This window comes from Schistocerca serialis, chromosome 5 (genome assembly GCF_023864345.2).
Source record: "Schistocerca serialis cubense isolate TAMUIC-IGC-003099 chromosome 5, iqSchSeri2.2, whole genome shotgun sequence".
Lineage (NCBI taxonomy): Eukaryota > Metazoa > Arthropoda > Insecta > Orthoptera > Acrididae > Schistocerca > Schistocerca serialis.
The window spans coordinates 563,718,186-563,862,364 of record NC_064642.1 but is presented as its reverse complement, the minus strand read 5'-3'; the positions used below and the strand labels follow the sequence as shown (position 1 = coordinate 563,862,364).

The following is a 144,179-nucleotide window of genomic DNA, read 5'->3' as shown; positions in this document are numbered from 1 at the left end:
TTATCGTCGAGTGTGAACGGCTCCGTGTTTGTCTTTATGTGTCTACTGTTTTATTACCCACCGTTATGTCACATTTGTGTATTCTTTCTGTTCTTTCTTTATCTCCTCTACGGCTGAAGAGCGGCGTACCATGCTGCTGACAGCATGCCTGTTTGTACGGGTTTGAAAATAACAATAAAGAAAAAAAAAAAAAACCACTTTCGTTGATATGGCTGTTCTAATGAATGTGTCTTTCTATTCAGGAAATGTACTTCTGATGAAGGTATATTTATACGTACCGAAACCTTGGTCAAGAATTTTAATAAAAAAATTCTATCCTGCAACTGTTTTTGGCTGCCATCCTTTATTGTGAAGAATTTTAACAGTTGCTGCTGCAGCCATGTTTAAAATCTTGATTCATACTCATAGCAGTGGATGCTCAAAAACGTAACAAAACACATTTTTTTTACATGTGAAATTTTTCATCATTTTTTCACTTACTACTGGTTGCATTTGTTGCTATAGGTACACTTTTCTTCCTAAGTAAGAGAGATTCTTCGATGACTTTTACACAGCATACAAACCATAGTTACAGGTGTATGAAACTCTAGAAGTTATTTAATTTATGAAAAAATGAATAAACTGTTACATTTTAAATTTCATATTTAGAAAAAATTCAAGTTTTATAGTTAATTATCTCAATTTTTTCCACAGTTTTTTAATAGATTTGGAAAATTCTAGAGTTTCATACACATGTAACTACTGTTTGTATGCTATGAAAAATTCATCGAAGAATCTCTCTTACTTAGGAAGAAAAGTGTACCTATAGCAACAAATGCAGGCAGTAATAAGTGAAAAAATGATGAAATTTCACATGTAAAAAAAAGGTATTTTGCTACGTTTTGGAACTTCCAATGCGATGAGTGTGAGTCCTCAATCCTTCCTGGTCATAGTGACAAAGTTTTATGAATTTATTTGTAAAAGTATAGACAGTAGAAATTAAAATGCCCTGTGGTGACTCTCCTGCTCCAAGTCGGCCCGTTTGACGTCCTACCCCCCCCCCCCCCCCCAACAGGGTTCTTTATTTACATAAACTGGAAGCTACGTATCGTAAGGGAGTCCCTGTGTTGTGGTACAAGCTCTTCCGTAACAGTCCACGTTAGACTCACTGCTGGTGAAGTACAAGTTCTTCTATAAACACTATTCCGGTCGCTATACACTCTCGTAGCCGGTGATGTGAACTGACGGATGCCAACTAGGATAGTGATTGAGCTAGTGACTGTGCGGCTGCGCTAGTGACTGAGAGTGACAGTATGTTAGAAATCGCTGCGCAGCACTAGGACGAGAAAGAGCACTCCGTCTTCAGGCCACAAGTGGCCCATCGGAACCATCCGACCGCCGTATCATCCTCAGCTGAGGATGCGGATAGGAGGGGCGTGTGGTCAGCACACTGCTCTCCCGGTCGTTACGATGGTTTTCTTTGACCGGAGCCGCTACTATTCGGTCGAGTAGCTCCTCAGTTGGTATCACGAGGCTGAGTGCACCCCGAAAAATGGCAACAGCGCATGGCGGCCCGGATGGTCACCCATCCAAGTACCGGCCACGCCCGACTGCGCATAACGTCGGTGATTTGACGGGAACCGGTGTATCCACTGAGAGGGTGAGAAACAGGCACAACCTTAATCTTATTTTTGTCAGAACCTGTTGTAGGTTTTGGAAACATAGCGTTAACTGCCGTGTGCACAAGCCTGTTTTTCCTGGGAGCGGGCAAAATTGATGTTTTTGTGCCGTTGCAAACAAACTGGTTGGACTTGGCCTTTTTTCCCACACGTGTAACACATTGCGTTACATGATGGGCATTCCTGTCTTTTGTGGCGAGCAAAACATCCAGGACAAGACTTCACTAAGTTCACAGGTCTGTTTACCTGTCTACAAGGCTGTCCGCGCGGCTGTGTACGCGCTCGTTGTTGTGACTGCTCGGGCCGGTCGCTAGCAAGGGGCGACTCGACTCGACAAATCCGGGCCTGGTCATACTTTCCGGCAGCTGTGGCACCCGAATCATATTGCTCTAAGACTTGAAATACTAGGGGAAGTGATGAATCAGATTACTTTAACATCTGTTCCCGTATTCTGCTATCTGGGACACTGATTGTTATTGCGAACCTAATCATTAAATTACTGTGAAAATTGTCACAACTACACTGAAATATACCCTTCCTAGTCATGCCCTTTAATTCTGTGTACCACTGACGGTATGTCCGTTCGGGATTTTTCTGCAAGCGAAAAAATTGATATCTGGCTGCAGCTACTTGAACTTTCTGGTCGTAATATTGAGTTAATGCAGCCATTACTTGTTGATAGATGAGTTCGTAGGGAGACGACGTTGGGAACATTTTTTGTATTAACCCGACAATGGGGACTCCGCAATAGAAAGAAAGTATTGTAGTTTTACAGTGCCTTGAACACGTTGAACTTGTCGATGTGCTTGGAACTGAATCAGGTATTCGAGCCACTCCTCTTCCGTGTCTTTAAACTGCCGGAACGGTCGTATGGTGGTCGCCGGCACATGCTGGGCTGATAGGTTGGTCTGTTGTGCGCCAAACGCAGCTTGTGCAGCCAGGAGTTGTTGTACCGTCGTCAGCAAGGTAGCAATTTGTTGGAAATTTGAAAGTTTGTGGTAAGTTCCTACGAGACGAAACTGCTGAGGTCCAATCTAACTTAAACTATCTTATGCTAAGGACAACACACACACCTATGCCCGAAGGAGGACTCGAACCTCCGACGGGGGAAGCCGCGCGAACCGTAGCAAGGCGCCTCAGACCACGCGGCTAGCAATTTGTTGGTTCTGAAACTGAAAAACTTGCGTTAGATCGTTCATATTGGCCGTCTGCGGCTGTGGCGCGAGTGCAGGGGGTGGAACGGGTGGGGTAGCCATGGTTTACACAAATACATTATAGCAAAAAAGCAACGCGCCGCGAATACCCTCTCAACCGCAAGTATTTACATCACCGCCGTTGACCGGAGGGTTGTCTCAGACAGTCTCTCAGTCACTAGCGTACTCGCTCAGTCACTAGCTGAGTCACTGACGCACCAACTCGGACTCCAGCTTGGCGTATGTCATTCATCGTATAACGACACTTGTACTTCAGAAGCAGTGAGGCTAAGGTGGACTATTAAGGAAGAGCTTGTACCACAACACATGAACTGCCTTAAAGATAAGTAGCATCCTGTTCATGTAAATAAAGAACCGTGTTAATACACGTGTGCAGTTGTCTTGTAGAAAGAAGATACTGACCACCAAACAACCTCCTCTCCCTTGATCCTTACGGTACAAGACTCTACAGTGGCGATAAGGACACTACACACCCCATATCCTAAGGGCTCCAAAATGATTTAGTCGGGTAGTAATTCAGCACTGTATGTGGTAAACGGTATAAGTGGCAGGATAGCTCATATTCACGTTTTGCTTTCAAACCGTTCTGTATACTAGTGCTAATGCTGGAGGAAAAAATACAAGTGTTTGGTCATTATTACACTACTGGCCATTAAAATTGCTACACCAAGAAGAAATTCAGATTCATTGGACATTTTCACGCAATTTGGGTCCATAGAACCTTAGAAATCAGTACCCAGAACAACCACCTCTGGCCGTAATAATGGCCTTGATACGCCTGGGCATTGAGTCAAACAGAGCTTGGATGGCGTGTACAGGTTCAGCTGTCCATGCAGCTTCAACCCGATACCACAGTTCATCAAGAGTAGTGACTGGCGCACTGTGGCGAGCCAGTTGCTCGGCCACCGTTGGCCAGACGTTTTCAATTGGTGAGAGATCTGGAGAATGTGCTGACCAGGGCAGCAGTCGAACATTTTCTGTATCCAGAAAGGCCCGTACAGGACCTGCAACATGCGGTCGTGCGTCATCCTGCTGAAATGTAGGGTTTCGCAGGGAGCGAATAAAGGGTAGAGCCACGGGTCGTAACACATCTGAAATGTAACGTCCACTGTTCAAAGTGCCGTCAGTGCGAACAAGGGTGACCGGGACGTGTAACCAGTGGCACCCCATACCATCACGCCTGGTGATACGCCAGTATGGCGATGACGAATACACGCTTCCAATGTGCATTCACCACGATGTCGCCAAGCACGGATGCGACCATCATGATGCTGTAAACAGAACCTGGATTCATCCGATAAAATGACGTTTTGCCATTCTTGCACCCAGGTTCGTCGTTGAGTACACCATCGCAGGCGCTCCTGTCTGTGATGCAGCGTCAGGGGTAACCTCAGCCATGGTCTCCGAGCTGATAGTCCATGCTGTTGCAGACGCCGCCGAACTGTTCGTGCAGATGATTTTTGTCTTGGAAACGACCCCATCTGCTGACTCAGGGATCGAGACGTGGTTGCACGATCCGTTACAGCCATGCGGATAAGATGCCTGTCATCTCGACTGCTATTGATACGAGGCCGTTGGGATCCAGCACGGCGTTCCGTATTACCCCCCTGAACCCACCGATTCCATATTCTGCTAACAGTCATTAGATCTCGACCAACGCGAGCAGCAATTTTGCGATTCGATAAACCGCAATCGCGATAGGCTACAACCCGACCTTTATGAAAGTCGGAAACGTGATGGTACGCATTTCTCCTCCTTACACGAGGCATCACAACAACGTTTCACCAGGCAACGCCGGTCAACTGCAGTTTGTGTATGAGAAATCGGTTGGAAACTTTCCTCATGTGAGCACTTTGTAGGTGTCGCCAACGGCGCCAATCTTGTGTGAATGGTCTTCTTCCTGTGGGTTAAATTTCGCTTCTGTGGAACGTCATATTCGTGGTGTAGCAATGTTAATGGCCAGTAGTGTATTTAGTTCTCTGGCTTGTCCAAAGACGGCACCCGAAATATTTCCGTGATACTTTCCATGGAGACTGACATAAGGGCCATCTGCAGGGACTGTTATTGTAGTGGCCTTAATACATTGTGTTCTCTGTGCTTTACACATGAACATATACAGTCATGTGCTTCAGTTCGTTAGTTTATTACATTATCATATTAACATGGAGCTAAATACAAAATATAATATTGTTAGGAAGACAGTGGCTACTAGAAAAGTTTTGAGAGGTCATTTGAACGGCTTACATTACATCAACAGGGAAAATAAACCAGCAAAAATTGCAGTACGACAGATATCCATAGTCTTTATAACCTCAAAATATGTTTTGTGAACCATATTTCTTCATGTAATTATTGCAAATTAGACTTGAAAATCTTGTAATATTGAAAAATGCATAAGAATATTTTATTTTATATAAGACAGGTGATATTTCTAGACCTTTTGTTATGAGTGCACTAGCAGATCTGTACATCAGTACATCGAAATTCAAGCTGACCCAACTCTCTTCAATTAAAGTGAGGAATTCCAACAAAATTCTACTCTAGAATACCTTCAGTGGCATTAAGGAATGGAATGCTTATTCAGTCTTCAAGAAAGGTTATACAGTGCAAGATGTGACGCATCTAGAGAATCTTTCTCAGTGAAATCCGTCACCTCAGACGAGTGCCGGAAAAAGAAAAATCTTCTGTCTATGCTACCTTACATGGATGACAAATACTACATGTTTTGCAGAAACATTTGTCAGCGAGGCAATCGAATTAAACAGAGTAAGGGAGTTAAATTTCGAAAGAATTAACTTTTCCTTTTTCCACATCTGTTATTTTAAAAGTTTTCGCCGGCCGCTGTGGTCGAGCGGTTCTGGACGCTTCAGTCCGGAACCGCGCTGCTGCTACGGTAGAATCCTACCTCGGGCATGGATGTGTGTATGTCCTTTGATTAGTTAAATTTAAGTAGTTCTAAGTCCAGTGGACTGATGCCTCAGATGTTAAGTCCCATAGTGCTTAGAGCCATTTGAACTATTTAAAAGTTTTCCTTTTCAGTACTACACAGAACAATTATTAATGGCAAACAATGGCTACAAAACATTTGAGGTTTCTTTTCATTTGCTGAAAAAATAGCAGTTAGAACTTGTACCATTTCCCACAAACACTCCTCAGTCATGTCTAACATTAAGAAGCCGGCCAAATGCGTGTAGGACCCGCACTCTGAGGGTGCCTTACAAACTCAGTTATGTACTCAGGTTTTCACGAGCGAGTTTACGAGTATAAAAATAAGTAACGTAACTGGCCGGATCTTTGACTGCACTGACTTAGAAGCTATAAAATAAATAAAATAAAATAAAATAAAATATAATAAAATATTAATTATTTTTATCTGTATGTTTGTCTCTCCTATGAGTCGTCAGGTTTTGATTATTCGGTATCAGACGCTTGACAATGGCTTTTTCGTAAATGTAATGTTATTCGTAGTTGACCGTGAAATAAAACTGAAATAATCGGACTTCGTAATTAAATCGTTACCAAAGACTGCTGCGGTAGGTGCGGACTCATAATCTAAATCTCAATATTTCAATAATTTGCCAGCCATGCCAAAACGTCGTACAGAGGTGATTGTCTACTAAACAAAAAAATTACACAGTTAGTTAAATCAGATATATTCAATGAATAAGCCTACAGTTCATAATCCTACTTACTTTTATAAATATAAATTCTTTACAGAATCGAGTGCCTAGTATGGTTGCAACTCGCAGTAATTTTCTATATCATGAAATATGGCGGTGTGCCAGACAATAAACTAAAATACGTGCTTCTCGCACCACTTCAACCAGAGCTCTTCCTTTTTTTTAATCAAACATACGAGTAACGTAAATGTACTTTTGTTTTATCAGCGACACAGCGCTGCAGTTGTGTGCCATAGGCTTTATTTATTTGTCACTGATTATTTATTTAATTAATATCTCGCGTTTCCGAGGAAACTCACGCTCGGCATGCAAATGTGCCTTTATATTGCCCCCTGAATTGCGAGGCGAAAGGACACACCTGCAGGCGAGCAATTCACCTAAAGGCACAAGAAAATCTAAGTTATCTACAACTATTTACTTGACTTACATTATACTGTATATTATATACAAAATTTGAATGACGCGCGTGCGCCGAAAAAGTTCTTATGTTGGCAAAACAGAGTGCGCGCATGCGCAGAAGCGTCTGTGTAACTACGGCACTGCCGTTATTTCGTAAATTTAGATCACGCGGCACAGTATTGCAGTTCATATTGTTCGTGTGCGCGCGCATTTCTTAGTCGTTGCACAAAGAAAATATTCCACCAAGATTACATATGAAGACTACATTCTATGACAGGTAACTTAGTTTTAAAATTACAATATTTGTTATAATACAATACAACTTTAGATTGTTGAATGTTCTTAGTTACATAGCATTGCAATGAAATGCTTCAACGAAAAATGTTCTGTTGTTTCAGGTGCGTTGACCTATACACATCGTGTCGTTATCACAGTTCATATTCATCTGCTGCACAGTACTGTTTCACAGGTTAGTGTCGTCGTGGTAAAGTTTTTTGATCACAGTAACATCGCTGTATAACAACGTGATTGATACATAAGCATGTCCATTTCCTATTTCCATTATAGTCGTTGTGATGCAGTTCGTTGTGACAAAAAGCATTGTTTATTACAGATCAGACGTGACCCGTCGAGTAATTAGTCCATATGCAGTTCGTTTTCGATATTCCGTGGAAGCTTGGTTGCAGAACCTCGGACGGCACATAGCTGGCGTCGATCCTTGGACAGTCCAGGTAAGAGTGTCCGTCACATTTCGAGAACATTTCATTCCCTGAAGTTCCAACCAAAATTCTTCCACCCGTCGTGTTGTTTTCTGGACAGGCACTTTGTGTCCATTTAATCCAGTTAACATCTTGAAGTTGGGTACTGTAGTAATGTCACTAGACGATGCACGAATTATTCACTTCACATTTTCAGTTTTTTGCTGAATATAGCTCACCTAAATGTTCGTTAATGTCCGTGAACAGAGGTTCACTATGCAATGTCTTTTTGGCACTCGTTTTGTTCAAATTTTTACATGATACATCAGTTAAAAAAAAAAAGTAATAATACATACACACGTCACATATTTTCTTAGCATAAACATAATACAGTTGCACATAAACATGTTTACATCATCATTACATAGCTATAGGTTATTACATTGTGTCACATTTGATTACATGAATTGCAGATATTTACGTCCTCTTTAACGGTTTTGCTGGGATTTTATCGATGTTTTTTGTGATTTCATCTGGAATTAAGATAGGTTAGACACAACATTCATTACATCAGTAGGCAAGACCAGGCGTTTTCACTACTCAATAAATATTCAAAATAGTTAGAGAGAGAAAATGTTGGATTCCTCGCGTTTTGTGCGTGTGTGTAGAGTGTCTGTGTGGCCTTGACTACTGATAGATGCTTTTCGTGTTGAGAGATGTGCGTCTAATCTATTTCTCAAAGTAAAAGATCGCTTCACAGATGACGTCTGTCAGTTCGTCAGGTGTCATACCAAGTCAGTGGTACCTACAGTCACAAATGTTCCGTGAAAAATTTATATATCATTCACTGCTACGTAATCATAAATTTTACTTTAATATTCAGTCTTCTCGGTGGTGCCGCGGCGTTGAAAGAAAAGTTCTTCTGTCTTCAACTGCGTCACTGGAACCGCTGAAATGAAAATTTCTATACTACTTATAATCTATGTTGTAATTTGTTTTAGTTCTTGCCACACAGCAGGTCGTTGAGATAACGGTACGTTATATGTCTTATGGTAGAAGATCTTGTGAGGCTTAACTTCAATCTTGTACACATACGTGTTGATAACACCTAATCGTTTGGTAAAAACTTGTAAATATTTGGATAACACTTCCTGTAGTTTTATACGTTCATGTACACTGAGAGCTGTAGCTTCACTTATCTTATGATCAAGCAATGTTTTCAAGTCCATTAGCTCTGTGTCAGATGAGTGTGTTTGCATGTCTTGAATGTCTTTGTCAAGTACTAACTGAACCTTGTACCCTGCACAGTGTTTGTCATGCTTTAGAGTTCTCCTGTCCAAATCAATAATAATTACACTGCCTTTATCATTTAAAATACATTTACCTTTGGAGAAGTCTATAATGCAGTCCTTCTCGCTCATAATATCTATTCCTAATATGCAATTTGTCACAAGGTTTTGTACAACCAGGAATGGCCATTGTACGGTTCCATTACCTATTTTAACGTTTACAAAAACTTGCTTTGTAACCCTACATGACTTATTACCTAGAGCGGTAGTTATTTTACAGTTTTGGGCAGGAAACTCAGGCACAGGCTCCAATTCACACATCTTTTTATAGAAATTAAAAGACAAAACGCTCACAGCTGCACCTGTATCTAGGATAATAGTAGTTGGAATCCCACCTACTACACCAGTAGTAGATGCTAAAACAATTTCATTTGTGTTTAAACGACATTGTGTACTGTCTTGTAAAAGTTCATCTGATATATTGTCATTGTGGTTGTATCTTATAAATAAAACAGGTAGCTTTTGTTTAGAATTATTAGGCACATCAATATTTTGTTGTTCAATTGTGGTGTCAAATAACTGATTAACATTGAAGTCGCCCCCCAAGAATTCTTCAGCCACGACCTGGGGCAAAGTAGTGACTGTTTCTAGTTTGTTGGATTATCATTTGTACTAGGTACTGACACAGATTGGGGTTGTGCATCAGGTGTCATTTCTATTATATTCACATTCGGATATTGCCTATTATGATCTCCTAACTTTTGCGGTTGTTGTTGCTGTTGCGCATTATAACTTACCTGTCGGTCGTAAGGTATGCTCCAATTTTGTCCTGGTGGCTGCTGTGGTAAAGCAGTATTTGAATGATAGTATTGATCGCTACGAGTCCAGCCTTGATGCTGTCTTGGCTCGTAGTTATTATTATTTCTATTTCTGTTTGTGTTTTTGTTGTTACATTTGTATCCGTTGTTACCGTTGTTGTTATTACCGCGGTGCCTTTTGTATGGATTGCCGCCTGAAGTGTTATTACTGTTGTAATTGTTGTTTGTATTGGAATACGCGTGTTGATTTTGATTTCCGTATTGAGACGGCATGTGAGTTTGCTGTTTTTGCTGTACCGCGTATCCAACTGTGGGCGCGCCAGAATTGTGTTGGCAAGCCTGCATGTTTTGCATACCACTAGTGTAAACATTGTGGCTGCTGTTTTGCCGCGCGAAGCGCTGATCTTCAAGTAACATGTCAACCGAATCTAAAGCTGTTAAAAAATAATCTGAATCGTCATCCGGGATATGTAGAAGTTTTTCCTTAATGTTGAAAGGCAATTTGGCCTTCAACGCTCGGAGTATATCACGCGTTGCGACTGGTTCGTCTAAAAAATGTCCCATGTTCAAGTATTTTTCAAAATATCTGCGTAAGTTACCATTTTTACTGTTAAAAGTTTCAGGTTCTAAAATTTGTCTTCTGAGTCGCTCCTGGACGGATTGCGACCAGAATTTGTTCAGAAAAGCACGCTCAAACTCACTGTACGTGGTACATACGTCAGCTTGACTGTATGCCCAGACAGCTGCATCGCCTTGGATGTAACCGACAATATATGAAATCTTTTTCCGGTCACTCCAAGTGCGTGGAAATGCATTACTAAAAGATTTGAGAAAAATCACCGGATGAATGGTTCGTTTTTCTGGGATAAAAATCTGAAATTGCCTGTGTTTCATTAAGCTTTCTTCTTCCTTTGCATTATGATATGGATTTGTACCACTGTAATTACTGCAATGCTCAGCTGGCGAGTAATTACGATAATGTTGCTGTGGTTTACCATGATAATAGCTTGTGTTTGTGTTTGCACGTTGTAGTATGTGTTGTTGTCGTGGTGTGTTTTGTTCTTGTGTGTATGTTGTGTGCGGTATGTGTGCGTCATACTCGAATGTATATTGATTTCTGAACTGTACATTTTGACTGATATTTTCGTTACATTCAGACTGTGGTTGATCGGTGAATTGTCTCATGGGTGCAGTGACGGATTGTACTGCGTCACTAATCAGCTGTTTGTTATTAGTGATGTATTCCGCTACGGAGTCGTGCACAATTGTTGGTAAATTTTCACGTATGCATCTATCAAAATGTTTGTCTTTGTTCTCTACCCAATCATGAAATTCTTTATTAATATTTTGAAAATGAGCTGTGGCATCAGATTGTAAGATGTCAGTCAGGTGTTGTTCAACATCGTCAAATTTATTCTGCACGTCAGTAATTCGTTTTTCAAGGTTGTCGTGTACTGAAGGATATGTTTGAATTTGTTCAGTAAGAGCTTCACACGTGACATTAAGGTTTTTTAATTGTGTTTGTAAAAGTGCTACGTCATTTGTAGTCTTTTCTTGTCTCGTATTAAGCTTGGAAAATTTCGTACTGAGTTCAGTCATCTGTTTGGTCAGTGTGGCGTCTATAAGTTCCACACGTTTACACAAAGTGTCATTACATGCCTTGATTGCTATGAGGTCAGATTTAATTTCGTCATTTTGTGTCTTTAAGGTTGCCATGTTTTCCGCGTTCTGTTTCATTAGCACTTGTAACATGTTGGCAATGTTTACTGTTTGCAAGGTCTCTGCCCCCGCCGCGTCATTAGACGTGACGTCATGTATTAATATGGGCTCTGACTGAGACTTTGAAATTTTTGTGGTGGACGGCCTATTGTCAAAACTTCCGTTAACACTTGCGTCAATATTTGATGAATCGTCACTACCGGTTGCTGTCGTAAAGTCATTTTCTAACACTTGTCTCTCGTCCGAGTCGGATTGCGTCTGAATAGTATGTCTTTGCTGTTCCATCTTTGCGTATTGTTTTCTAGTTATGACCATGCCACACGTGATATATATATTTCAAGAAATTAATGTTTGACACTGGTTTTAAAATAAAATGCAGTTGAGCATGAATCGCTCGTAGCAACAATGGCTGTTTGTTAATTTAAAAATGTAAACTGAATATGGGATTATTGTTAATGGCTGCTGTCCATGTTACAACGTATCGTACAGAAGTCGGCCATATTGTACACTCGTGTATTGGTATTGTTGCAGAAGTTATTGTTTAAGGAAAAGTACTGAGAATGAAATTTATCACTGAAAACTGCTACGCGCGAAAGAAATACTACAGAATCTACTGAAGAGCTAATACACTGAATTATGCGTCTGGTCAAGCCTGCCAATGCAAAGGTGCTGCGTCTTACCTTATTTTGCTGGAAGCTTCATTGGGTCTTCCCGCAAAATTTTAGAATTGGAAAATATCTTCAGATCTTTGTTATTTCTCATACATTCACGTCCAGGTCCAGATAGTTAATTTTTCACATGAAACAAAGAGAACAGTGTAACAAATGACAAAATAACAAGTCCGACACGCAGTCGCCAATATAAAATAAATAAAATAAAATAAAATATAATATAATAAAATATTAATTATTTTTATCTGTATGTTTGTCTCTCCTATGAGTCGTCAGGTTTTGATTATTCGGTATCAGACGCTTGACAATGGCTTTTTCGTAAATGTAATGTTATTCGTAGTTGACCGTGAAATAAAACTGAAATAATCGGACTTCGTAATTAAATCGTTACCAAAGACTGCTGCGGTAGGTGCGGACTCATAATCTAAATCTCAATATTTCAATAATTTGCCAGCCATGCCAAAACGTCGTACAGAGGTGATTGTCTACTAAACAAAAAAATTACACAGTTAGTTAAATCAGATATATTCAATGAATAAGCCTACAGTTCATAATCCTACTTACTTTTATAAATATAAATTCTTTACAGAATCGAGTGCCTAGTATGGTTGCAACTCGCAGTAATTTTCTATATCATGAAATATGGCGGTGTGCCAGACAATAAACTAAAATACGTGCTTCTCGCACCACTTCAACCAGAGCTCTTCCTTTTTTTTTAATCAAACATACGAGTAACGTATATGTACTTTTGTTTTATCAGCGACACAGCGCTGCAGTTGTGTGCCATAGGCTTTATTTATTTGTCACTGATTATTTATTTAATTAATATCTCGCGTTTCCGAGGAAACTCACGCTCGGCATGCAAATGTGCCTTTATAAAGCTTAGATTTCTTACACCACCAAGTAACTGTGGACTACAGTATTTGACATAAATTTCAACTTCATATCTCTACTGGTTCCTGAAAAGGGGGTGTTAACAGTCGGACCGATATACAGACGGACAAGAAATGTGATATAATTACAAATTCACAGTTTTCGGATGTTATTTTTCCTTTGCTTATAATATGAAACTTTGCTTCTTGCCAAATTTCATGATACTAGGTCAACAGAAGGCAACGGCCTTGCCGCAGTGGTTAAAGCGGTTCCCGTGAGATTACCGAAGTTAAGCGCTGTCGGGCGTGGTCGGCACTTCAATGGGTGACCATCCAGGCTGCCATGCGCTGTTGCCATTTTTCGGGGTGCACTCAGTCTCGTGATGCCAATTGAGGAGCTACTCACCGATTATTAGCGGCTTCGGTCAAGATTACCACCATAACGGCCGGGAGAGCGGTGTGCTGACCCCACGCCCCTCCTAGCCGCATCCTCCACGGAGGATGACGCGGCGGTCGGATGGTCCCAGTAGGCCACTCGTGGCCTGACGACGGAGGGCTTTAGGTCAACAGAAAGTGCCCGACATATATCTGAGGAGTGAATTTGAAAATATCAAAACATCTAAGATAAGTTGCGGTATCTTTTGATTGCACTGACTGAGAAGCTCAAACGTTTTACACCGCCAAGGGACCGTAGGCCTTAATAATTCACATTAATTTCAAGTTCGTACCTCTACCCGTTCCTGAGAAAAAGGGGTCTTAACGGATGGATACTAAACTGATCGTTTAAGGGTTCCGTTTTTACCGACTCTGGTACGGAACTCTAGAACGAATATTTGTTTGTGTTTCTTCCATCCATCCCTATATCATTCATCCGAGTATGCTGAAATTTTGGTGATTTGTTGTATGCGTTCGTATGAAGGTTTCTGTTGAGGTATGAACCACCTACTCCCCATAGGGGTAAAGGTGAAATGGGCGCGACTTGAAAGCCTAGCTGCGAAGCAGTTTCAATCAAATTTTATGTGTACATTAGTTGTGTAATTATTTGTATAAAAATATTGTGTGGGTAATATATTCAGTCACCCGTAGAGACGGAGGTGGGGGTAAGAAGAACTGACATGGAAAAAAATTCGATAACGGCCGATATCAGTAGCAGATCGATAGTTTTGGGGTCTAGACATTGGTTATACTCATGATGACGTTTCACTCCTAGAACTACGAAGACAGTGACGTGTCAGCATATCTCTGTAACGCCTGAAGAAATTTCTACCAAAACTGGCAAACGTATCATTTGCTCTCTGGAAAAATTTACTGTGGCAGTAGGATACCGCTAGGACCCATACAGGTGAAGGTGGGAGTGAAAAGACGTGACATAGAACCATAACACCTGCAGAAATTTTATACCAAATATGTTATATGCCAGACTCATTATATGCATAAAAATACTGAAGGAGAAAGAAGTCCCTGCTGCCGCTAGGAGTGGAGTTGACTCGGAATACTTTAAATGCATGAAGCGCAATGTATTCCTTATTTGCGTTGTTCAGTCCATCAACCACTTGGTGAGGATGGGCAGTGCAGCGAGCCAATAATTTTGCAGCGTCTTTCAGAGCCAAAACATCATTCCACGCGGTTCAGTACCACAGATTCATTTAATGATTTCTGTAGAGAACCGTGGTGAAAAACAGCGGAGAATCAGTTGCCAAGGACAGTCCTTTTTCTCCAAACTGGCAGAAGTACAAGTTTACATAGAATTCAAGTGAAACTGCAGGTCAAAATTTGCTGGATATACGGATGATATGTGTGCACGAATGTGTATGAAATTTGTCACATGTGTTGTGTCGGCTGTTGTGGAAGTCAGCACCGACACAAACAAGGAAGGAGAGAAGTTGCGAGGGCCGGTGGCAGGGATCCAAAATGATCTGTATGTTAGACTTTCAAATTAATAGAACTATTTCTAAAGAAGAAAGAAATATAAGTTCTCCTTATGAATGCCTTGCCGTCCTTCCTGTGCCTCCCACATGCAATTACTTTTCTCTACTACTACTACTACTACTAATCGCAGAAGGCAGACTTAGTATCGTCTTCCTATTACTCAGTACTGATGTTCTCGAAGTCTGCGACCGATATGGACCCGACCAGCGATGGCCGGCTCTTTACGTCAGCGTTGACAGAGATCACTGATCTCTATCTTCTTGGAGGTGTGGCGCCGCCTGCTCTTTCCATTGGCGCGCGGGTCTGCGCATTCTCGATGCCGTTTCGCGGAGCTGCGCTGGTCGCTGTGCAGTCGATGGTTTAGGACTGCACAACATGTATGTGAAATAAATGGGGATATGTGTGAAACATATGTGACAAAATTTTACCGGGCAAAGCCCCAACAAAAAAACTAGTTGTTCATACGAGGGTAAGTCAATTATTATCCGTAATATAATTATAATTTTGTTTATTTTGGTAGTACTGTAGTTTTACGTTGATGACGCATGCTTTGTGTATTTGTTGTTATATCTTTGCAATTTGCAAGCAGCTACGTTAGTTTCGTTATTTCTGCCGTGCTGTTAATCAAAGCTCCGCTGTCTATTTGCACCAAAGAAGAGCAACGTTCAGTGATCCGCTTTTTGTGGTCGGAAGGCGTATGAGGGGCTGAAATTCATCGGAGACTTTCGGTACAGTACGAGAACAGTGTTTTCCACAACGGAGTGTCTACGAATGGATTGAAAACTTCCGAAATGGTCGTACAAGTGTTACGCACGATGAAGGAGCCGGACGACCGTTTACCGCCACAAATGAAGAAACCATTGAGCGTTCACGTGAAATGATTCTCAGACGAAGTGGCACACCGTCTGCAAATTAGTCACGGTTCTGCCTACGAAATCATCCACAACAGACTTGGATTTCATAAAGTTTGTGCAAGATGGGTCCCAAAACAACTCTCACGGTGTATGTAGGCTGTTTAGGTTTTTATGTTGGTAACGCCACGTAGCACTCTGTATGAAAATCTCTGACTGTGCTGTGTGCAATCTGTGGCTGGTTGGCATTGTTGGAATATTCGCCATTGTAGTGTTGGGCAGTTGCATGTGAACAGCGCGTAGAGTTGCGCAGTTGGAGGTGAGCCGCCAGCAGTGATGGATGTGGAGAGAGAGAAGCCAGAGTTTTGAGATGTTATTACGAGCGGACGAGCTGGACGTGTGTCCGTCAGAAAAAGGAAATTTGCCAAACTGGATGTCACAAATTATACATATATATGATGACTTTTGAACATTATTAAGGTAAATACATTGTTTGTTCTCCATCAAAATCTTTCGCTTGCTAACTATGCCTATCAGTAGTTAGTGCCTTCAGTAGTTAGAATCTTTCATTTAGCTGGCAGTATTGGCGCTCGCTGTATTGCAGTAGTTCGAGTAACGAAGATTTTTATGAGGTAAGTGATTCATGACAGGCATAGGTTATTGTTAGTCAGGGCCATTCTTTTGTAGGGATTATTGAAAAATATTGTGTGTCAGTTTACTGTTGATCAGAATAAGTAAAGAGAGAAATGTCTGAGTATGTTCAATTGTTTGAACATCAAAGAACATAAGAGGTTTACCAGCATTGTCATTCTTAATTTTTCAAAGGGAACGTTTCAACAGTAGCATAAACAAATGCGCTTGGATATCTGCAAAAAAACATTTGGAGCGCTATGGTAACGAAGGGAACAACTTCTTAGACAGGATCATTGCTGGTAACGAAACGTGGATCCATCATTACGAGCCGGAGAGGAAACGGCAGGGTGTGGAATGGAAACATCCAAATTCGCCGTGCAAGAAAAAGTTCAAGACCCAACCGCCCGCAGGAAAACTGATGCTTACGTTTTTTTGGGACGCACAAGGTCCAGAACTGGAACATTATGTGGAGAGGGGCACAAAAATAAACAATGTACTTTATAGTGAGATGCTTACTGCCAGGCTAACGCCTGCAATTCGAAGCAAACGCCGAGGACTGCTGTCAAAAAGGTGTTGTGTTGCTGCACGACAATGCCCGTCCGCATACTGCTGCCCACACTGCTGAAACGCTCCAGAAACTGAAATTTGAAGTACTGGATTATTCTCCATATAGTCCCGATCTTGCCTCTTCTGACTATCACTTGTTTGGTCCACTCAAACAGGCATTAAGGGGCCATCGATTTGCCTCGGACGAAACAGTGAAAGAAGCCGTGCATTTCTGGCTCGCAGTTCAACCGAGAAACTTCTTTTATGAGGGAATCAGGAAGCTTATACAACGATGGACCAAGTGCGTTGAAACGCAAGGAGACTACCCCGGAAAATGATGTTCTTGTAAGTTTCCTATCTGATTACAATAAAATTGTATAATTACTTTGCAGATAATAATTGACTTACCCTCGTATTTACAGACATTTTTTTCTCAGTTTCTACTTCAGTCATGTTTATCAACACGACAAGAATAAATGTTAACTGACTTTTGCAACTGATGTTTCTTTCGTTTTCAATTATACATGTTTAACCTCCTTTTATTAGGAATAAAATTAAAGAAAAATGTTAAACAATACATGTTTACATATTTCATTATGAGACACGTAGTGTTTCCTGGCAGCACGTTGTTGTTATCTTACTATTCATAACTACAGGACTGTGATTACACTTTAAGTTTCCTGTGTTTTAGTCTACCTACTGACTGTTTCGCACTTCGCAGCCACCAAAACAAAAAAATTAAAAAACACATACACACACACAGAGGGAGAGGGAGAGAAAGAGTGAGGGAATGCCGTCACTATCACATTACCCATCGACCCAACCTTTCTCCCCACCCGAACAATCCGCTCCTCTGCTAACCTCCTTTGATAATGCTGCAGCAAGGTCAAGTTTACTCCGTAGCAAGCAAGATTATGTCTAGTAATATTCCTAATTGTGACGTACAGTCAGATGGAAACTTATATTGTGTTCATCTGGTCGCTACACAAGAGGCAAGGGGTACACGAAAAGAACTGCAAACATAAAACTAAATGGTAGATCACAGTCCTACAACTTTATATAGTAAGATAACTTCCGTGTGCTACCAAGGAGTTCGACGTGTGTCATAACAAAATATGTATAGTTAAGCAGTTATCGTTTATTTAATAGATCATTGACGACGAATAGATAAAACATGTTTGGTAGAAATAACAAACATTCAGTTCCAAAATACGGCTAATATTTTTTGTTATCCACTCGATAAAAGTAAATCTAGTAATAATTATATAATACTCCACAGAAGTAAAGTGGAAATGGATGGTCTAGTAGTATCCCCCACCCTAACTCACTGGCACGCCAATGCCCATGGGTAAACCCCCTATGTTAAGTGACTCCGGTCTCTCTTACCACTTCCTGGCTCTATAACCGAGGTCAGTATCCGACGCCTCTGCTGTGGCGTTCGACTCGGAAGTAGGCTGTTCGAGTCCTGGTGGCAGAAGAAATTTTCACCGAGTGTTTTTGAGCTGTAAGCAGACGAGAGGTGGTGGTCTAAAGGACCTTACATCTGGTAAGTGCCCTGTTCGCACTTGTCCCACATAGTGAGTGTATGTGATACTGCGGTTGGGGGGGGGGGGGTACACGTTAAGCTCGACGGCCCGTTCCCGTTGGTGCTACTTGTGCGGAGTAGGCTAAGTACTGGGACTGTGTACATCCCTCCATTACAGGCACCTGCACTTAACAGATACACTAATGGTACATCTCACACACGCTGCAAGGAAAGATGCCATTGCATTGTGCCTTGAGGAAGAAACCCATTTCGACTAAGCGAATGAACGTACTCCTAAGGGTCTCCCAGCGAGCCATATCACACGACTCCTTTCTCTTACCACTCACTCTTATCTTCTGATATGTCTATAGATCTTCCTAAAAGAAAGACGGATGTTATGTTCGTTAAAGTGTATGCAGTAGGAAGAAACTGTAACACTACCTCCAGTTTTGGAGTTTTGGTTTTGCGCTAGCAATCTCAGACAAAAAGATACTTCATACTCATTGCTCTGTTACGTAATTTCGTTTACGAATTGCAAATTGTCCGTTGTGCTACATTTACTTTTAAAGCCAGCTTGTTTCTTTGTATCTAACAGTTTGTGTCTGTACTTGGTTATAATTTTAGAACTATCTTGTATAACACGGAGAGGAAGATGATAGGTCTGAAGCCTTTTCATGTCTCATTATCTCCTTTATTGTGAAGTTGACTCATTGTACCTCCATTCCAATTTTTCAAATGTTTTTCCCTCACAAACATTTTGTAAATAAGTTTTCAGGTTACCTTTGTGTTATAATGCCTCCAGCTTTTACCATTCCTACTTAAATACCACCATCATGGCACCTATCAGATGTTCTTACCACGAATGGCACTACGTCTCGGATAATTTCATTATTTACTATTCTCGCTCATCTCTTCAACTATATGAACAGTTTAAGAAGTCTTGGAGTCTTTACACTATTTCTCTTGCTGTTAGTTTGGTACCATCTGCCATCCTGAATGATAAAATGTGATGTCTACCCAACAGAAGTTCTTGTTTCTCCTTCCTCATATTCTTATTCTTTTCAGTAGTTTCTCTGTTTCCGGTACATATTCTGACATCCTCTCGAGGACATTTACTAATAGATTTTCTTTTTTTAAGATTCAGTGTACCCTTTCTTGTTCCTAATATTGTCTGCTTGAAACTCTCGCCTTCTCATTCTCGTTGCGAGTTTCTTTTCTTACTTTTCTTTGTACTTACAGAATGTTTTGATATTTCCGGACTTCAGAAGAAGGTGGCATTTTCCACTTTTGCTGGAAATAATGTATTAGTTCACAACCAGTTTGAGCCTTGCAGTCCATTCTTAAGTGCTTCTGCAATATCAGACTATTCCATATGTACTAAAATGGCATTGTCTTTAGATTTATGTCTCCTGTTTGTGTTGGTGAAGCTGCCATTTCAACTCATAAGGCATAGTTTTCTATTGCAGAATCAAAGAATCACTGTAGAATGGCCTAGAAGGCTGAAACTAATTTTGAACAAATAAGAATAGGGAATGCCATCTTATTTTAATAAATTCATTGCTTTGGTACCCGCTATGAAGAAATTTAAGGAAATAGCTTTCGTCAGTAATTGCCTCTTTACCTACGTCTGCAATCCCTTCACGAACTGGTTGCTTAATTTAATCTTGTCTGCCTCCCCAATCCTGACTATATTCTCATAATTCTCATTAAAATCTAATATTTTCTTTCTGCGTCTAACTATAGTTGTAATTCTCTACAACAGCAGGGAGAGAAGGCCGATAGGCATGTAGTCTTTTATATATTTTCTGTCTCCTTTCTTGTGAAGTAGACTGACTTCCTGAGTGATGAGTCAATTTCTTTGTAGCTTTATATCTATTTTCGCCCTTGCCTTCCGCATCATGTATCCATACAGAACTGACGATACCATACTGTCATCCTTAACTGTTGCAACTAAAATTCCCCTTTTGATGTCATATTATGTCAATACGTACCGCACTAAATTACTAGCGTGGTGTTTACCAACTTTGAATGCAATATGTAGAATCAACGGGATGCATTTCATGTTTCCAGACTTTCGAGAATCTTTTTGTCTTTATGTCACCGACATCTTTTAAAGAATTACTTTCGAATGAGATCGTTAATTATGGGTCCAATTTAACTGATAATTTCCTTACACCGAGAGCAAGCACGTCATCCTGAATTCATCTACAGACACAGAGGTAATGTATGAAGAGTACCTCAGGGATGTGAAATATGACCTTTAACATTCACGCTACACGGAATGATCTAGTGTTACTTGCAGCCACAGATTATTGGCAGAAATAGGCTTCATCTGATAAAAACTGAAGCAACGTCCTTGAGACAGAAAAGCTTCTGTTCACAGATCATGTCGGTTTTAGAAAGCATAGTTCGTGAGAAACTCGCCTTGCCTTTTCCTCACACTACATCCTACGACCCGTGGATGAAGGGCAACAGGGAAATTCCATATTCCTAGATTGCCGGGATGCGATGGCACGGTGCCCCACTGCAGACTGTTATGGAAGATATGAGCATATAGTATACATTCCCAGATGTGTGAGTGGCTCCGAGACTTGTTAAGTGATAGAAGCCAGTACGATGTCCTCGAGTGCGAGTGTTCATTAAAGACAAGGGTATCGTCAGGAGTGCCCCAAGAAGATTGTGATGGGACTGCTATTATGCTCTGTGTACGTAAACGATCTGACGACAGGATGGGAAGCAATGTGCAGGTGTCTGCTGATGATGGTAAGGTATAGGCGAAGCACACAAATTGCGTCGCGATTCAATACTTCGGTCTCAAGTCGACTTCTCTCCAAGAGACTAACGCGGCTACGGTCACCGGATGGACGTTCTCCTAGGAGTCAAATTGCTTGTAGGCTGTAGTGACTGTAGAAGCATACAAGATGACTCAGACAAAATTCCTAGTTGATGTGATGAATGGAAGCTTGCTGCAAATGAGAAAAAATATAAATTAATGCCGATGAGTAGGAAAAACAATCCCATAGTGTTCAAACACAGCATTAGTAGTGGCATGCTTGACACACTCCGATTAAATACCTAGGCGCAATGTTCCAATGCGATTTGAAATGGAACGAGCTCGTGAGAAGTATGTTAGGGAAGACGGATGGTCGACTTCGGCTTACTGGAAAAATTTTGGAAAAGTGTGGTTCGTCTGTAAAAAAGACCGCATACTGAATAGTAGAACGACCCATTATTGAGTACTGCTCGAGTGTTTGGGATCTGCACCAGGTCGTTTGAAAGGAAGACATTGAACCAATTCAGATTTGCTACCTGTATGTTCGATCAACGCGTGAATACTACGGAGACGCTTCGTTAACTCAAGTGGGAATGCCTGGAGGAAGGCGACGTTCTTTCCGCGGAGCACTAGTGAGAAAACTGAGAAAACTGGCATCTGAAGTTGGCTGAACGACGATTCTACTGCCGTCAACGTACGTTCCTCGCAAGGTAAAAGAAGAGAAACTAGGGCGCATACAGAGGCATACAGACAGTCGTTTCCCCTCGTTCCATTTGCGAGTGAATGACTGATTGCGGTGTAAGGTACCCTCCGCCACGCACCATACGCTCGCTTGCTCTGAGTGTATATGGATGTAGGTGTAGAACGATCACATAGACTCCGTTACAAGTAAACGGTGTGCTACGGCGCTTTGAAAGTGGCAGGACGTTCACTTTCCAAATATCGGAGGTTGTCTGTGACGTTACCCGGCTGCCTTCCCGTAAATTGTTTGAGCTACATGTATATTGCTTCTGACGTACTGCTTCCTGACTGCTCTCAGATTCTTTTTGGATTTGAAATTGTCACCAACACACGTTGCTAGTGTTAACGCAAGAAGGACTTGATACTAACTTTCGTTTCCTTCGTGATGTTTTACCAGTGGAGAGATGATTTTGTTTTAAATATAACTTCCTAACAGGAAGGTGCCTAAGAATCTGTCTATGACTTACTTCCTCTAGATACCGTTACAGGCCGCAGCTCGTGGTCGTGTGGTAGCGTTCTCGATTCCCGGCGGGGTCAGGGATTTTCTCTGCCTCGTGATGACTGGGTGTTGTGTGATGTCCTTAGGTTAGTTAGGTTTAAGTAGTTCTAAGTTCTAGGGGACTGATGACCATAGTTGTTAAGTCCCATAGAGCTCAGAGCCATTTTTTTACCGTTACAGATCCGGAACGCAAGTCGATGGTGTCGTCTAGAAGTTAGTATCCAAGGAACCGTTGTTTCCTCAGAATGATGAAGTGGTACTCACGGTGTCATCCTACTTTTATACTTGACATCCGATTCCCAGTCCGCCTCGATAGCTGAGTGGCAGCCGGCACGGTAGCTCAGCGTGTTCGGTCAGACGGCTGCTCTCCCTCTGTAATAAAAAAACTGAGTAAAGGAATCAACGATCAACTTGAACGGATGCCTTGTGACGTCCGCCCAGCCCAAACGCAACGAACAATACCGGTGGTCAGCGTGACGGATTGCCGTCCTACGGGCCCGGGCGCGATTCCCGGCTGGGTCGGGGATTTTTTTCCGCTCAGGGACTGGGTGTTGTGATGTCTTCATCATCATTTCATCCCCATCCGGCGCGCAGGTCGCCCGATGTGGCGTCGAATGTAATGAGACCTGCACCAAGGCGGCCGGACCTGCCCCGCCAAACGCTCATTTCCATTTTTCCATCGGATTCCCAGACGAGCAGACGATTTACCGGCGGCGCCCTGTGGAGCTTGCAGGGGGCGGCCTTGAGACTAGTCTACTGCTGGTGCAGAGGCGGCGGGTTGCCGTCTGCAGACGCCGGGAGGTCGCGCGGAGGAGGACAAACACTCGCCTGCACGGGTGCACGCGAGCCCACACAGAGGCCGTTTACTTTAAGCCAGCTCTCTTCAACGTCGCGCCGACCCTCACAGCCAGACATACTTAGTAGCAGCTAGCTAAAACAACCCAGGGCAGCTGCGCGATGACTGTGCAGCTTAGCGCCATCGGTCGGTGCACTGTTCTTTTTTCTATTTTTAGAAGACAGAATTTCTGAAAATAAAAAATCCATGTCTACTATCTTAAGGCTCACTGAAATAGACTGTAAGTAGGTTGTTTAGGTTTTTATGTTGGTAACGCCATGTAGCGCTCTGTATGAAAATCAATGACTGTGCTGTGTGCAGTCTGTGGCTGGTTGGACTCATATTCGATTGTGTAGTGTTGGGCAGTTGGATTTGAACAGCGCGTAGCGTTCGGCAGTTGTAGGTGAGCCGCCAGCAGTGGTGGATGTGGGGAGAGAGATGCCAGAGCTTTGAGCGGACGATCTGGACGTGTGTCCGTCAGAAAAAGGAAATTTGTTTAATTGGATGTCACAAAATGACTTATGAACATTATTAAGGTAAATACGTTGTTTGTTCTCTATCAAAATCTTTCATTTGCCAACTATGCCTATCAGTAGTTAGTGCCTTCAGTAGTTAGAATATTTCTTTTAGCTGGCACTATTGGCGCTCGCTATATTGCAGTAGTTCGAGTTTCGAACATTTTTGTGAGGTAAGTCATTTATGAAAGGTATAGGTTATTGACAGTCAGGGCCATTCCTTTGTAGGGATTATTGAAAGTCAGATTGCGTTGCGCTAAAAATATTGTGTGACAGTTTAGTGATGATCAGAATAAATAAAGAGAATACTGTTTGAGTACGTTGAGTTTTGCTCAGCTGTTTGCAAATCAAATAACGTAGAAGTTTACTAACACAGTCGTTCATAATTTTTCAAAGGGGACATTTCAACGCAATTCCGTAACTACAGATGATAACGATGTTGATTTTAGGGGGTTGAGCGGCATGTTTTCTATCCGTAGATAAAAAAAACTATGACACACTACCATAGGTCCTTTTGAGTCTATCCAGTCTGTGGAAGGTTTCAAAATCAGCTGGAATAAATGCAAAATAATAAAAGAAATTCAAACATTACACGCTCGACAGGTACCAGTAGGAGTCGCTCACTAAGGATTACTTACAAACTAAATTCTGTCAACGTAGACATTTCATTTATTTCGGGAATCAAGGATCTCGACGATTTTTGCCTGTTATTGACATTGCTACTGGCAAGACATCGGTCCCGAGATTGTTTTAATTTTAAGTTTGAAGTTAGATAACAAATGATAAAAAAAAAAACATTTTTTTCTGTGATATAATTAAAAATTAACAATTTTTTTGATATTTTTCCTTTCCTTGTGCCATGAAATCTTGTCTCTTGACAAATTTCAAGGTTCTAGGCTACGGGATGTACCCTAAAAGTTTTACTGAGTGATATGGCAAGTATCAAAATATGTGACACGCACTGAAGCACCAAAGAAACTGGTATACGCATGCATATTGAAATGCAGAGATACGTAAACACTCAGAATAGGGCGCCGCGGTCGGCAACGCCTATATAAGACAACAAGTGTCTGGCGCACTTGTTAGATCGGTAACTGCTGCTGCAATGCCAGGTTATACAGATTTAAGTGAGTTTGAACATGGTGTTATAGTCGGCGCACGAGCGATGGAACACGGCATCTCCGAGGTAGCAATGAAGAGGGGATTTTCCCGTACAGTATCACGAGTGTACTGTGAATATCAGTAATCTGGTAAAACATCAAATCTTCGACATCACTGCAGCCGGAAAAAGATCCTGCAGGAACGGGACCAACGATGACTGAAGAGAATCGTTCAGCGTGACAGAAGTGCAACCGTTCCGCAAATCCGGAAGATGCAAAAAGAGGCGATCGCCCAGTACTTGGATTCAGAGGATTGCATCATTAATGACTGAGAAAGAATTAGAGACACTCTGAAATCATAGGTGCTGGTATAATGTGTAAACATTTTAAACCAGAGATATATTCACGATGATACCGTGATTATACTACAAACTTTCAGGTATGATGAAGAAGGTTAAATCCTGGTCCAGAAACAAAACAATGTTCAAATGTGTGTGAAATATTACGGGACTTAACTGCCAAGGTCATCAGTCCCTAAGCTTACACGCTACTGAAGCTAAATTATCCTAAGGACAAACACACACACCCATGCCCGAGGGAGGACTCGAACCTCCGCCGAGTCCAGAAATGACCGAGTCGAAAGTTATATGAGAAAATCGTTCGTGTAACTCTTCCACTGCATGCTGCTTTCTTTCAATATTTTGCGAGGATGTAATAAGGTACAAAACAAGTAAAAATTGTCTAACAAAGAAGGGCTTTACAATACATACATCAAGAGCGATGAGCACTTGTTCAGTAGTGGAGAGTGTTTCACAGTAGCAAACATGAACAAGTGCTTATAGCTCTTAAAGTATGCACTTTAGAGCCCATGTCTACTGGACATTCGTTTTGTGATTTTGTCCACACTACCTTCTCTCAAAATATGGAAAGCAAAGAGCTTGCAGCAGTAGTAGTCCACTGTCAGAGGTATCAGAATGATTTTCGTTTGTAACTTTCGGCCCTTTCGGTTCCGGACCCTGGTCTCTTGCCTCAGACTGATATACTTACTCCTCCCCATCATCCATAAAAGTCTGTAACATCATCACAGCCGGCCGGAGTGGCCGAGCGGTTCTAGGCGCTTCAGTCTGGAACCGCGCGACCGCTACGGTCGCAGGTTCGAATCCTGCCTCGGGCATGGATGTGTGTGATGTTCTTAGCTTAGTTGCGTTTAAGTAGTTCTAAGTTCTAGGGGACTGATGACCTCAGATGTTAAGTCCCATAGTGCTCAGAGTCATTTTTGAACATCATCACAGAAGCACGCTGCACAACGGCATGTTCACCAGCGCTCTTGCTGACTAAGAATTTATACATTAAATGAAACACACAATGTCGTTCTCCTCAAGCAATCTTACAGTGACTGTGTCCCATGAACAAATTCACAGACTGCCAGAAAACGTCTGCCAGTACAATGTTTCGGAGAATAAGGAAGACCAGTCGTGCTGGGAGAGACGATCTTCCCAGTTCTACAGTTCGCGAAAACAAGGTGTTCTAGTGACGTCAGACATTAGGTTCGCTCCACGGCATTCCCGTTTATTGATTGGAAACTAATGTTGAAGGAAGCATGGTGTTATGAACGACGAAGAGCAGTTAGCGTATGATACAGCTTGAAGGGAAAAATAAAAGAGCAAGTCTACCATGAATATAATTCTACAATACGTGGGGGAAAAAGACTACAGCGTGCATCAATTAGGACGTAAATAGATGAATGATTTTTTGATGGAAATTGTTTCGACTGCGGAGATTCAATTTACTGAACGTGAAAAATAACTTTCGATGTCATTTGGGGCTTACAAAGAAAACAAGATACGAAGGGTGAAGTAAAAAGGCGTCATTTAGTGTTTCCTGAATATTGTTTTATGTGTTAGCATGTGTATATTTTGTCGAGCAAATATATGTTGATATACTGATATGTTTGTATGACATTTTTCCTATTCTTTCAGATCTTAACAGTGTAAAAATATACCATACAATCTTTGTCAAGAACATTCAGTATGAATTTTACTTTGCTCATTAATAAACTTCTCTTTTCTAGTTGCTTAATTCTGTCAATATAGTTCTTTAAACATTTTTTTAACTTGATTGTGCCTCGTGTAACTTCACTTTTACCATTCGGGTGAGAAACTGCACTACAGACAGCTGTCACAAAATATTCAATTTTAGTCCCGACGTGAAAATTACCGAACTATCAGTTTAATAAGTCACGGCTGCAAAATACTAACGCGAATTCTTCATAGACGAATGGAAAAACTAGTAGAAACCGACCTAGGGGAAGATCGGTTTGGATTCCGTAGAAATATTGGAACACGTGAGGCAATACTGACCCTACGACTTATCTTAGAAGCTAGATTAAGGAAAGGCAAACCTACGTTTCTAGCATTCGTAGACTTAGAGAGAGCTTTTGACAATGTTGATTGGAATACTCTCTTTCAAATTCTGAAGGTGGCAGGGCTAAAATATAGGGAGCGAAAGGCTATTTACAATTTGTATAGCAACCAAATGGCAGTTATAACAGTTGAGGGGCATGAAAGGGAAGGGGTGGTTGGGAAGGGAGTGAGACAGGGTTGTAGCCTCTCCCCAATGTTATTCAATTTGTATATTGAGCAAGCAGTAAAGGAAACAAAAGAAAAATTCGGAGTAGGTATTAAAATCCATGGAGAAGAAATAAAAACTTTGAGGTTCGGCGATGACATTGTAATTCTGTCAGAGACAGCAAAGGACTTGGAAGAGCAGTTGAACGGAATGGATAGTGTCTTGAAAGGAGGGTATAAGATGAACATCAACAAAAGCAAAACGAGGATAATGGAATGTAGTCGAGTTAAGTCGGGTGATGCTGGGGGTATTAGATTAGGAAATGAGACACTTAAAGTAGTAAAGGAGTTTTGCTATTTGGGGAGCAAAATAACTGATGATGGTCGAAGTAGAGAGGATATAAAATGTAGGCTGGCAATGGGAAGGAACGCGTTTCTGAAGAAGGGAAATTTGTTAACATCGAGTGTAGATTTAAGTGTTAGGAAGTCGTTTCTGAAAGTATTTGTATGGAGTGTAGCCATGTATGGAAGTGAAACATGGACGATAAATAGTTTAGACAAGAAGAGAATAGAAGCTTTCGAAATGTGGTGCTACAGAAGAATGCTGAAGATTAGATGGGTAGATCACGTAACTAATGAGGAGGTGTTGAATGGGATTGGGGAGAAGAGAAGTTTGAGGCACAACTTGACTAGAAGAAGGGATCGGTTGGTAGGACATGTTCTGAGGCATCGAGGGATCACCAATTTAGTATTGGAGGGCAGCGTGGAGGGTAAAAATTGTAGGGGGAGACTAAGAGATGAATACACCAAGCAGATTGAGAAGGATGTAGGTTGCAGTAGGTACTGGGAGATGAAGAAGCTTGCACAGGATAGAGTAGCATGGAGAGCTGCATCAAACCAATCTCAGGACTGAAGACCACAACAACAACAACAACAACCATTCTTGACAGACGACACTCAGTCCAGGAATAAAAAGCCAAGGGCACTGCAGAAGACTCACTTGCCACGAGCAGTCGACTGAGACAAGGAAGTCGCTCGTGTAAACTGCAGGTCGGATACGTCCAGCATCTTTCCCCACGTTCTTCTCCATTTTAGCCACATTACTGTGCAACGAATTATCCTGTAACATGCAACACAATCAAAAACCACTCTGCATTCAAGAAGAGATTAAAGCTTTATCAGTTATTAGCGGCGTATCTTTCCTCTCGGCATATCACAGCTGGTTTCTTTCTGACCAACAGGGAACCAGTGCCTCTGTCACGTTATAAACTGTCTGCGGTTTTTTCATACCTTTCTATTTTTGTTTCATTCCTTACAGTTCATCTGCTTCTCCTACCCTGCTATTCGTCGCTCCTTCTCTGCCCTGACAATTCTTTTTCCACTTAGACGCCTACTAAAATGTTCAAATGGTTCAGATGGCTCTAAGCACTATGTGAATTAACATCTGAGGTCATCAGTCCCCTAGACTTAGAACTACTTAAACATAACTATCCTAATGACAGCACACACATCCATGCCCGAGGCGGATTCGAATCTGCGACCGTAGCAGCGCGGTTCCGGACGGAAGCGCCTGGAACCTCTCGGCTACAGCGGCCGGCTACTACAATGTTACCAAACGTTTCTGTTATATGCCATTACTCTCGGTCGACAAGAACAAAGACGGAAGTTTCTTAAATCCTGTATATTCACTACCGTAAGTATTTTCAAATTATTATTATTATTATGTTGTTATTATTACGATTCTTATACACTCTCTGACAAAGAAAGTGGAGCACTCGGAAGACTTGGTCGGAGTAGCATTTCTCTGTGACAGGTGGAACGGCCACCAGTGTATACTAATGTTGTTACCAAATCTGGTAGGGTGTGTACAGATGTTTATCAATTACTGTGAAGGACAAGGAAATGCTGCGTTCTCGTTTGATACAGCGCTATCATCATCTGACAGACATACTCGTATCTGCCGTCAAGATTCCGGGCCGGCCGGTGTGGCCGTGCGGTTAAAGGCGCTTCAGTCTGGAATCGCGTGACCGCTACGGTCCAGGTTCGAATTCTGCCACGGGCATGGATGTGTGTGATGCCCTTAGGTTAGTTAGGTTTAATTAGTTCTAAGTTCTAGGCGACTGATGACCTCAGAAGTTAAGTCGCATAGTGCTCGAGTCAAGATTCCGGTCGACAACGTCTGACCACCACAAGGTAGTATTGTGCACCAAAGCACATCGTAGCTCCTTCGCCAGTCCGCATGCCATCCGAAAACAAGTAATGGACTCACTTCGCTCTATCGGACAGAGAGTGTAGCAGCCGGATTAGGAAATTGCAGCGCAGGCATACACTGCCATTAAAATCACAACACAAACAAACTGCGTTTGGACTCGTGCCGTGACTGGAAAGCATGGCTGCTGATGAATTGCGTCGCATTGTCTTCAGTGGTAAATCACAGTTATGGACTACCATTGTTGGCCATCATCGGCGAGTACGCGGCGACTTGGGCTCAAATGGCTCTAAGCGCTATGGGACTTAACATCTGAGCCCATCAGTCCCCTAGACTTAGAACTAAGTAAACCTAACTAACCTAAGGACATCAAGCACATCCATGCCAGAGGCAGGATTCGAACCTGCGACCGTATCAGCCCCGTGGTTCCGGACTGATGCGCCTAGAACCGCTCGGCCACAGCGGCCGGCGAGCGATTTGGGGAGAGGTCCTGTTCTTCCAATGGTCTGCAGAGGCACTAGTGTTATCCTGGCGTTAAAATGCAGGGAGGCATCGGGTATGACTTCGGATTACGTCTGTCGTTGAGCGAGGGAATTCTGACCGTACAACAGTACATCACGGACACCCTGAATCCTTATGTCTAAGGCTACCTCTCATGCGATTGTGTTATGATGTCATCTTTCAACAGGACAATCTTCAGCACACATGGCACGTGTCACTATAAACTATCTCTGTGATGTTGAAGTTCTCCTGTGGCCAGCAAGCTTCCATAATCCATCCCAGACGAACGTTTCTGAGAGCAGCTCGTACATCAACTCCGTCGCACTAACTCTACCCAGGGTAGGAAGGACCAGTTACAACTGTTGTGGGCTGCCTTGCAACAGGAGAATGCATAACGGCCTTTCACTCTCGTCCCAACAAATCGGGCCGGCCGCGGTGGTCTCGCGGTTAAGGCGCTCAGTCCGGAACCGCGCGACTGCTACGGTCGCAGGTTCGAATCCTGCCTCGGGCATGGATGTGTGTGATGTCCTTAGGTTAGTTAGGTTTAAGTAGTTCTAAGTTCTAGGGGACTGATGACCACAGATGTTAAGTCCCATAGTGCTCAGCCATTTGAACCAGCCAACAAATCGGGTGCAACGTCATACTGAGAATAGGAGTCATCCTGCAAAATTCTTTGTAATTTCCTCTTCCAGTAATAGCTGCTTTAATTTTCTTGTCAGATATTGTATACTGCTCCTGTGGGGGAGAATTGGGTAATATCTGGTACGAAGGTCAAACCGGGTAGTTCCAGATCTCTGTGACTAATGCTGATACTGATCTGAAAGCTCGCAACTAGTAGCAGCCGCCATTTTGGGGAGTTGCAGATATTCATCATTATTGGATGCCTGCTGCACTGAAGTGCCGCAGAAACTGGTATAGGCATGCGTATTCAAATACAAAGATATGTAAACATTCAGAATACGGAGCTGCGGGCGGCAACGCCTATACAAGACAAAAAGTGTCTGGCACAACTGTTAGGTCGGTTACTGCTGCTACAATGGCAGGTTATCAAGATGTAACCAAGTTTGAACGTGATGCTATAGTCGGCGGACGAGCGATGGGAGACACCATCTATGAGGTAGCGATAACGAGGGGATTTTCCCGTAGGACCATTTCAGGAGTCTACCGTGATATCATGAATCCGGCAAAACGTGAAACCTCCGGCACTGCTGCGGCCGGAAAAAGATCCTGCCAGAACGGGACCAACGACGACTGGAGAGAATCATTCAACGTGGCCGAAGTGCAACCCTTCCGCAAATTGCTGCAGATTCCAATGGTGGGCTATCAACAAGTGTCAGCGTACCAACCATTCAACGAAACATCATCGATATGGGCTTCCGGAGCCGAAAGCCCACTCATGTAACCTTGATGACTCGTTGCCTGGTCGGACGAGTCTCGTCTCACATTGTATCGAGCGGATGGATGTCTATGGGTATGGAGGCAACCTCACGAATCCATCAACCCTGCATGTGAGGAGGGAACTGTTCATGTTGGTGGAGGCTCTTTAATGGTGTGAGGCGTGTGCAGTTGGGGTGATATGGAACCCCTCATACGTGTAGATATGACTCTGACAGGTGATACGTACGTAAGCATCCTGTCTGATCTGATACATCCATTCATGTCCATTGTGCATTCTGACGGACCTGGGCAATTCCAGCAGGACAATGCGACGCCTCACCAGAATTGCTACAGAGTAGCTCCAGGAACGCTCTTCTGAATTTAATCACTTCCGCTGGTCACCAAATTCCCCAGACATGAACAGTATTGAGCACATCTGGGATCCCTTGCAACGTGCTGTTCAGAAGAGATCTCCACCCCCTCGTACTCTTACTGATTTATGCACAGCCCTGCAGGATTCATGGTGTCAGTTCCCTCCATCACTACTTCAGACATTAGTCGAGTCCATGCCACTTCGTGTTGCGGCACTTCTGCGCGCCCGCGGTGGCCCTACACGATATTAGGCAGGTGTACCAGTTTCTTCGACTCTTCACTGTATCAATCTTCTATAGCTGAAAACTTTCCAGAACCACAAGATGAATTAGTAGGTGCTCCTGGGACTTTAGAAATGATATGGGACACATTGATCTCTGTTCCTGAAACTTCTGGTACGCCATCGTCATTCTCTGTGTCACCAAAGCTTGTGATGCGTACTGCGAAGGTTGATTTGGTAGGAAGTGCAAAGAAAATCACCAATAAGAGAAAGGTCAAGGAATAAAACCTCTCCACACTAAAACTATTTTGAAGCTGAGGAAAAAGCAGGAAATACAAAGAAGAAAAGAAAAACTCAAAATGAAAGCTTTTATGAGGAAGAACCAAAAGGGCCAAGACGCAAAGAAGGCGATGAAGGAGTAAATAACAGACGTAAAACACTAGAAAGATAAAAAAAAACTAAAAAAAACAAGATTCTTCGATTCATCAGGCGAAGGAGGACCAGACGAAGCATGCGTATTTTGTACTATTGTATATTCATAGTCGTGGTTGCTCTTATGAACAATATTTCGGCCGGCCCGTGTGGCCGAGCGGTTCTGGGCGCTTCAGTCTGGAATCGAGCGACCGCTACGGTCGCAGGTTCGAATCCTGCCTCAGGCATGGACGTGTGTGATGTCCCTAGGTTATTTAGGTTTAAGTAGTTCAAAGTTCTAGGTGACTGATGACCTCAGATGTCAAGTCCCATAGTGCTCAGAGCCATTTGAACCATTTTTGACAACTTTCCTTTATTGATGTAATATTTTGAAAACTTTTAAATTCTTTGTCAAAAACCAGTTTTGGTATTTAAAACAGATGTATGATCTCCCTGAATAGTATCTTTAAGGATTTTTGTATGTTTTCGTGTATATTTTGCAGTAGAATAAAACTTTTTTCCTTGTCTTAAAGTTTTTTTTCCATTTATTGAAATAGGTATTTCATTTTACCCCAGGGGAGGGGTAAAACGGTTATTTTGTACCTAACGAGGTTATTGTTTATGCCGCGACATTTATTTTAATCTCAAACCACGCTAGTATCGTGCTTTTGAATATCGACCTGCAAAAGTAATTTATATGCTTTAAATTTAAGGTACACGATTTTGCATTACTTTGCCCTACTATAAAAACTGTAATGTTGATTCACTAAGGATGTCAAGTTAGATCACGGCCCTGATCATGTCGAGCGTTATAAATGCACTAATAAATAAATGGAAGGTGCTTAAAGTTGACAGGTCTGTTGCGCAAGAACCCTTCCCCAAACCATTCACTGCCACAACAAGTTATCGGTAACAACAAGCGAGACGCCGGCAGCACCTCCAGCCGGGCCACCAGCGCCCTGGCGCCCTTGTCCTTCCTGACGCTCCAGCGCTCCTACAGATCTCCAGCCTGGAGCCCCGAGCCCAGCGGAGCGCGGAGCAGCCGGTAAACACCGGTCGCGCCGCCCTCCCACGCGCCCGAGCGTGTCCAGCAGAAGGGGAGGCGACAGAAGAAATACTGGCTGTGGCAGCGGCAGCGGCAGCGGCAGCGGCGGCCTACGTTATGCAACGGCACGCCTTCCGCCCGCATAACAATCCTGCGTCCCAAGGCCCGCCACAGTCAAGTTCACGCCGAGTTCCCAGCTGTTGCCGGCGTGGCTCTCTCGAGCCTACGACACTGTTTGTGCCGTACTCTCAAGGACGTTTGCACAGAAATTGCAGACGGAAAGAGATATATTCGATAAACTGAGTCGAAGTACGTCCCCGATGCATCTGTTTAAGAGAAAATGCAGTACCTGCTGGTTCCTCAGCTGTGGGGAGAAGTAAAACAAGTATACACACATGTGAACTGGACCGATGACCTTACAGTTTGGTCTCCTCCCCCAGACCAACCAACCACGTGAGCTGTTACTTCGAGCTGTTGTGCGGTCCAGATCAGCTGACTGTCGCTCTTTTTCAGCCTCCTGTTACACTGTCAAAACAGTAATGATGTTTCTGCATAACACACGGCTTCTGTTGCGTAAATTCGCAGCTTTTTTTTCGTAACTTCAATAAACACAACATTTCCCAGTAACAGAGACTTTAGTCTTCAATAATATGTTCTCCTTCCTATTGGCAACAGTCTGCCAACAATGGGGAAACTTCTAGATTCCGCGTCTGTAGTAAAAAATGGGGAAACTTTTAGATTCCGCGACTGTAGTAACCAATGCTTTTAAGGCGAAGAATTCGTCGAGCCACATTCGGAGCGCGGAAAGGAAAGGAAGTTCCTTGAAGGTAATTCGATAGAGAGCGCAAAAGATGAAAATCTGAAGGCGCAAGGTTAGGTGAATAACATGGGTGCTGAATGACTTTCCAAACTAACTTCTGCACAGTGTCTTCTATCAGTCTAGCAGATGGCGGGCGGGTGTTGTTGTGGAGTAGTATCGCTCCATGCTGTCTTTTGGTCGCTGTTCTTGGACTGCGTCTCCAAAATCTCTCACTTGTCGACAATAAATGTCAGCAGTTATGGTTACGCCTCGTGGAAGCAATTTGTAGTACACCACACCGTCGCTGTTCCACTAGATGTAGGTCGTCTTGCGGGGAGTTGCTACTTTGTTTGGGATCAGACATTCCTTTCGTTAACATAAACACACCATTTCTCGTCACCAGGAACGGTACAGGATACGAATGGTTGGTGTTGTTCACGAGCCAATTGATAACAAGCAAGCGGAGATGCACAAATGGCCACCAATGGTCGGTGTTGTTCACAAACCAATTGGTAACGAACAAACAGAGATGTACAAATGACCATCTGCTGATTTTTGTGATTTTACTTAAAGCGTACCGTAGCCATACACCTGAATTTTGAACCTTCCCCACTGCATGCAAATGTTGCCCGATGTTGGAATGATCACAGTTCATCAGATTTGCCAATTCTCGAGTACACCGACGTGGATCATTGTGGACTTATGCATTTAAAAAATCTTCATCAAATCTCGAAGGTATTCCTGAACGTGGAGAGTCATTAATGTCAAACGATCCTCCTTACAACGAGAAAACCATTTTCTTGCCGTGCTCTGTCCAATGGCATTACCCCATTCACCTGAAGGTAGGCCAGCTGCACTAGAGAGGTGTCGAAGGGGTTGCGTAGCTCTTAGGCGCTGGAACATCAGTTAGCTACTTGAAGCGTCGCCGAGACCGAGGATGAGGTCTCGGAGCGCCAAGCTTTTCACCATTACAGAGGAAGGTTGTAGGTACCTTTGAGGCAAATTTTCAACTTACGTGTTGCAATAGGGTAACATTTCTAACGTGATCAAGAAAGTTGCGCGGGTGGCACCGAGTGCGTTGCCAAACTCGAGGATCTTAGAGGAGCCCTTTGCTGATTTATTCCCGAAAAAGCTAATGTTGCATCGTCGCGTTATCACACCGCAGGGGGGGGGGGGGGGGGGGGGGGCGCAAAATAGGAGGATTGAAAAAGTATGAGTACCCTTTTATGTTCCGTATCACGTTCAAAGTTCGTCGAATGGTTTTGAAAGGACCCCTAGAGGTTTCAGTCTCTACACGAGAGCAAAAACTGCTGTCGCGCTGCGCTTCAAAGGGGTACGATAGCGTTCAATGTGGATGCAGTTCACCAATATCCATAGAGCACGGTTTGCCAAACTGTTTTCTGCATAACAGTGGTTTTCCGAGGGAAGTAAATAAGTGCTCCACGAAAAACGGTTAATAACATGGCGGTTTCTTGTTCGACATTTTGATGACACTATTTTTCAAAATTTTATTGTGCTTTCTGTCTTATAAGTTATATTTTAAAATTGGTGAAATTACCGAATGAAACAAGTTTTTTTTTCATTTTTAAAATTTTATTGACTTCCAAACTAGACAAGGTGTACCATCAAAGTACAGGGATTCTCAAAGTGCTCCTTCGGAGTAAAAGTTCGGGACCAATGAATTAGATAAGGGTTGAAACGTCCGAGTGTGTCAGGGTGTCAAAGATTGTCAAGAACTTCTCATCGCACTACGAAATGTCGTTTTCAACCACGAAATGTGTGGGATTCAACGCCCCAAGGGAACGGGCGGTTTCATTGACGGCCTTTATGCCACCCCTGAGGTCTTCTCTTGTCGACTCTGAGTGGTGCTCTGCCTGAAATGTTTTCCTCCCCCTCCCACAAGAGAACCGTGTGATTTCAACGCTGCGTGTCGCAGTTCTGACCTCCATCGCACAGACGTCAATAGAAGGGCTGAAGTGTGGGTAAGAGGGGCTGTTACGACCTTCTCATAGAATGACAAGTCGAAAGTGATGTTGGAAAGAATTTTGGTGAAATTTTGTGCCAATGAGACATCATTAATCCATCTTACATCTCGCATGAACTTTTCACTAATGAAATATTAAATGGTCTGAGTAACCGGAAGTCACCCGTTGGGATTTTTTGTGATCTCTTAAAGGCTTTTGATTGTGTAAATCATGGAATACTTCTAGATAAGCTCAAGTACTGTGGTATGAATGGGACAGCGCACAAATGGTTTAAATCATACCTAACTGGAAGAGTGCAGAAAGTTGAAATAAGCAGTTCACATAGTATGCAAAAAACTGGTGATTTCTCAAACTGGGGAACAATCAAGAATGGGATGCCGCAATGTTCGGTCTTGGGTCCTCTACTGTTCTTAATATATATCAATGACTTGCCATTCTATATCCACGAAGATGCAAAGCTGGTACTTTTTGCCAATGATACAAGTATAGTTATCACACCCGACAGACAAGAATTAACTCGTGAAATTGTAAACGATGTTTTTCAGAAAATCATTAAGTGGTTCTCTGCAAATGGGCTCCCATTAAACTTCGACAAAACACAGTATATACAGGCCCACACAGTAAATGGAATGACACCATTGATAAATATAGACTTCGATCAGAAATCGGTAGCTAAGGTAGAATGTTCAAAATTTCTAGGTGTATGCATTGATAAGCAGTTGAATTGGAAAAAACACAAGGAAGATTTGCTGAAACGTTTGAGTTCAGTTACTTATGCTATTAGGGTCATTGCAAATTTTGGCGATATTCATCTTAGTAAATTAGCTTACCACGTCTATTTTCATTCTCTGCTTTCGTATGGCATTATATTCTGGGGTAACTCATCATTGAGTAAAAGAGTGTTCATTGCACAAAAGCGTGTAATCAGAATAATTGCTGGAGCTCAACCTGCAGACACTTATTTAAATATATATATTCACTCATGAAATTTGTTATTAACAATCCGAACGAATTCAGAAGTAATAGCAGTGTACGTGGATACAATACTAGGAGAAAGGATGATCTTCACTACTCAAGGTTAAATCTAACTTTGGCTCAGAAGGGGGTACATTATGCTGCCACAAAAGTCTTTGGTCACTTACCTATAGCATCAAAAGTCTGACAGATATCCATATAGCATTTAAAAGAAAATTAAAAGAATTTCTTAATGGCAACTCCTTCTACTCACTAGATGAATTTTTGGATATAGTAAGTGAGTAATTTGCCCCCCCCCTCCCCCCCCCCCAAAAAATATTAAGTGTCATGTAATATTTTGTGTAATGTAATATCTTGTACAGACACCTTTCATTAACCTGACACGTTCCACATCATTATGAAGTGTCGTATTCATGATCTATGGAACAAGTACTAATCTAATCTAATCAGCCGTGGCCTTTTTCTCGCATCTGTCGACACCTTTCTGTTTGAAGCGTCGCCTGCGCCCGAGGGTGCCGTCGCAGGACGCCATGTTTTTCCACCATTACACAGGAAGGTTTTAGGCACATTTGAGGCAAATTTCAGACTTATACGTTGCCATTGGAGGCAATTACGGGGTATCAATAAGCTGATCCTTTAGGTTTGTTGCGCGGTGTATATTTGCCGGACAGGTCTCGTCGCTAAACATGTCCAACGCTGACTCTGTCGATACCTTCGAAAGCTCGACATTAGACGACACAGGAACGGCATTCGTTACTATGATAGCAGACCGGATGGCCGAGGGCGACAACGAGGAAAATGCCGCTCGCCTCTACACGGACAACTGTGACGCACATTCTTGTTTGCTGGAGCTACGAATCCAATAATACACTGTTTGAGCCTCTCAGCTTAGGGTGGCTTCAGCTGAAACGAGTCCCTTTCGAAAACACTTCTTATTGAGCTGACAAGGCTACTGATAAAGACGTTGTGACCCTAGACTCACAATCCTCTCTTTCTGACATTGTTTTTTCCGTGCTATCTTAATTGGGAAGCAGAGCGAGGTTACACGATAATTAAGCAAGGTCATCTTGTCACCAGTTCCGGTCATCCTGTTCTTGCCGGGTGTATAATACCTTTTATCTGAGAGGTTTTCAAAATAGCCAGCATCGGAAACGTTAGTGTAATTTTCCTCAATGTGGCAACAAGCGCGTATGCCGATGGTTGTAACTTCGTCACAGACTGTAGCTGTACCGACGTATCCATTCCAGTCTATTATTCGATCCGTATTTATTGCGCAGTTGTGGGTGTTTTTTAATAATATATTATTATTTTATTTCAATGCTTTTTAAATGCTTCCTTGACCTGCATGCAACATGTCAGGAATCCCTGTCTGATCTTCCGTGAGGCTCCTTTGGGTTCGTAAATCATCGTGTAGCTTCATCACATGTTTCTTCTCGTCTTCCACTTCGTTGTCTTCCAGAGAGCACTGTTCCACATGACCGCTTACCACCTCCAGTCCTCCCCTTTCCCCAGATTTCCACGTGAATCAGTTCTTTTCTTTCCCGTTCTTTCCTCTTTAAACATTCGTTTCTGACTACGTTGGATATATTTCCTAAGCTTTCAGCTTCCAAACTGTGAAGATATTCCCAGTCGAAAACTCCAGTGTGAAGTCTGTAGCCAGGTTCTTCAAGAACTGTAACAGAACCGATTCCTCCATAGAGTATTTATTTCAGTGGTACATAAACTAAAATTGTACTTTTAAAGATTACCGTTTTCCCTAACACTTCCCTTGTTCAGGAAGATTTTACCTTTATACAGAAACTCGTTACGTTTCGTATAAGATCAAGAGTGAAGAACCTTAGATTCCAAGAGAATTTTAATTTTAATATTCGTCCTGATCATCATCATCATAATCATTATCATCGTCAACAATAACAAGAATAGGGATTAGCCTTGTGATGACAATCTGTCTTCAAAGATTTCAGAACTGGAATTTAAATCTTTTTTGTAGTCTTTATTACGCTTCCAATTGGATTTGTATTTATACGTTATCTTTGGACATCTATTACTCACCAATCTTCAGCACGATTTATGCGTATTGTCAGACGTGTTTCGATTTCTTCCAGTAAACAATTTACAGCTAATCTGAGACTTATGTCTAGTTTTGCAAACGATCACTTGTTGTGTATCTTAACATCGAGTGCAGAATCGTTCTTTCTGCTGTCTAGATGGTTGCTTTTTGTTTTTCTGCCACGGTCCAGCACTCTGTTCCATAAACGATTGTAGGGACCGCCGTGGTTCTACAGAATTTTGTCAGAGATTCAACACCGGCATTACCATCTACGGTAGTTTTACTTGTGCTGTATAAACTATAGAACGATTTAATTTAATTCTTAATCTGTGTGGCCTTATTGCCTGTAGTTGCTTTACAGTTGTTGAGGGTATTTTCGCCCCAATCCATACAACTACAAAAATGCGTGTTTTTCACCAGAAGCGTTTCGTTTTATTGAGGTAAAACATCATCAGTGGTCTGTAATTAAGTTATCTACGTTTTGATTTGCTTTAAGATCGAAAAACAAATCGTTAACAATATGTGGGTTTTTACTTACGGCGATTTCCGCTTGACTTCTCGCCTACATCAGGAAATGCCGTCTGCTAGTACATCGTTGACGTTTTTCTTCTTTAGACATTGATAGTTGTGGTCTATTTTTTAGTTTCTCTGCAGCACCATGCATTTATTTACGTTTTTCGAAGCACTCTTTTTCGCACACCACTGTTTTCTGTTTGTTTTGATAGTTCTAAGCATGTATTATAGTTTGTCTTTGACTTATATCCTTTTTTGCGTTTTTCTATGTGAGTAATTCTATTTCATTATGTTGCCGTGTATTTGTATACTGTGTAATAGTAGGAATAGTGATGGAGTTTTTTATATGTACATAACACTAGATGAAAACATAAACAGCTCTTAAAAATTGGTCTAAGACACTTAGCTGGCATTCATCGCAGATCTCTTGCCCAACGTAAAGTCCCGAGCGACTGGAAAAAAGCGCAGGTGACGCCTGTATATATGAAGGGTAGAAGGACGGATCCTCAAAATTACAGACCAATATCCTTAACATCGGTTTGTTGCAGGATTCTCGAACATATTCTCAGTTCGAATATAATGAATTTCCTTGAGACAGAGAAGTTGCTGTCTGTCCATGCATCAGCACGGCTTTAGAAAGCATCGCTCCTGCGAAAAGCAACTCGCCCTTTTTTCACATGATATCTTGCGAACCATGGATGAAGGGTATCAGACGGATGCAATATTCCTTGACTTCCGGATAGCGTTTGACTCGGTGCCCCACTGCAGACTCCTAACTGAGGTACGAGCATATGGGATTGGTTCCAAAATATGTGAATGGCTCAAAGACTTCTTAAGTAATAGAACCCAGTACGTTGTCCTCGATGGTAAGTGTTAATCGGAGGTGAGGGTATCATCTGGAGTGCCCCAGGGAAATGTGGTAGGTCCGCTGTTGTTTTCTATCTACATAAATGATCTTTTGGATAGGGTGGATAGGAATGTGCGGTTGTTTGCTGATGATGCTGTGGTGTACGGGAAGGTGTCGTCGTTGAGTGACTGTAGGAGGATAGAAGATGACTTGGACAGGATTTGTGATTGGTGTAAAGAATGGCAGCTAACTCTAAATATAGATAAATGTAAATTAATGCAGATGAATAGGAAAAAGAATCCCGTAATGTTTGAATACTCCATTAGTAGTGTAGCGCTTGACACAGTCACGTCGATTAAATATTCGGGCGTAACATTGCAGAGCGATATGAAGTGGGACAAGCATGTATGGCAGTTGTGGGAAAGGCGGATAGTCGTCTTCGGTTCATTGGTAGAATTTTGGGAAAATGTGGTTCATCTGTAAAGGAGACCGTTTATAAAACACTAATACGACCTATTCTTGAGTACTGCTCGAGTGTTTGGGATCCCTATCAGGTCGGATTGAGGGAGGACATAGAAGCAACTCAAGAGGCGGGCTGCTAGATTTGTTACTGGTAGGTTTGGTCATCACGCGAGTGTTACGGAAATGCTTCAGGAACTCGGGTGGCAGCCTCTAGAGGAAAGGAGGCGTTCTTTTCGTGAATCGCTACTGAGGAAATTTAGAGAACCAGCGTTTGAGACTGACTGCAGCACAATTTTACTGCCGTCAACTTATATTTCGCGGAAAGACCATAAAGATAAGATAAGTGAGATTAGGGCTCGTACAGAGGCATATATGCAGTCATTTTTCCCTCGTTCTGTTTGGGAGTGGAATAGGGAGAGAAGATGCTAGTTGTGGTACGAGGCACCCTTCGCCAAGCACCGTATGGTGGATTGCGGAGTATGTATCTAGATGTAGATGTAGTGTGGACTCACCAGGAAATGAACAACAGATAGAAAATCTCATTATAGATTCTGACTATATTCTCACTATAGAAGAAAAAAATGACAACAGTCATGTAAACACAGGCCTACCTAGTGAGTTAATAAAAGTAGAAATTAAACCATAGCTACACAGATGAAAAAAGAAAACAATAAATTAAAAAATATTTGTGATTAAACAAAACTTACAAAATTAAAGAAAAACTGCAAGCGGAATACATCATTATAACAAAATCCGACAAAGAGCAAGAGTGTAATCCTCATCAAAACAATAGAATACACAGAAGAAGAGAAGAATTTATCAGAAAAAACAACATAAAAGATTTAAAATCAGTCCCAGCTAACAGATTTCAAATACATGTTAAAAACACTCAAAAACATAGAGCATAAATTTACAGACAGAGAGAAACAGAGGCTTGTACAAGAAAGTCCTCTAGCCCCCAACTTGTGCCAAAATAGCTCCATCGCTATTGTTTCCCTACTATTACACATTATGTAAATAAACAGCAACACAATTAAAATAGAATTACACACATACAAAAAAGAAAGAAAAAGAATATTGGTCAAAGACAAACTAGTGGTAATTTTATGTTGGCAAAACTACAAAATACAAATCACAATACTCACTCAGAAGTACAAAAACAAACAGAAAACAGTGATGTGCGAAAAAATGTGCTGTGCAAAATATAAAAAACGCATAGTGCTGCAGAGAAACCAAAAATTACACCACAAATGTTAGTTCTAAAGAAGAAGGACATCAACGATGTGTTAACAAACGACATTTCACGATGTAGGCGAGAAATCAAGCGGAAATCATCGTAAGTAAAAATCAACATATTGTTGTTGTTGCTGTTGTTGTGGTCTTCAGTCCTGAGACTGGTTTGATGCAGCTCTCCATGCTACTCTATCCTGTGCAAACTTCTTCATCTCCCAGTACCTACTGCAACCTACATCCTTCTGAATCTGCTTAGCGTATTCATCTCTTGGTCTCCCTCAACGATTTTTACCCTCCACGCTGCCCTCCAATATTAAATTGGTGATCCCCCGATGCCTCAGAACATATCCTACCAACCGATCTCTTCTGGTCAAGTTGTGCCACAAACTTCTCTTCTCCCCAATCCTATTCAATACTTCCTCATTAGTTATGTGATCTACCCATCTAATTTTCAGCATTCTTCTGCAGCACCACATTTCGAAAGCTTCTATTCTCGTCTTGTCCAAACTATTTATCGTCCATGTTTCACTTCCCTACATGGGTACACTCCATACAAATACTTTCAGAAATGACTTCCTGACACTTAAATCTATACTCGATGTTAACAAATTTCTCTTCTTCAGAAACGCTTTCCTTCCCATTGCCAGTCTACATTATATATCCTCTCTACTTGGACCATCGTCAGTTATTTTGCTCCCCAAATAGCAAAACTCCTTTACTACTTTAAGTGTCTCATTTCCTAATCTAATTCCCTCAGCATCACCCGACTTAATTCGACTACATTCCATTATCCTCGTTTTGCTTTTGTTGATGTTCATCTTATATCCTCCTTTCAAGACACTGTCCATTCCATTCAACTGCTCTTCCAAGTCCTTTGCTGTCTCTGACAGAATTACAATGTCATCGGCAAACCTCAAAGTTTTTATATCTTCTCCATGGATTTTAATACCTACTCCGAATTTTTCTTTTGTTTCCTTTACTGCTTGCTCAATATACAGATTGAACAACATCGGGGAGAGGCTACAACCCTGTCTCACTCCCTTCCCAACCACTGCTTCCCTTTCATGTCCCTCGACTCTTATAACTGCCATCTGGTTTCTGTACAAATTGTAAATAGCCTTTCGCTCCGTGTATTTTACCCCTGCCACCTTTAGAATTTGAAAGAGAGTGTTCCAGTCAACATTGTCAAAAGCTTTCTCTAAGTCTACAAATGCTAGAAACGTAGGTTTGCCTTTCCTTAATCTTTCTTCTAAGATAAGTCGTAAGGTCAGTATTGCCTCACATGTTCCAGTGTTTCTACGGAATCCAAACTGATCTTCCCCGAGGTTGGCTTCTACCAATTTTTCCATTCGTCTGTAAAGAATTCGTGTTTTTATTTTGCAGCTGTGACTTATTTAACTGATAGTTCGGTAATTTTCACATGTGTCAACACCTGCTTTCTTTGGGATTGGAATTATTATATTCTTCTTGAAGTCTGAGGGTATTTCGCCTGTTTCATACATCTTGCTAACCAGATGGTAGAGTTTTGTCAGGACTGGCTCTCCCAGGGCTGTCAGTAGTTCCAATGGAATGTTGTCTACTCCGGGGGCCTTGTTTCGGCTCAGGTCTTTCAGTGCTCTGTCAAACTCTTCACGCAGTATCGTATCTCCCATTTCATCTTCATCTACATCCTCTTCCATTTCCATAATAGTGTCCTCAAGTACATCGCCCTTGTATAGACCCTCTATATACTCCTTCCACCTTTCTGCTTTCCCTTCCTAGCTTAGAACTGGGTTTCCATCAGAGCTCTTGATATTCATACAAGTAGTTCTCTTATCTCCAAAGGTCTCTTTAATTTTCCTGTAGGCAATATCTATCTTACCCCAAGCGAGATAAGCCTCTACATCCTTACATTTGTCCTCTAGCCATCCCTGCTTAGTCATTTTGCATTTCCTGTCAATCTCATTTTTGCGACGTTTGTAATCCTTTTTGCCTGCTTCATTTACTGCATTTTTATATTTTCTCCTTTCATCCATTAAATTCAATATTTCTTCTGTTACCCAAGGATTTCTACTAGCCCTCGTCTTTTTACCTACTTGATCCTCTGCTGCCCTCACTACTTCATCCCTCAAAGCTACCCATTCTTCTTCTACTGTATTTCTTTCCCCCATTCCTGTCAACTGTTCCCTTATGCTCTCCCTGAAACTCTGTACAACCTGTGGTTTAGTCAGTTTACCCAGGTCCCATCTCCTTAAATTCCCACCTTTTTGCAGTTTCTTCAGTTTTAATCTACAGGTCATAACCAATAGATTGTGGTCAGAGTCCACATCTGCCCCTGGAAATGTCTTACAATTTAAAACTTGGTTCCTAAATCTCTGTCTTACCATTATATAATCTATCTGATACCTTTTAGTATCTCCAGGGTTCTTCCATGTATACAACCTTCTTTCATAATTCTTAAACCAAGTGTTAGCTATGATTATGATGTGCTCTGTGCAAAATTCTACCAGGCGGCTTCCTCTTTCATTTCTTAGCCCCAATCCATATTCACCTACTACGTTTCCTTCTCTCCCTTTTCCTACACTCGAATTCCAGTCACCCATGACTATTAAATTTTCCTCTCCCTTCACTATTTGAATAATTTCTTTTATTTCATCATACATTTCTACAATTTCTTCGTCATCTGCAGAGCTAGTTGGCATATAAACTTGTACTAATGTAGTAGGTGTGGGCTTCGTATCTATCTTGGCCACAATAATGCGTTCACTATGCTGTTTGTAGTAGCTTACCCGCATTCCTATTTTCCTATTCATTATTAAACCTACTCCTGCATTACCCCTATTTGATTTTGTGTTTATAACCCTGTAATCACCTGACCAGAAGTCTTGTTCCTCCTGCCACCGAACTTCACTAATTCCCACTATATCTAACTTTAACCTATCCATTTCCCTTTTTAAATTTTCTAACCTACCTGCCCGATTAAGGGATCTGACATTCCACGCTCCGATCCGTAGAACGCCAGTTTTCTTTCTCCTTATAACGACATCCTCTTGAGTAGTCCCCGCCCGGAGATCCGAATGGGGGACTATTTTACCTCCGGAATATTTTACCCAAGAGGACGCCATCATCATTTAATCATACAGTAAAGCTGCATGCCCTCGGGAAGAATTACGGCTGTAGTTTCCCCTTGCTTTCAGCCGTTCGCAGTACCAGCACAGCAAGGCTGTTTTGGTTATTGTTACAAGGCCAGGTCAGTCAATCATCCAGGCTGTTGCCCTTGCAACTACTGAAAAGGCTGCTGCCCCTCTTCAGGAACCACACGTTTGTCTGGCCTCTCAACAGATACCCCTCCGTTGTGGTTGCACCTACGGTACGGCTATGTGTATCGCTGAGGCACGCAAGCCTCCCCACCAACGGCAAGGTCCATGGTTCATGGGGGGGAACATATTGTTATCGAACTGTTTTACGATCTTAAAGCAAACCAAAATGTAAATATCTTAATTACAGTCCACTGATGATGCTTTACCTCAATAAAACGAAACACGCCTGGCGAAAAAAAGACGCATTTTTGTAGTTTGCAACGACAGAACGAAAATACCCTCAAGATTCTATTTGGGAGTTGATATCACTGAAATTAAGTAAGCTAAAACTATAACCTAGATTCTAATAAACATTCTTTGGAAAACGTCTGTCTCCAGTTAAGATTTTTGTTCTTTTTTGCTCTCACTTTGTGAATTATTGTATCTAAAACTTATGTGCAGGTATTTCAAAATGACGTTGAAGTACCTTCTTGGGGTAACTTTTACAAATCATCTTCTGATTTTGATATAGTTACTTGGAAATCTACAGAGTAACTTCATATTCGGTAACGCTTTATTATATTTTAGAGTTAAGTACTCTCTTCAGTTGTGAATACTCAAGACAAAAATTTTTATTTTGAAGAGCATTTTAAATTTAAAGACAAAAGATTTTAACTTGCCAAAATAAGGAACATCAAGATTTTAACTTACCAAAATAAGGAAAATCAGTTCTCGGGAATACAAATTTCATAGTTACAACGGGAATGTATTTTTCGTTTCAAGAGTATCGGATTTTGATATAGAACGCAGTGTATCGAGTGTATGTAATTCCTTTCTTCAAGAGAGAACAACTTTCTGTCTCAAGGTCACTAGTGTGTTAGTGAAAAACTGTAGCTCCAATAATGGCAGAAAGTGTAGGACGAGGAACATAAACAGGTAAAGTAGATACTGGCGAACGAAAGGTCTGGCTGTAAGAGTGGCAGGGATGGGTGATGGGGAAAAAAGTTAGTTGTGTGGTCAGTGTATGTGGCTGCCCTGTGCAGGATACAGGTTGAATTCCAGGTACCGCTAGGGGTGCTACCTTGGTTGCAAGATCGAACAGGTTCTATGCAGTCTCGTGATGCCAGTTGAGGAGCCCTGGAATGAGAAACAGCGGTTCCAAAGTTGGAAGCGTGGTAACAGCCATGAAAGCACACCCGTGGTAAGACACAATCAGACGTTCACTGCGCGATAACAGAGATGATTACTTTGATGACAGCGCCATTAAAGCACATTTACTATACACTGTTTTTCGAAATTCCTTCACAAAAGAAGACGAAGTAAATACCCCAGAATTCGAATCAAGAACAACTGCTAACATGAGTAACTTAAAACTGGATATCCTTGGTGCACCGAAGCAGCTTAAAACATTTAAGAAAGGCGAGGCTTCCGGTCCAGATCGTATACCAGTCAGGTTCCTTTCAGAGCATGCTAATACACCTGCTCCTTACTTAGCAATCACACACAACCGCTCGCTTGTAGAAAGATCAGTACGCAGAGACTGGAAAGTTGCTCGAGTGACACCAATACCCAAGAAAGGAAATAGAAGTAATCCACTAAATTGTAGGCCCATATCATTAACGTCGATATGCAGTAGGATTTTGGAACATATACCGTGCTCCAATATTGTTAATCACCTCGAACAAAACGATTTATTGACAAATAGCCAACACGGACTCAGAAAACATCGTTCTTGTGAAACACAACTAGCTCTTTATTCACAAGGAGCAATGAGTGCTATAAAAGGGGAGACATCACACGTATTTCATATTTTTAGATTTCAGAAGACTTTTCACACTGTTCCTCACAAGGAACTTTTCATTAAATTGTCTGCCTATGGAGTATTGTCTCAGCTTCGTGATCGGATTCGTGATTTCCTGGCAGAAAGGTCACAGTTCTTAGCTACTGACGGAAAATCATCGAGTAAAACAGAAGTAATATCTGGCTTTCCCCAATCGAGTGTTATAGGCCCTCAGTTTTTCCTAATCCACATAAACGATTTAGGAAATAATCTGAGCAGTCCTCTTAGACAGTTTACCGATCATACTGCCATTGCCATTTACCTTCATTAAACAAGATATTTGGACGGTACGACAGTGAATATTGACTCTAACTCATGAAAAGTGTGAAGTCATCCTCGATGAGCAGTAAAAAGCTTAATTTTAGTTACACGACAATTCACATAAATCTCAAGTTTATAAACTCAACTAGATACTTAGGGATTACGGTGCATTTACGAATAACTTAAAATGTAGCGATCACATAGATAATGTTGCGTGGGAGGCAAACCAAAGACTGTGATTTATGGTAGAACAGTTATAAAACGTAACAGGTTTACTGAAGAGACTGCTCACACTAAGCTTGTCCGTCCCTTTCTGGAGTATTGCTGTGCGGTGTGGGATCCGCATCAGATAGGTTTGACGAAGGACATCGAAAAAGTTCAAAGAAGGGAAGCCAGTTTTGTACTGTCCTGAAATAGGAGAGAGAGTGCCACAGACATGAAACGTGAATTGGAGGTGGATTTTTCTTTTTTTTTGTGCGGCAGGATCTTCTCTCGAAATTTCAATCACCAACTTTCTCTTTTCGGAGTGAGAAAATATTTTGTTGGCACCCACCTACATATGACACCGGCTCAGTTTTTTCAATTTCGCAAAAGTCAACGGAAGCCGTTATCGCGTACGCGAATAGAGTATTAAGAGATGTCCAGGATAACGATATTGTGAAACTGAAAAACTGACCCAGCGTCCAAAAACAGTTTTTAATCCAGTTCACAATGATACCAAATACATATATATAACTTCATTTACTGTGAAATTATAGGGTTTGAAAAATGTTAACATCAGAAAATTTTGAAGTCCCATCATTAGCCTTATGGTGGAAAACTTTAACTTTACTGACATGATCTCCGATAGCTCTCCCGTCCGGCATAAAAATAAGTCTGACAAAAATTTTGGAAATCAAGAAAACTGAACACGTTGTCTTGTAGAGCTTTTGATGCTGATTCCAGTGATATACATGGTGTATCAAAATAAATCATCCGATTAAAAAAAATATAACTATTATGGTATTTGAGATATGTGCGTTAACAACGTACTCTTGGAAAGACCAAACTCTCGAGTTTTACATGGTTCCCGCTAGGTAGCAGCAGTGTGCGCCCACTTCAGTTCTAGTAAAAATGGTGTCGGGACAACAGAAAGCGTTTTGTCTTCTACTTTTTGCGCAGTGCGGGTCAGTAAGAACTGTTCAATGTGACTTTCGTACTAGGTATTAGACGATGGCATGAACAGTTCCGAGAGAAAGCAAAGCGCCGGGCCGTCCCCGACTGTCTGACACAGACAACTCTTCGTGAAGGCGAGAAACAACAATGTATGGGGTTATGTAATTCCGTTCTTGGCAAGATGTAGGTGACAGTTTTCTTCCACGCTTAGTGTGTAGTGACGAAGTAACATTCCATTTACATGGAAACGTGAACCGTCATAATGAGAGAATATGGCGTACGGAACAACCACATGAAGTTGTACAACATGAGAGGGACTCCTCAAAATTTAATGTGTTTTGTACAGTTTCACAGGAAAAGCTGTATGGTCCATTTTTCTTTGCCGAGAACACTGTTACAGGAAGCACATATCTCGATCTGCTTGAGAACTTTCTTTTCCCGCAGCTGGAGACTAATTCGAACGACTTTATTTACTAACAAGATGAGTGATAGCCGCACTGGCATCAGGAAGTGCGGGAATTTTTAAATCAAAGGATTACTGAACGATGGATCGGTCGCACTGTACAAAATCATTCAGCCATACATTACTGGCCTCCAAGATCACCGGACCTGACTGTATGCGATTATTTCTTGTGGGGGTTTATAAAAGACTGTTTATGTGCCTCCGCTACCAACAACAATGAATAAACTGAGACATCGCTAAAAGAGCAGCTGTGGAAGCTGTAACTTAAAACATGCTTGGCGCAGTGTGGGAACAATTTGAATACCGGTACCGCATTGCCGGCCGCTGTGGCCGAGCGGTTCTAGGCCCTTCAGTCTGGAACCGCGCGACTGCTACGGTCGCAGGTTCGAATCCTGCCTCGGGCATAGATGTGTGTGATGTCCTTTGGTTAGTAAGGTTTAAGTAGTTCTAAGTTCTAGGGGACTGATGACCTCAGATGTTAATTAAGTCCCATAATGCTCAGAGCCATTTGAACCATTTGAATACCACATTGACATATGCCGTGCTTCTCAAAGGGGGATACTGAACACCTATGAAAAGGTATGAAAAAAACTTTGAGTTTTCTCGTTCATCAAAAAACAAAATTCATTCTATATGTTTATTAGTTTCAGAAATATAGACGTGCCAAATCGGATGATTCTTTTTGATACACCGTGAGTATATCGCCGAGCGCGCATCGAGAACAGGGCGCTCAAGGAGACAACACAATAAAATAAGAGAAATCAGAGTTCGCACAGAAAAATTTAAGTGTTCGTTTCTCCCGCTCTCTGTTCGAGAGTGGAACCATTGAGAAGTAGCTTATAGGTGGTTCCATGAACCATCTGTCACGCAGTTAATTGTGGAAATCAGGGTAATCATGCAGATGTAGGTGTAGTGGTAGATGTAGATAGCGATGTGCTGACGTCATGCCGCTCCAAACCGCATCTACATCTACATGACTACTCTGCAATTCACATTTAAGTGCTTGGCAGAGGGTTCATCGAACCACAATCATACTATCTCTCTACCATTCCACTCCCGAACAGCGCGCGGGAAAAACGAACAGCTAAACCTTTCTGTTCGAGCTCTGATTTCTCTTATTTTATTTTGATGATCATTTCTACCTATGTAGGTTGGGCTCAAAAAAATATTTTCGCATTCGGAAGAGAAAGTTGGTGACTGAAATTTCGTAAATAGATCTCGCCGCGACGAAAAACGTCTTTGCTTTAATGACTCCCATCCCAACTCGCGTATCATATCTGACACACTCTCTCCCCCTACTACGTGATAATACAAAACGAGCTGCCCTTTTTTGCACCCTTTCCATGTCCTCCGTCAGTCCCACCTGGTAAGGATCCCACACCGCGCAGCAATATTCTAACAGAGGACGAACGAGTGTAGTGTAAGCTGTCTCTTTAGTGGACTTGTTGCACTTTCTAAGTGTCCTGCCAATGAAACGCGACCTTTGGCTCGCCTTCCCCACAATATTATCATGTGGTCTTTCCAACTGAAGTTGTTCGTAATTTTAACACCCAGGTACTTAGTTGAATTGACAGCCTTGAGAATTGTACTATTTATCGAGTAATCAAATTCCAACGGATTTCTTTTGGAACTCATGTGGATCACCTCACACTTTTCGTTATTTAGCGTCAACTACCACCTGCCACACCATACAGCAATCTTTTCTAAAGGCTCTGAGCACTATGGGACTTAAAATCTGAGGTCATCAGTCCCCTAGAACTTAGAACTACTTAAACCTAACTAAGATAAGGACATCACACACATCCATGCCCGAGGCAGGATTCGAACCTGCGACCGTATCGGTCATGCAGTTCCAGACTGAAGCGCCTAGAACCGCACGGCCACACCGGCCGGCTTGAAAGTAACAACACTCCATTCGGCGCGAGACGGATCCCTGGTAACTGGCAGTACTATTGTCAGCTTTCGACCATGAAGTGCAGAAGGCTGCGCGGTCAGTGCTGACTGAAAACTGTAGCAAAGCTAAATCGTTTCTGTAGTAACGTAGATGCGCGAAGCAGTCCCGCGAAGCCCGTTTTAACTGTCATGCGTATTGTCTGATCCCATAGCAAGCTCAGGTAAACTTTAGTTCATTGCTTGCAAGTATTGTAGGCGGACCTGTAGTAATATACTAACCCAAAATTTACGTTGGTGCTGAAACACCACAGAATGAAATAAAAAGACCGAATGTTGACACAGTATGACCTCAGGGCACTTAACCAGAGAAAGTACTCTTAACTAACATAACTGACATTTCAGGCGTATATTTTGGGATTTGCTTATGTTACAGGCACGTTAATAAGTCACAGCTGCAAAGTACTAACGCGAATTCTTTACAGACGAATGGAAAAACTGGTAGAAGCGGACCTCGGGGAAGATCAGTTTGGATTCCGTAGAAATGTTGGAACACGTGAGGCAATACTAACCTTACGACATATCTTAGAAGAAAGATTAAGAAAAGGCAAACCTACGTTTCTAGCATTTGTAGACTCAGAGAAAGCTTTTGACAACGTTAACTGGAATACTCTCTTTCAAATTCTGAAGGTGGCAGGGGTAAAATACACGGAGCGAAAGGCTATTTACAATTTGTACAGAAACCAGATGGCAGTTATAAGAGTCGAGGGGCACGAATGGGAAGCAGTGGTTGGGAAAGGAGTGAGACAGGGTTGTAGCCTCTCCCCGATGTTATTCAATCTGTATATTGAACAAGCAGTAAAGGAAACAAAAGAAAAATTCGGAGTAGGTATTAAAATTCATGGAGAAGAAGTAAAAACTTTGAGGTTCGCCGATGACATTGTAATTCTGTCAGAGATAGCAAAGGACTTGGAAGAGCAGTTGAACGGAATGGACAGTGTCTTGAAAGGAGGATATAAGATGAACATCAACAAAAGCAAAACGAGGATAATGGAATGTAGTCAAATTAAATCGGGTGATGCTGAGGGAATTAGATTAGGAAATGAGACACTTAAAGTAGTAAAGGAGTTTTGCTATTTAGGGAGTAAAATAACTGATGATGGTCGAAGTAGAGAGGATATAAAATGTAGACTGGCAATGGCAAGGAAAGCGTTTCTGAAGAAGAGAAATTTGTTAACATCGAGTGTAGATTTAAGTGTCAGGAAGTCGTTTCTGAAAGTATTTGTATGGAGTGTAGCCATGTATGGAAGTGAAACATGGACGATAACCAGTTTGGACAAGAAGAGAATAGAAGCTTTCGAAATGTGGTGCTACAGAAGAATGCTGAAGATAAGGTGGGTAGATCACGTAACTAATGAGGAGGTATTGAATAGGATTGGGGAGAAGAGAAGTTTGTGGCACAACTTGACTAGAAGAAGGGATCGGTTGGTAGGACATGTTTTGAGGCATCAAGGGATCACAAATTCAGCATTGGAGGGCAGCGTGGAGGGTAAAAATCGTAGAGGGAGACCAAGAGATCAATACACTAAGCAGATTCAGAAGGATGTAGGTTGCAGTAGGTACTGGGAGATGAAGAAGCTTGCACAGGATAGAGCAGCATGGAGAGCTGCATCAAACCAGTCTCAGGACTGAAGACCACAACAACAACAACAACAACAACAACAGGCACGTTCGTCTCTCGATTACGAGAAGTGATGTTGAGGCTGCATTTCGACGCGGCCACGAGTAAAGTCTCCCTCTGGGAGGAACAGAACACGCTGTTAGATTCTTAATTGTCTGAAAGATGGAACCTTTTCAAGCATAAACTGGAGATTACTCTAGACTGGTGCTGTCTCTGGATCAGCGAATTGAGCCGAATATCCAGTATGGCTAGAAAAAATATGTCCGGAATGGCCGGAACAGCGGTTGGGGATGCTTCTTGTGTTCTGACCCTTGAAGCCTTCTTTGCATTTCTCCAAGTTGCAGCTGCAGTGCTGATGCCTCGTTTCTTTGCGATTACCAGACTGCTAATCTTGACTTGCCAATCGTGGAAGCTCTTAAACGCACTTTCCTTGCCTTTTTTCTTCTAGTTTCACTCTTTTCACCTCTTTCTGACCTCCGTCTTTCCACGGACATTAGCTGCTGCCAATGTTAAGTCTCTGTTGAATGTGTAACTTGACCCACAGTAAAGTTCCAGCTGCATGTTCTTGTCGTCGCTCATCCAGTAGCTAGCAGTTATGATCTACGAACCCTCACTGGTTTCTCCCTTGGCGTAACTGAGTTCTGAGTCTAGCATTGTGGACGTGGCCTGTGTGTTCGCGGCTGGCCTCCTGATAGCCGAGCTTAACTGGTACCTCGCACTAGAATGTCAGTCTGTATGGTCAACTATGCAGAATTACGTCCACTTTCTGATTTCGATGGGCACCTGCGTTGTAATTGCTGCAAGCTTTCGCGATGCCTTCAGTACGCAGACAGGGGTTTAGCAGACAAAAGATGGTTCAAGTGGCTCTGAGCACTATGGGACTTAACTTCTGAGGTCATCAGTCCCCTAGAACTTAGAACCAGTTAAACCTAACTAACCTAAGGACATCACACACATCCATGCCCGAGGCAGGATTCGAACCTGCGACCGTAGGGCTCGCAAGGTTCCAGACTGAAGCGCCTAGAACCGCTCGGCCACTGAGGCCAGCGTTTAGTAGACACTAATCTGGCGTTGCGTCTACGTCGGTTGTCACAGCGAATTCACTACATCAGATTATCAACCTTTTCTTTCAAGTCTTTCTTACGGCTGATTTAATGCAGCTGCTCATCTTGTCCTGTCTTCTGCTAACTGCTTTAACAAATAACCTTCATAATCTGTTTTGTGATTTTGTTTACACGTTTCACACAATTTATTTTTACACGCAGAACATTTATGTATCATAATAAACTGTCTGAAGAGAGTAAATAATGCCAGTCAACTACTGCTTAGACCAACGGGAGAAAGCTCTCCGTAAATATGGATAAATTCAGTACAATAAGGGTAAATAGGAGCGAATACTCGTCTGTATTCTACCACAGTGTAACTCATGTCAGTTACGCAGTATTACTTTATCAATAACGTACTTTCGAAGTATTCAGCTATATGTGAACTAAATCAAAAATTTAGTCGGATAGAAATAAGGGACTCATTTCGTTGTCTGTGTGACAATGCAGCAATGGCAACAAACTTAACATGTGGAATGCTCCAGTGAACTGTGACAAGAGCGTAGATATTCGCGATACATATAAATGACGTAGTTAGATGCCAGGAGACCTATGGAATGTTTAACTGATATGGCTGTCGTCTGTAAAGGACCGGATATTTCCTTGCAACTAACTGCAGTTCAGAGGATTTACGACAATCACCACCTTGTGCGCCGTTTGTCTTTTCGCCTTTAATATCGTCTGGCCATTACATACCGTAGGAGTATTAGAAGAATATCATCCACGCAATACCGAAGATAGCATGAGCTGATAAATACGAGAATTATTAGAAAAACAGGTTAACATTTCATGCATACACAAAAGAATAGGAAAAGAGAGCTAACGATTTGTGATATGACGAAAACTTTGGTTTTAGAACAGATAAAGGCATCAGAGAAATAGTACCGCTTGATAATGAAATCAAAACTTACAAAACATCAAGACATTTTTTTAGGATACTATAAAAAAGAGTTCGACGATGTAAAGTGGTGAAAGATGTTTGCTGAGGACTTTGATATCCCTCTGCGAAACTGAGGAAGACTTACAGGACCACGTAAATGGATTGAACAGCGAACTAATCACGCACTATGGATTGAGAGCAAGTCAACGAAGACGAAAGTATTTACGAACACCCAAAATGAGATTGGAAACCATCTTCCAATTAACATAGAGGAACACGTGGTAGACCAAGTGAAATAATTCTGCTTGTTTCTAGGAGATGTGGAAGAAGAGATAGGATGATGGGACACGCGTTGGATAAAAGTTGTGAGGGAACACTATGATAAGAATGTGCGACCAAATAATTGAGGACACTGAGTGTAGGTGCTGTTCTGAGATGAAGAGATTTGCTGTTATTGGTTCACTTTTCGAGTGAGGACGCACTAGGCTCCCATTCGGAAGGAGCAGACTTCAAATTCAAGTGCAGCCAGCAATATTTGGATTCTTTCAGATTTCCGCAAATCGGTGAAGGCTGATGCCAGGACGGTTCTGTTGAAAAGGGCACTATCGATTTCCTTTGCTAAGCGCTTGTGTCAATGACGGGGCCTTAAACAGTAATCTTCCTTCTTCTTTCGATTCACTGAGAGTGTTCCGTCGATGTTAAATTGTCTACGATAGAGACAGATTGAGAGGACTGTTGTCTAGGATCTACAGTCGGTGTGTTTGTCTGGAGAATTTAATAATATGAAAAGATGATAACCGTAATTTTGGAAGTGTTTGAAATTTTCAGTTAATTCCATTGGTATTGCATCCTAGGAGTGTATCTCGAAGTATAAGGGCTACTGATAAAATTTAGAGAATTTGATTTCGCACGTAGAACGCCAACCTCCACCTCCGCATCTCTTTAGGTGTGTTTCAGATCGGTTGTAAGAAAAGAAAGACATTAAGAATGTATTTAGACCTACAACAAATTCTTCCTCATATACAATTATATACGAGGTAATGTGTAAGCAGCACAATGTGTCTATTACGATACGAGTAAGATACACTGAGTCAACAAAAGTCGTGAGATACTCCCTAATATGGCGTCGGACTTCAGTTTTGCCCGGCATAGTGCAGCAACTCGGCGTCGCACGGACTCAACAAGTCGCTGAAAGTCGCCGGCAGAGATAATGAGCCATGCTGCCTCTATAGGCGTCCATAGTTGCGAAAGTGTTTCCAGTGCAAAATTTTGTGCACTAACTGACCTCTCTATTATGTCTCATAAATGTTCTACGGGAATAATGTCAAATGATTTGGGTGGTCAAATTACGCGCTCGAATTGTCGGAATGTTCTTCAAACTGTTGTTGTGCTCTTCAGTCCTGAGACTGGTTTGATGCAGCTCTTCATGCTACTCTATCCTGTGCAAGCTCCTTCATCTCCCAGTACCTACTACAACCTACATCATTCTGAATCTGCTTAGTGTATTCATCTCTTGGTCTCCCTCTACGATTTTTACCCTCCACGCTGCCCTCCAATACTAAATTGGTTATCTCTTGATGCCTCAGAACATGTCCTACCAACCGGTCCCTTCTTCTTGTCAAGTTGTGCCACAAACTCCTCTTCTCCCCAATTCTATTCAATAACTCCTCATTAGTTATGTGATCTACCCGTCTAATCTTCAGTATTGTTCTGTAGCACCACATTTCGAAAGCTCCTATTCTCTTCTTGTCCAAACTGTTTATCATCCAGGTTTCACTTCCATACATGGCTACACTCCACACAAATACTTTCAGAAACGACTTCCTGACACTTAAATCTATAATCGATGTTAACAAATTTCTCTTCTTCAGAAACGTTTTCCTTGCCATTGCCAGTCTACATTTTATATCCTCTCTACTTCGACCATCATCAGTTATTTTGCTCTCCAAATAGCAAAACTCATTTACTACTTTAAGTGTCTCGTTTCCTAATCTAATTCCCTCAGCGTCACCTGACTTAGCCGGACGTGTGGCCGTGCGGTTCTAGGCGCTACAGTCTGGAACCGCGCGACCGCTACGGTCGCAGGTTCAAATCCTGCCTCCGGCATGGATGTGTGTGATGTCCTTAGGTTAGTTAGGTTTAAGTAGTTCTAAGTTCTAGGGGACTGATGACCTTAGCAGTTAAGTCCCATAGTGTTCAGAGCCATTTGAACCATCACCCGACTTAATTCGACTACATTCCATTATCCTTGTTTTGCTTTTGTTGATGTTCATCTTATATCCTCCTTTCAAGACACTGCCCATTCCGTTCAACTGCTCTTCCAAGTCCTTTACAGTCTCTGACAGAATTACAATGTCATCGGCGAACCTCAAAGTTCAAAAATGGTTCAAATGGCTCTAAGCACTATGGGACTTAACATCTGAGGTCATCAGTCCCCTAGAACTTAGAACTACTTAAACCTAACTAACCTAAGGACATCACACACATCCATGCCCGAAGCAGGATTCGAACCTGCGACCGTAGCAACAGCGCAGTTCCGGACAAAATCGCCTAGAACCGCTCGGCCACCGCGGTCGGCGAACCTCAAAGTTTTTATTTCTTCTCTTCTTCAAACTAATCGCGAACAATTGTGGTTCGATGACAAGGCGCATTGTCATCCATAAAAATTCCGTCGTTGCTTGGTAACATAAAGTCCATGGATGGGTGTAAATGAAGTAGCCGAACATAACAGTTTCCTATCGATAATCGGTTCAGATGAGCCAGACGATCCAGTCCAGTCTATGTAAACACAGCCCACAACATTATGAAGCCACCACTAGCTCGCACAGTGCCTTGCTGACAACTTGGGTCTGCGATACACATTAACCCTACCACTCCTAACAACTGATATCGGGACTCATCTGACGAGGCCACGGTTTATCAGTCGTCTCGGTCCAACCGTTGTAGTCACGAGCCCAGAAGTCCTAACGGGTACTTTCGTGGTACATCCCACATTGACTTCTGTGGCTATTTCACACAGTGTTACTTGTCTGTTAGCAATGGCAACTCTATGGAAACGCTGCTCTCGGTCTTAAGTGAAGGCCGTCGGCCACCGCCTTGTCCTTGTTGAGAGGTAATGCCAGAAGTTTGCTATTCTCGGCACAATCTTGATACTGTGGATCTCTGAATATTGAGTTCCCCAACGATTTTCAAAATGGAATGTCCCATGTGTCTACCTCCAACTATTATTCCGTGTTCAAAGTCTGTTGATTCCCGTAGTTGCGGCCATAGTCACGTCGTAAACCTTTCCACACAAATTAACTGAGTACAAATGACAGCTTCGCCAATGTACTGCCCTTTTATACCTAGTGTAAGCATTACTACCGTCATCTGTATATGTGCATATCACTGTCCCGTGAGTCTTGTCATCTCAGTGTTGAATAATGTATCATTTTTAAGGATGTTAGAAGAAACCCTGAAGATAATTCAAATATCTGTTGGTTAATACTAATGAAAAGTGTATGAATTTGTGTCAAACATCAAAGCACCTGCAGCTAAAGTTTGGAAGCACGGAGAGAACCTACAGTTTTAGTTTATTAGCAAGGAAAGTAAATTCGCGAGAGGGGTAACTAATTATTATAGTTTATGTAGAGTAAAAACGTCTGGATAATTTAACAAATTATGATTTACTAAGACGTTTCGGCTACAGTCATAATCACGTCAAAAATTAGAATTCGTAAAAGAAAGTTCTGTGAAAGTTGCAAAAAATGTTACGTCTAAGAAAAGTTGACGTCCCGCATAGGCACGGGTTTTACTGAAGCTGTTAATTAACTATACGTTATGAGCTCGTAGTTTTGATCTGATGATGACAGCAGGCGAAACATAGTAATAAACTGCAGTGTGTTAACTGCTGCAGACGGCTTTATTTTCAAAAGTTACTTGAGGGGATTGTTCAAATGCGAACTTGTGACATAGAGATCAACAAAAGGAGAATATTTTCTGTAAACATACAACGATTCCGGGAAGGCGACCATCTCAAGATGAACTAGACTCGGACACTACGATACAGTTTGGTGAAACTGTGTCTTCATGCCAGGGAAATACTCCGAAAGTGAGGAATGACTAGACAAGAGAAGTGAATAACACTGAGAGAAAAGTCCTGAGCAAACTAATGAGCCCAATATTGCCAACATACACTGCAAGGAAAAAAAGATAGAGAGAGACAGAGGCTCCACGAAGGAATTATCCGAATGGGGCGAAAATCGATAGGTTTGATGCATATGTACACACAAACAATGATTACAATTTCAGAAAAATTGGGTAACTTATTTTAGAGAGTGAGCTTCACAAAACGGGCATTTCTGACCCTTACACAAGCAGTTATTTGGCTTGGCAATTATTGAGACAGTTGTTGGATGTCCCCCTGAGGGGTACCGTGCCAGGTTCTGTCCAATTGGCGCGTTACATTGTAAAACAGCGCGGCTATTCACATCTCTACAATAGTTCATAGACATGTTTTATAAATTACAGTGTCATTAAATTGGTATAAATGCCGCTAGTTAAAATTCTTTCACGAAACGTACTTGTGACCTCCATATATACCATTATTAGTTATTTCACTGTATTACAACTGTGCCCATGTTTGTTTTCCTCTATAGTCACTTTCCAACACTTAATATTAGCAAACGATTGAGAATTATCTCTCCACTTACGGATTCTAGCCCCATGATGCGACTGGCACTTTGTTTTTGCTAACAGGTTCTAGGCTAGCATGCTACTGACCTCAGTACAACTGTTTGGAGATTAGTTCTCAAATTTCCCATCCATAGCGCCACTTGTCTTTGGTATTAACTTATTTTATTTATTATTAGCATTTTTATATATTACCTAGTACGCTGCTTATGTGCACTTACATTTTTGTTGTTGCCTTATAGCAACTACAGTTTTTAAGATATTGTTTTATTATTTTATCGTACATTGACCCCCAACCTGAGACAGACCCCAAGATACGAATGTCATTAGCTCCAGTCCTAGCTTGATATCTACACTTGTTGTTTCGCTTCTTTATATCATTTTTGTACAGGCACCGAGCGGTTCTAGGCGCTTCAGTCCGGAACCGGGCTGCTGCTACAGTCGCAGGTTCGAATCCTGCCTCGAGCATGGATGTGTGTGATGTCCTCAGGTTAGTTAGGTTTAAGTAGTTCTAAGTTCTAGGGGACTGATGACCTCAGATGTTAAGTCCCATAGTGCTTAGAGCCATTTGAACCATTTTTTTTTGTACAGGCACTAGGAACCACATGTAAGCGTTTGCGAGCTCTTATTGTGTTAATGGATGCATTATTGTTTTTATTGTATTATTTAGAACCATTACAACATGATTCATGCATCTTGTTGGTGACACTCGCAGATAATGCAATAAGTAAATAAATGTCGTGTGACTAGGGCCTCTCGTGGGGTAGACCGTTCGCCGGGTGCAAGTCCTTCGATTTGACACCACTTCGGGAACTTGCGCGTCCATGGGGCTGAAATGATGATTAGGACAACACAACTCCCAGTCCCTGAGCGGAGAAAATCTACGACCCAGCCGGGAATCGAAACCGAGCTCTTAGTATTGACATTCAGTCGCGCTGACCACTCAGCTACAGGGGGCGGACAGATAATGCGATGGTTGTAAGTATGTATCATTTTTCATCTTTACATTTAAAAATTGTTTTAAACGTTTCGTCCTTAATTTTAATATTCTTGTTTAACTTTTATTTGGTTCATCATAGTCAATGTTTTTGGAAAGCCTGCAACTCTGTCATTCATAAAAAAGTGTTGCCCAAAATTACTGAGTAATTCAGATGATACTTCCACTTGGCATACTGAATTCCAGTTATTCCTGTAAAATTACGCAGTTACATATAAAAATGAATTAGGGTTAAAACAACATTCCAGGGACTATTCTACGTCTGCTATAATGTCGTTCGAAGATGCAGGCGATAATCACGCTGAGGAGTGCGAAAGATGGTCAATAGATTAAATAAAATACAGTACCAGTTGCGAACGACTAACCACTGCCTATGAAGTAACGTCTTCGGAAGATAAAGCTTCTTGAATCTTATGGCCTCTAAAATGCTTTCGCGTGATGATGGCATGAAAAAGATAAATCAGACTATGCCTCTTTGCTGCATCTGAAATGCTTTTGCGTGAAGACTGCGTGGCCAAGATAAAGAAGATTAGGGGACATATGGACGATTATGTTCGCCTTTACTCCAAGAGAGGTAATAAGTGGTGCAGTGACCCGTTGCTTGCAGAGATAAAGCGTAGACGCAAAAGCATTTGCTGAACGAGTATGTACTTAACAGAACATGAGACCCTATTACTAATGAGGCCAGGTTTCATTTTGTCTGCTTAGGATGTATATATACGAAACACGATGGTCTTAGACCGCATGTATCTCCTAATACTCTCTGCATGTATAATACATTCTGAATGTGAACTCTTCAGGTTGTTTTTCTTTTTCCCCTAAACTCTTACTTTGTTTATATGGAATGAGTTAGAGACTGAGAACACTATTGTGTTGCACTGTGCTAGGTACAACGATATTTGATTGTTCTACATTTATTCAAGGTTCAATTAAAGGAAAAAGATTTTCATACATAATACGTCTGCAATCTTAGTAACTTAACTTGGGCCACCGTTTCGTGGTGTTGTTTCTACAAACATATTCATGAGCAATCTAATTAGACACTGGTAGAGCGTAGCAATCCGCTTTCATCCTGATATATGTGACATCTTGGCAAGAACTCTGAAGACACTGGAAGTCTCGTGAGGACCTCGACCGCCGCCCTCTGTTTACAGAAAACGACTGGAGCTTGTTCCAATACGAGAACATTTTCTTTTTGAAGGTACAGGTCGCCTTCGGGTTGCTGTAAAAGAACAAACGTATGCTCATGACTGGGCGGTAGGTTGTAGTATCACCAGCCGCTGAGAGAGGATGGCAAAAGTATTAGCGGTCACAACTCATCAAATGTGAACATCGTCAGCATAATAATGACCCCCAAGTGTTAGCGGATTTCGTGACTGTTTTTGCGCAGTAGCGCTGACATGATTTTATGGCTGAAAAAGAAAGACACTTTGATTATAATGAAATTAATATTTCTGTAATTATGTTATATAAGTAATTTAAGCGAACACCGACTCGCAATCTTTTGTTCTCTCCCTTCCTGGTCAGCCATTGTCTGGTATGGTCATAAAATATATTGCTTGGTTTATGTTATGTAGATATTTTGTTATTTGTGCCCATTTTGCATAACAATGACTATTTAATTTCATTGTGTTTGTTATTACGACTAATCATACCTTTTTTCCTCAGCTTCTTTTCATGAATTTGATATTTAATATGGCTTTCTTTGTATGGGGAAGTCTGTTAGTGAATGATCGCGTATTAATGGCACCAATCAGTGTAATACATTTGGTTTGCTTTCAGAATAGAACCTGCATCTCAAATTTCACTTTTCACAAAACGAAGGCCGATTGCTTTTAGGCATAAATCACGTCCCAAAATTATATTCGCCAACAGACAATCCCGGCAGAGGAGCATAGCTAAAAAAATATGAACCATGATGGTGGTACTTAAATCCCAATGTCAATATTTAAAAAATATTTTTACGTGATTTTTCAAGTACGTAATTTTTACTGATTTAATTGGACATTCAATTAGCCAAAGATAATTTTAATCTGATTCAGACTGTAATTTGAGTTCAAACAGACTGGGGCACGTCTTACTGTTTCAGACGAACTCGAGCCCTGCCGCCGACATCCACAAACGAGTACCGCAGGTCATCAGTTCAGCCGACTTTTGTGCGTACTTCGAGCGTCCGAGAAATGCAGGAAGGAATATTTGGATTTAACGTTCCGCCAACGTTGTTACTGGCGAAACAAAAGTTCAGACTGGGAAGAGTGGGAAAGGACCGGAAAGACAACAGTCGGTCTCTTGCAAAGGATTCACTGTGGCATTCGTAGGTTCTAGGGTTGTACGCATATGACAGAAAACCAAAATCTGGATGACTGGACAAGGGTTTGAACTGTCATCTTCTCGAATACGAGTGCAGTATCTCACCACCGCGGCACCTCACACAGTGAGCGTCCAGTGATACTGTTCTTACGCCCATGCTAATTTCTTTGTCTGGAACGTGCGCCGAGATAAAATACACAATGCAGATGATGATTCTGTGCTATTTACAGTGGAGGTAGTCCTGGATTCTTAGACTGCTTATCGGCCAGCCGCTGTTGTTCACCGTAGAATTGACGTGTGATTTGCTTCAATCAATCCCGTTTGTACGTTGTGACTTTCAACCTACATGTAGCCTACAGTCCGTCTCATCAGCATGTTGTTACCCACGAAAGTTGACTCTCGCAATGGCAGTTTTCCTTCAGTCGATGTATTTCCCATATACAATGAGGTGACAAAAGATAGCGGTATGCACATATACAGATGATAGTAGTGTCACGTACACAAGGCATTACCGGAGAAGTTAATTTGTGGAATCGAGAGTTACGATGCCACGACGTAGGTGCAAGTTCGTAGGTTGGCACTACGACACCGACGCCGACGACAGCGCCCTCTAGCAGGCGCTGTTCAGGTCTACGAGCTCTGCTTCAGATTCAGCCCATTTCATCAAGAGCAGACAGCCTGGAAACATCGCTTCGACTTCAGAGGGTGTTGACTTCCTATAGAAACCTTGCTTTATCTACGACGGGACTAAGGATTCGCACCTACGTACAGAGTTATGTATGCCTCTGTATATATTCACGTTATTATGTATTCAGCTACTATTGTGATATAGTAAAATTATTTCTAAGATGAGTACCGAGAGATTTTCACCTTTTCCTGCTCCTACTCACTTCCTACATTCGGCCTACCCATTCAGTTTACAGGAGCAGACCCACGCGCCGCCTTCCAGGTGGGATACAAAATTATTTGTACACAGTTTATTCATGTGAAATGGTTTCCAAAGTGATTATGGCCGCTCGACAGGAATCAACAGACTTTGGACGCGGAATGGTAGTTGGAGCTAGACCCATGGAACATTGCATTTTGGAAATCGTTAGCGAACTCAATATTCCGAGATGTAAAGTATCAAGAACGTGCCGAGAGTAGTAAAATGTCAGACATTACTTCTCACCACGGAGAACACAGTGGCTGACGGCCTTCACTTAACGACCGAGAGCAGCGGCGTTTCCATAGAGTTATCATGGCTGGCAGACAAGTAACACTGCGTGAAATAACCGCAGAAATCGATTTTTGGCGTACGACGAACGTAGCTCTTAGGACTGTGCGGCGAAATTTGGGGTTAATGGGCTATGGCAGCAGACGATATGGCAGCAGACGACGACGCGAGTACCTTAGGTTACAGCACGACATCGCCTGGGCTCGTGACCATAGCGGCTGGACCCCAGACGACTGGAAAACCGTGGTCTGGTCAGTTGTTAAGAGCTGAAGCCACGCACCCAAGCTGGCAACATCGCACAGTGCAAGCTTGTGATGGCTCCATAATGTTGTTGGCTGTTTTTACATGGAACGGACTGGGTGCTCTGGTCCAAATGAACCGATTATTAACTGGAAATGGTCATTCATGGACGTCATGTTCTACATTAATAGGACATAATCGAGAAGTCAGTTCGTGCACAAAATCCTGCACCGGCTACACTTTTGCAATTACGGGCGGCTATAGAGATAGCGTGGTTCTGTATTCCTACAGAAGACATTCAACAACTTGTTGAGTCCATCGCCACGTCGAGTTACTGCACTAGGCCGGGCAAAAGGAGGTCCGACACGCTATTAGGAGGTATCCCATGGCTTTTGTTGCCTCAGTGTCCACTTGATACGGTAGCGTGCGCGACCGAGAAGTTGGAGTGTCCCATGGATCAGGGACTCGCCACCTCGCCACTATCGGATACGCTACAATCGCGCGTCTTTCCCACGCTGTACTTGACTGTCGCGACGACGACCAGCATGAGGTGTGATCGTAACCCAGTGTGTGTGTGGTACGCCGAACTTGATAATATCCCAGTCGCGAGGTACGTCGAACTATTAATTTCTCCGCGATGTGAGAAGCACTGTCTTTCCAACAAGATAGCAACTATACCTAACTGAAATAGTCGAGAGCGTACAGAGAACTCATCATATAATACTAGCTTACTTCTGAGTTTGTTTTGATCCTATCTTCAATCCGGAGTTTGATTTTATTTAACTCTTACAAGGTTGTCTGTCCTATGTAAATCTTTTCACGTCTGCATAAATATTGCAACCTGCCTCGATTTTTAACCTGCATACTGTAGACAAGCCTTGTTCTACCTGCAATGTTTACCCCGTCTCTCCCCTCCCCCCCCCCCCCCCCCCCCGCCCACACACACACTCATTCCCGGTTCCCCAGTGCCCTCGAAAACCAAACCGACAATTTCTTCATTAATCCATGAGTGAGGATGTCCCCTATCAACCATTCCGTTCTCTTAGCCACGTTACCCCATAATTTTCTTTACTCCTCAGTACCGTTCAATAGCACCTAGTTAGTTATCCGATGCCTACGTATCGAATTTTCAGAAACTTTCTGTAGTACCACATTGCAAACGATCCTATTCTTTTCTGAACTGTTTATAGCCCACGTGTCACTTTCGTAACAAACCTACAATTTAGATAAATGCCTTCTGAAAAAGTTCCTAACATTTAAATTCAGCCGCACGGAATGGCCGCGCTGTTTGAGGCGTCATGTCACGGACTGCGCGGGCCCCTCCCGCCGGAGGTTCGAGTCCTCCCTCAGTCATGAGTGTGTGTGTTGTTCTTAGCGTAAGTTAGTTTAAGTAGTGTGTAAGTCTACGGACCGATGACCTCAGCAGTTTGGTCCCTTAGGTATTCACACACATTTGAACACATTTAAATTGATATTGGATGTTAAGAAATTCTCTTTTTATCAGAAACGCTTTCCTCTGTATTGCCAGTCTGTATTTTAGGACGAGAGTTTGAAAAGTAAGTTACATATGTCGTCCATTCCACGTTCAGTGTCTTGCGAAGTGTTGAAAACAGATCCGTAACTGATTTTCAGCTTTTTGCCGATCGCCTCGTTAGTGATACAACTGTCTCCAAATAGCAGGGCCTCCAACTCTCTTACAACTCCTACTTCTTCACCGAGAGACGACCTGGTATTTTGTTGTTCATCTTTCAGACATTTCTGACCACACTGTAATCATGTGCGCAACATAGCCACTTTGCCATACGATGTCATATGCTTGCCATACGGTTCCACCAACTTAGCAGGATTACTGCAACGTTGCTCCAATTCAAGGGCAGAAATCGTTTTACCGTACTATATCAATGGGCTGCGGCATTTTGCTTATCTCCTCTAGCTGTGTTCAAACGAGTGTGAATTTCAAAGGGACCAAACTTCCAAGGTCATCGGTTCCTAGACTTACACACTACTGAACCTAACTTACGCTATGAACAACTCGCACACACATGCCCAAGGGAGGACTCGAACCTCCGGCGGGAGGGGCCTCGCAATCCGTGACACGGCGTCTCAAACCGCGTGGCTATTATGCGCGGCTACAGCTATGTGCTACAGCAACGTTGCGTCATTGTTTCAGTATATACCAGAACTGTAGACAGGCTCCTGCAAGCCAACAAGAAATCATCTACACTATTGGCCATTAAAATTGCTACACCACGAAGATGACATGCTACAGAGGGGAAATTTACCGACAGGAAGAAGATGCTGTGATATGTAAATGATTAGCTTCTCAGAGCATTCACGCAAGGTTGGTGCCGGTGGCGACACCTACAACGTGCTGACATGAGGAAAGTTTCCAACCGATTTGTCATACGCAAACAGCAGTTGACCGGCGTTGCCTGGTGAAACGTTGTTGTGATGCCTCGTGTAAGGAGGAGAAATGCGTACCATCATGTTTCCGACTTTGATAAAGGTTGGATTGTAGCCTATCGCGATTGCGGTTTATCGAATCGCGACATTGCTGCTCGCGTTGGTCGAGATCCAGTGACTGTTAGCAGAATATGGAATCGATGGGTTCAGGAGGGTAATACGGAACGCCGTGCTGGATCCCAACGGCCTCGTATCACTAGCAGTCGAGATGACAGGCATCTTATCCACATGGCTGTAACGGATCGTGCAGCCACGTCTCGATCCCTGAGTCAACAGATGGGGACGTTTCCAAGACAACAACCATCTGCACGAACAGTTCGAAGATGTTTGCAGCAGCATGGACTATCATCTCGGAGACCATGGCTGCGGTTACCCTTGAGGCTGCACCACAGACAGGAGCGCCTGCGATGATGTAATCAACGACGAACGTGGGTGCACGAATGGCAAAACGTCATTTTTTCGGATGAATCTAGGTTCTGTTTATAGCATCATGATGGTTGCATCCGTGTTTGGCGACTTCGCGGTGAACGCACATTGGAAGCGTGTATTCGTCATCGCCATACTGGCGTATCACCTGGCGTGATGGTATGGGGTGCCATTGGTTACACATCTCGGTCACCTCTTGTTCGCATTGACGGCACTTTGAACAGTGGACGTTACATTTGAGATGTGTTACGACCCATGGCTCTACCCTTCATTCGATCCCTGCGAAACCCTACATTTCAGCAGGGTAATGCACGACCGCATGTTGCAGGTCCTGTACGGGCCTTTTGGATACAGAAAATGTTCGACTGCTGCCCTGGGCAGATCATTCTCCCGATATCTCACCAATTGAAAACGTCTGGTAAATGGGAGCCGAGCAACTAGCTCGTCGCAATACGCCAGTCACTACTCTTGATGAACTGTGGTATCGTGTTGAAGCTGCGTGGGCAGCTGTACCTGTACGCGCCATCCAAGCTCTGTTTGACTCAATGCCCAGGCGTATCATGGCCGTTATTAAGGCCAGAGGTGGTTGTTCATGGTACTGATTTCTCAGGATCTATGCACATAAATTGGGTGAAAATGTAATCACATGTCAGTTCTAGTATAATATATTTGTCCAACGAATACCCGTTTATCATCTGCATTTATTCTTGGTGTAGCAATTTTAATGGCCAGTAGTGTATATAGCTATTTTCGGGGCTACAATTAAAACTTGATAATTACCACTTGTACACCAATCAGCAAGCGCTCTTGTTCCTAATCCAGAGGCAGTGGATGGTTCTCACTGAGACCGCTCTTTTGAATGGGAGCTGCAAGGACTTCTCAAGGTTCTCGTAGCTGCCTACACGTGGTTAATAGCGAAATCCGGGACGGGCAGTCCAGCTGGGGGCAGAGCCACGTCGGCTCTTCATTAGACACGGTTGGCAGCTGGCGTGGCACCTCTAGCAGCTGCAGGTACTTATCATAGCTTCAGCGTGGTCCGGAGCACGCGAGCTCGAAGAACCCGTCTGCAGCAGCATTACGTTCTTCCTGCGGTATACCCCACCTGACTCGTTATCCTTCAATTACGTTATAAAACACCCTAATCACTATATTCTCCTCGTGATCCAAGAGCTCTCTGATGTAGCCGCACCTTTCCTCGTCTTTCTGATATTAACTATTTGCTGTGACGCACTAGCGACCTGCGCTGCCTTCGAACATATGCAGTATCTACAGCTGGACGTGTGGCGTAGCTGCAATAAATTATACGCACAAACTTCCTTCGTGAATCAGTCTGTCTATTAGTGAATACTTGTAATACTTCTGGCTTAGTCAGCCATCATATTAGGCTCCAATAAGCTGTTCCCAGAGCAGTGGAGATGCAAGAAGTATATAGATGACGAAATGTGGTGTGAAGTACCTGTGACAGATGCTAGATTCGGTACCATTCCCGTGAGAAAGACCGCCTGTATAATGCTACTGCTCTGTGACTGGCTACTGTGTTCATAGCAAGGGCGCCAAAACTTTAAGTATGGTTATTATTATTAGTTAAACTACTCACTGGAATGGCTTCACTTTTTAATATAAATATCTCTCAACAGCTGACTATCAGTCAGTCATTTTAGAATTATTAAAAGCAATTTAAATCAAAAACAAAAGACTGACGAAATTTCATACGAAGCACTTCGTAAGAGTTCGGGTCACGCCTTTTCTGGTGTGGAGCGCGAAGTGTTTCGGGCTGTTCGTCACTCTGGATTAGAGATGGGCAAACTGAAACAGGTAACTGTTTCGAAACAAATGAAACAGTACAATGTAATGTTTCGATACGCTGTTTCGAAACAGTGAAACAGTTTGTGTTTCGTAATCTAATAAACCTACACATTTTATCATTTTTAATGTCTACTGTATAAGTATGTCCATATAAAGACAAATAAGATGCGAGAGCGCTAATCATATTGCAGAAGGTAAGAAACTATCACTTAGGTGTCTTGGCGGTTTCGTATTTCCTGCAGCAAATGCGCTGCTTTCGTGTCGTGTGACTTTCGTACTTTTCAATTGGCTGAGGACAGCCATAGCTGAAGACAGAAGAACCACCACGAACGGAACTGGAGGTGAGAGCAAACTGCAGAAACAACGGATATGCTACTGGGATTCCCACATTCCGTTAGTATGGGTAATATACCCATCGTGCTAATTTCCATGCACACAAAGGGAATCATTGTGGAAAATAGGCAGAGTGACTATAGACTCACAAATAACGCCAAATAATTCGAATAAATAACAAAACATAACAAAAAAAATTTTGTCTTTCAAGGTGTTTCGAACCGTTACTATAAATTCACCATGCTTCCAAGCCCTTCCCGTTCACCATTACACTATCAGTGATATGCCAAGCAGATTGCTTGCAATTATACTTACATCAAATTTATGTAGATGTCTAATAACTGTCACTCTACGCCTTTTTTTATTCAACATGTTGTAGGCTTACTTGCGTTTCTTAATATGATTACTGTACATGAACAGAGAAGCGTATGTTATAAAAAAGTGTAATTTAACTGAATGATTTTCACATATTCATTACTTTGAATGTGAATAGTATGCGTTGTTTTATTGTTTGGTTAGTGTTTATAAAGCAGATGTTACGACATTTCAGAATAGGACAGTCAGCTAGAAACGAAGCTTTATTTTCGGATATCTTAAGCTTCATGCTATTGCTTGTCAAAAAGATTTCGACACTCTTGAAAGTGTCATGAAGTGGTATGTTGTGTTTCAGTACCTGTGCGGAGCCCGAATCTCGTCCGACACAGAGCGGAATGAAACATCAGTGTTTCGATACAATTAGTCCGTTCCAAGCATAGGTGGACTGAAACAGCCTTATTTTGAAACAAGGATACAGTTTCTGTGTCTGCCTCGAGATCTGGTCCGGTTATCCGAGACAGGGGCGGAATGAAACACCACCGTTTCGAAACAGTGAACCACAGCCGTTCCGAAACACTGAAACAGTTCCACGTATCGATACACTGTATCGAAACATAGAAACAGTGGCCAAGTCTACTCTGGATTAGGCAGTCGAGAAGAACAGATATGCTGTCTGTTGTAGGATGTGTTTCCAATTTTTATTTAAGTTCCTGTTCGTCACTCTGGATTAGGCAGTCGAGATGTACAGTCATGTTGTCTGTGGCAGGATGTGCTTGCCAGTATTCAGTAGTATTCCTGTAGTCATGAGGCACAGACACGAGCCACAAATAGTGTAAATATACATTTTCGTAAACATTGTGTTTGATCATGTACTTTGCTGTATCAGAAGGTGTTCTATTAAGATCATGTAGTCTTCTCGTGTGGCTATATTAAAATACGCGAGTGGCATCCCAAAGAAGTGATACATTATTCAGAACAGAACCTCGCTAAAAGTCAGTTTCAGTCTCAAGATACAGAACCTGCGTGCTGTTTTCTGCGCTGGGGGCATCAACTTGGAGACAGCAGGTTAGTAAACTATAACAGAACCTTCGTATTCCACACAATGCAGTGAAACAACTAGGCGCCTCACGTGTACTGCATGCACAGAACAAATGTGCTCAGTGACACGTCATCCGCAGTAATGCAGAGGAGGTAAAGGAGGATGATCGTTATTAACACCAACAATCAATACATTCTTCCTTTCTTGCCGTATACTGTGTCACAATCCTTACAGTACTTCCTTAAATTTGCCTCCACAAAAATGGTTCATATGGCTCTGAGCACTATGGGACTTAACATCTGTGGTCATCAGTCCCCTAGAACTTAGAACTACTTAAACCTAACTAAACTAAGGACATCACACACATCCATGCCCGAGGCAGGATTCGAACCTGCGACCGTAGCAGTCGCGCGGTTCCGGACTGCGCGCCTAGAACCGCTAGACCACCGCGGCCGGCTTGCCTCCACACGTCGGCTGAAAAACGCGATGGGGGACTTTAACTTACAAAATGTATGGATATACATTGAAGTGACTAAAGCCATGATACGCACATATCAAGAAGGCGGTAGTATCGCGTACACAAGGTGTGAAAGGGCAGTGCGTTGGCAGAGCAGTTATGAGTAGTCAGGTGATGCATGCGGAAAAGGCTTCCGCCATGATTATGGCCACACGACGGAAATTAACGGACTTTGAAGACGGACTGGTAGTTAAGGCTACACGCATGCGGCATTCCATTTGGGAAATCGTTAGGGAATTCAATATTCCGACACCCACAGCGTCAAAATTGTGCCGAGAATATTAAATTTCAGGCATTACCTCTCACCACGGAGAACGCAGTGGCCGACGACCTGCGCTTAACAAATGAAAGCAGCGGCGTTTGCGTAGAATTGTCAGTGCTGACAGACAAGCAACACTGCGTGAAATAAGTGCCGACGTCAATGTGAGACGTACGACAACGTATCCGTTAGGCAGTGGCGTCAATGGGCTATGGCGGCAAACGACTGACCAGAGTGCATTTGCTAACATCACATCGCCTGCAAAGCCTTTCCTTCGCTCGCGACCATTTCGTTTGGACCCTAGACGACTGATAAACCGAGGGCTGGTCAGATGAGTCCCGATTTCAGTTGGTAAGAGCTCATGGTAAGGTTCAAGTGTGGCGCACACCCCACGAAGCCTTGCACCCAAGTTGTCAACAAGGCAATATGTAAACTTGTGGTCGTATCACAATGGTGTGGGCTGCGTTTGGATTGAATGGACTGGGTCATCTGGTCCAACTAAAATGGTTACGTTCAGCTATTTGGAGACCATTTTCAGCCATTCATAGATTCATGTTCTCAAACAGCGATGGAATTTTTGTGGATGGCAATGCGCCATGTCACCAGACCACAATTTTTGGCAATTGGATTGAAGAACATTCTGGACAATTCGAGCGAATGATTTGGCTACACAGATCGCCCGACATGAATCCCGTCGAACATTTACGGGACTTAATCGAGAGGTCAGTTCGTGCATAAAATCCTGCGCTGGCAACGCTTTCGTAATTATGGGCGGCTATAGAGGCAGCATGGCTCCGTATTTCTGCAGGAGACTTGCAACGAGTTGTTGGGTCCACGCCACGTCGAGCTGCTTCACTATGCCCGGCAAAAGGAGGTCCGACCCATATTAGGAGGTTTCCCACGACTTTTGTCATTTCAGCGTACACGGTGATCCAGCTCCCTCTACCAGTGTTCTTTTTATGCAACCTTGCAATGTTATACCCTGACCTTTATAAAACACGCGCGAGATTTTCATACTTTCTCGCCTGCTACGCGCAAACTGTTAGTCCTACAGAAGAAATGAGCAGAACGTTTTTGTAGGAAATTCAATGTAGTTAAAATTTTGTACCGGGAAACGTTTACGCTGGAGGCCACGTTTTTCGAGTTATTGAAGAAAAACGTACAAAGTGACCTCCAAACGCACCTCTACCCTACGCTCATACCTCACCAGTATGTTCTTGACACTCCCTCCTACAACCGTAGTACAAGAATTTCCAACAACAGGTACTATTACCGACATTCGCACGGTTTTGATCCCTATTGACTTGACTATTGCGCCATCAGCATAGTCTGCTACTTCGTTAACATCATTAATTTAAATGCGCCCATGAGGGTAACGAACGAATTTTTTAAGCGTTTCGCTAACACTAATTACGATGACAATTCTGTCTAAACTTATTCATGACAAGAACATTAGTTTCGTAGTCAGAATGATTGGACATAGAGCATAAAAGAAGTCTTGACACCAATAAGAGTACAAGGAGAAGAAGTGCAATGTAGGCAACACCGCTGTTACATGCGGCGAACTGACTAGACAGATGAAAATAATGATCAGATTAAGATTTTAGTTCTACTTTAAATTTTACGAGTGAGGACAGATATTTAGCAATAACGTGGAAAATAGCTTTTTTTCTAAAACAAAAGTTCATGTCTCAACATAACGTCCATTTAGCTCAAAGTATTTAGTGTAGTGAAATTCTGTTTCTTAAAGTCTCTGAGAAAATAAATTAATATCCTACTCTGCAGATTACTCTTTTACGACGCAGTAACCTGTTCAGTCGACAACAGTTTCTTCCTTCCAACCAATCTTGTACCTCAGGCAACAGAAAAGCGTCACATGCGCCCAAATACGCAGTGTGGAAATAACTACATTCAGTACCGTAAAACCAAATGGTAACCAGCAGCGATTAGAGAGAACTGAGGAAACTGAAGTTGCAATTAGAAGCGGTTTTGTCTAACACCAGTCTGACGTAGAAATAACTTTACACATATACAGGGTGAAACAGCTAACAAATGTCACCCCAGCTATATCCACAAAAGGAAAGAACATCGACATGTGGTTTTAACTAAGATGTAGCCGTCAACGTGGGGAATCTTGTGACGTAAGAAAGTAATTCTTAACGTGTGTAGCTGCTGAATTATTACAGTAATTTTCCTCAGTGAGGTTATATGGATTTTCTAAGACATTGGAAACAGTCTTCTAAGGGGACTTCAACGACATAACTTATCTGGAACTTGATGAAACAGTCTCGACAAACGCTTGCCCTACTGTACCAAATGTAAGGAAACAGATAGTCCTAACTCCCTTACGGTTCACGTGTCTATTATTGTGACTGTCACATAAAGTGCTCAAAATATTTATTTTGAGCACTGATATATCATATAAATCGTTTCAAGACTGACAATATTGCACTTTGAATTTCATATTGACCTGTCGCACCACAGGATCTTGCTACATTGCACATCATGCCTTCGGGAGCCGGTGGTTTTTCCTTGTAGACCTCTTGTTTTAATTTTCCCGACAGATAAAAGTCAGAAGGTGTTAAGTATAGTGATAGTGGATGCCATTTTGTTTTTCCCGAATGAGAAATTGTAGTACATAACACATAATGTACAGTGTTATAAATTAATGTACCTGAGGTACATGAATGATTTGAGAGAAATCAGGCAACCAGTTGCACGTATAAAGGTTACTTAACAACCCTTGACAATGGTTTTGACAGCTGTAAAATTACCATGTCACCGCATGGCCACGTCGCCCCATGGCACCAGGAGCCTCATACGGGCCGTTTCACTCCCTTCTAGTTCCATGTACATTTTAATGTGAAGTCTTTTACCCTTAGTCCAGCTCCAATGGGAAGGTATTTTGATGGGTTTTATTTAGTTTTACTAATTGTTACAAGTACAATGTTGTGTATTGTGTATTAAACCGGGGACCTAGAAACGACGGATATTCTTCGTCCCCGCCGTAGCTCTCAGGGTTCACACCCCCACAACAGGCTACGGAAGTCCACTCACCCCACCGCCGCCCCACACGGAACCCAGGGTTATTGTGCGGTTCGGCCCCCAGTGGGCCCCTCCTGGGAATGTCTCATTCCACACGAGTGTAACCCCAAATGTTTGCATGGTAGAGTAATCATGACGTACGCGAACATGGAAACAGTGTTTGCACAGCAATCGCCGACATAGTGTAACTGAGGCGGAAGAAGGGGAACCAGCACGCATTCTCCGAGGCAGATGGAAAACCGTCTTAAAACCCATCCACAGGCTGGCCGGCACACCGGACCTCGACACTAATCCGCCGGACGGATTCGTGCCGGGGACCGGCACGCCTTCCCGCTCGGGTAGCAGCGCGTTAGACCGTGTGGGTAGCCGGGCGGCAAGTATCATGCAACTTGACATGAGCTTCTTCGTTCTGAAATTTGTTGTCGCCAATATATGGCTTTACGTGTCCATGTACTTCCGAAAAGGACAATTTTACAATTGTTGGAACATGGTTAAGGGTTGTTAATAAACCTTTATACCTGTAATTGGTTAGCTGATTTTCTCAAATCATTCATTTACATTCACCGTTTCTGAACAGCAGACATGTTCAAAATTTAAAAAAAAAATTTTTTTGATGGACGCATATAGATCGTTAAGGTCATAAAACAGTTTTCCTTCTTTTTCTGTTGGCAAATTTGTCAGTTATGTCGTTAAAATTTGATTGATGAACTAAAGATGATACCATAACAAGTAGTCCCAAATGTAATGGTGGGTACTTTATCGAGTAACTGTTTTCATGTTATCCAGCGAGTACGCATAACAGCAAAACTCGCGGCGGTTGAAGAAGACGTCTGGGTCGGTCGTCGAAATATTACGTGGACAATAACTCGAAAGAGCACCCAGAAGTACACCGTTAATCATGCCGAGAAAACCTGAGATATCACTCCCAAATCTGATAATCTATTTCTCGTCATTGTAGATTGTAGAACAATCTTTCCGCCTCCCACTGTGCTAAACGATCCTTCAGCCAGAACCATAGATACTAAACAGGGTACCAAATATTATTAGAAGGACGCAGATGATCCGAAAAATTCTGCCCAGTTTTTGCTCAAGAATCTTGTGTTCATTCTTCTTAAAAACTGGCTAACAAATGTGTCAGATGGTCCGCTTGTGATGTCCGTGCCGTGCCCCTTGCAGCAAACCGGGCTCACAGAGAAGAACCACTGCTACTTCCTCCCCTTCCCCTCCCTCTCGTCGGATCTGTGTGTAATAGGTCACCCCTCGACGTTGGAAGTGGGGCGAGTTGAAATACCCGTCCGGCCAATCTGATTTATGTTTCCCGCGGCACCCCTAAATCACTTCAGTCAGATGCTGGTACTCTTCCTTTAATAATATCAAGGCCAATTTCCTCCCGTGTTGTTCCCCAATTGAGTTAATTCTCCGTCTCCAGTGGACTCGAAGCCCTCGAAAGACGATCTCTAACCTTCGTTCCTCAAATGTACGGCTTAATTGCGACTACTGCAGCTGTTCGAAAAATTTCCATGATTACTTGCTGTCTCGGTTTCATCATAATGCGGTATATATGCACCATAGAGAAATATACTGGGTGATCAAAAAGTCAGTATAAGTTTGAAAACTGAATAAATCACGGAATAATGTAGATAGAGAGGTACAAATTGACACACATGCTTGGAATGACATGGGGTTTTATTAGAACAAAAAAAACAAACAAACAAACAAACAAAGTTCACAAAATGTCCGACACATGGCGCTAGACAGCAAAACGTCAGTGACTGCGCATGACAATCGTCATGCTTGGCCTCCCAGGTCCCCAGACCTCAGTCCGTGAGATTATTGGCTTTGGGGTTACCTGAAGTGGCAAGTGCATCGTGATGGACCGACATCTCTAGAGATACTGAAAGACAACATCCGATGCCAATGCCTCACCATAAGTCTGGACATGTTAGTGCTGTTCACAACATTATTCCTCGACTACAGCTTTTGTTGAGGAATGATGGTGGACATCATCTTTGCTTTGTCTTACTTTGTTATGCTAATTATTGCTATTCTGATCAGATGAAGCGCCATCTGTCGGACATTTTTTGAACTTTTGTATTTTTTTGGTTCTAATAAAACCCCATGTCATACCAAGCATGTGTGTCAATTTGTACCTTTCTATCTACATTATTCCGTAATTTTTTCAGTTTTCAAATTTATACTGACTTTTTGATCACCCGGTATATAATCAGCTATCAAGTCGAAGTTCGTAGTAAGTCATAATTTTCTTATCGTCTTGTAAGAGGATCTAACATACACGGTAATGAAACGATAGCCTGTTACGAAACACTTTAGTGCACCTGCGTACATGATGATGATCTAAGGTTTCAATTATGTCGTATTGTGTATCTGATAGCTGAGGAACTTAGCAGAGATCATTACTCGATAATATTTTCTCAAACTTCCAGCCACATCAAAAGGTTAAATACCCAACAGCTTTTGACTGAATGCATCTCAGCCACTATCAAGCGTGGTACTGGTTGTTGCGATCAAATGGTGAGTGGCGTGTGATCGCTGCAATCACTTGAAAGTCATCACTTGACAACGGCGGACGAGCACTCAGCCAAAAACTCTCCTCGCAGCTTCTGTAAAGTTTGGAAGGTAAGAGACGAGATACTGGCAGAAGTAAAGCTGTGAGTACCGGGCGTGAGTCGTGCTTCGGTAGCTCAGATGGTAGAGCACTTGCCCGCGAAAGGCAAAGGTCCCGAGTTCGAGTCTCGGTCGGGCACACGGTTTTAATCTGCCAGGAAGTTTCAACTCGTGGATAATTAACCACTTGATGCGGCTGCAAGTTCGAGAAAATTTTATGAGTTTTTATTGCCTTGAAATCATGCAAGGTCATTAATTCCTACCTTCGGGTTGTCCCAAGAGGACACCTTTATTCACGGCCAAGTTTCAGAAAAATATTGGAATAGACGGCTATCAGTCTGTCTAAAGTTATTTGCAAAAAGGGATACTTTTTTCAATGAATGCAGGTTTATTTTGCAGTCATTTAATGTACAGATGTCACATAAGTCATTAACGGCAATTATACAGAGGCATATTAGGATCAACAAATGCAATGTAAGAATCCCTTGACATAATGTATGTTAGAATGAAATGAATACTTTTTTGAGACACTAAAAATAATTTAAAGTGTGTGTGTGTTGATCTGCAAATAAATTAAAGCGCATAAGACTTAGCTGCCCAAGAATGTGCATCAAATCAACTATACTGTTTACACTATGGTTGTCCGTCCACTTCTGGAGTATTGCTGCGCAATATGGGATCCTTACCAGATAGGATTGACAAGGAATAGAGAAGAGAGTGTCACGGATATGAAAAGCGAGTTTTCACAAAATTTCGTTACCAACTTTCTCCTCCGAACTAAAATGGTTCAAATGGCTCTGAGCAATATGGGACTCAACTGCTGAGGTCATTAGTCCCCTAGAACTTAGAACTAGTTAAACCTAACTAACCTAAGGACATCACACACATCCATGCCCGAGGCAGGATTCGAACCTGCGACCGTAGCGGTCTCGCGGTTCCAGACTGCAGCGCCAAACCGCGCGGCCACTTCGGCCGGCTCTCCTCCGAACTCAAAAATATTTTGTTGACTCCTATCTACAAAAGGAGAAATGACCATCCCGAAAAAAAAAGAGAAATCAGAGCTCATACGGGAATCCTTGGGTGTTCATTTTCCATCGCAGAGTAATAATGTATATACAGATATAGAGTGGTGTTCGACTCAACATTTTAGAATAGTTAGTGCTTCAGTCAATCATTTACTTCACATGCTTTCAAAAAAGGCAAAAGATACGGAGTAGAAACATAAGAGCATGTTTTTCTCTCTCTCTGAAGGAATTACTAATTACCTCTCGTGTTATGAGCACGGTTACGGGGGAAGCGAAATTTAGTTCAAATTTTATGCATAATCTTTCTTTCCCAAGTTATATTCACGGGAGACTTGTCCCGCCCGCCAGCTACCCTCCGAGGTAGCAAAGCTGTCCCAAGGAGTCAGCAATGCTTGCTGGCGCTAGTCGGTTGGCAGTCATCATAGTAACAGCGGCTTTGTTCGAGGACGCAGAGAAGGTTCTCCTCAGGCATGGATAAAACGTGTTACGATAAGGATAACATATGTACACTGATGACCACAGAAATCATCCAATTTGCAGGGTGTCTTCCGTCCCCAACTGTACGGTGGCTAGGCTTCTCGCCTATGGAGAGGTGTAAGTTATCAATAGAATGTCGCGGTATGATTAAGACAGCAACCCAGCATCGAGTATTGTAGCCGCTCTGGTGAGCGATTACTGTGCGTCCTTTTGAGGTGCATTACTTATCAGTGAGTGAAGGTCACATATGCGAGCAGATTAGCAATAGGCAGATACGTCCTCAAGGGGTTATATTTCTTACTCACTGAGGTGTCTATGTCACATAGGAACGTTTTACTACGAGAGGCTAGCGGATAGATAGGATCACAAGGCAGGCTCATCGATTGACGCGCCAGATGGTGACATAGCGTGAGAACGGTCCGTATCGTACTGAAGCAGTTACACAGTGAGGATTCACCCGCAACGCTGGGCGCGAAGAAGTGAATCTTATTGTTTATATTTACTATTTAAGTACTGTATTAATATACAGCTCCAACCATGCTGATGACGTTGCTTGCACTGAAAAATTGTTAATTGTAAATTCAATATCACTCAATTCATCAGCAAATGCTAATTACAAATTTTGGTTACTGTCTGTGCTTATTGTTGGAAAGGATGGACCAGTCACAAGTGCACGCTGAAATGGGAGGCGCCACATTGCTAAGATAACTCACTACCAATCTACGATCAGTTTCCGAGGAGATAATACATGAATCTGTGTATAAAATCTGGTCTCATGTAAAGACGGGGCAGTTTGTTGAAAGATTGCCTTGGATGACACACTAGTGAGATGTCGTGCTAATCCAAGGCAGTCGATAATTGGCTTTCGAGGTGGGAACGGGCGAACTAGTGTGTGAAGTGCAACTCCGCGTAAAAACGGAATTGGTTGTTAAAGTTGCCTCGAAAGACATATTTGTGCGAACTCATGTTGAATCTAAGATCGTGCGAAGCGGTCTTTTGTCTTTTGCGGTGCACCGTTATGGCAAGCAGAACAGCTATGTATATGTCAGTAATATCAATGTGAGAGACCTATGCAATGAGAGCTGTCAACTTAGTAAAAATTCTGTAGAGCGTTATTGGCTCCGAAAATATAATTGTGATTCTGCTGGCACAGAACTCTACAGGAAACTATGAGTCAAACTGAACAAAGCTCACACTGTGGGCATGGGCGATGCGCAGATCACTTTACAGATAGGGTGCTACAGAGTCCCCGGGGTTGTGACTGTGGGTCTCCGAACTAGACAATCAAGCACATAGAAACAAATGCCTCTTTCGTTCCTATCAGGGGAGTTGGAGCGACGCCATGAAAGCTGGCTATACGGCTCTTATTTGGAATAGGAACTTAGGTATTGACATTTAGTTTTATATGTAGTTTTGTCTCACTGTATTCTTGTTACATACATATACTAATGTTATATACCTGTATTTTTACTCTGCATGTGAGTCATACGAAAGTCTCAGGGCTGAAGGCAACAACAACAACAACACGTACATTTCACCTGCGTCTCCTGTCTACAAGATATTATGTATGAATGAAGCAAACTGTGTTTCATACCAGTGAATCTTGCCAACTCCGTGCTTATTCCACGCGGTCTAGGGCGTCTTGTCACGGTCCGGGCGGCTGCCCCCCTTAGGAAGTTCGAGTCTTCCCTCGGGCATGGGTGTGTGTGTTGTCCTTAGCGTAAGTTAGTTTAAGATAGGTTAAGTAGTGTGTAGGCTTAGGGACCAATGACCTCAGCAGTTTGGTCCCTTAAGAATTCACACACATTTGAACGCGTTTTCGTGCTTATTCTTTAAGAGCCATCTCTTCCTACAGAGCCGGCCGAAGTGGCCGTGCGGTTAAAGGCGCTGCAGTCTGGAACCGCAAGCCCGCTACGGTCGCAGGTTCGAATCCTGCCTCGGGCATGGATGTTTGTGATGTCCTTAGGTTCGTTAGGTTTAACTAGTTCTAAGTTCTAGGGGACTAATGACCTCAGCAGTTGAGTCCCATAGTGCTCAGAGCCATTTGAACCATTTTTCTTCCTACAGAAACGTCATAACGGTCGATGCCCGAGGGAAGACTCGAACCCCCTACGGGGGCAGCCGCCCGGACCGTGACAAGACGCCCTAGACCGCGTGGAATAAGCACGGAGTTGGCAAGATTCACTGGTATGAAACACAGTTTGCTTCATTCATACATAATATCTTGTAGACAGGAGACGCAGGTGAAATGTACGTGTTGTTGTTGTTGTTGTTGTTGTCTTCAGCCCTGAGACTGGTTTGATGCAGCTCTCCATGCTACTGTATCCTGTGCAAGCTTCTTCATCTCCCAGTACTTACTGCAACCTACATCCTTCTGAATCTGCTTAGTGTATTCATCTCTTGGTCTCCCTCTACGATTTTTACCCTCCACGCTGCCCTCCAATGCTAAATTTGTGATCCCTTGATGCCTCAGAACATGTCCTACCAACCGGTCCCTTCTTCTTGTCAAGTTGCATCACAAACTCCTCTTCTCCCCAATTCTATTCAATACCTCCTCATTAGTTATGTGATCTACCCGTCTAATCTTCAGTATTGTTCTGTAGCACCACATTTCGAAAGCTTCTATTCTCTTCTTGTCGAAACTATTTATCGTCCATGTTTCACTTCCATACATGGCTACACTCCATACAAATACTTTCAGAAACGACTTCCTGACACCTAAATCTATACTCGATGTTAACAAATTTCTCTTCTTCAAAAACGCTTTCCTTGCCATTGCCAATCTACATTTTATATCCTCTCTACTTCGACCATCATCAGTTATTTTGCTCCCCAAATAGCAAAACTCCTTCACTGCTTTAAGTGTCTCATTTCCTAATCTAATTCCCTCAGCATCACCCGACTTAATTCGACTACATTCCATTATCCTCGTTTTGCTTTTGTTAATGTTCATCTTATAGCCTCCTTTCAAGACACTGTCCATTCCGTTCAACTGCTCTTCCTAGTCCTTTGCTGTCTCTGACAGAATTACAATGTCATCGGCGAACCTCAACGTTTTTATTTCTTCTCAATGGACTTTAATACCTACTCCGAACTTTTCTTTTGTTTCATTTACTGCTTGCTCAGTATACAGATTGAATAACATCGGGGACAGGCTACAACGCTGTCTCACTCCCTTCCCAACCGCTGCTTCCCTTTCATACCCCTCGACTCTTATAACTGCCATCTGGTTTCTGAACAAATTGTAAATAGCCTTTCGCTCCCTGTATTTTACCCCTGCCACCTTTAGAGTATTCCAGCCAACATCGTCAAAAGCTTTCTCTAAGTCTACAAATGCTAGAAATGTAGGTTTGCCTTTCCTTAATCTATTTTCTAAGATAAGTCGTAGGATCAGTATTGCCTCACGTGTTCCATCATTTGGCTCTGAGCACTATGGGACTTAACATCTGTCGTCCCCTAGAACTTAGAACTACTTAAACCTAACTAAGGACATCACACAACACCCAGTCATCACGAGGCAGAGAAAATCCCTGACAACGCCGGGAATCGAACCCGGGAACCCGGGCGTGGGATGCGAGAACGCTACCGCACGACCACGAGCTGCGGACTGTTGCATCATTTCTGCGGAATCCAAACTGATCTTCGCCGAGGTCGGTGTCTACCAGTTTTTCTATTCGTCTGTAAAGAATTCGCGTTAGTATTTTGCAGCTGTGACTTATTAAACTGATAGTTCGGTAATTTTCACATCTGTCAATGTACGTAGTGGTTATAATTAAACTTTCGATACGTGAGAGGGTCCCCACGACAAACGAGTAATCTTAGGACAACGAAACTTTGTGAAAACATTTGTAAGGTCATGCGGAAGATAAATAATGAATAAACCATTAAAAAACACATTTTCATTTTCATATGAGAGGTTAACATTTTATAATTTCGTACACATTCCAGGTTACAAACTTTGCTCAGTGTGACGACCATCTACGTCCACGACAGCAAGGATCCGCACTAGAAATTGCTCTATTGCTGGACCATGGAATGTTCAGCTATGTTACTACAGCTTGTGCCCTGCTTGAAGATCGCACGTTGCGTCCAGAAATCTCATCCATGGCAACACTAACTTTTTTGCGCAACTGGCCGTTAGCCTCTCCCAGGAGCAATCCCCAAATCGCCAGTTCATTTTTAATGTATCGATACTCATGAAGAGCAGCAGCACTATTGTTGTTCTTCTTTAAGGAAAAAAAATAGCTTTACGAGTGAAACCCTGCGAACCATGTCCAAATTCACGTTGACTGCCTGCAACTGTAATGCACACTGATGTTTGCGTTTCAACCCTACGTCGCCGTACCAGTGACGGCGCCCGACGGTAAGCCTTCACACAAACACTACGAACAATGCAAAGCCTGCAGCACACAGTCTGAATGTCATTCATATACAGTTGCGTACCCATTACAACAAATAGTTATCCGTCTAACCTGCCTCAGGTAGCGGAAGTTTAACTGTAACCGCCCTGCAGATTTCTTCTCTCTAGTTTTCCGAAAGGCGCTCCACACTGGATCACACGGTTGACTCATAACCAAAAGACACGATCATACGGAATATCTTCACAGATGTGCGATTGGCCTCTTGAACTTTTGACTAATAGAACCCACCACACTTTACGTGAAGAGTTTATATGGGACGGTCAGCGGCGCTATCAGCCTGTTCACTGATGACGTTGTTGTTTAAGGTAACATTTCGTCGCTGGAAGGAAACTGAGAAAGAATTGTACCGAATTTCCACTTGGTATAATTTTTAAATGGAGATAAAAGCAAGGAAAAGCTCATAATAAAGATATAGACTTCGATTATAATGAATTACTACATTACTGAGAAACTAGGGCCATTCTACATTACTGAGAAACTAGGGCCATTCACTTTGTTTAAATAATTGGGTGGCAAGACTGAAAATCAACATGGAATGGGACACAAACGTAAGGAGAATGAAGACCAAGATTTATTGGAACCATTCTGGGAAAGTACAGTGCAATAGTAAAGGAAATTGGACACAAAACAACACACTGACCGATTCTAGAGTACTGTTCCAGCTTTTGGAGTAAGAATGACAGCAAATATCGAATTCAGAGACGTGCTGGTGGTTCTGAGCACTATGGGACTCAACTGCTGAGGTCATTAGTCCCCTAGAACTTAGAACTAGTTAAACCTAACTAACCTAATGACATCACAAACATCCATGCCCGAGGCAGGATTCGAACCTGCGACCGTAGCGGTCTCGCGGTTCCAGGCTGCAGCGCCTTTAACCGCACGGCCACTTCGGCCGGCAGAGACGTGCTCCTAGGATCGTAACGGGAGGGTATAGCCTCCTTTGGTCTGTCGAATGCATATCTAGCGCGTTGCTCTTTGAGTTTGTTCTGTATTCTCAATGTATTAAGCGTTTCATGTAATGGGGCAGTAGGGAGGTAGTATTGTAAGTCTCCTGCTATTCGTAACATCCTCCCGACTGAAGAAATGATCTTCGTACTTTGACGAGTGGCACTATTCTTGCTTGCTTTCCATATTCAAGTGTAGGGCGAAGGAATATTCTGTACGTTAACACTGACACTGGTGGATCTACTCAACGCATTCTGTATTTCACAAGTCGTACTTGATTTAGTCCATTTTCTATTTTTAACCAATTTTTTCGGTTTAATATTTCATCTGAGTGAATTCAGAGGCATTTTACGTGTGCCTTTGGGCTGATTTATTGCCCCAGAGTCGAAGTTTAGTTTGTGTGGCTTCAGTGCTCACAAATTAGTGAGGTTTCGGTGTGTGACCAATATTAACTGGCATTTTGTGGTGTTAGGTCTTATCCTGCACTTACTTAGCCAAGATTCTAGTCCATTTACATCGGCACTGACCTGCTCGTTAATTCCGTCACAGGCACCAGTATGCACTACCATCTCGTATTACGCTGTACCTTCATTCCACCATCGAGTTCTGGGGATGTCAGCTGTATGCAGTTTGTCTCAGCGTGGAGGTCATTTGTTTATGTTCTTGGAGAACGAAAAATAGCTCTTTCTGTTCCTATGTACACACCTTAATCACTCCTATCCTACTCTCATCATTACTGTGCTACGTATTTAGGGACTGCCGAGAGCAGAATTATCCCACAGCTTTCTACGGATAGTGGTTCTCTAGCAGGGGATTGATTCCCATGCGGGTTCGCTGTACATGTCTGCTACATTGGAAGATTATCCAGCATCACACAGGCTACATACGACTCAGGAAAAGCCAATTATCTTGAGTAATAACAGCTTGGCTGCTCTAGTAAATAATGTGTTTAACGACCAGTTTCGTAGCCTAGAAGCCACATCATCAGCTAAGATCCGTTAAATTAGAGTTATGGTTGATTTATAGTTACAATCAATAGCGAGAGACAGAGCAAAGTACTTACAAGGTGAATCATGAAATTAAAGTTGCAGCATAGATGAGACAGAGCACTCCTTGTCTATGAATAAATTACGCAATTAGTGCATCGTCAGTTAAGCGAAAAGTATAGGTCCACGGTTCCACAAGCGTGACTAAAAGATTTTTTTACAAACTGTAAGAACCGTCAAGGAGTATCCTCCAAACCTACATAAGGCTGTGGTTGTCCATCGTACAAGATAATGTATACAATTCGGCTATTTTTTCGCACTCTGCTCGTCAGCTGAGTCATGCCACGTCTACGATGGGTCCAGACCACTCATTCAGTAACTTAAAATACGGCTTTACGAGTTTTGGTTTTCATGCTCACTATGTGGAATCCACACTTCTAGCGGCACAGTATGATGGACCTCTGCCTTTGCTTATTGTTGTGTTGTTGCCTTCTGTCGGAAGATTGATTCTATGGTGTGCAATCCACATCTTCTCGTGTAACTATTACAACCTACATCCTCTTGAACCTACTAGCTGTAGTGAAGCCTTAGTCTCCCTCTACAGTTTTTCATCGCCACACACTTCCACATAACCAAATTTATGATTCCTCGATTACACAGATTGTGTACCATTGACCAACTGAAGTTTAGTGCAGTTGTGCCACACACTTCTCCTTTCTCTAATTCTCTTCAGTACCTCGTCATTAGCTACCCGATCTAGTCATGTATTCTTTAGCATTCTTCTGCTATGGCACATTTAGATGTCACTGTTCTTTTCCTCAGTCTTGTATTAGAAGTTAAAACATTTCTCTTTTTCAACAAACGCCTTTCTTTGTATTACAAGTCTCCATTTTATGTCTTCTCCACTTCAGTCCTCCGTCGCCTATGTTGCTGCCCAAATAGGAAAACTCATCTATTAATTTGGGCGTCTCATCTCATAACACAATTGCCTCAGCGTCACCTGACTTAACTTTAGTACGTTTAATTATCCTTGGGTTGGGTTGTTTGGGGGAGGAGACCAAACAGCGAGGTCATCGCTCTCATCGGATTAGGGAAGGGCGGGGAAGGAAATCGGCCATGCCCTTTCAAAGGAACCATCCTGTCAGTTGCATGGAGCGATTTAGGGAAACCACGGAATACCTGAATCAGGATGGCCGGACGCGGGATTGAACTGTCGTCCTCCCTAATGCGTGTCCAGTGTGTTAAGCACTGCGCTACCTCGCTCGGTTAATTACCCTAGTTTACTTTTGTTGATATTCTTCTTATAACCACTGCTCAAGACACTATCCATTCCGCTGAATCATTTTGAAGTCCTATACAGCCCCTGACAGAATTACAGTGTCAGGTGCGCACTGCAAACAGGAAGCGCCTGCTAGGGTAGTAGAGTACGTTTGGTGTGCACATGTGGATTTTTTTAACACTGATAAATCCGTCCTCAAACTTGATAAGATACGCTTTGATTTCAGAGATGGAAGAATACCATCCCCTTTAGTTAAAGAAAGTAGCATTTATCATGGCAGATAGGAAAAAGGAAATGTTAATACAGTGTTAGTTAAATGCAGGAGCGTGTTTATATCCGTAAAGAATAAGATAGTATATAATACGGTTAGGGCAGATTCTCAATGCGAAGTAATTTGTGTGAATATAATTACTGAAAGTCGCTAAAACATGATCACCAGGTGCTTTCATAGTCTCGCTGCCTCAGGAGCAGTAGTGGGGGAATATTTGAGTGTTAACTTGGAGAATATTTCGCGCAAATTTCCTGCTCCTGTTATATAATTAGGTGGTGATTCCAGTTTTCCAAATATACAGTGGATAACTCAAGTGATTAAAGGGTAGTAGGGACAAGAAATTGTGTGAAATTGTTCTAAATGCCTTATCCTAAAACTACTAGAGCAGTTAATCAGAGAAGCGAATCATGAAAGTAACATATTAGCTCTCCTGGTGTCAAACAGACCAGAACTTTTCGATTAAGTTACCGGAGAACGAGGATCGGTAACCTTAGGGCCATTACAGCATCACTAAACACGGCTGTAAATAGGAATCTAAAGAAAGTTAGGAAGATATTCTCTCTCTCTCTCTCTCTCTCTCTCTCTCTCTCTCTCTCTCTCTCGTGGCAGCTCTGCACAGGGTGCTAGTCTTCTTTTGTGACGCCATTTAGATGATCTGCATTGTGGTGATGATGAGGACAATTCAACACACAGTCCTCGAGAGGGGAAAAATCCCCAATCCGGCAGGGACTTGAACAGGGACCCCTTTAGTTAGTATTCAGACGCTAACCTGCAGCTTCAAAGACGGACGATATCTCTGCTAAACAAGAGCGACAAGAAACAGGTTTCAGATTACGTAAGCGGTCAGCATGAAAATGTCATCTCCATTACTAACAATGCTCAGCATCAAAGGACAAGGTTCAAGAATACTGTACAATACACTTTAGACACATATGTGCCGAGAAAAGTTCTGAGGGATGGGAAAGACCTTTGCATTTCGACAGCCAAAACTGCAACGAAAGCAAAGAGTTTCACTGGAAATCTAAACGTAGCCAGTTTCACAGACAAATAACAACTGAAGGAAACCAAAATCAGCCTACGTAGAGCCACACGCGAAGGTTTCAACGAATATGAAAGTAAAATTACGAATTATCAGACGAACTACGTGATTGGATTGAAGAGTTTCTAGCAAATACTCGTAGAACACAGTATATCATTCTTAGTAGAGAGAAGTTTTCAGACGTAAAAGTAGCTTCGGGCATGTCTCAAAGGGGTCTTATAGGATAATTTATTTTCACAATATATACACTGATGTGACAAAAGTCACGGGATACCTCCTAATATCGCGTCGGACCTCTTTCTGAGCGGCATAGTGCATCAGCCCGACGTGCAATGGATCAAACAGTCGTTGGGAATCCCCTGCAGAAATATTGAGCTATGCTGGCTCTATAGCAGTTTATAATTGCGAAAGTATTGCCGGCGGAGGATTTTGTGCACGAACAGACCTGTCGATTATGTCTCATAACTGCTCGATGGGATTCATGTCAGCCTATCTGGATAGCCAAATCATTCGCTCGAATTGCCTAGAATGTTCTTCAAACCAATCGCGAACAATTGTGGCCCGGTGACATGGCGCATTGTCATCCATAAAAATTATCCGTTGTTTGGGTTTCCAACTAGCCGAACTATTTCCAGTCAATTATCGGTTCAGTTGGACCAGATGACCCAATCCATTCCATGCAGACACAACCAACACCATTATGGACCCACCGCGAGCTTGCACAGTGGTTCTTGACAACTTGGGTCCATGGTTTCGTGACGTCTACCCCACACTCGAACCCTACCATCAGCTCTTACCAACTGAAATCAGGATTCACCTGACCAGGCCACGATTCTCCGTCTGGGTCCAAACGATATTGGTCACAGGCCCAGGAGAGGCGCTGCAGGCGATGTCGTGCTGGTAGTAAAAGCACCTGCGTCGGTCGTCTCTTGCCATAGCCCATTGACGGCAAATTTCGCCTCTCTGTCCTAACGGATGAGTTCGTCGTATGTCCCACATTGATTTCTATGCCTGTTTCACACAGTGTTGCTTGTCTGTTAGCACTGACAACTCTACGGAAAAGCCGCTGCTCTTGATCATTAAAGTGTAGGCCGACGACCACTGCGTTGTACATGGTGAGAGATAATGCCTGAAGTTTGCTATCCTCGGCACACTCTTGACACTTTGGACCTCGGGATACTGAATGCGCTAACGATTTCCGCAATGGGATGTCCCATGCGTCTAGCTCCAACTGCCACTCCGCGATCAGTGTCTGTTACTTACCGTCGTGCGGCCATAATCAGGTCGTAAACCTTTTCACGTGAATCACCTGAGTACAAATGAACAGCCCCGCCACTGCACTGACCTTTTATAGCTTGTGTACCCGATGCTATCGCATTGGCTATGTGCTTATCGCTATACCGGGACCTTCGTCACCTCAGTGTATAAATGACAGTGTGGCTGACGTCGGAAGCTCCGTGAGGATTTTTAGGGATGAAGTTGTACGGAGAAAGGAAATGAAATGAAATGTGCATATGGCTGCGGCCTCCCATCAGATAGAACGGTCGCGTGGTGAAAGGCTTTGTAGTTGACTCCACTTCGGCGACTTGTGTGTCGATGAGGGTGAAATGATGATGAAGCCAACAGAACAACCAGTTCCGGGGCGGAGAAAATCTCCGACCTGGCCGGAATCGAACCCAGGTTCCTCCCACGGCATTCTGCCGCGCTGACCACTTAGCTATGGAGGCGGACGTTGTATACAGAGAAGTCACCACACTAGAATATTGTAGAGAAATGCAAGCAAACCGGAAGAGAATCGACGCTTGTTCAGGGATTGGCAATCGACTCTCAACATAAACAAATGTAACGTATTGCGGATAAACAGACATGACTATCGATTACAGTGTGATTATACGTTTGCAGGGATCCATAATATATCTAGAAGTATAAAGTATACGACCATCAAAATCGCAGGTAAGGCAGATTTCAGATTCATTACAGGAAATGTAGCCCATCCACAAAAGATGTGGCGTACAAAATCCTCATTCGATCAATACTCGAATGTTAATCGTCAGTCTGTGGCCTGCACCAGAGAGGACTGATAAAGGAAAAAGAGAAGATCCAAAGAAGAGCAGTTCCTTTATTTACAGGTTCATTTAGTAACCACGGCAGCATCAGGTAGATGCTCAGCCGACTCCAACGGCAGACGCTGCAAGAGGGGCGTTCTGCATCACAATGTGGTCTCTGCCAAAGTTCGGATAGCGTACGATGATAGCAGAGCCAACCAGGATATTGCTTCCTCCTACGTATGTCTCGCGAAGAGAGCGTGAAGGTACAATTAGAGAGATTCGAACTTACCAGCTATCGCTCGACCCGCCAGCCATTCGCGACTGGAACAGGAAAAGGGGGATGGGACAGTGGTAGACAATGTACCCTTCGCCACACACAGAAAGGAGCTCGCGAAGTATAAATATAGATGTAGATGTCATCGGCAAACCTCAGTGTTTTAGTTTTTTATCCCTAAACTTTAATTACCTATCCAAAATTCTCTTCGGTTTCCCTTACAAATTGTTCATTGCATAGACTAAATAACATGGGATATCCTTTACTTACATTATCTGCATTGACCTCTGTTAGTATCTCACGGAAATTTGTTGCTTCTACGACTCGTATTTAGGAACATGTATCTCTTCATTTCTACTAATTTATTTATTTATGTATTTACATAGTTTACGCCCACAGTGGAGTTCTAAAATCAAACATTATACAGTAGAGTCTACAAAGGATAAGTTTAGATGTTAGCAGTCAACAATTTCTTCCTTTTCAAAAGCCGGCCGCTGTGACCGAGTGGTTCTAGGTGCTGCTGCTACGGTCGCAGGTTCGAATCCTGCCTCGGGCATGGCTGTGTGTGATGTCCTTAGGTTTAAGTAGTTCTAAGTTCTATGGGACTGATGACCTCAGATGTTAAGTCCCATAGTGCTTAGAGCCATTTGAACCTTTTCCAAAACTTCTTGAGTCGTAGCGATGCGGTGGCTCGTTCTGCAGATATGACGTAGTTCTGCCGTTGTGACGTTTTGAAGTCAGTCGTATGTATTTGTTGTTCAGAAGTATCTTTTCTTTTCTACGTCCAATTTGATGTTTGATATGTTCAGTTAACTCAGATCCATTTGTGCTTCTTTAAATCAGTTGTTTCTTGTCTTACTGTTACAAAAATAGTCAAAGAGTCAGTTCAGAAGTCTAGTATTCGGTAAGCAAGAAATGTCGCCAAAAATGCAGCCCTTCTTTTTTGCATCGTATCAACAACGGATTAACTTTCGTGGTAAACTTGGTGTTTTTTATTGATAATCGTTGGGACTATTCTTTTATCAGCTTACTACAATTTTACAACTGTCGCTTGCGTGTTTAGTTTAAATAGCCTTTCATTTGCATATGTTGCCTCCGGTTTAACAACGGAGGACTAATGCCCACGTTTTGCACTTACTAAAAGAGGCGGTTTCGTGTAAATTGTGCTCGTTGTAGTTTTAATATTCTACTATCTCTTGATGCTCTTTCATTGGCATTCCAAGTAATAATCTCAGCAAGATATTTAAATTTTTTTACCTCCTTAATTTTTTGAGCATGGGATGTGTTAACTGGGAAGACTTATTTCCTGTTTTCTCAAAATATATTTGCAACCGAACCTTTGCCGCCAATCTTTATAGCTCTTCTATCTGAAACTTTGCTTCATCGATACCAATAATGTAGTAATTGCACCAAGAAATCGATTTATACAAAGATTCAGACAGTGAAGCCTACGCTCGTTTCTAGGCAGTGAATGAGTTTACGGTACTGCCTGGTGACAGCAGTTTAAAAACAACTATGTGACGACTTGCAGGCGTCACGTGTTTGTGGGTGGCGTAGGCGGCCCACCCAAGACAGGTATGTGGATCTACGGGCACCTCGTAGCGGCGCACATGAGCCTGAATCAGCATCGTAAGCCGCTGTCGACGTCAGCAGTCGATATTAGTCACCTCGGGAATGCTGCCCAGCCGGCTGCGGGTGCTGACTTTGGCCTGTTGCCCGCCGTGCGGGGGATCTCGGCGCGTCTGTGGGCGATCGATGGACTCTCAGCTCGCCTTATCTGTTCATGAATGGCGCACTAGAGACTGCATAGGTGTGGGATCACATGCCGTAGCGCCACTCTCCTCTTGCGAGAAACTTGTTTGCTATCCTGTTGTGCGGCCGAGGTTGCTGACACGGTGAACGAAGGTGGCAGTCGGCACACAGGCTGCAGGTCCCAATTGAGGTGGTACAAGAAAATCCCCGTCATAAAACATTTCAATAAAGTCAAACCTAAGTCGAAACAAGGCCCCGGAAATAGACAACATTCCATTAGAACTATTGATAACCTTGGGAGAGCCAGCCCTGACAAAACTCTACGATCTGGTGAGCAAGATGTATGAGACAAGCGAAATACCCTCAGAGTTCAAGAAGAATATAATAGTTCCAATCCCAAAGAAAGCAGGTGTTGACAGATGTGAAAATTACCGAACTATCAGTATAATAGGGCACGGCTGCAAAATACTAACGCGAATTCTTTACAGACGAATGGAAAACCTGTAGAAGCCGACCTCGGGGAAGATCAGTTTGGATTCCGTAGAAATGTTGGAACACGCGAGCCTATACTGACCCTACGACTTATCTTAGAAAACAGATTAAGAAAAGGCAAACCTACATCTCTAGCATTTGTACTCTTAGAGAAAGTTTTTGACAATGTTGACTGGAATACTCTCTTTCAAATTCTGAACGTGACAGGGCTAAAATACAGGGAGCGAAAGGCTATTTACAATTTGTACAAAAACGGGATGGCAGTTATAAGAGTCGGGTGGCGTGAAAGGGAATGAGTTGGGAACGGAGTGAAACAGGGTTGTAGCCTATTCCCAATGTTATTCAATCTGTATATTGAGCAAGCAGTAAAGGAAACAAAAAAAAAAATTCGTAGTAGGTATTATAATCCATGGAGATGAAATAACAACTCTGAGGTTCGCCGATGACATTGTAATTCTGTCAGAGACAGCAAAGGACTAGGAAGAGCAGTTGAACGGAATGGACAGTGTCTTGAAAGGAAGATATAAGACGAATATCAACAAAAGCAAATCGAGAATAATGGAATGTAGTCTAATTAAATCGAGTGATGCTGAGGGAATTACATTAGGAAATTAGACGCTTAAAGAAGTAAAGGAGTTTTGCTATTTGGGGAGCAAAATAACTGATGATGGTCGAAGTACAGACGATATAAAGTGTAGACTGGCAATGGCAAGGAAAGCGTTTCTGAAGAAGAAAAATTTGTTAACATCGAGTATAGATGTAAGTCGTTTCTGAAAGTATTTGTATGGAGTGTAGCCATGTATGGAAGTGAAACGTGGACGATAAATAGTTTAGACAAGAAGAGAATAGAAGCTTTCGAAATGTGGTGCTACAGAAGAATGCTGAAGATTAGATGGGTAGATCAGATAACTAATGAGGAGGTATTGAACAGAATTGGGGAGAAGAGAAATTTGTGGCACAACTTGACTATAAGAAGGGATCGCTTGGAAGGACATGTTCTGAGGCATCAAGAGATCACCAATTTAGTATTGGAGGGCAGCGTGGAGGGTAAAAATCGCAGAGGGAGACCAAGAGATGACTACACTAAACAATACAGAAGGATGTAAGTTGCAGTATGTCTGGGATAGGATAGAGTAGCATGGAGAGCTGCATCAAACGAGTCTCTGGACTGAAGACCACAACAACAACACAGTTAAATACCAGCGGCAGGCACAGTTACTCCTTAAAAAATGTGTGCTAGAGTGACATAGCAACTTCAGAGTATATTGCTAAATTTATCGTCATATTTCAAAATTGTCACTCAGTTATGCTCAAGGAATATGTCTTCTCTTGAAACAAATTTGTAACACATATTCTGAAACATTTTACATACAAGCAATACGACTCGTTCCCTAGCTATTCTTTAAATAAATCAATCTGCATTAACAGTCAGTTCATTCAAACAAACTGGCATCACGCAACAAATGGTATTACGTCAATCCGGTAAGTAATGGGTTGCTGCGTAAGTGCGTAGTATTTTTCCGCAACAGATGGACATAACGGAGGACGTAATTATCAACAGTATAGTCTGCTTCACTATTTACAACGCTCTGGTAATGCTGGGTTAACTTCTCGACTCTGCGACTGCACGAACAACGTGGTTTTGAGGCGAACAACTCGTCGAGCCGTGTTCGGAGCGCATTTTCATCCGGAAGGGAAGTTCCTTGAAGGTTGTTTGACAGAGAGCGGAAACGAGGAAAATCTGAGGGCGCAAGATCAGGTGAATAAGGTGGGGCTGAATGACTTCCCTTCCCCATCTTCTGTATAGTGTTTTTTGTCAGTCTGGCAGAATGCGGACGGGCATTGTTGTGGCGTAGCATCAGGTCACGCCGTCTTCCTGGTCGTTGTTCCTGGGTTGCGTCTCCAAGATGTCTCAGTTGTCGACAGTAAATGTCAGCACTGGTAGTTACACCTGGGGGAAGCAATTTGTAGTACACCACATCGTCACTGTTGTAACAGATGCATAACATTAGCTTTTGTGGATGAGCTCAAGTCTTCATACGGGGAGTTGCTGCTTTCTTTGGGCTTACCCATTCCTTTCTTTTTCTTATGTTAGCGGAAAGATACCATTTCTCGTCAGCAGTAACGGTACAGCATAACAGCGGTCGCTGTTTTTCATGAGGCAAGTGTCATGAGGAAGCAGAGATGCAGAAGTGGCCACGGGCTGATTTTTGTGATTTTTTCATGCTGTGCCCGCACCCCCGATTTTTGAACTTTCCCCATTGCAGTAAAATGTCGTACGATGGTGGAACCATCACAGTTCAGCACATTTGCCAGTTCTCGAGTACGCAGATCTGGATCGATGTAGATTAATACGCTTAAACGATTTTCATCAAACCCCATATGCCTTCCTGAATGTGGAGAGTTTCTAATGTCAAAACGATCCCTCCTAAAATGGGAAAACTGTTTTCTTGTCGTGCTCTGTCCAATGGTATTATCCCCATACACGGCGCAAATGTTTCTGGCCTCCTCCGCTGCTGTTACGCATATGCTGAGTTCAAAGCAGAAGAATACGTCGAAAATGTTCCGATTTCTCCACTTGGCACTCCACTTTCTAGTGTCCACAGTTCCATTTTATTATATCCAAAAGACAAAATGACAGTATGGTAACTCAAATAACAATAGTGAAGTACAAATAAAAAATGGCAGCAGATAAATAAACGCGTAACAATCGAAATACCAACATGCAACACAAAAACGATATGAACTTATGCACCGACCTAATACATAATTAAAGAGTTTACCTCAAGTATCCAATAAATGGTTATGGCTTCCAAACGTTCCTTGCTCTTAGGCCCAATGTCACACTTCCGTCGCGGCGCGCTACCATGAGTAGGTACTTCATTCCACAGCGAGTCGAATTACTGCTTGCCGTTGGTTCAAATGGTTCAAATGGCTCTAAGCACTATGGGACTTAACATCTGTCATCAGTCCCACAGAATTAGAACTACTTAAACCGAACTAACCTAAGAACATCACACATATCCATGCCTGAGGCAGGATTCGAACCTGCGACCGTAGCAGCAGCGGCTTGCCGTTGCTTTATTTTACGAAAACTTTTTTCAAAAAGGTTAATAAAAGGTTTATTTCCCATTTGTAGCTAAATTACGTCGTTCAGCAACGTTTTCCACGTCGCTCTAGCCTTGTTACTTAGAGAAAATGATAAACAAACATAAAACAACCGTCACAACCGGCAGGGAAGTTGAATGTCATTTATCCACATTTGTGAGTCTCTGTAAAATGAGTAAGCGTTCTGCTCTTAGATAGCAACTTTCAATGAGGCGTTTTTATCTCGTTAAACGTCCGCCTCCGTAGCTGAGTAGTCACCGCAGTTGACGGCCACGCGGAATGTCCGGGTTCGATTCCTGCCCCGCTCAGAGAATTTATCCGCTCGGGGAATGGGTGTTGTGTTGTTCTCCGCACCATCGACGCGCAGGTCGCCGAAGTGACATCAAATAAAAAGACTTGCGTTAGGCAGCCGAACAACCTCAGATGGGTTCTCCTGGCCAATAATGACATACGATCATTTTTTATGTTTCGTTAGACCGGGGTTGACGCGAGAGTGGAGCATCGGAGGATGCAGTTTTACTACGCCGACCTTGGAGAAATGCTGACCATGCGTAGCGAGCCGGTTTCCAGTCCGCTGGCGAGCGTGAGTAGGGCGGAGGAATAGCGGGTAAAAGTGAGATTCACAAATGGGATGGGACATAGTGGATACCGGTTCCTCAACCACTGCAGAGAAAGCCACGTGCAGACCACGCCTCAAGAGAACTCGACCTACCGAGCCAGCTGGTGAGGTGGTTAAGCAAGTGGGATCGTATTCGTGGGAAATGGTGCTAAAATCCCTCGCCGAATACTGCGATTTCGTGGTTTCTCTATAACGTTTCTGAATGTCAGAATGGATTCAGTTATAACCTCAAGGCTATTTTCCTTCCCCACACTTGTCCAGTAGAGCTAGTCCTCCATCTCGTTGACGACAGCAGTGTTGAACTACGGACATATTTGTTAAGCAGACTCATATCGAGATCAGATCTGTGTTTTGTGCCTAGTTGCTGGAACTTTGTATCTCTTGTGGCAATGCCGTTGAGGATTTCATGATTATCGATGACTGTCGCTGCTTCCTTAACTGTAACTATTGTAGCCCTTTGGCTCCTAATACTGTCTTATTTATTGGACTACACTCCTATTATACTCATTTAGCACAATCGATAATACGACTTCGACTCAATTTTTGTTACGCTGACGGAAGACATGGAAATACCAAAAGTTAATTAATGTAAAGTAATGAACTTCTGGGACTACAATTGTCTAGGTGCCACATTTACGTGATTAACGTTGTAAGTTCATAGATTAATGCAAGTGACATACCTTAGTGCCCAGAAGACAAGATTAGACTAATTACAGCGCACACAGAGGCGTTTAAACAGAATGGTACGAGAAGGAAATCTGTTATTTGGTACTTCGGGAAGTAACCTCTACCATGCACTCCACAGTGGCTTACGGTTTTTGGATGTTGATGGGCTGAAGGAAACCCGTGAACCTGAATATTGCCAATAACTGTCTTGTGTTGTGTTGTGTTGTGTCGAAAGCGAATTTTTTATTGGGTAGTACCGCGCATCTGCAGCTTTGTCCCTTGTCTTTTGTAAGGACTAGCTTAGCGCCCACTGCTTCGCTCGCGTAGACTATGTGGTCTGCACCGACTGGTTTTTTTATCGAATTTGTAAGCTGTTACGCCCATTGCTCATTTGTAAATCTGCACACTACAAACGAGTTGGTACCCTTTCCAAAAACACTGAAACATTCATTTTTCTATTTCTAACCGCGATCTCAAATACCAATTTTTATAGATGTAGCTTTAATCGGACAAATGATTCTATAGTTCCTAGCGCCAGTGTTACACCTGGAGCTCTTTAATAATAGTTTATTTATTAAAAAAATTCACCCACTTTTTCCCCCTTAGGGACGGATTTCCAAAAATGATGAAACACTTTTTTCTTAATTTCTGAACGAGAAGCCAAATACTAATTTTCGTAGTGCCTCAATAGCGCCATATATAAAAAAAATTTCATTCCCTTTTTTCACCCCCTTTAGGGTGGAATTTTTAAAAATATCTTCTTAGACGATGCCTACAGTATGATATCAACTCACTCTCCAAATTTCAAGTTCTTGTCCTTAGCGGTTTGGGCTGGACCATGATGATTCAGTGATTCAGTCAAATGGTTCAAATGGCTCTGAGCACTATGGGACTTAACATCTGTGGTCATCAGCCCCTAGAACTTAGAACTACTTAAACCTAACTAACCTAAGGACATCACACACATCCATGCCCGAGGCAGGACTCGAACCTGCGACCGTAGCAGTCGCGCAGTGATTCAGTCGGACATTTCCTTTTACATACAGAGATTTTGATTTTTGGCTCTAGAGAGAAGTTTACACAGTCACGTCATCGGTTACTCTGCATATTAACGTGAAACACCAGTGTTCCACGCTACATTGTTACCACAGACCTCACGCGTAAGGCCGATGTCGCTGACACAAAAAGCCCAATCGTGGTTGACCCCTCAGGAAGCAGCCGGAACCGTGTTGATGGAAGAAGTTTTCATTACATTAACTTTATCAATAATAGAAGAAGTGGTGAAGGTAAAATACAAGCCATTATGTCGACTGATGAAGTTAAGCCCTTGAGTTATTCGAGAGCAAGTTAAGTGCCGGCACTGGACTTTATCATCTGCCATCTTTCGGCTCCATCAGCAAAATAAACACAACGTTCTTTATGTACTCACAGCTCTATGAACTGAACTAGAACAGTTAGCGCTTCGCAAAGGAAAGGCATCAAACTGTAATAACAAAAACTTTTTTGACTACCCGGTTGACTCCTTAGGGAAATGACCAGCTTTGAATGGGGTTTTTCTTTATTTTTCATGTTAGTGATAAAGTGCAGATTGTTGTGTTGGCTGAAGAGCCAACACCGTGTTACAAGAGGAGGCCGAAATGCACGCGTTTTAGCGCACGCAGGCTGGCGTGAGGAGGGAAGGACTATACCGTCCTGAGGCCTGGAACATGACAACGAATGAGAATTCAGAAAGCGGACGTAACTAGTTTGATACTTAACTTTAATCCATTAATGATGAACGTCGCTCGTGACGGTACATGATTCACAATATTATCTGTTCTGGATACATAGTAACTGAATATGGCGCCTTGCTAGGTCGTAGCAAATGACGTAGCTGAAGGCTATGCTAAACTGTCGTCCCTGCAAATGAGAGCGTATGTAGGCAGTGAACCATCGCTAGCAAAGTCGACTGTACAACTGGGGAGAGTGCTAGGGAGTCTCTCTAGACTAGACCTGCCGTGTGGCGGCGCTCGGTCTGCAATCACTGATAGTGGCGACACGCGGGTCCGACGTATACTAACGGGCCGCGGCCGATTTAAAGGCTGCCACCTAGCAAGCGTGGTGTCTGGCGGTGACACCACACACATTATAGGCTGGTGAGTTCTGAATGTTGATCTAACTTCGAGCTACATTGGATGAAACAGAGCTCCACCGGAAAACTTTCATAGAATGTTCAGAGGTGACTTGAGAATTTTGGCATAATGGGCTCACCGTCTCCAGTGGCTTCTTCCATAGTAATAATGTAAGCATGATTTATTCTGTTTGTTACCACAGTCACCTTTATTTCTGTGAAAATATCTTCGCAACAGTGGACACGCCTGTAATGTGCAATAGCCAAAACATACAGGACACAACACAGAGTAATGCAAAAACACTCAGACAAAACATGTACGCTTCTATCACAGTGTGTTCAGTCTTTTCTGTGAGTGTACAGTGCAGCACGTAACGAGTACGGAACTGTACCTTCACAGGTATTGATCAAAATTTCTACGACCATTATTACGACTGAATGTACAGCGACGTACCATCAAGTGTCTTACACTCTCAAGAATTCCAGAAGTTTGGCTCACTACTTCCGCGCTGCCATAGTCCTAGCAACAAGATCTGTGCGAGTCTCGTGAACTAGGCCCTTCAAGTACCCCAGAAAAAAAAACGTCCTTTGGTGTCATGCCTGGTGACCGAGCTGGAAGTGGAACAGGACCTCCGCGACCAATTCATTACCATCCAAACGAATGCAATAACTCTTAACTAGCCGCCAGAGACCGTGGGTCCCTTATACCAAAATACTCGGAAGATATCCCTGAACAACCTCTGAAATGAAACTGGTAGAAAAAAACTGTGTGCCGGACCGAGACTCGAACTGGGGACCTTTCATTCTGGAAACATCTCCGAAGCTTTGGCTAAGCCATGTCTCCGCAATATCCTTTCTTCCAGGAATGCTAGTCCTGGAAGGTTCGCAGGAGAGCTTCTGCGAAGTTTGGAAGGTAGGAGACGAGGTACTGGCGGAAGTACGAGCTGCGGGGACGGGTGCCGACTCGTGCTTGGCTGGTTCAATGCCGGAACGGTAGCTCAGCGTGTTCGGTTAGAGGGTTTAGCTAGCCTCTGTAATAAAAAAACTGAGTGATCAACGAACAACCTGAACGAGTGTCATTCGGCGTCCGCCACGAACAAATTCAACGAACAATATAGAACAAAATGAGATCAACAAAAAAAAAAAGAAAGTCGGTAGAGCACTTACCGACGAAAGGCAAAGGTCTCCAGTTCGAGTCTCGGGACGGCACACAGTTTTAATCTGCCAGGTAGTTTCATATCAGCGCACACTCAGCTGCAGAATGAATATTTTAATCCTGGAAACAGCCTCTGAAAGTTTGTCGGTGGAATTCTGGTTTAGTTTGTATATTTGGCACCGGAATAAAAGTGTAGACGATTAAAGAGATTTAGTGGTATTTTATGCTTCGAAGAGTCATCTCGATTCTAAACACTAGTCATTACACTAATAGAAATATGCGTCCAAACTTGGAGCCTCACAATAGTCGGAATATGCCCTGCACGATTTGACGCAATTATGTTTACCGCCTTTAATGATTTAATCAACAATTATTCGTTTTTCTAACTAAGTGTATGTGCACGGATTTTTTTTTCATTCGTCCACAGCTGAAATAAATTCTATTCGTAGCGTTCCACAATGTCATATGGTATAATATTTTGGGGTAACTCTTCAAGTCAAACAGAAGTTTTCAGAGTCCAAAAGCGTGTAATACGTATTATTTATGGAGTAAATTCACGGACGTCCTGTAGAAACCTCTTCAAAGAACTGGGTATACTAACTACTGCCTCTCAGTATATTTACTCCTTAATGAAATGTGTCTTAAATAATATATCTCTTTTCCCAACAAACAGCTCAGTTCATACATACAATACCAGGCACAAAAATGATCTGCACAAGGACTTAAAAGCACTTACATTACTTCAAAAAGGGGTCTGCTACTCAGGAACACTCATCTTCAATAATTCGCCAGCAAACATAAGAAATTTAGTTACAAATAAAGATCAGTTTAAAAGGAGCCTGAAAGACTCACTAGTGGCCAACTCCTCCTACTCCATTGCCGAATTTTTTAATAGAAACAAATGGTGTATTGTATACATTCATACTATTAGTATTGTTATTTCAGTTTAAAAATATTGACATATTCCACATCCACGAGGATGTGGAATATGGAACGAAAAACTAATCTAATCTAATCTAATCATGCTACACTGACATCCTAACCAATAGGTAATCGCATTGCTGCTGGGAACAGAGATCACTTAAAGTTTGCAACAGTATATCAGTAGCTTCTCCGTCATAGGAAATTTGTTCAAATGGTTCAAATGGCTCTGAACACTATGGGACTTAACTACTGAGGTCATCAGTCCCCTAGAACTTAGCACTACTTAAACCTAACTAACCTAAGGACACCACACACATCCATGCCCAAGGCAGGATTCGAACCTGGGACCGTAGCAGCATCGCGGTTCCGGACCGAAGCGCCTAGAACCGCTCGGCCACAATGGCCGGCGGAAATATGTTAATCAGAGAGTTGGTAATACATGTCGACATAATCAGTATGAGACAGGACGCTTATTGCCGGACGAGGGGAGTATACATAAAGAAATCGGAGAAAACAGCAGAGCAGTTACAGAGAACTGCGTATGGCGCAGAAGAATCTGGAAGTGTCTCGCTGAAACGAGAACAATAGCCGCATCCGCTGAGGCGCACATACTTGGCCGTGCTGACCGCAGTACAAAGCTGGTGTCGTAACGCGCTGTGCGCAGCGGGTCACTTCAGAGGGACGCCTCCTTCCGCACCGCCGTCTCTGTCTCAACCAACACTGCGTATTTTTCTGGCGCCATTTAGTGAAACGGTACTAAACTACGAGCATCGTGGGCGTGGTCCCAATAAGACTTTCGTTTCGTCAGTGCTGGCTGCGTTGTTAGCTACGAATAGCTAAAGAGTATTTTGCACAACGCAAGATTTGAAAATGTGCGTAGGTCACGGCTCTCCTGTAAAATCAGAAATAAGATTTCTTTTCGCAGTTTTCCCCTTATCTGCATTTTCAGTGTATTCTCAGAGCAAAAACTACAAAAATTATGGACCACGACAGCAGAAATTACGTTGTAACTATTAACGATAGATGCATCTCACTGGAAAGCTGCTTTTTGCATCTCCTGTTGTTTATTGTCGACTTTTTCCTAGGTTTCTTTCAGCTTACTTCAATTTAAATAAAAATTCTATCTTCTTAACTGAAATTAAAACTAGATCCCAGAATATATTAAGATCCCTTACATAACTCTTTCGTAGAATGTTATCGTTCAAATGGTTCAAATGGCTCTGAGCACTATGGGACTTAACATCTATGGTCATCAGTCCCCTAGAACTTAGAACTTCTTAAACCTAACTAACCTAAGGACAGCACACAACAGCCAGTCATCACGAGGCAGAGAAAATCCCTGACCCCGCCGGGAATCGAACCCGGGAACCCGGGCGCGGGAAGCGAGAACGCTACCGCACGACCACGAGCTGCGGACAATGTTATCGTACTTAATAATTAATTATATAGAACAACCAACTTCCTAGTAGCAATAATGAAATCTAGACCTTCCGCTGCTTACAGGCGTTGATAAACACCAACGGAGACAGTTGAAAAATGTGTGCCCCGACGTGGACTCTAACCCAGGACCTCCTGCTTTCATGGCAGACGCTCTATCCAACTTTTTTTTTTAAAATCTCATTTTGTTCGCTTTCTTTCGTTGTATCTGCTCGGGGCGGACGTCGTAAAACACCCGGTTAAGTTCGTTGTTGATCGATTAACTCAGTTTTTTTAATTTTTATTATTTTTATTTATTATTTTTTTTTTATTACAGAGGCCATGCGGCCCTCTGACCGAACACAGTGAGCTATCGTGCCGGCCAACTGAGCCACCGAGGACACAAACAATCTCATTATAACTTCATTTTTCGAGAGCTGCAAGATCACCAATGATATCTGTACAGATACCGGCTTCATATATTCCTAGCAGAAAGTTGCACCTTAGAACCGCATGTTTAGAAACTATGGTTTTAGAATGTTCCGTGTAAAATCTGCATTTTCTGTGCGCAATGATGGTATTCATCCAGACTACTGAAAAATTTTCTTAGCAATATTCCGCTTCCCTATCGTTTCAGCGCAGAATTCCGGTTTGGAGGAGAGAAGGTGGGGTCTTAATGTTCGGACCTTATTTGAGCTAGGAACGTGAGGTGAGAAGTTTTGTTTAACCCGGACCAGCGGTAATTTGTACAGCCATTCGAACATCTGTCTTACTGTAGGTATGTTACAGTATGTTAAACAAGGTTTGAAAGACGAACCGGAGCTGGCACCCAGCCAAATTGTGCGAATCGATCAATTCCTTTTGCAAAAGATTTTAATTCGGCTGAAAATAATGCTCAGCTAATGGCACGATTTTTACGAGCACCGTTCGGATTTTACGTCGAAATAAGTACAAAAAACACGGTTTTCTGGGAGGTTTTTGAAGCTCACCGATTCTATGCGTTAAACGTGTACGAATTGGTTTAAACTTGGACGGATCGGTTCAAACTTTGCACTAGGGTAGATGTCCTCTTCAGCATTTCATCCTCATCACCGGCGCGCAAGTCGCCAAATGTGTCGTCAACTGAAATAAGACTTGCACACGGCGGCCGAACTTCCCCGGTTGGCGGCCGAACTTCACCGGATGGGGCCTCCCGGCCAACGATGCCATACGCTTATTTCCATTTTATCCGTTGCCTTTAGATACAATGGTTTAATGTCGAGCTAAATGTAGCACGAAAAATTCGTTCTTAAGTGAACTGAGTGCGCGGAAACGGTTTAAAGCCAATCAAGTAAGTTAAAAAATGGGTTCTTTCAATAAAAATGAAAACTCGTGTTCAAGAATTTAGCTCCATTCGGAGTTTACGTGCATGAAATACGTCTTTCAGGGTATTTTTACGTGCGTCACTTCTATAACCTACACTGGATCAGTCGTCACTCCAGATTTCGTTGCCAAGTTATCCTGGCCTAATGTCAAAATTATGGTAGAGTAAAAGTTGGGAACCAGAATGGAAAATGCTCCTATCGTAACACAAAAAGGGCGAATATTCCCTGGGCTTACTTGGGGATGTAAAAAAATGGAACTGGTTTTTCGACATATCTGGCAGCTTCAAAGACATTTAAATCAAAACATATTGACATATTCGCGCTTTTTTACGAGTTAACCCTACTTCCTCAGCATAGAGAGCTCATTTAGACCTACCTGCTCTTACACGTATGGTGAATGGTGTAAGAGCAAATAGACACAAATTTATGTGCTTCTAGAGAGTGGGATGCATCTAGAACAGGAAGTATCCGAGTGTGGGGGTGTATCAATAATGGGAAGTACCCCTTGTAAGTAGGCTGTTCAGGTTTTTATGTTGGTAACGTCACCTAGCGCTCTGTATGAAAATCACTGGCTGTGCTGTGTGCAGTCTGTGGCTGGTTAGCATTGTTGTAATATTCGCTATTGTAGTGTTGGGCAGCTGGATGTGAACAGCGCGTAGCGTTGCGCAGTTGGAGGTGAGCCGTCAGCAGTGGTGGATGTGGGGAGAGAGATGGCGGAGTTTTGAGAGCGGATGATCTGGACGTGTCTCCATCAGAGACAGTAAATTTGTAAGACTGGATGTCTTGAACTGATATATATATATTATGACTTTTGAACACTATTAAGATCCATTAAACAATAATTTTATGATCTACTTTCTCAAAAAAAGGGAACACAAATAGACATTTCCCTTCACAGGAATTGCATAAATCATTTTTTAACGGTTTGGTAACTTGTCTGCTAGAGTAAGTTATTGTGATGCATCACTCTAGTGTTAAGATGTGATATAGGTATTAGACATGGCCATCTTTACTGTGATATTTTTTTTGCTTGAGCTTTGTCACGTTTAGGTGTAAGTTATAGCATTTGTTGCTGCTGTTTGCCAGTCATAGTGCTACTAAATTTCACTTTGTGTTACTCTTTTAAGCCAGTTTTAGTACTGATTTATTTTTCTTGTTGCTGCACATTGGCTCATATTAGTTGTAATGTTGCATTTGCTTTACTAATTTAGATATACTGCTGCTTGCTTTGCCAATTTGCATTTTTTTGTCATTGCTGTTTGTGTTAATTTGTTGTGTGTTGCTGCATTGCCTCGTCCCTTAGTATATCTGAGCTCAGTAGATTTAAGGTAGCTTAAGAGGGGGTAGGCTATACAAGAGAATGAGTTATGATGAATTGGAAGTAATGCATTGACAAGGTATAAAAAAAGTGAAACAAGAGGAAAGATCTATGGAATGAAGTTTTGGGTAGGACTGCAGTACCAAATGTTACACTGAAAACGAACCGTGTCCTTTCCTTTTGTGTTATTCCACTATGTGTCTGTGTACCTTGTGTATTTGTGTTCTTCCTGTCTTTAAGTGTTTATCTGATAAGACTTATGTTGTAGAATTTTTCTAATACTATGTTATTTACTTTGTAAAAATGTTTAGACATCATTTATTCTGTTTTGTTTTAATGCTCATGTGTGGAGTTGATGTTTCAAAAGTTATTCTGATCCTTTATGTATGTACTTATGTCATAATTCCTGTAACACTGATGTATATGTTATTTCGATTCTTTTGTAATGCCTGTACTACTACAAATGTTATCTGTATTGTTATGTTCTTTAATGATGTATCTTGTACCTTTGTTATTGTATTCTCATGTTACAAAATTGTAATTGACACGAGTTCATCAAATTAAGTAACTTGTAAGCATTCATTTCACTGCACACATTTCTGTTGGTCGTAGTATATGCACAGTATGTGGAAAAAAAGAGGACTGTTAGTGTTTGGACTTGTGTTAATAATTCAGCAAGGGACTAATTAACAGCATTGCTGGTTCTAAGGACAAATCCAAAAACTTTGTGAGTGCACAAGTGGTGGTTTATGGACTTGCTATATTCTCCGCAAGACTTTTCGATGGTGATTGTGCACCTCACAGTCGCAACAGATGGCCGCTGGCCGTCTCTACAAGGACTACAGTGGGTCTGCATCTTTTATGGCCCACCAATACTTGTGAGTTAAAAGCCGTGCGGGATAGCCGTTCGGGCGTTCTGACTTGCTTTGCGCGGCTCCCTCCGTCGGAGGTTCGAGCCTCCCTCGGGCATGTGTGTGTGTTGTCCTTGGCGTAAGTTAGTTTAAGTTAGATTAAGTAGTGTGTAAGTCTAGGGACCGATGAACTCAGCAGTTTGGTCCCATAGAAGCTTGCCACAAATTTCCAAAAAATTGAGTTAAAAATGACTGAGTCTGCTCTAAATCCAGTGAATTCTGTGGCTGCATGACGTGGCTAAGTAAAGAATCAATTTTATATTGACTAGTAAATAACAGATTTCAGCTATCAGTCGTCCTTTTTAAATTTTATTGGCAGATCTAGATTTCAGCTAGAAACTCGGCATTCTCAATGCGCTATCATTTTTGATCAATGCATGTAATGCCTGTTGGTCTGGCTTCATCCACAGTTCACTGAATGGTTCAAATGGCTCTGAGCACTATGGGACTTAACATCTGAGGTCATCCGTCCCCTAGAACTTACAACTACTTAGACCTAACTAACCTAAGGACATCACACACATACATGCCCGAGGCAGGATTCGAACCTGCGACCGTAGCAGTCGCGCGGTTCCGGACTGAAGCGCCTAGAACCGCTCGGCCACCGTGGCCGGCGTTCATTGAATACTCATCTTTTTGATCAATGGATGTAATGCCTGTTGGTCGGGCTTCATCCACAGTTCATTGAATACTCATCGAGTATTTTTGATCAGGCATTACATGCATTCATCAAAAATGATAGTGCATCGAGAATGGTTAGTTTCTAGCTGAAATCTCGATCTGCCAATAAAATTTAAAAAGGACGAGTGATAGCTGAAATCTATAATTTACAAGTCAATTTAACAGTCGCTGAGTGAAATAGCTTTCTGAATGGAAGGTAACCTGATGAATTTTATATTGTCTGTTCTTTCGGACGTGTAAATATATGTACACTGATTAGCCAGAACACTATGACCACCTTCCTACTCTCCATATAAGCCCGCACAGGCGGTAGCAGCGTGACCTAGCGAGGAATGAGTGCTAGTCAGACACACGCACGGTGCATGTAGTATAAGTGAGCGTGCTCCCAGTGTGTAGAATGAGGAAGACGCGCGATCTGTCTGAATACGACCGAGGGCAGATTGCGATGGGCCGGAAGCTCAGCACGAGTATTTCGGAAACTGCACGGCGCGTCGGGTTTTCGAGAAATGCTGTGGTGAGTGCCTTCAACACGTGACGAAACTTAGGAGAAACCGTTTCCAGACGTCGTGACATTGGTCATCCACAACTCATTACAGATGTCGGACGTTGTAGGCTGGGCAGCCTGGTAAAACAGGACAGGCGGCGAACTGTGGCGGAACTATCACCAGACTTTAATTTTGGGCAGAGTGCACATGCGTCTCAACACACAGTGAACCGAACACTCCTACCGGTGGGCCTCCTTAGCCGACGACGCATGCACGTGCCAATGTTAACACCACGACTTCGGCAACCACGATTGAAACTGGCACGTTACCATCGGCACTGCACGTTGGCACAGTGGCAGAGCGTTGCGTGATGTGATGAATCCCGATTCCTGCTTCATCATGCCAATGGGAAGGCGCGAATCCGTCGCGGTCCAGGGGAACAGCTCCTTGACACTTTTACTGTGGGACGGAGACAAGCTGGCGGCGGCTCGATTATGCTCTTGGGAAAATTCACTTGGGCATCCATGTGGAACTCGTGGAAGGCACCATGACGGCCAAGGTGTATCGTACACAGGTTGCAGACAACGTACACCCCTTCATGGCGATCTTGTTTCCCGACGGCAGTGGCATTTTACAACAGGATAACACATCATTCCATAAGACCAGGAGTGTGATGGACTGGTAAGAGCACAGCAGCGAGTTCCAATTGAAGTGATGGTCTCCCAACTCTCCAGATCTTAACCCTACTTAACACATCTGGGGTGTGATTGAATATGATGAGACATATGACGTCATGTACAATACTCATCATCAGCCTTGTGACATCCAATGATGCGTGAAGTCTCCTCTAGATATTTGCAAGCGTTGCGAGCTTAAGCGAGACGAATCCCTATTACCTCTACACATCTCCTAGCGTCATCAACCAACCTCCCGTTAATTTCTCTTCTCGGTCCTTTCTTGTTCCTTGGCATCCAGAAAAACTTCATCTGGCTACCTGCCATCCGTCTTTCTGCATACTTTCCATCCCACTATAACATTATAGGGCCGTATAACATTACAGGTCGGGATTGATTATGAGGTCTTGAATATCTTATTTCTATCTGTCACTTGGTATGGAGAAATTGAGATTTGGGGGACTTCTTTATACAGTTTTGCGTGATTATAAGTCCCGACGCCATGCAAAGCTGTCATTTAGTTACGTGCGATTTGCGATCTGTTATCTGTTACTTTACGATAATAACATCATATTTTTTCTGAGTAGCGTTAAAATATAATGACGATAAATGTTTGAGATCATTTGGAATGATATTTTAATCACTATGTAGATGACGTGACGTCATTCGTTTACTCTTAGAAAAAAAAGTATTAATTGTGCGTTTATGGACGGTCAGTGTCGAGATTAGTGATAACGATTCCAGAAATAATTGATTGGACGAAGTTCAATTGCACACATTTGTGTAGGTCGAATTATGACCTTGAAATTGGATGTAGATGTATGCAGGTCAATTTCGTGACAGGCTAGTAAGCGTCGCGAGTGTGTCGCGGTATCAAGACTGCTTTCGCGCCGCCGATGGTTGCTTTAAACTCGCGAAAATACAATTTACGCGAATTCTTAATTATCGCGAAAGGGTAGAATATTTGATGAGCCATTGTGGAGGTCGTAAGTTCCGATAGAAAGGTAATTTTCAAAATCCAATATAAATCCTGTTGATCGAAGTAGCCTAGCAACCCAAAATGTTCATACCTGATTATCAGCAGAAACAGTGTGTACTATTTTTCATGCACACGTTTACACTCAACATCGAGGCGTGGATGATTTGTGGACGCGCAATAAACATTTGAAAGCATTTGATTAAATAAAAAGGAAAAATATAAAAAAGTTGATTTGTATATTTTGTTATTTCATGAACAGTGATATTTTGTTATAGTGGTGTAGAGCCATACGTACTATTAATATTGTGACAGACTGATCGTAAGTGCTCTCGTTACAAGTCGAGTTTTGGGCCTGATTAAGAGTAGCTGGTTCTTAAAGTCTCAAAGGTTAAGTGAAGAGTAATATCACACTTAATTAACGCTGCATCGAAACCCACTATCTTTATAGTGTATTAAGCTAGCTATTCCGGAATCAGGTGATACCGTGGCCGTGTAGTTGTGTGTTGTCGACAACAAATCGGTAAACACAAACATAAACATTTCTCATGCTCTGATATCGACGAGGGAAAGAAGAGACGACGACGACTACATACACGTATACATATACAAACGGTATACATGGCGCCTTACAATACACAACGTGGGGCAGGTGGGGTGGGAGGGTATTGGACATGGATTGGGGGTTGGTCCCATCGAGGGACGTATCCGTGGTGGGCGTGCCAGGCTTGTAGTTAGCCCCGGCGTCGACATACGGTTCCCCCAACCTCTTTATTTTCATCACTGTCATTGTCACGTCATTCTAGCTTGTTCGCCAATCCACTGATTTGCATTCTTTCTCTCCTATTAAATTGCAGCATGCATTTCTCCACTGGTCTCTGAACCGCACTCAGAGTTTGAACGCTCTTCGTGTTGAAAGATCATGTCTCACTACCATGAAAAATATCTGGTGATACGAACAGTTTGTAAACATTCAGTATCATAGGCACTGAAACTTCATTTGGAAAAATTATTTAGTTTACCAGGAGCACTCTAGGCGATTACTGCTTTCCTATTTATTTCTTTTGCTGTTCATACAGTGGTAGGAGTTATCACTCGTCGTCGTTAAAAAATTATAACAGCAAGTATTGTCCTAATTTGGAAAACTAGCGATTAAATATCTAGAAAGTAACACCAGTTTCTGAGAATAAATTAACACTTTCAGATAATGATATTCGAGCAGAAATACAATTCTTGGCCCTCAAGAAGACAACGCACTAGAAATAGATCTTCATGAAACAGAACTGGCATTATTTTAGCGAAAGGTCTGTGGTTAGCAGCTATTCTTACTGGAAGAACTTACAGGTAAGAAACAGACCTACGACTATGGTAACAATGAATATAAAAGTGAAGAACTAAATTAACTTGGAGCAAGACTTACGGTGTTTAACACATTGTCAAATACAAAAAGAAAAGTTAGAAACAAGCAAAAGTACACACTCCATTGACTCATTGTTTCTTGGTTTGCTGAAAACGTAGAAAAAGCGTGAGTTACAGTTGTTTCAACATTAATTAACTTTTGTAAATGATTCTTCACTTCTGAATAGAAGTTAATTTTTTTACCATGTAATTGTTAATTATGCCCAAAATTTATTCAGGGTGTTGGATGACATCTGATACCGTTCATGGGTAATGGACTAAAGAAACTTGGAAAACGCTTCTCTAGAGCAAAATACACGAACAGATTCTCGTAGACAACATCTAGAAACTGTTCCCAATAAGCGAGTAGTAAGTAGGCCTATAAGAAAGCAAAAAGTTTCCATATCTGTGTATGTTTGACATGATTAGATATTCCGAAGCAAGCAGTTCGACATCACAGGTAAATATAAATTTTCTGAAAAAAGGATAATACAACCTACGGCAACAAGCAGGGTTGGCTTACTCTGGCAGACAATTTAATTGAGGGTGGCAGCCAGCCACCTTGGTCCCTGAGTAGCCGTAAATTCTGCTTCGCGCTTCAGATTTGATACTCAGTCACCAAAGACGCCGTACACATTTGAATGTGTATCAACAATTTTAGTAGAGATACAGGAGTATCCACCCAGTACTGCGCTGAAGCGCACGACATTGAACTACATAGGACTTCTTTATTCCCCATAATCAGTTGTCTGGCGTGGTAAGGCCCAGGCTACGTGGAGGCCATTGCAGAGATGCTGGAAATGTTACTGAACCTCTTCCAATGACCGCCTCTCAATTATTCATCAAGAAACTCACGCATCTGAATAACGAAGTGAGCTGGAGCTACAGGGGTTGGACAAAAATATGGAAACACCGCGAGAAATGCATACTTTGATATAAATGCTGATGCTAGCCAAGCTTGCAGGTTGCGCTGTTGTATTTGACCACGAATGGCACCTGTGCAATGTCCTCAACACGTTGCAAATGACAGTTGTGGTCAGAATAGTGTCCTGTGCAGTTGTGAGTGCATTGTGTCGGAGCTACGTGACTTTGAACATGGGCAAACAGTTGGTGGTCGTACGGTCGGTGTTTCTGCAACCAAGGGAGCCGAAGTGTTTCGTGTTTCAGGAGGCATCGCATCGAAGATTTACACTGAATTCACGGAAATCAGAAAAACGTAATCCGCTAAGTACACGTGGACGAAAGTGTGTGTTGAGCAATCCACACAGAGCGACATCGAATAGGATTGTGACGAAAAGGACGATAGCAACAAAAGTCACTGCTGAACTGAATGTCGCCCTCGCGAACCATGTCAGCGCCACAACACCACGAAGGGACATGCAGTAGCAGGGAGCTGTAGAGTGAGCTGGAATTCGAAAACTATTTGTCAGTGATGCAAATGCCTGCAACAAGAAACTATGGAGCAATGGAAGTACGCCATTTGATCTGATGAGGCTTGTTTCACACTAATTCCAACTTCTGGCCGAGCTTACATCCCAAGAGTGAAACATGGTGGGGCTTCAGCGATGATTTGGTCAGCCATATCGATGTATTCCATGGGCCCCACGCTTACTCTGCAGGGTCGCAATACTGCCAACGCTGATGTGACCCCTTTGGTTCAAATGGCTCTAAGAACTATGGGGCTTAACATCTGAGGTCATCAGTCCCCTATACTTAGAACTACTTAAACCTAACTAACCTAAAGACATCACACACACCCATGCCCGAGGCAGGATTCGAACCTGCGACGTAGCGGTCGCGCGGTTCCAGACTGAAGCGCCTAGAACCGCTGTGCCACCACCGGTCGGCGTGACCCCTTTGGCTGATGAAGTCCATCCTAGAGTGATATCTCAGTGGACGCCCCGTGATACAACAACGTAACGGGCGGGAGGAAGGTGTAGGCTGTATTTACGGAAGGGAATTTGTTGTTTCACAATAGTCGGTAATCCTTTATTTAACAACATATACTTCAAAACATCAATAACATATAAATCAATAGTAACTGACAGACTGATCTGAGGAAGGTCAACCACAAGGACCAAAATTCCAAATTTTTTTTCAGAACAGGTAATACTTCTTTAATATAACAAGTTTAACATCCATAAAAATACAGCTCTAGAGCCTGTTAGGCGTCCGTAATATTTCAACCATGCAAAATTGATTTTCTACAATTACAGAAAGAGCATTACCATAACAATTTCAAAACCACTCATTAGATAGTAAACTTCAAACAAGGAAGGTGGCCCTTATTTAGAAAATAATTACAATTTCAGAATTACCATTAAAATAATTGAGGACGCTTTTGGCGCTAGCAATTTAGCAACCTTTCAGACAGAAAGGTAACAACATTCAAAATTTTACAAGCTCAACATTTGACAATATTTTAAAATTTACAGGTCCAGAATTACAATAAGGACATAAAACACCCTTTGGGCATTATGAATTTTGTAACAGAAGGTAACAACGATTTTAAAATTTACAGCACTCCACAATTATGGACTGAAAGATCTTCAAATCAAGCAAACGTTCAGGCAAATACAAGACAAGGCGGAGGCAGGCATGACTAGGATGGCGTAGGGCAGCGGACACCTTAATTTAAACTCAAATCCCGAATGTCACAAGATTAAGAACTTAACTTTTAGAGAGATGCCGTGGTAAGCGAGGAGGCCGCGCCGCCTCAATGGCTACCACAAGATAGGAGGTGGAACACCACGTCGCACACTAGTACACAGCCGACGTGGAGTAGCCACGCCCGATAAATAGGAGGATAATGGATAACCCGCCGGGGCCAACGGCTCCAACGCTATGACCAACTCGAGAAGGCCACGGCAAAGCATCAAATAAGTAAATTCCCTTGGTCCGACACAAGAATACCAATTGCAGAGCCCCGCCCTAGGCACCTACGGAAAGTGTTGCAGTTAGTCCATAATTATACACAGATGATTGATCGGTTAATCGTTTAACAGTAATGACTAAACACGGGAATTAATTTGATTTAACAGCCAACTGTTAACAAGACACCAAAAAAGAAATTCACTTAAGAAAACTTAAAGGTAACAAGAAATCCTTCAGCTCTAATACCTAAGCACGAGATCACAGTAGCAAATAAATATACAACAGTAAAACAATAAAGTCCTTTTAAGAGAAGCGCTGGAGCTCACCAAGACCTTTCAACGTGAGTACAGAAAACGAACCAACATCCATCGGGCCGCTGGTGTTGACTTATCACGACCAGGCCCGATGTTACAATTCATGCACAAGTCGGGAAAGCAAGAACTTGCTACCTTCAAGGTCAGGCTCGATATTCAACCTCAGTCGTCACTAATATATGCTGTAGAACATATTACAACCAAATTAATTTCACACCCAAGAAAATAATGAGAGGATTATCGAATGGTGAACAAGTTGCAATAATGGGAAACACCGTTTAAATGCATTAGAATATATCATGCGGATTCAAATCAAAAGCTCCCATTTTATTACTACACGCTATACGAACTTTCTCCAATGCACCTTGATGTTCGAATATCTTCTTGTTAGCCTTATCATCAAGAGTTAGACGTTCTATCCTAACATTAACCCTATACACGTATGTTACAATTTTATTAATAATTACAGACCAATATTTGTTACTAAAAAACTTAAATTCATCAGTAATATCACAATGCTGAAGTGTTCCAAATTTCTTGGCTTTCTCATCATGCTTCTCAAGAGCGGCCATTTTACCATACTCAAAGCGAACACCGTCAATTTGGGTGAATTCAGTGCGCCACCTACACATACGACCAAAGATGGGCCTAGTTAGATTCGCCCGTCGGCGTGCCCAGCGCCGCGGGGGTGCAGCACGTAACCTCCGGTACATCCTCATCCGACGATATGTTGACAACCTCTTCCGAGGCCTCCACATCCGACGCGTCCGACGGATCCACTTCATCCTTCACAGAACGACAATGCAAAATATGACTATCAGCGTGTATAACGGTGAGGAGGGGGAGGGTGAATTTAGTAGCTCGAGTACGGAGTGATGGAGAACAACAGGCAAACCAGCCTAAAGGGAGCAAGTCCTGCACCGGAGCACAGGTGCCAAAATGCCCCAACAGAAGTACCTTACCCAAAAGTAAGGTATGACGGGTGGTTACCAGGGAAAATCAACGTGATCACGATGCCCACGTCAACAGACGGTCACTGGCAAATCCGGATAGTCAATCGGGCACAACAGCGTAGAGCCCAACACTCCATACCAACGCGGCCCTGAACAAGTAGCCGCCCAATTGCACGAGCGCCAGCCGATCAGGCCTCACCGTTCGTCACACATTCCTGCCTCTCGCTGCCACCCCGTCTGTCAACAACGTGCCTCCAACCTTCTTTAACTAAAGATACAACTACAAGAAGACCGAAGCGCCGTCCAGTGGCGCGACAGGAAAACTGATCGCGGCAGTAAGGAAAGATATAACAGCCCTGAAAACAAGCCGACAGGCTCACATGGTACAGCGTTTGTTTCCTAAGGGTGATGCGGAGTTCCAAACCGACAGGCCTCCGTTCACACAGCTCTTGTCGTCCAGGACTGCTTTTGTGAGCACGGGGCTGAATCGCTGCAACTCCCCTAACAACCTCAGTCATCTCATCGCAGTATTATTGAAGCTTTGTTGCCTACTTTAGAGAGAAGGGTGCGTGATCCCTGTCCACCTCCATGAGCGCTACCTGAAATTGCCGTGTTTTGCAGGATGAACGGCATAACATTCCCTTCAAGCCGGTCCACGGTTTCAGCTCTTGTTGCTAAGCTACCATTGATTCCGAGACAACTGGAAGCCAACGGGTTTCCTACACAGTAAGAGACACGGTTAGGTGTTGCAATTTTGGTGCTTCCGTATTTTTGTACAACCCCTGTACCTCCTGCTGTAACCACACGTAATCAATGATTCCCACGTCCGTACCCATTGTACAAGAGGGTGTTTTCCGGGGAAGGAGGAATGGAAGCTTTTGTGGGCTTCTGGACGATCGAAATAATTGCAGGTATTTTAGCTCATATCTACTCCTTAGGGTTTATTCAGGCAAGATTACGCCTTCGTGCACATGTGACACTGAGAGCTCAACCCACCTGCTCGAAAAGTTAGTCATTCTTACTGAAATCCGGAACAGGCATTGGAGAGTGGAAAACGTACGTGATAGCTAGCCGAGGGCCTCCAATCAAGAGAGCGAAGACACCGGCTCCGCTCCCTGCTCTGCTTCCTGGCGCGATCGCGTCTTCGGCTCCACGTGACCCTTCTACGCACGCCCATTGGCCGAGGACCGTGAACAAGGTCCATCTTAAGGCTTCCTTCAATCTGATATGTGACTTAGTAGTCTGATCAGTCTGGCAACAAACTCGCTTCCTCCAATCCAGATAGCTTCTTGAGACAAATGTAACTGACCTGCTAAAGCCGGTCCACGGTTTCAGCTCTTGTTGCTAAGCTACCATTGATCCCACGATGGGACTGTGAGCACGAGTATGAATTGTTGCAACTCCCATGACCACCACAGTCGTCTACATCTACATATATTCTCCGCTAGCCACCAAGTGGTGTGTGGCGGAAGGCACAGTTAGCGCGCCAAAGTCATATTCCCCCCCTGCTCCACTCGCGCGAGGGATAAACGACTGTCTGAACGCCCCAGTACGAGCTCTAATTTCCCTATCTTTGAATGGTGGTCACTGCGCGATTTGAAAGTTGGTGGTAATAATATATGCTCTACATCCTCGGCGAAGATCGGATTTCGAAATGTAGTGAGCAGCCCCTTCCGCTTAGCGCGCCGTCTATCTGCAAGTGTGTCCCACTTCAAACTTTCTATGAGATTTGCAGCGCTCTCGCGATGGCTAAATGTGCCACTCACAAATCTTGCCGCTCTTCTTAGGACCTTCTCAATCTCTCGAATCAGACACAATTGGTAAGGGTCCAATACAGACGAACAGTACTCCAAGACTGGACGAACCAACGTATTGTAAGCTATTTCCTTTGTTGAAGGACTGCATCGCTTCAGGACTCTATCAATAAACCGCAATCTAGAGTTCGCCTTGCCCGTTACTCGTGTAATCTGATCATTCCATTTGACATCATTTCGAATAGTCACATCCAGATACTTGACGGAAGTTACCGCTTCCAAAGACTGGGCATCGATTTTGTACTCGTACATTAATGGGGATTTTCGCCTTGTTATACGTAGTAGGTTACACTTACTAATATTGAGAGATAACTGCCAGTCATTACACCACGCATTTATTTTCTGCAAATCTTCATTGATTTGTTCGCAACTTTTGTGTTATACTGCTTTCTTGTAGACTACAGCATCATAGGCAAATAGTCTAATGCCGCTGTCAATACCATCAACCAGATCGTTTATGTAAATCGTAAAAAGCAGCGGACCTATTACGCTGCCCTGGGGCACACCTGAAGTTACGCTTGTTTCTGTTGAAGTCACCCTGTTCAGGACGACATACTGCTCTCTGTCTGTTAGAAAACTTTCTATCCAACCGCATATGTCATCGGATAGACCGTAAGCGCGCACTTTTTGGAGCAAACGAGTCGACCGCCTTTCGAAAGTCGAGAAATTTGGCATCAACCTGGGAGCCGGTATCTATAGCCTCTCATGACCGCTGTTTCCTGGAAATGTGCTGGTTTCTGCAGATGAGCTTCTGAGGGTCTAGAAAGGTCATTATGTCTTAACACAAAATATGTTCCATGATTCTACAACAAATCAATGTCAGTGAAACCGGCTGATCTCATACATGGGCAGTGAAATGAAAACGCGGCAGATGGAAAGCTGTACGTAAAGTGTTTGTTGTTTCAAAATTAATCGGCGTAACTGTTAATACATTTATCCCACTGTGAGACAAGAAGGCTGGTTGTTTGGTTGATCTGGTGTAAGGGACCCAACAGCGAGGTCATCAGTACCATTTTATTAGGGAAGGATGGAGAAGGAAGACGGTCGTACCCTTTCAAAGGAACCATCCCGGCATTTGTCTAAAGCGATGTAGGGAAATCATGGAAAACTTAAATCAGGATGGCTGGACGCGGGTTTGAACCGTTGAACAATTAGGACGATTACTTTTGAAATAATAAACAGTTTACTTACTTTTGCAATCTGTCTCGTTTTCGTTCGACTGCCTCTTATGCACATTAAACGCAGTTACATACGCACCGGGGAAATACACTGGTAGTGCAAAATGTTATAAAGCAAGATTACGAGAAGCAAGGATATCCCAATGGGCTTCAACGCACTTCCAATTACTAATCGACCAATTATGATTCAAGCACAGAACTCGGGAAGCCAAGTAATTTTAGTTCGGTAACCATAATATGAGCTAATCGTGGCTTTAATTTTAATCTATAATTAATAAAAAGAAGAGGGATAGTTCAAACGATACAGAACTCACAAAACATTCATTAGTACTTAAATATATCCACAAATACCTGCTGTGAAGCAATTAGAATGAGACTTTAATAACAACGCGTAAGAAAATACACTGTTTTCATCTTTCTATTAAACAACAAGCTGGCTAAAGGTCATTCAAGACGTACGTCATGAATACTGAAGGTTTTCGTTACATCTTCACGGCCCACAGCGCTGTCTAACTAACCAAACTAGATCTTCTCACTACCAATGTCATCATCCAAAGTGATTGTTCACACAAAAACTTTTATCTCTGTTGTCGCCAACCGAAGTCGATATCACATAGCACAGGCAACCTGATGGAAGAAACCAAAGTAACGTGCGCATGACATCGGCTCGAAGACATGGCCGCTTCAGGTATATCGATAGTATAAGAATATCTCTGCTTCAACAGACATGTCGTCCGTTAAAACGGTAAGAACGGAATAATGAGTGTTTGTTCTCTTATATACAGCCAACTCGCAAGTGCTTTCTTACCTGTGAAGCTTTTTCTTTTCTTTCTATTTGAATCGCGCTGTGTTGCTCAACGGTATTCTCACTCTGTCATTTAGTTGCCGGTTTCCAGGTCAGTAATGGCGACGTCCGTTGTGTCTCATGATGTGCCTTTGATTTGTCTGACTAATGCTTCCACTACACAGTTTCGAAAAGTACCTGCCAAATGACTTTCGCGGCGCCGTATGCAAGTTCGTAGAAGGCTGAAACCGCGGTTCAAAGCTTCCACCCTCTCCGTAGATTCCACTCCACCAAACAAGATTGTTTGCTTACTGGATGGAAACATTAATTTATCGATTTATTATAAGTAAAACGTGGGTATGAGAAGCACAGTGGCACTTATTATGGCAATACCACGCTCTTACTGCGATTCAAAGCGAACTATGTTCACTCGAACACTTTTCAAATGAACCCAAATAATTGAAAACGGTTGGAGCAACGAACGCCGATAGCAACTTTATAGAATGGTCGTTACTAGACAGCAGCCATCACATATTCCACTATCAATTGTTTTCCCGATGAAGACAATGTGGGACATTGTCGGATGCTCGTAATTATATACAAATTTCACACTGTAAGTTCAGCGAGAACATTTTGTACAAAAAAATCTCTCTCGCAAAACTTTCTAGTTGCACCTCAGAAACTAGTCCACACTAGTACTCAGTCTGCTCCAGGCAGAAGACGGTCTTCTCTGCTGTCAAGAAAAATCAGGTATTTTACGTAAACAGATGATTCTGCTGACCTTGAAACACGAGATATATGAAGATGGTATCTGTTATTTCGGACATGTACGAAAGAACAGATACAATCTTTGTATAGTTAACGCTAACCGGCCATTGACCTTCTTCTTCTGTGCGGATGACACGCATTGCTCGAACTCTAACAGGACTTGGTAAGATTGTCTGCCACGAGTAATGAGTGTAATGGGCAGGGGCACTACGAATGTAGTGTGTGGACATTAAGTTGGAAATGTGGGTCTCACGGGGAGCATGCAAGGGATAAGTCCCTGCAGTCACACTATCCTCTGTGACCTCGGTGCCTCAGATCGGTCGCAGGTTCGAATCCTGCCTCGGGCATGGAGGTGTGTGACGTCGTTAGGTTTGTTATGTTTAAGTAGTTCTAAGTTTATGGGACTGATGACCTCAGATTTTAAGTCTCACAGTGCTTGGAGCCATTTGAACCATTTTAAGGCATTGGTTAATATAAAAAAGAAGACTGTGTTGACAGTGACGTATTGTAGTTACCTTAAGGATATTATTTAAAATTTTAGTGTATATTTTTGGTGTGTGCTTTTTCTACTTCAGAGAGTAGTTTTTGAAATTTTATAAGCTAATGTACAGAACTTATATGACAATCAGATTGTGTGTCTAATAGTGTCAAAACACAAAACATTAAAGCTGCATTATTGGTTTGTATTAGAAATTTGGAAATTGACAGTTTTTATGGAAATATCCATATCGATTGGTTAAAACCATAAGATTCTATGTGATATAATGTAATATTCAATGGCTGGCAAATTGCCCTGTTCATTTTTGCACTGTGATGTGTAAGTCAGTTTTGCAGTGAAAGTCTTATTATATAGGTCTGAGCACTTCAGATACTTAACATTCAATTAATGTCCAGAAAGTGTAGTTGGAAGGCTAATCATCTTTATAATATCTCCTTTCCGCCATTCTCAAGTATTTCAGAAATTGTCTAATATGATTATTAAATTGTTTTTATGTGCGATGGGCATAAATATTCCATATTCTATATTTGGTGACTTCTGTGCATTTGTGTGAATACTCATAGCTAGTCTGACAAATCTGAGAAGGCGCTACAGTTCGGAATCGCGCGACCACTACCGTAGCAGGTTCGAATCCTGTGTGATGTCCTTAGGTTAGTTAGGTTTAAGTAGTTCTAAGTTCTAGGGGACTTATGACCTCAGCAATTGAGTCCCATAGTGCTCAGAGCCAAATCTGGGAAGGTTAAAGATCAGTTTCTACCCTTAACCTGTCTCTCACACAGACGATTTCCTTGTGTACATTAATATATTAAAAATTATACTACCAACTTGCTGATATCCTTCATAAAGAGCTATTTATGCTTCTGTAAAGATTGGAACACTTGTAATTCAAAGTGCAGATTTTATTTCTTCATGTTTGAAGTTTGAATGTCTTCAAAAAACTTATTTTGATGTTTAACTTAATTCTTTCTGGTAATTTAGTCAGTAACACAATCTTCTGTTGTATTTCTTTAACATTAGAGTAACTGCAATCATCAAACTGTTTTCGTTTAAATCATTTCATGTATAACATGCGATCATGGTTAGTATATGTACTTAGTATGTATTTGGAATGTGTAACATTGTTTCTTTAGTAAATGTTTTTATAAAAAAAGATGGATAGAGCGTCTGCCATGTAAGCAGGAGAGCCCGGGTTAGAGTCCCGGTCGGGGCACACATTTTCAACTGTCCCCGTTGATGTATATCAACGCCTATCGGCAGCTTAAGGTCTTGAATAATTATCATTTCATTGAAAACCGAGGGTCGACAGAAGAGCCACTGACTTTTGTATTATATCCTCGTTCCTTGTCTAATCTTGTCTATACCTCTACAAAGGGCCCTTTATTTCAATACATTTTGTTGTAAATTTACTTGCATTTAGCCTATTTACCTTTCACCTGGTTAAGAGTAAGCAGTCTCAAATGTCAAATATGAAAAACAGAATGGATCAGATTAGATAGTTTAATACATGTTGGCCATGTCACTGGCATTCATGTGAGCAGTGTAAGTTTCTGATGAAAATGACAAATTAACTTCGAATTATAATGCTTTTCATTAATCGCTAGTGAAATTTTTCTGTTAAATAGAGGCAACATATACCTGTTATCATTTGCCGTCTTTTTAAAAAGTAAATCGAGAAATACTATCACTGTAATTGTTCCAACTAATTTCGCGAATTTTGTTTTCCTTGAAGCACTGTGACACGAGAAAAAAACACTCTTTCGATTATTCTTTGCTCTCAGGTTGAAAGGAATTTATCCTCACCTATTCGAAATAGTGCCTCGATAAGTGGGTTGCATCACGACCGAAAAAAACCACACAGTGCTAAGATATAGTCACAAGAGCTTGTTTTTAGTCAGCACACACAGCCACCGAGGCACATCTTGCCGACAGCTTTGACCAAATGTTCTTCGAAGACATTACATACCAGCCCGACCCCGACAAAATGTTCACTGTCTTCTGATGGACGCTCATCGACCACACAATATCGTGGCTTTGCTATGCATTTCCTTAGTTGCGACATCTACATAATTTCCGGGTTGTTTAGTACTATTTGTGCCCATACGAGCACACTGAATTTTAGTGAGTCACTTGTCATTTATATCTCTGAGCAGAGTTCACATGATAGTTTTCCTGAGTTTGTTCACATTGCTCGATATTTGACCACGCGATCGGTAGCCAGTGCATTATCAGCATTCATTTTCATTTTTGTCTTACCTAATTTACGGCGTAGGGAATAGAATGAATTTCTGCTAATGGACGTTTCCTGTCTTAAAACGAAGAGGATTCTATTTAAAAGTTATAAGAGAACCCCAAATACCGAGAGCAACAGTTCAGGGTATATCTAAGTTCATTTTATAGTATAGCTTGGACGAACCACCGCATCAATAGCCAACTAAAAATCCTTTGGGAAAATTATGCAACCAGAATAAAAACTGTATTTGGGGCTTTAGATTAGCATCTGACAGTAACACAAACGTTCCGCCGTTGTGGCATCACAATACATAAATAAATAAAATAAAATAAAATTACTGTCGTGGTGAAACGACTTAAAAACTGCATACTGAGCAAAATTACTGGAAACAAGATGAGCAGTCTCTCATACCTATGCTTTCTTTAAATTAGCCCACAGATCACTGAAGGTAAAATACATTCTTTCAGAAATATTACAGCCACTGACCGTAGAACTAAACATCCCAGACAGAGGGCACTAAACTCGACAAAGGGCGATCATCCGTCCGCACATGCGCCACTTGAATTCAGTTCAGTTCAATGAATTTCAGACCTGTCATTTTGAAATTCTAAACAGGTAGTACATATTCAGTACTGGTGGAGACATACAATACTTTATAATATTGACGTATATAGCTGTAAATTATGTTAATAGCAACTATTTGAATATTAATGCAGGAAAAGATCAGAACGCTGAAAATAGAGTGAAATAAAAACAACACAAAATAAAAGGAATTTACTTCAAGTTCTAAGTGAGTAATTTCCAGGCACTGCGCCAAATTTTGGTACAAACCTAGCAATATGCACCAGAAATCTCTAGTGTAAAACTTAGCCGAAGATGGCTGAATGGTTCTCAGCCGAATTATCGTGACAAGATGTTGACATCATCCGTCTGCAATCCCGAAACCTCATAGAATAAGAAATCTCTGATCGTAGGGATGAAATGAATCGGGAGAATAGCGCGAAAGTCGTTACTTCCTTACTAGCAAAAACAGTAGCTGTGAAAAGCGCGTTATATTCGTATAGCTTGTAGCGTGCGGCACGCAACTGAGCTCAAGTGTTAAAAAAATCATTGGGAAGAAACAGCGCGGCGAGACGCGGGTTTCCAGTGCGAGAAAGCGGAACCCGGCCTCAGTATGGCACGACGCTATCTGGCTGGCTGGCTCTTCCCGGCCGCCGCGCCGCGTCGTACGAACTTTTCCCAGTCACGGTGAGGGCCGCGAAAACACAGCACGGCTGACTGCGGCGCGCCATTCTCTGCTGACGGACAAGGTCTGTGTCAGACCGAAGGGAAACAGGAACGCCAGAAAAACAAACACTAAAGGCATACAGGCTGTTTACTTTAACTTGAGACAGCTAAATATCTCGGAACAGACGCGTCGTACGAAAAAATGTTCTAGGTCAAAAGTTAATATTAGTAAAGGGAACATCTGTTTGCGCTATCATAGAGTATAAATATCTCTGGAGTGAGCATAGCCTACTGTGCCTGTTCTTAACATCAAACCGGGCTTGTCACGTGGTAATGGGACGTCGCTGCTTGTCTGCAATTTTGTAGTAACAGCGAAACTGTAATATTACAGGTATTCACCTGTTTTTACACACGTTGCTACACGTTTTAGTAGTAATAACAGCCATGGCCCAGTATTGTTGTTGTTACGGATGTAAACAAAAGTACGTGAAAGGGGGACCAGTTACTTTTCATGGATGTTGTTGTTGTTGTTGTTGTGGTCTAAAGTCCAGAGACTGGTTTCATGCAGCTCTCCATGCTACTCTATCCTGTGCAAGCTTCTTCATCTCCCAGTACCTACTGCAACCTACAGCCTTCTCAATCTGCTTAGTGTATTCATATTTTGGTCTGCCTCTACGATTTTTACCCTCCATGCTGCCCTCCAATACTAAATTGGTGATCCCTTGATGCCTCAGAACATGTCCTACCAACCGATCCCTTCTTCTAGTCAAGTTGTGCCACAAATTTCTCTTCTCTCCAATTCTAGTCAATATCTCCTCATTAGTTACGTGGTATACCCATGGATACGTACAACAAATCTCTAATAGTGAATATCTTATTGATGTGAGGCACTTTCTATGTTTAAAAATATCTAGACGCGGTATTATAATGTCTTGTTTTGTAGAGTAAATTTCTGCGACTTTTTTTTCCATGTGTTTACGAGAGAAATACTAGATAAATTTGCAAGTGCGTTTAAGCTACCAGTCAGTGTTTACGTATTCGTGCTATGTTCATCAGCAGATAAAATTTATATAAGACAGTGCGATTAATTTCCTTCCGTTTATTCAGGTCCTCAAACCCATGTGTGTATCTAAGTACTTCTGCATGAGACAGTTTCCTACATTACATAATTTTTGTATTCTAGTTTCCCGAAAGATAAGCATAGCGTCAAAATATGGATCCACAAATAAAAAGAAAGAATTTCGTTCCTACAACATATTCAAAAGAGTGCTCTAAACACTTCGCTATGATACCGTAGCGAAAAAGCACAATACCCTTGCTCTTCACAGCTTTAGCCGGCTGGTGTGGCCGAGCGGTTCTAGGCGCTTCAGTCTGGAACCGCGCGACCACTACGGTCGCAGGTTCGAATCCTACCTCGGGCATGGATGTGTGTGATGTCCTTGGTTAGTTAAGTTTAAGTAGTTCTAAGTTCTAGGGGACTCATGACCTTAGATGTTAAGTCCCATAGTGCTCAGAGCCATTTGAACCACTTGATCTTCACAGCTTTAAAACTACACTCCTGGAAATGGAAAAAAGAACACATTGACACCGGTGTGTCAGACCCACCATACTTGCTCCGGACACTGCGAGAGGGCTGTACAAGCAATGATCACACGCACGGCACAGCGGACACACCAAGAACCGCGATGTTGGCCGTCGAATGGCGCTAGCTGCGCAGCATTTGTGCACCGCCGCCGTCAGTGTCAGCCAGTTTGCCGTGGCATACGGAGCTCCATCGCAGTCTTTAACACTGGTAGCATGCCGCGACAGCGTGGACGTGAACCGTATGTGCAGTTGACGGACTTTGAGCGAGGGCGTATAGTGGGCAACACGTGGGGCGTGAGGTCTCCACAGTACATCGATGTTGTCGCCAGTGGTCGGCGGAAGGTGCACGTGCCCGTCGACCTGGGACCGGACCGCAGCGACGCACGGATGCACGCCAAGACCGTAGGATCCTACGCAGTGCCGTAGGGGACCGCACCGCCACTTCCCAGCAAATTAGGGACACTGTTGCTCCTGGGGTATCGGCGAGGATCATTCGCAACCGTCTCCATGAAGCTGGGCTACGGTCCCGCACACCGTTAGGCCGTCTTCCGCTCACGCCCCAACATCGTGCAGCCCGCCTCCAGTGGTGTCGCGACAGGCGTGAATGGAGGGACGAATGGAGACGTGTCGTCTTCAGCGATGAGATGGTCGTATGCGTGTTTGGCGCCGTGCAGGTGAGCGCCACAATCAGGACTGCATACGACCGAGGCACACAGGGCCAACACCCGGCATCATGGTGTGGGGAGCGATCTCCTACACTGGCCGTACACCACTGGTGATCGTCGAGGGGACACTGAATAGTGCGCGGTACATCCAAACCGTCATCGAACCCATCGTTCTACCATTCCTAGACCGGCAAGGGAACTTGCTGTTCCAACCGGACAATGCACGTCCGCATGTATCCCGTGCCACCCAACGTGCTCTAGAAGGTGTAAGTCAACTACCCTGGCCAGCAAGATCACCGGATCTATCCCCCTTTGAGCATGTTTGGGACTGGATGAAGCGTCGTCTCACGCGGTCTGCACGTCCAGCACGAACGCTGGTCCAACTGAGGCGCCAGGTGGAAATGGCATGGCAAGCCGTTCCACAGGACTACATCCAGCATCTCTACGATCGTCTCCATGGGAGAATAGCAGCCTGCATTGCTGCGAAAGGTGGATATACGCTGTACTAGTGCCGACATTGTGCATGCTCTGTTGCCTGTGTCTATGTGCCTGTGGTTCTGTCAGTGTGATCATGTGATGTATCTGACCCCAGGAATGTGTCAATAAAGTTTCCCCTTCCTGGGACAATGAATTCACGGTGTTCTTATTTCAATTTCCAGGAGTGTATTTCAGTTACAGGGATAAAATTAAGGTGTATATAAAACGCATACACAAAGTTTTAGGATACTTCTGAAGATGATCTATCTTTTCTAGCGAAGTAATAACAGTCAAAATACGCTAAGCGCTGTACGGACTAACATGCGCTGTCCCAATACCACGTGACTTGAGCAGCAGGAGATGTTGCGGACTGATTTCTAATTCTGCGCATCCGAATGCTCACTCCATAGATATTTATACTCTATGTGTGCTACAACTGGCCATCTCCTAACCACCCCTCCTGCGTGGCGGGGTCAACTTCGTATTTTCAAATGGGAACCCCCCTCCCTCTCCCATGTTTTTATTGCATGTTCGGATTCTATGCCAAAAAATACGTACGGTTTACTCAGAGCAATCTCCCATTCGTGACAGATGGCGCTGTAATCGACAAATACGGGGGTTGGAACTTTCATAGTGGCAACTATTTATTTACAGCTCGTGCAAAATAGACCACGCCGCTCGAACTGTCAACATAACTGGCACTGCTAAGAGTATCCTACGATTTCCACATCGCTGGCAACGGGTTATACACATTGCTGGTGACTTTTTGAAGGTCATCAAAACTTTGAAACACGTATCTATTTTGTATGAGCTGTAAATAAATAGTTGTCAGTATTAAAGTTCCAACCCTCATATCAAGTGAGGCAGTTTTTCCAATCAAGAATCGATGCATTTGATTCTACATTTCATTTACGATGTAAATGTAAACCCTTGTATCCTGACAATTGATATTTATGCCTGAAATTTACTTTAATGTTGCAAACATGACTGTGCACCACAATATGCTCAGCTGTTTCAATGTTTGGTTAGAAACTACTTTTATTATGATCCAGGAACAACGATGTGGATGTAATACTTTATGTTCCCATTGGGATGCTTGATATTGGTGAATCCCCGTGTCTCTCAGCATTCTGTCTTTCTGCTCGAACAGGCCTCAGAAGGCTCAAGGGTACCGAACGACCGCCGTATCAACTTCAGCCGATGGGCACCACTGGATGCGCATATGGAGGGGCATGTAATCAGCTCATCACCCTTCCGGCCGTTATCAGTTTTAGTGACCGGTGCCGCTATTTCTCAAATAAGTAGGTCCTAAATTGATCTCACAAGGGCTGAGTGCACCACACATGCCAACAGACATGGACGGTCACCTATCCAAGTGCTACCCGAGCCGAACAGCGCTTATCTTCGGTTATTAGACGGGAACCGGTGTTACGACTGTAGTAAGGCCGTTCTCACCTTTGAGGTGCTTGATTTCACTGAGTCCCCTTACATCTCACCATTGGGATCCCTGATTTCACTGAGCCTCTTTGCGTCACACCATTGGGCTGCTTGATTTCGGTGAGTATCCATGGCAGGTGCGCCTGTCGCTATCACTTCAAGGACATTTAACCTTATCGCAGTGGTTGTGGTTTTTATTCTGTTGGTAGCTGCGTGTCGGCCAGCCCAGGACTTACGGCAGTTGAATGGAAACACACACCAAAATCAGTCATCCTGATGGCGGGGTTCGATCGCGGCCACCGAAATCAAGCGTTTAGATGGTTTGGAGACTCACCACAATAAACCCGTAGGGGACAGGGAAACTACGTTATCATAAAGTAGTTTATTCGCCAGAAATGTCGATGTCTAGCCACATTATTTGTACTGTAGATTCACATTTGCAGCACTGAAGTAACGTTTGAAGTTCTCTATCAAGCGTTAGAGCTCAGAGGTTTCCTTTTACGTCGTAAACAAAATGTAGAATCAGATGCGACGGTTCTTAACTGCAGAAACAGGCACACTTGATATTTGTCGATTACAGCGACATATACTACGAAAGCGAAACAATGGTCTGAGTAAACCGTACGTAATTTTTGACATAGGATCCAAATACGCAACAAAATGGAGGGGGGGGGGGGGGAGGGGTTCCCTGTTGAAAATACGAAGTTGACTCAGCCCACGCAGGAAGGATGTTTAGGAGGTGGCCAGTTGTAGCACAGACACATGTCCCCTTCAGTAATATGAACTTTTCACCTGGAGCATTTTTTTCGTATGATACGTTGTTTTAGAGATATTTATTTAGTTGTTTCAAGTTCAAACAATCACTCTTTAAAGCTACCAGCAACCAGCTGTACGAAAGGTGGTGATAATGTTATAGGATACGGGTTCCGCCTTTTTGCAAACAAACTGCTTTTTCTTTTACCTAAACACGTTTCAGCACCTCTGTGCCATCATCAGTGGGTTTTTTGTTTACTGAACAACTGTAAAAAGTGGAAATATTTTAGGCTATAATTGGTTTAACAAAGTGAGGTCTAAAGAAAGTTTTCGTTCGTTTTGCTTCTTAGCACGATTTTACATTATGTGGTTTTGCAGGACCAACTCTATAGTGTCCTGCACTGATAGCTTGTTATCTGCAAACCAGCTGCAAATTTAACTGCAAATGCGGGAAGAAAGGACGAGAGCTGAAGATCCAAAAGATGAGCAGTAGTCATAATATTTAAATTATCAAGCAGAAAATATAAATTTACATAATTACTTTTTGGTGCATTTTCAGGAACATGCCTGCAGTCCTGGTGCACAGTGAAGTTCCTACGCCTTAGCACGCTGCTCCGGGACGAAAACAAAATGACGCAGCCGACTGCTACAGTGGAATCTCGTCCGGTAATTCGTTTTCTGCATTTCAAGGGAATCAAAGGTAAAACGATCGATGTTGTGTTGGTGGAAGCGTACGGCAACAGTGGATCATCATATGACACAGCCATTAGCTGGTGCAGTCGTTTTCAGTGTGGTCAAACGAGTCTCGACGACGAAGAACAAAAGCGGAGAACATTTCTCCCTGAAGAACCGGGAACTGTAACAGAAGTAGAGCCCCTGGTGTTCGAAGACCGCCGTATCACAATCGAGGCGATAGTCAAAAAAACTGAAAACAGTCCTGCATCAGTTATCAACACCTTGGAAGACATTTTGAATACGAGAATGGTCGCCGCCCGCTGGTTTCCGCCACTACTCACACGCATTCAAAAATTCCGCAAATCCCTGTCAGCGGCGGAAATGTTGCAGTTTTTTCGGAACAACCCAGATGACTTGTTTAGGAGTCTAACCACCACTGATGAAAGCTGGGTGTATCATCCACCACTGATGAGACCTGGGTGTATCACGACGACCGTGACACAAAGGAGCAAATCAGACATTAGAAACAGGGGGATTCATCAATATGGCTAAGACCCAACCATTATCGGGCAAGATAAGCTGAGTGTTTTTTGTGACTGCCATTGATTTAAGTGTCAGGAAGTCGTTTCTGAAAGTATTTGTATGGAGTGTAGCCATATATGGAAGTGAAACATGGACGATAAATAGTTTAGACACGAAGAGAATAGAAGCTTTCGAAATGTGGTGCTACTGAAGAATGCTGAAGATTAGATGGGTAGATCACATAACTAATGAGGAGGTATTGAATAGAATTGGGGAGAAGAGGAGTTTGTGGCACAACTTGACTAGAAGAAGGGATCGGTTGGTAGGACATGTTCTGAGGCATCAAGGGATCACCAATTTGGTACTGGAGGGCAGCGTGGAGGGTAAAAATCGTAGAGGGAGACCAAGAGATGAATACACTAAGCAGATTCAGAAGGATGTAGGCTGCAGTAGGTACTGGGAGATGAAGAAGCTTGCACAGGATAGAGTATCATGGAGAGCTGCATCAAACCAGTCTCAGGACTGAAGACCACAACAACAACAACAATGGTGTGACGCTAACAGACTGTGTTACTAAGGGACAAACTGCCCCAGGAACATACTATCAAAATCTCCAAACGAGGTAACGGGAGGCTGCCAAGACGAAGTGTGTCCGGAAGAATCTGTCCGTAGCGGTGGTTTTGCTTCAAGACAGAGACCCGACTCATTTCCCAAAGCACGCTGTCGCACCAGCTGCTTCTTTGGGTTGTCAGATTTTCCTCGTCCTCATATTCTTCTTACATGACATCGAGTGTCTACTTCCTCTTTTTTCGGATGAAGAAATCATTGCATATCTGGCATTTTTGGAATGACGACGAGGTGATTTTCGAGGTGAAACGTTTTCTGAACAAACCAAATGCAGGTCTCCGCAACCATAGTCTCCGTCAAATCAACCATCGTTGAAAAAAATGTCTCATTCGAATCTGGATATTTAGAGAAGGACTGACACTACCACAACGTCTCATGGTCGCACCTCGATTTTTTCGAGGTTGTAATTAAACCTTTGTAACTACTCCGCTGACTATCTGACATGAGTACATGTCTGACAGAATGTAACTTTTGCAGTGTTACTTGAAAATGGCCCTAAGCCCGAAATTGCAATCATAATAATAAATATTTCATACAGTCAACGGCGACTATGATGTCTTTTAAGAAATATTATATGACTGTGAATCCCAACCAAGAGAAGTTAATCTTTCATTTTAGTTTCGAAAAAAATTATACTAATAGTCCTTGAGAAACAAGGCATTGATTCAATCGATCTTAGTATACTAAAGAACATGACCAACAATGCTACAAGTTCTATCTCATTTCGTCAATATTGTGAGAAATTCAGAATTGGAAGAAGAATCGGACACGGGGATCTGCACAGTAGCAGATGATGCTATCAGAGTCTTAAAATGAGAAAGCTTACGTGATAATGGAACACATTTGAGCCACGTTCGTTTAGCTGATGACACTGTTGTGTTTGCCTCTTGTGCAGATAACCATCAAATACGAATGGAAGACCTTAGTGGAGAGAATTTGAAATTAGACTTGAAAATCAACTAAAATAAGAATAAATAACCAGTAAATGGAAAATAAAATTATGTAAATTGACGAATAACTCATAGAACCATTTGATGAATTTTTGTAAGTAGAACAACGAAAGAGAACGAGTAAGGTGTACAGTAAAAGAAAGAAACAAAAAGAGAAAGTACTGGACTTCTGTTGGGAAGCTACATAGAGTTTTCATCTATATCTACATCTACTTCTACATCTACATGACTACTCTGCAATTCACACTTTAGTGATTGGCAGAGGGTTCTTCCAACCATCTTCAGACTGTTTCTCTACCATTCCACTCTCTAACTGCGCCTGGGAACAATGAACGCTTGAATCATTCTATACGAGACCTGACTTCTCTTATTTTATTTCGATGATCATTTCCCCCTTCTCTAAGTTGGTGACAATAAAATATTTTCACAGTCAGAGGAGAAAGTTGGTGATTTTCGTGAAAAGATTTTGCTGTAACGAAAATCGTCTTTGGTTTAATGATTGCCATGCCAACTCCCTTATTATATCCGTTACTGATCTCCCAGAAAAAATTAAGTTGAGAATCAGTGTGTAGTACTAAATTTGACTCATGGCAGAGAGACACGGCGCTTTAATGATAAAACCAGTAAGCAATGAAGAGGTTCATTTTTGGTCAAATGTTTGTCTATAACAAAAACAATGCGTGCTGTAAATTACAGAATTGGATTTTTATACTCAAACGAAGATTGTGGAATGGACGTATGGATCTCAAAGTGACCAGCGTGATGACTAGTTTTACAGAACAGAATTCATTTGCTTTGAAGTAATCAGAGTAAATAAGAAAAACACATTAAACAACAGGTTTACTGTTACCAGTCACTGTTGATTTATATCCAAGACGCGTTTCAAAGGTTTAAACCTCCATCATCAGATGGATTTACATTTGTTAGTATGACATGTGTGTGTGTGTTTTGTTACGATTTTTTGGAGGAGCTTGTGGCACTGTCTGGTGGAGAAAAAAAACACTATTTCAAAACACAGTTTTGGGTTTATTTTGACAAAAAATAAATGTATATCTAACGGTAAAAATAAAATAACGATTTTGGTTGGGATTCACAGATAGAAACGAAAGGCTAGATGCAGAGGGAGAGGAAGAGGAAAAGAAAGTGTGAAGGAGAGCGAGGGTGGAAGAAGTGATTGGATGAGAGCAAACTTTCCAAAGCAGGATTCTTACGATAATATCTGTTAGATGTAACAACTGCCTGAAGGCTGGGCGGTAACACATTGGTTAATGCTTTAAAATATGCATATGTATGTACAATTTGTGCCATTAGTTGATGTACACAAAGTTTCAAGATGACAAGGGGTACAAGCTGTTGGTGTGATGATATAATTGTAAATGAGATCAATCCCATGGACATTTGGGGGATGTCATAGTAACATAACATATTTATGGTAAATATTAAGGTGTGTGTGTGTGTGTGTGTGTGTGTGTGTGTGTGTGTGTGTGTGTGTGTGTGTGTGAGTGTGTGTGTGTATGTGTGTGTGTGCATTGAAAATTTAATAACGTAGGCAGTTTCTGAAAACAGAGATGATGCTACCGTAAATATTGTCATTTTTGTCATTTCAGATGGATTCGGGTTGTTTTATTTGGTGTTTGTGTATTTGGAGTGTTTCAGGGATGTCTATTTTTTTGCCTTTAGGTTGGATGTGTAGGATGCTGATACTTGTGATGTTAACGTGGTGTTTTAGCTCCTGCAGGTGGGCGGCTATTGTTGATGTGTGGTATTTTTTATTTTTTAGTGCTGCCATGTGATCTTTGAATCTGATCTCAAATGATCTGCCTTTCTGGCCCATGTAGAAGCAGTCGCAGTCGAAACATTCAATTTTGTACACACCTGTGTGATGAAGTTGGTTTCGTGTGCTGATATTGTGGAGCAACTCCTGTCCAATCTTGCCGTCTGAGGTAAAGGGTATGTTTACACCCTTTCGTTTGAAGACATCGGCAATCTGATATGAAATGTTACCTAGAAAGGGGATTATATGGAATATGTTGTTTTCTTTTAGTTTTTTGTAATGCGATTGTTTTGCCACTATTGAGTGTTTTAGGGTGTCTACTATGTCGCTGCTATAACCATCTGCCGGCCGGAATGGCCGAGCGGTTCTAAGCGCTACAGTCTGGAACCGCGTGACCGCTACGGTCGCAGGTTCGAATCCTGCCTCGGGCATGGATGTGTGTGATGTCCTTAGGTTAGTTAGGTTTAAGTAGTTCTACGTTCTAGGGGACTGATGACCATAGAAGTTAAGTCCCATAGTTCTCAGAACCATTTTTATAACCATCTGCAATAGCTGTTTGTTTTATTATTTCAATTTCTTGTTCACATTTGTCTTCAGAGAGTGGTAGTTGGATAATTCTATTGATCATGTACTGGAATGCTGCCATTTTGCGGGCTGTGGGATGACAACAGGAGCTGTGGAGTGTAGTATGGCTTGTGGAAGGTTTCCAATAGACTTCAAACTGATGTCTGTTATTCTTTATTCCAATGGAAAGGTCTCAAAATTTATACTGTCATCTGATTGGTTTCCAACTGTGAATTTTATGTTTTCATGAGAGTTGTTGAATAACTGGTTCAACTCACTGATGTCATCTTTTATACCATTGATTAAAATGATGGTATCATCTACGTATCTGTAGTAGTAGGGGATATTTTTGAGGCGGTGGTGACTGAAATATTTACAAGTAATTTAGAAGACAAAATCCTGAATTCCAGTTGGGAATTATTAGAGAGAGGAAAATAAGCAAGTTCATCGGGGAATAGACTGCAGTAGATGATGTAATGATAATTCTAAAAGAAAATAAGTGGAAGTGAGCGGCATATGTAATGAGGGAAACGGATAGTAAATGGCCCAAGGAAGTTCTTTACATATTGAAATAAAACGTATGGTTGTTGCCACTGAATACAAGATATTGTTAGCCCCGTCAGCTTTCGACACTAATCTATAACTGTATATGTACCCCTTTCTGTACACTCAAAACACAGTGGAATTGGTATATTAAAAACAGTTCATACTATACATTTTGACTAACTAAGTGCGTGTTACGTTAAACAAATGTGATAATACGAATCGAAAAAGCGCTTCTCAAAATAATTACCAATATACAGAGATCTGTGCGAAAGAGTGTGTTCCTATCTACTAAAGTAGTAGTCCTTTGTGTGACAGAGGAATTTGTGTAGAGTGTTCCACTAATTATTTGACCAATTTCAGCAGCTGAGCTTTGATACTCGCAACGAGAGTGGAAATTATGTCAAGGGTAGATGCGCCGTCTTAAGCTGTAGGGAAAAATAAATGTAAGAGACAGGACGTTACACAGTGGTTATGCATCCATTACGGCAGTCGCACGCTTGTCTTCACGAGGTGTCCGCCACACACACACACACACACACACACACTAGCAGCTGAGAGAAGCCACCGAAGTTTCGCGCGGCACAACAGTGCAGCCCGGGTGGACGAGCTAGAACGTGGCCTTATATGGGCATGGAACGTAGCCGTTCTGTAACAGACCAGAGCAGACGCCCCAATGAATCAATACAAGGTGGCGTGGCCAGCTTTTAAAGCATAGAGCCTCACAAGAATGCGACACATTCGCAGCAGTTGCGGCTCACCGGTCTGTAATTGGATTTCCTCCACTAATACTTATTCTCTGAAAGCTATTGCGCGGAAGCTGAGGCTGTCAACTTCTTAGGTGACTGTTCGTTTAAGGAAATGCTGATGAGAACATGTTTGCACCTATAAAGATTTCCACAACCACTAATTAACACCATTTAGTACTGCGGTTCGTCGTGTTGTACACTACAATAGTCATAGAATTTCGATTATGAACTCGAAAAAATGAGTCGAAAGTCAAATGGTGCTCCCCATACTAAGCCACCCCATTATATCAAGCGCTGCATCATCCCGTTTTAGCTCCTGCAACCATGCACCTGCAAACAAACCAAAAAATTAATAACCTAATGACACGTTGCACTTCAGTTTTAGTTTTAATTTTCTTCTTTTAACCTTCCTGAAGATCACCGCATCGTTTTAATTGTGTGACCATCTAATTATTGAATATGGTACTGGTGGCTGACAGGCAAAGACCGACAGCAGCATTGTTCGGGGAGGAGTGATCGAATTATTTGTAACATCTCTTGCATGGAATGGTTGTATAGCTAACCGCTACACTTCCCGTTAATTAGGACTTATACCATTAAAACTGAAGAAACTGCAAAGAGGTGGGAATTTAAGGAGATGGGACCTGGATAAACTGACTAAACCAGAGGTTGTACAGAGTTTCAGGGAGAGCATAAGGGAACAACTGACAAGAATGAGGGAAAGAAATACAGTAGAAGAAGAATGGGTAGCTTTGAGGGATGAAATAGTGAAGACAGCAGAGGATCAAGTAGGTAAAAAGACGAGGGCTAGTAGAAATACTGAATTTAATTGATGAAAGAAGAAAATATAAAAATGCAGTAAATGAAGCAGGCAAAAAGGAATATAAACGTCTCAAAAATGAGGTCGACAGGAAGTGCAAAATGGCTAAGCAGGCATGGCTAGAGGACAAATGTAAGGATGTAGAGGCTTATCTCACTAGGGGTAAGATAGATACTGTGTACAGGAAAATTAAAGAGACCTTTGGAGAAAAGAGGACCACTTGTATGAATATCAAGAGCTCAGATGGAAACCCAGTTCTAAGCAAAGAAGGGAAAGCAGAAAGGTGGAAGGAGTATATAGAGGGACTATACAAGGGCGATATACTTGAGGGCAATGTTATAGAAAGGGAAGAGGATGTAGATGAAGATGAAATGGGAGATATGATACTGCGTGAAGAGTTTGATAGAGCACTGAAAGGCCTGAGTCGAAACAAAGCCCTGGGAGTAGACAACATTCCATTAGAACTACTGACAGCCTAGGGAGAGCTAGTCATGACAAAACTCTACCATCTGGTGAGCAAGATGTATGAGACAGGTGAAATGCCCTCAGACTTCAAGAAGAATATAATAATTCCAAGGAAAGCAGGCGTTGGCAGATGTGAAAATTACCGAACTATCAGTTTAATAAGTCACAGCTGCAAAATACTAAGGCGAATTCTTTACAGACGAATGGAGAAACTGGTAGAAGCTGGCCTCGGGGAAGATCCGTTTGGATTCCGTAGAAATATGGGAACACGTGAGGCAATACTGACCCTACGATTTTTCTTAGAAGCTAGATTAAGGAAAGGCAAAACTACATTTCTAGCATTTGTAGACTTAGAGAAAGCTTTTGATAATGTTGACTGGAATACCCTCTTTCAAATTCAGAAGGTGGCAGGGGTAAAATACAGGGAGCGAAAGGCTATTTACAATTTGTACAGAAACCAGATGGCAGTTATAAGAGTCGAGGGACATGAAAGGGAAGCAGTGGTTGGGAAGGGAGTGAGACAGGGTTGTAGCCTCTCCCCGATGTTATTCAATCTGTATATTGAGCAAGCAGTAAAGGAAACAAAAGAAAAATTCGCAGTAGGTATTAAAATCTATGGAGAAGAAATAAAAACTTTAAGGTTCGCCGATGACATTGTAATTCTGTCAGAGACAGCAAAGGACTGGGAAGAGCAGTTGAACGGAATGGACAGTGTCTTGAAGGAAGGATATAAGATGAACATCAACAAAAGCAAAACGAGGATAATGGAATGTAATCGAATTAAGTCGGGTGATGCTGAGGGAATTAGATTAGGAAATGAGACACTTAAAGTAGTAAAGGAGTTTTGCTATTTGGGGAGCAAAATAACTGATGATGGTCGAAGTAGAGAGGATATAAAATGTAGACTGGCAATGGCAAGGTAAACGTTTCTGTAAAAGAGAATTTGTTAACATCGAGTATGGATTTAAGTGTCAGGAAGTCGTTTCTGAAAGTATTTGTATGGAGTGTAGCCATGTATGAGAGTGAAACATGGTCGATTAACAGTTTAGACAAGAAGAGAAGCTTTCTAAATGTGGTGCTACAGAAGAATGATGAAGATTAGATGGGTAGATCACATACTAATGAGGAGGTATTGAATGCGATTGGGGAGAAGAGGAGTTTGTGGCACAACTTGACTAGAAGAACGGATCGGTTGGTAGGATACGTTCTGAGGCACCAAGGGATCACCAATTTAGTATTGGAGGGCAGCGTGGAGGGTAAAAATCGTAGAGGGAGACCAAGAGATGAATACACTAAACAGATTCAGAAGGATGTAGGCTGCAGTACGTACTGGGAGATGAAGCAGCTTGCACAGGATAGAGTAGCATGGAGAGCTGCATCAAACCAGTCTCACGACTGAAGACCACAACAACAACAACCAACCGTGTACCCAAAGTTCCTTGTTGTGCCCGAAAGGCGTCTTCTCTGAAGAATAAATGAAATTCGTGTAATGTAGGTGCAGTTATAACCGAATTCGCCAATTCTCAGTACTTGCAGCAATGATGACAATAAAGGAAAACTCGGTTAAGTAAATGAATATAAAACTGCGCTGGGTGGAACTACAGGGGTGAGTTAAATTTGGAAAATATTATAAGTTTAATTAATAGATCAATGAAAATTAACAGCCGCCAGCTCACTACGTGAACTAAATTACTGTCTTTATAATTATTGTCTGTTAACAGTAAGAAACTTGCAGCAATGACGACAATAAAAGAAAACTCGGTTAAGTATATGAATATAAAACTGGGCTGGGTGGAAGTTTAATTAATAGATCAATGAAAATTAACTGTCGCCAGCTCACTACGTGAACCAAATTACTGTCTTTATAATTACTGTCTGTTGACAGTGAGAAACATACATAAGAATGCTTGGCTTTGTTGCACGGCAAAAACAGCACGAAATTGCTAAATATTGCCCTGGCGTAGTTTCAGATGGTTATGTCACAGTAAACAAATACCTTTCGGTTAGGCAGCAACTCATAGAAATCAATTAAAGAACAACAAAACCTCATCAGTAGTAAACAGTTACATAAATGCACAAATTTCGTGAAGTCATCGCTGTAATACTTACTGTCTTCAATCTTACCCAAAAAGTTACTTAAGTTTATTCATTACTGAATGTTGTCATTTATCTTGAAAATTTTCGTAGCCACATTGCATCATTCAGTAATCACTTTGCTGTGAGACACAGTTACGTAATTTGCAAAGCCTAAACTTCGATTGTAAAAGGATGGCCAAGTTCGTGATATGATTTTACTGACTTACTGGTTTCATGCTACTTCAGCTTTATTACTATTTATTAACAATAGTGTGCAACTACTTCTGCTCAAGATGTTAACAAACATTCCTGACTGGCTGCAGTCACGTAAAATTGAAAACTTACTTATCCATGAAACATACAAAAGAGTGTCTTTTAATGAATCTTGCTCTGTTAAGTACTGCCTTTCAGATTACTGTTTACTAGATTTAAACACTTCTGTTAATTGTAGTCTTGCAAATCATTGAACTTTTAATTGCTGTTATTTGTTTCAAAAAACGCTGCAATACTTTCTTAACCATTAGGACCTTCTCAGATCATTAATAATGGATAAGATGGATCCTACTTAGGTGTTCTGTCTTAGCAGAAATTGAAGGTCAACACTTTGGTATAACTCGATATTACTCAAACTACGGCGGTAGATAGCCGTGTACAAGTCTGACCAAGTAGTTAGTTGGTTCTTACTTCAGGTTAAGACGTCGCCGGTGCAATGTAAGGCATTCTTCGTTGACAAGGTGTGGCATAGGCTCTTCTTGTAGCTCCGTAACAAATGCAATTGGGTCCACAGTACTCTTCATGTTGATTTGCATCATCTGCGGTAATTATACTGTGCTTCGCTCGGCCACATCAAATTATTCGCCGAGCCAAAACATACTTCAGCACCACTGCGTTACGATCATTTCTCAATAAAAAAAAGCCTCTGCGATATTCGACCCGACTCTCTCTATCAACACTCTCCTATGTTCTTCTCTGCACTGAACTCAAGTGCTGGCACGATTGCGCGCCCACCCAGCGACAGTGCAACTGCCAGTTCACTATACTCTCTGACAATACCACATCGCCCTGACTAAGCCAACGTGACTACTTACAACTAGCTTACAATTATGATTTATTTAACTTTGCAACGAGGGAACATTCCATTTCATCATACAAAACATTAGTACACTTATCTACAATCTTTGATTCAAAGAAAAAAACACATCGAAAAATAAAAGCGCAAAGAAAAAAATTGGTACCCTGCAGAGTTGTTGCGTTACAGTTGCAATACACATTAAAACGATCGGCCGTTCATCTGATGGTCACTGATTGCTATGACCAAATACAAATTAATGACTGAACGCAATAGGCGTTCGGTCATTGCTTGTCTTCACAACGACTTGTCAATTCCGCTAAATCCTATGGAAATTAAAAAAAAAAAGCATGTAATTTGTCCAGTTGGGAGGAGGTAAATTTAAAATTATTACATAAGTAATTAACAGATACCACATTTAATTATTCTAAAACCATCAAACATTAGTTATTCTAACGCAGCCTTACACAGCACGTCTGCTTGCTAAGACAGACTACGAGAGGAAGATCAAGTAGAAGAGAATATTTCTTCCTGCTCTATTCTGTATCAGCGACAGGTCATTTCAGTATCACTGATCATCGCTATATATCTACTACTGTGTCACACAATACTGTTACTATTTTCCACATTTCCACAGAGACTTTTGCAAAAAAAAAAAAAAAAAAAAAAAAAAAATTACAGGAGACTGACTCTTTAGAAACATTAATGAAAATATATTGTTCCTCCAATAAATAGTACTATAGTAAATAAAATTTTTCGAGGTGATAGCTGGAACTCTATGAGTACCGCTCGTGCTAGTTTTATTACTACTGCTTCAGAAGGCAATAATGACACATTTCATCGAAATACAGCTGGAAAATGTATATATCCAAATGGATTAAATGCAGTGAAATGAAATAAATACGTTTATGGGCGAAATAAGTGAAACTGCAGTGACATGACATGATATCATTTGTAGTGAGAAGTGAAAATTTGTGGGAGACACGAACTTGAACCTGGATTTTGTCTTTGTTTCCACACCCAACATTTAATTTCAGTGCATTTAATTCGTTTCATATATATCTCTTGTGGATGGGCAAATCACACTTTCCACTGTTTTCCACCGTGGTCCTATTGCCACAGCCCCCGTGGGAGAACATCTAGCAGTAGTTTTGAAAAATCAGAGGCGGAATCATTAGTTTCAATGTAAATTACAGTGCGCCGTGGAGGCGCGCTCAGAACACCTAATTATTAGTACTACTGCCAGCGAAAATCAGGAAATCCTAGTTTGAGTTCTACTCTTACAGAAATTTTTAGTTGTCACCAGATTTTATTTAAGAACATTAGTGTCAATGTAAATTTCAGTGAGCCGTGGAGGCGTGCTCAGAATACCTAATTATTAGTACTACTGCCAGCGAAAATCAGGAAATCCTAGTTTGAGTTCTACTCTCACAGAAATTTTTAGTTGTCACCAGATTTTATTTAAGAACATTAGTGTCAATGTAAATTTCAGTGAGCCGTGGAGGCGCGCTCAGAAAACCTAATTATTAGGACTACTGCCAGCGAAAATCAGGAAATTCTAGTTTGAGTTCTACTCTTACAGAAATTTTTAGTTGTCACCAGATTTTATTTAAGAACATACACTATATGACCAGCAGTATCAGGACACCTGTTCGTGAACATTAATATGGGGTGTGTGGACGGCTGTAACTCTGCTGGGGACTAGTGGCAGCTTCTGGCTTCAGGTAGAGGCGGTGCTTCTCCACAAGAGTTTTAGCCTTAGTTCTAAAATTTTGTAAAAGGAAAAAAAAGATGTATGAAAGTAAAATTTATTCAGAAACTTGATAAAATCCTGAAAGAACAAAATAAAACATTTTTACTTACTTCAACCTAAATAGTTACAGCTCAAACTTGATCTATATATTTAATAAGAAATTCAATCTTGTTGTTTTAATTAGCGAAGAAATATCAGCAACTTGCTCCTCGATCTCTGGTTGGTAACTGAGAAAATTTTTCTCCATTGAAAGTACTGTGTACCTTGGTTCACGTTCCTACAAGGAAAATTAAGCAAGGAACTTCTGTCTCATAACGAACAGCAGCACGTCCTTTTACAAAGACATTGCATTTACATGCGATACATCTTCCGGAAGGCGAAAACCGAATTACGAAAAACGTTTTTCGCTGTTGCGTGTACTTGTGAAGGCCTGAAGCGGATTTACTAGCCCAGTTAAATATGGCGCCTGGAAAACAGCTGTTACAGTTTGTGATTTAGTCAGCACAATCGCTATTTATCTTCAGTTAGACGAGGCATAAACAGCTTCAATCTAATACATCTACTTATCCTTCACTGTACAAAAAGTCACTCTGTCCATATTAGCCAAAAATTTGTAAAACCAAGACGAAATCTGACAGTCAAAGCACGTTTCAAAACCGTTTGCGTGTACATGGGAGCGAAAATCAATTGCGAAATTGGAAAATCAGCAACCGGAAGATAATTTCTAGAATTGATTTTGAAGTTTTTACATGACCACCCAGAAGCGGTATTGGGAAATAGATTTACGAAATTCGGTTTTGGGAGACCCATGTAAACTGAGTGAGCGACGAGCACATGAGTGGCCAGTCGCCGCAAACTTGAACAGACCAAAGACAAAGACTTCATTAAGAGGTCACTGAGTACAACACAACTACATTTTGCTCGTCCAAGTTCTTTAGAATGCATTGTTTGCATTCGTCGTGATATATGCTGTCAGTGTCTGGAGGGACAATCTGACGTGGTGTCAGCACGGCAGTACAGTGGAGTCCATCTTAGGGTCCATTTGTGACATCATAATTTTTTGTCAACGGTCTACCAAAAATTGATCAAAGCAGCGCTGTTTGGCTATACAAATGAAGCGACTGGGGTTCTGGAAGACGAACCTACCAGTTACTATTAGACACAAGAGAGAACTGATGAAATTTTCATGCTTTACTTAGCATAGTGTGTTCATTCGTCAGGTATCTTCTTGAAATCCATAGCGGAGAAATGAACACTGCCACCTGAGTTGCATTCGGTAAGGTGAAAACCACGCACTCGAATGTCTAACAATATGATATTAGTGCCTTGAAAAGGTAGCATGTCTGAGGATCTCAGAGCCATAGTAAGCAAAGTATGATTAGTGCTTTCCCAGATGAACTGAGACACAATGAAACTATGAATTACACTTCTTTGAGTCCTCTCGTATCAACTGAACATTTTGTAGCCATTAGTACAGCCCATTTTGCATCTATGGAACATCTTTTGTTCATTCATTCACATAAGGATCCTAAAAATTTGAACAAGTTTGGTTTGGGCGTCATATGTGTCCAGAGTTCAGCGATTATAATTATTAAGAATTAGTCTCTGTGTACTGCTATTCTTCACCGATGTACGTGGTGTCATCACCATGGATACTCTGTGTGTCATGACACACGTAACTCACTACCTGTTAACTTCGAATAACCACAGACCAAGGATCTATCTTCCTTAAATACAAGTCATTCCTCAACTTTTGTAGTCCTGTCTTCCTCAGTTGCGTGTAATATTATGGTATATTGATAATTTTTACTTATGGACCGTCTGACAGCAACTGAATAAAACACATAGTACATAAAGACGGAATGCCAATGAGAGCTGTTATCAACTTCAAGAAAGCCCCAACATATCGCATAGGCAAACACCTCCAAAAGTTAGCTACAAAACACTATAAAGTAGAAAACAACAGAACAGTGATAAACACAGGAAACCTAATAGAAAACATACAGAACATATAGGTACCACACACAGCATCGCTGATTTCATTAGACATAGAAAACATGTATACCTCCATCCCTATCACAGAAACAATAGAAATCATAGAACACAATCAGTCATCCCACAGCAACCTCACCACAGCCGCAATAAAATAAATAACAGATATGCTCAGACTGACAACTGAACAAAACTACTTTCAGTTTGAGAAAGAATATTATCTACAAAGTGATGGACTGTCCATGGGACCCCTAATACAAGGAACACTAGCAAACATTTTCATCAGTCACCTATAAAATCAGATATTTGAAAAGATAACCACTAATGAAAGTTTCAAAATCATATATTGGTACAGATACGTGGATGACATTATTTGTCTGGTAGATGAGCCAAGTGAAAAAATAGATGAACTCCATTCGGAAATAAACAAAGCTCATCATAACATAAAATTCATACTTGAAAAAGAAAAAGAAAATCAAATAAATTTTATTGACATTACAATAAAAAAAGAAAGTGACAAACATGCATTTAACATCTTTAGAAAACCAACAGCCACAGACACAATAATACATTCCACATTCAACCACCCCCACAGCCAGAAACTTGCAGCACTAAGACACATGTTACATAGATTAAACAGAATCCCACTTAGCAAGAGAAACTATGAACAAGAAATGAGTACAATCACACAAATAGCTAGGAACAAAGGCTATGACACACATGTGGTATACACGCTCAATCAAAAAATAAAAACACAAATACAAAACAAACACAACATTTCCAGAATACAAGAGAACTCACAAGATGAAAACTTACAAACACGCTCAACCAACACACACAATGACAACGCCACACAGAAAAGAACCAGATGGTACACCATGGCCTACTCACATAAACTAGCACACAGAGTTGCAAACATCCTAAAGAGACAGGGCTTCAAATAGCGTATAAGCCTGTGCAAACCCTCCAATCACACCTAAGCCAGCCAGCTACCAAGAGGGACCAATTCCAACAATCAGAAATATATAAACTTGAATATCAAAGTTGTGATGCAGTATACGTAGACATGACATGCAGGAATTTTGAAACACGATACAAAGAACATATCAGATGTTGGAAGTATGAAACAAACCATTCCACATTTGCAGAGCATTTAAAACACCATAACCATCATCCTACAAACATGGAACACGAAATGAAAATAATGAGAATAAGCAACCATGACAAACATCTTATACAAACGCAAGAAAACTTCCACACCCAGAAAGCTATAGCAGAAAACAAACATTTGATAAATGAACAAACACACATCAGCACAGGCTCCCTACTACACTTAATAAAGGAAATGATAACATAAAACAAAAAAACTCTTCCCCCTTCACCATCTGGGCACACACACACACACACACACACACACACACACACACACACACACACGCACAGACCACAAAAAAATTATACCACACCAAAATACACACACACACACACACACACACACACACACACACACACAAGCAGACCCCACAAAAAAATTATATATATACCACACCATAACACACACAAACACAAAGGCATACACGAACAGATCACAGATACTTCAATAATTACACTCAAAAGTTTGGCAATAACATTCGATCTTTGGCAAAAACATTTGACTGTCGGCAACAGAAACCAAAACATTGCATTGAAACAAGCGTTCAATTCATAGTGCTGTGGAATGTGGAAAAAAACGCAAATTGGCATTCATAAGAAGAAGAACAGCGCCAAAAATGCAACAGGAGCGTAATATGCAAGAAATTGTCCACGGAACCTGTAAGTACAGTTCAAAACATTACTACTTAATAGGAAATACCAACCACCAGAACTGTTTATAACCTATAGGCA

At 42.2% G+C, this 144,179-nt stretch overlaps 1 long non-coding RNA gene across 1 annotated transcript; it reads left to right on the top strand.

Annotated features, from left to right (window-relative positions):
- The first annotated feature begins 7,099 nt into the window (after positions 1-7,099).
- Positions 7,100-7,686, top strand: LOC126480736 (uncharacterized). The gene is made up of 3 exons (XR_007587461.1): positions 7,100-7,228; positions 7,350-7,420; positions 7,565-7,686. It is a non-coding gene; the product is annotated as an uncharacterized LOC126480736 (long non-coding RNA).
- Positions 7,687-144,179: the final 136,493 nt, after the last annotated feature.